Source organism: Trachurus japonicus, chromosome 21 (genome assembly GCF_045865225.1).
Source record: "Trachurus japonicus isolate A0001 chromosome 21, Traja_1.0".
In the NCBI taxonomy this organism is placed as follows: domain Eukaryota; kingdom Metazoa; phylum Chordata; class Actinopteri; order Carangiformes; family Carangidae; genus Trachurus; species Trachurus japonicus.
Genome location: NC_140927.1, coordinates 15,390,478 through 15,512,556, shown reverse-complemented (window position 1 = coordinate 15,512,556; position 122,079 = coordinate 15,390,478). Strand labels below are relative to the sequence as shown.

Genomic DNA, 122,079 nt, shown 5'->3' with positions numbered 1-122,079 from the left:
GGCAACAGTGCCCTCTCAGAAAAAAGGCATCAACTTCTGCTTTTGGAAATGATCTGGTCTCATCAAGTTTTTTTTTAAACTCTCCACATATCTGTTTTATACACTTTGTGCAGTTGATGTGTTAAAAAAAAAAAAAAAAAGTAGCCTAATTAAATTTCACCAGTGAAATTCAATATGTATGAATTTCTCGTATACATTCTTGCCTTTGGTTCTGTGATAGGTCCTTTTTCAATACTTTTAAGGTTATGACTGTGATGAAAATCATTGTTTCTCTCAGCAATCCCTTCAGTTCAGAAAAAAGAAAAAGATATTTTCTTGGTGATAAACAATTCCTTAAAGGTACAACGCTACAAACCAACTGGGATATTTGTACCATTTGTTTTTGAATAATTAGACTTCAGTCTTTCGGGCTTTGCCGTTGAGAATGGTAGGATAAAGCCTTTCGCGAAGATAAACAACAAATAGAGTTCTACTTTAATGAGGCTTTAATATGACTTCTGTGCTTAAGATGTGCTAATGGAGATTAATCTGCACCACTGTCATAGCTTCAAATCCTTCCGACTTTCACTGCAGAGAAGAGATTAGCAACAATCCACCAGGGAAGATGATAAGTGGTCCTTCAAGTCTGCCAAGGGACTTAGGGTCTGCTGAAAGACCAGAATGTACCATGGAAACCTCTTACATTAACCATCTTTATCAGACCTTCAAACTTTGCCGACCAAATGGACCCTGGTCCGTGACACAGGCTCTAACATCCTGAGCTTCTCTGAATTCAGTCGAGGGTCAGTGGTAAAGTACCACTGGATTTATGATTTTATTTGAAGTATTTTGGTTTGATGCTTATGAAACATAATGCTTTCAGGCCAATACATTTATACTGTATAACACAGCACCAAAACATCATATAAGTTTGTCAGTGGCTGCATGAGAACCGTCAATAAGAAAGACATTATTTAAAAAAAGAATTTACTTCTCCCTTTTGCTGATGCGTCCAGATTTTAAAGAATATTCAAAACATAAACGTCAACTCACAGTGTAAGTAACTTGTCTCAATACAACAACAGCCTACAACAGATTTCTCTCGGCGCATTCTCCTGAGACTGAACAATCACATTTCAGTTTACACAAGTATATCTGTTCAATGTACAATCAGCTTCAGTCAGGCAGCAGCAGCCATTACTGATGACATTTGATGACACAAAGGCCAATATCTGAATTGGGCGCATGGGACAAAAGCATCAAATCAATGTTTTTCATTGACTCAATAGAGCAAAAGCAATCACCTCAATGCATCCCACTGATGAGAGGTAGCAGAAAAACACACAGCACAAGACTGTATGAATCTTATTTCTGCGGGCAAAGGTTGTGTCAGGACCTTGTCATGGCAGCCATGACAGAGGGGAGGTGATTGTTGTTCCCATCTGGACGCATAATGAGCTTGGAGCAAGACACATGGTTACTAATAGAAACATGTCATACGGTACATACAGCACAGTGGGAGCAAAACAAATTGTGCAGCTGTTGTGGGTAGCATAAAAAAAACTGTGCTGTGTCTTTTTGAGTGTTTCATTTTATGATTCTCTTTCCCCCTCACTGTCACAGCACACTGTGAATTGTCCTCTTACAAAATTACTCTAATTGTATGACTTGTGCTTTTTTGGGCCCACTTTGTGAGGGAGGGGGCTGTGAAGCTGAACCACTTAAGTGCAGCAGCTCATTGATATTCATGTGGGAAGAGCACGCAAAAGTGGTCTGATCTCTTCAGAGGGCCTATTTCACTATTAATTTAAATGTTACAGTTGGAGGGAAGCCTCATTGAGGTGTCAGCGTAGCACAGTAAGAGCAAGAAAGTATGACTATCAACACCAGGAGAAAATATAGGCTACTACTGACTCTATATACCACATCTGCTGTTGTTGCAATATAAACTCACCATACACATAGGGCTTTCTTTAGTCGGCTATGTGTGGAAGTACAAGATTATAATGGTAGACCAATAGGTTGTGGCCTTGGGCAAGGAAACTGAGTCTTCTCCTTTATTCTTGTTGCTGTCACAAAAACACAATAAGAGGCTCTTATACCCTACATTAAGACCAGAGGCCAACCATGAGCCCAGACTCTTTGCCTAGGACCATCAGGCCACACATGGCAATTAACAATCAAACAAGGCACAATAGCCAGAGTCCTATGTCCTGTGGAGGTTCAACACATGAATGAAAAATAAGCTACATTTTATACTGAACATTGCAACAACCAACATGAATTCAAATTTAAGACACAAAACTGAACAAACTTCAACCTGAAAACAATCACAATGCACTGAGACCAAACAACCAGCAACTTGTGCCCATGAAGCAGTCCACAAAGACATCTTGCTTGGCAAGTGAAACAAAGATGTAGTTTCAAATCATCTATTTTCAGAAACATATTAAACCAAATACTGCAATGATCTAATCTTGCAGTGATAAATGATTGGTAGACCTTCCCCCTCTGCCAGACACATGGGATTGACAGATGTAAACAAACCAAACAAACCCAGAAAGAGTAGATTCATTCAGCTGTGAACAGTCACTGGATTATTTCAACGTTTCTGTCAAACAGAGAAAACCTTACCTACAGTCTGTCAGGATGTCCTGGAGGAGAGGAGCCTTTCTCGTAAGGGAGCGGATGTTGAATAGTCCGAAGTTGAAGATGTTGTCGTTTTGTGTTTGATGCTGAGGTTAGCCTGACGTTAGCTAGGCTGGCAAACGAGGTTGTCCATGTTAAAGCTCTGCTGGGTCGGACAGGTGGAAACAAGTTGTAGGAGTTCAGCAGAAATAGGAGGACACAGGGCGGTCGGTCCATGCCAGCACAGTCCATACAAACAGCTAATTAACCCACACTGTTGCTGGTGAAAGACCAGAGGAGGTCCATAACCATAGACTGTAAAAAGAATGGACGTAGCGTCCGTGACGTCACCCATTGGTTTTGGGGAGTCGTTTTTGTGACTCAAATATGGCGGCCTGAACAGCGCCATGTTGGATTGGCCGGCCGAGAACCCGCCCACTGGCCTCGAAGCAGCTGTCCACGGAGCTGCTCAGACCTGTCACTCAACGTTTCCGCGCCCTGATTGGCCAGAATTTTAACCTAATAACAGTAAAACTGTAGAGTTAAAAAAAAATTCACCCCCCTCAGAGTGTGTGCGGGGGTAGAAACTATCGATTGAGACGAAAAAACGTTCTGACACCAGGCTTTTAACATGTTTACTGAGGATGTAAAGTCGGCGATTTTAACATGGGGGTCTATGGGGAATGCTCCCTTCTGACACCAGCCCCCAGAGGAATTCGAGGGGATTGCAGTTTTTTGAACGCGGAAGTGAGCTTCACTTCTCAGACCGACAACTGCCCCCTTGTCCATAACCCATTACGCAAATACCGCCATTTTTGACATCGCGCAATGCATTGTGGGTATGCACCGATGCACTCTGGGATTGAAAGCGTCCAAACAACACCGCAGCACCATGCTCCGTGGCTCTGACAGACGGGCCACGGCCGCAATGGACACAGAAGATAACTTTAGTAATATGACGGTTAGTCATAAATGTAAACGGAATCAAAATAAAACTAGTGAAACTACTAAATCAACTTGGAGCTCGAGCGTTTATAAGAACCAGGCGCATATTTGCAGGCTACTTATTTTTGCACTGACCAGCACCCATTATGCACAGAACAAGGAGGTCACTGCAGGAACACTGGAACAAAACTACTCCCCCCCCCCGACATATCTTTATTGACATCAGACAATAAATACGACAGCTTGTCTGTGTTACCACGACACAGGAGCTGATCAGAGTAGGGGTGTCAACGTTTACAATTTTTTTGTGTCTAACAAAGGCTTTTTATTTATTATTAATTTCAAACAATTCTTATGCTCAGCACAGAAAATCTATAATATAATCTCTGTTGTTACTGTTCAAAAGAGTCAGAATAGAAGGAAGGGTCGGATCGAGAGCAGCACTCATTTTAATCTGCACCAATAGCCTACACTTTTTCTGAATAAATGTACGGCCACACCCAATTTGCAAGCTAACGTTAGGCTACTGTAGCAAGAGCCACAGTAACGTTAGCTTGCCCAAATTGAGTGTGTCATCAACCTTTGCGGATTATTTAAAGTTTTTCCTGAAAAGGTCATCTTGAAAACATCTTAAATAACCCAGCAGCCACACAATCTTCTTCAACAATGTCCACCATTTCTCTTGGCTGCAGCTCCTCCGCCTATGTTTCAGTTTGTTCTCTTGCTTTCACAGGTTGCCCCTACACCGTGGCTCAATTACATTCATACCCGGAAGATGTCATGTCGGGAAATAATTATGATTGATTGGCTAACCAACACACCTGTCAAAGAAGTGTCTTTCTATGTATGCTTGAATTATGCAGGCCATTACCACTACAAAAGATACTCTATTTACCATCTTTGCCACTACTGAAGGCCCTGTCTGTCAGGAAGTGTCATTCACCCAGATACCATCAGAAGAAAAATTGTGATCCATGTGTGGTCCATTTCCCCCGTTGTTTGCCAGGACACGTTTATAACAAGAATAGGAATTTTTATTCCAGTGGGTAAAAACAAACTATGTAAAAAAAAAAAAAGAAAAAAACAACAACAACATTGAACTGAACCAAAACCATTGAATTGAACAATCAATAAATAAAATAATTTATTAGGAGTATAAAAATTCTTTAAGTGGGCCTATCTTTTCTTAGACCTTCACTGAAGGCCCAGAGAGTCTGGTCAAGGTAGTGATGAGGGCATCAGTCTGAAAAACTTCCTTGGATTGGTGTAGGCGGCCTATGGTATAAATAGCCATCCTAGACATTGTGCAATACATAAAAAGTGAAAGTTAATTTATGAACAACTACAAATGAGTAAGTTAGCCTACGCTCTTTTTTCTGGAGGAAGCTTTTGTTTCAAGAGCTCCTGTCATGTACAAACAGTAGGGCTGAATGGCTGGTGTTTGGTTTTGTACTACACTCCCATGGTTAGGTGTTAGTGAGAGCACAAATGAAAAAGAATGCATTAATTAATTGTACAATTGTCTTCATTTGTCACAGAAAACACAACATTCAGGTGCCACATGATTTATTTTATGTTCTTGCACTGTATGACATTTTCCATTTATACCATCCCCAGGCAAGGGAAACACTCTGAAATGTCAAGCTGTTTCTTTGACCATGGGAATCCTCACTATATGAATTATTAACTGTTTGTCTGCTGCCACCTTGTTTCTCTGCCTCAATAGCTAGAGCATCCAGGGCAAATATTAGCAAGATAAAGCTACCATTATTCACATGAATGTTTTATCCTGAAGTTTATAATGTAACCTGAGCAAATTACATGTGAGAGATCATTGTCTCAATACTTCCCGTGGTATTGGCTATTGATTATTATTATGCATATCAACAAATCCAATTCAAACTACAATAAGTGACTGTTTTTTTTTCATTGCTGGTTATAATGACAATGAATTGTGTGAATTTATTCCACAATTTTCAGACTTATTCACTAGCCTTCCATAATAATTAATAAAAATGTTTTCTAATTTCAGACTGCACCAAAATGCCTCATATTCATGTTGAAAACATCTCTTATTTACAGTAACACTGGCTAGAAATGAACTCCAATTGATGAAATTAAAATTCAAATGTCCCCAGCTGTCAGCAAATTACATGCCGCAGTTCTTTGGAATGTCTTAGACAGCTGCTGTACAGTAATGCAGGATTAGTCTGTCTGCTGCTTTTTTAGCAAGCTAGCAAGATTTTATGTGTGATTAGTTAGCAAGTAGCAAGTTAGGGTAAGGGGATTGTGTGTGTGTGTGTGTGTGTGTGTGTGTGTGTGTGTGTGTGTGTGTGTGTGTGTGTGTGTGTGTGAGAGAGAGAGAGAAAGAGAGAGAGAGTGTGCAGGGATAGTTGCCAGTGCCACATACAGTAAGATTTTGTTGTATGAGCTCATAATTCATATTCATATTTAGGGCGTTAAAGAAGGTCCAGTGCTGTAGAAATAAGAGGTGAGGTGATAAATATACAAAATTAAACTCATATGATAAATGTGTCCCCACACGACTTATAGCATAGGCTAGGCTATTCACAGCAGTAAAAAAAAAAAAAAATGAATTGGGGAAATATATAAATAAAAATTGTGTTTCCTGTCGCTGTAAGGATCCTATGTATATATATATATATATATATATATATATATATATATATATATATATATATATATATATATATATATATATATATATATATATATATATATACTCCAAGTCCAATAATTGACATAAACAAAGAAACATAGACAGTGAGACAGAAAAGTAAAAAAAAAAAAAAAAAAAAAAAAAAGGGAGAGAGAGAGAGAAAAGATAAATATACAAAATTAAACTCACAGCAGTAAAAAAAAATGAATTGGGGAAAAAATATTTTTAAAAAATTGTGTTTCCTGTCGCTGTAAGGATCCTATGTAGGCTACAGCGTGTAGACAGAGAAAAGTAGAAAAAAGAGAGAGAGAGAGAGAGAGAAAGAAAGAGAAAAAAGTCAGTTATGATATGTAGCGAAACCAAAATAAAGGCGTCCTTGTAAGCATTACACGAGCATAATATCACGAACCATGTAAGCATTACACTCAAGAGGATGTCCAGATCTCATTGCGCCTGAAAGCGGAAGGCACCGTCGCTTAGCAACCAGGGGGCCAAACAAGCCCTTAGCAGCATCTGAGGAGTTTCTCTATCGTGACAGTATTAGCAAATCCGGATATTAACTTCTTCAGCTAATTAAATATCTGTTTAGTGAATCGCTCGCCGCTTGATTTTAAACATATCAACTTAATTCGACGGTCTTAATGAAATGGCAGGCAAGAAGAAGGAGGCGAGTCTGCAGGTTGGAGAGCAAACACGACACGTTTTATGTATCACTGTTACCAAACTGTCCTCTCGGTTTTTAAGCTGTCTTTAGGAAACTTTGAAATTTGCATTTTCTTGTCCAGACCTGTACCACAAATCAAGAACAGTGGGAGGAGATGCTTGCAACCAAAGGTTTAACAGGTAGGCCTGAAGTGTAAAACACAAGTTTGTTACACTTAATTCACAACAACACAGTAACTAGCCTATAGTATCTGTCCAGTGCTGTAACTTCTTAAAAAAAAAAAAACACACACACACTCTTTGCTGAAGCCTTGACTTTGTGACTGTAATTTATTGTATGCTGCTGCCCCTCTGTGTTCACTGTGATAACTGCAGGTTGGATGTTTGTACCAGTTTTCTATTCTCCTTCTCTCTTATGCAACACACCACATATCCCTCTCCCATTCCCTTCAGTTGTAGATGTGTACCAGCAGTGGTGTGGTCCCTGTCGAGCTGTGGTTGGTCTCCTGCGAAAAATAAAGAATGAGCTGGGTGATGAACTATTACATTTTGCCACAGTAAGCCACTAGTGAATTTAAATGTGAAGAATTTAAATCAATACCATGAGGAAAAAAAACCCTTAAGTGGTATGTGTATGTGGTTGTGTGTGTGTGTGTGTGTGTGTGTGTGTGTGTGTGTGTGTGTGTGTGTGTGTGTGTGTGTGTGTGTGTGTGTGTGTGTGTGTGTGTGTGTGTGTGTGTGGGGTGCAGGCTGAGGCAGACAGCATCAATGCTTTGGAGAAGTATCGAGGGAAATGTGAGCCCACCTTCCTCTTCTATGGGGTGAGTGTGTGCATACTTGATGAATGGTTATGTTTGTACAGTAAATCTCTATTCAACTTTATGTGTGTCTTTTCTCTTTGTGCTTTGTACACAAAATCTGCTGCATTGTTTCATTTTAGGAAACAACCTATGAATAACAGTGTAGGTTTGTTGTATGAATCAGTTGCCAATAAAATACTTATTGGCTCCTGTAGGAATGAAGAGCAAGGGAGTAAAATATGAAATCTGAGAGGACCAGTGGAAGTAAATTATATGTTAACTACATTAGCAAACCAGTGGGTATCTTTAGGGGATCATTTCCTACTGTGAATTAAGAGGTGAGAACAGTCACACATTAATTTACAGCCCACATACCTCATTGTTACAGTGGAGTATTGTTTCACTCATTAATAAACATTATTACTGTACTGTATGTTGTAGAAAATATGGCATTAAAGAGGGACAAGTTGTGGAAGCCAGTTGGTAACTGATTACAACACCAGGCACCTTTTCTCCCTTTTCTCCTGTCTTCTTTTTTATCTTTACTTGAATTCTTAGAAGTGCTAATGATGTAGGCTAGAAAAACAGGGTGGCCTAGTGTTGTGACCTCTCTGGGGGTGATGGGATATTCAGTGTATTATTTCATTTTTATTATTAACTCTATTATCAGAGTTCTCTTTCTCTTCATAGTCAAAGCATCTCTGTATCTTATTACAATTATGTTTAATTAAAAATCGCTACAAAAAAATGAGAAGGTGTTGGGTGAACAGGGTGGGGAGCTGGTGGCTGTGCTGCGAGGGGCCAACGCTCCTCTGCTTCAGAAGATGATTGTCGAGGAACTGGCCAAGGAGAATTTGGTCTTGCAGCAAGGCGGCGAACGAAGAGTGGTGAGCATTTAGAAACACAAACGTTCAGATGCAGTTATCCAAACACTCGCTGAAAAAACAGGCCCCTTTTTCACAGAGGAAATTTTGATTTGTTATAGTACTGAAGGAAACGCATAGGTGTTACAATAAAAGGTTGTTCAAGTACTGAATAGTTGGCCCTGCTTTGCAAAGATATGCTGTATCTCAATTGAGATACAGCATATCTTTGCAAATCATGTCCATTGCAAGCTCAGGTGGAAACTGTGCAATGGACATGATTTGAAAGGTTTAAACAAGCTGTTAGACAGCTACACTCAGACAGAAACATAAATATGTGTACACTGCTAAGTTGTAGCCAAATCCTTTGAGTTGAGCCATTTTCCGAACAAAATACCTAATATTCTCTGGTTCCCGCCGCTTAGATGTACTGTGAGCACTTGCAACTTTTCTTTATGGTACATGGTATTTACTTTTTTGATTGCTGAGATGGACAAAACATTCAATTTGTAATGTCTCAATGTGTCATTGTGTCCCTGTGAGCCAATTGGATGACCATTTTCATAGTTTCCTCTCTGTTTTTATATAAGTGAGAGATTAAACTGTATTAAAATTATCAGTGGCTGCAGCTGTAGTTAATTCATACGAAAGATTTTATAGACAGCCATGTTTAGATATTGAGTTTTTTTAAATTAATTTTGTTGTGTCCCTCAGGTTAAAGACGAGGGTCTGGTAAATGATGAGAAGACAGATGAAGAGGAGGCACCTCAGCAGTATGAAGAAAGTGTAATTGGTATCATTGAAACAATATTTTCATATTACTTGCCATTTTTTCATTGTTATTGCTGTTGTTATTGTAATAACTATGATTACCATTGTCTGCTGGCAATTCTGTGTGCCATGTTGAATTCTATCAGCATTCCTTATCATCACTCAAGCTGCTCTCTTCTCCTGCAGTTCCAGCTAGTAAATCCTACACAGTTGCCATCATCAAACCAGATGCCGTTGCTCACGGCAAGGCAAATGAGATCATTATGAAGGTACACAGAGACTAACACAGCTCACTTTCTGAGAGGACATGATTGTCTCAAGCCTTCCTGCTGACTTAATTTCATTATGTCGACATGACTCTCCTGACTAGATTCAAGATGCTGGGTTTGAGATCCTGGCCCATGAGGAACGCACGCTGACCGAGGCTGAGGCTCGAGATTTTTACCAGCACAAAGCAGCAGAGGTGTGATGTAGTGAACTGAATGAATAGAATTATAGGATGATCACAATATGCTCATCAATTGTTGATTTATATGATACTTCTGCATCATATTGCTAGATTACATCAACAGGATTTAATTAAATCTAAGGTTATTTCTCATCATAATTTGGTAAACCCTGTCTTAAAAATTAGTAAATCCATTTTTTTTGCTACGTATTTCGCACCATTTGAAATTTGGATTTGGCTGAGTAAAGTTTATTGATCTAAACTGAAAATAATTTAATCAATGGTAACGTGTGCATATTTTCACTATAGAGACTATACCAGTCAGACTGCTGATGGGTTCAATATACGTTTATACAGAGTGGGCATTTTAAATTCTGTGTCAACGTCCTAATGGGGTAGCAGTCATGACCAGTTCGAAAATTGTTCCAATGAGTTTGCAATACATCACACATCCATCTGCATCACTGCACAGGGCTCAAAATAGAGCTGCCATGTAAGCAGCTTTTTTATTTTATGTTTTGCTTATGGTGCTGTTTGACCGGAGGCTATATGATTAGAGATTCAGAAACACAGAATATGTATAGGTAATAGGCTAGGTAAGACATTTACGTCCATGGAACTGTAAAAATGTACATAGTTTGTATTGCACAATCTGTGTTCTATCTGATTTATTTATAACATAAGTATCTATACTAATTTTCATCTCTCCTATCTTGTCTGTGAATGTGCGAGATAAAACCAGTGTCCTTAACATACTGTGTCTGCCTGCTCCGATGGTGGTTCACAGGATTGCTTTGAGGACTTGGTGCAGTTTATGTCTGGTGGTCCGTCCCATATTCTCGTACTGTCTGAGGCAGAGGGCTCCGCCAATGTTATACCAGCATGGCGTGGGTTCATCGGCCCAGCAGACATAGAGGAAGCCAGGAGAGAAAAGCCAGAAAGGTTAGTAACTGGAAATTAAACATATGCTCCATTTATAAAAGAAGATTAAAAGAAAAAAAAAATTAAAACTGTTAGATGCAGCATGATGAAATAATAATTCCATGTGTCTCTGTAAAAACCAACATTTGTTTGTAGTGATATTTATTCATGCACTGTTGAGCGCAACAGTGTGAAACTATCTCAGACTTAAGTCTGGAAAAGAGAATAAACAGCACAATCTCGCCTGCTCCATCAGACACACCCAAACATTATGCTTCTCTCTGGTTGAGTACCAGCCGAGCAACCATCTGCTCTCCTCTCCTTTCCCCCCCTGGCTTCCTGCAGCTTGCGGGCACAATACGGCACACAGACACTGTTCAACGCAGTGCACGGTAGCGAGGACAGCGACCAAGCCAGCAGGGAGCTCGCCTTCTTCTTCCCCAACTTTAGGACAGCCTTAGTAACGGAGCAGGATGGGGAGGAAGAGCATGTGGAGAGGACACTGGCTCTTATCCGGCCTGACATTGCCAGAGAGAACAGAGGTGGGGCCCGTGCCAAACACAAACACAAGTGCACACGTATGCAAGTAGAGAAACACGCAAGGGTGGTTCATATTACTTAATAGGACTTCTCTAAAATTCCCTCTGCAAAGGAGTTGAATAATACAAGTGTAGTCTGATATTTGTTAATGAGGCACTGCAGGAAAATTTGATCACACTTCCCTAACAGAAGTAGCTATCTGTATTATAAATGACTTATTTCCCATCTATGGTTCTGCAGATGAAATCCTGGCCCAAATCCACAAGTCTGGTTTCACGGTGGCTCTCCAAAGAGAGGTGATGATGACAGAGGAACAGGTCAGACAGTTTTACTTCCAACATGTTGACGAGGACTATTTCCCTGCACTGTTAAGAAGCATGATCAGGTAATTTACACATGCTCTAAAAGAATAATCTGATGAGGAGTATGCTACTGCAAACTTGTATTGAAGATGTCTGTGATTACAGTGGCCCAGTGCTCGCTTTGGCTCTGGCCAGAACAGAGGCTGTCCAACACTGGCAGAGCATCCTTGGTCCTTCTGATGTTAATAAAGCCAAAGAGGAGAGTCCTGATTGGTGAGTTATGTATAATTATTCATTCACACGCTGAAATGATTGAATGATTTTATTCTTCTTTTAAATGTGTCAGATTTTTTAAGTAAGAAAGGTATTACCTTTTTGTTCCGACAATCACACTTTTATTGTCATCTCTCTCCTCCTCCTCTCTCTGATACACCATGTTCTTCACTTCACTTTTTGAAAAAGTATAAAAAATCAATAGCTAAATTGTATTTCTGGCTTCTGTAACCCTCCTCACTCAGTCTAAGGGCCAAGTTTTCTGTGGAGAATGAGGCCATCAACCAGCTACATGGCAGCACAAGCCAAGAAGAGGCAGAGCGAGAGATCAACTTCTTCTTCCATAAACAGCAGACACTGGCTGTAATCAAACCTGATGCCATGGAGGAGCACAAAGGTCCTTTCTGGTCATTTAATGCAACACTGAAAAGTTCAAATTCAATTTTGCTCATATAGATGCACACATACTGTAATCATATCACCTTTCTAATATTTCTATTCCCTCTATCAGAGAGGATTTTGGAGGAGATCCACACCAGCGGTTTTTCGGTGACACAGCTGAAGGAGACAGTGCTGTCGAGGGAAATGGCTGCAGAGTTTTACAAAGAACACAGGGAAAAGCCTTTCTTCAGCCAGCTGGTGGAATTCATGTGTCGGTTAGTCTTGTCCCCTTGCACAAATTGGCCGACAGCAGACCGGCCCTCATCCCTGTTGCTGCTCTAAGTTTTATCAGCATTTTTAGCCGTAATATTAGCAGCTTAGAATCAAGGCAGCCTCAGGCAAGTGGCTAAGAAGTCCATCTCAATTTCATTCTTTGTTCCACCGCACATCTAGATTTTAGAGTTATCTTCCGCTCCGATTAGCCCCTTCACTTGGTTGTTACACAACTGCTCGGACACAATGGGCAGAGAGATGGGTGCAGCTGGGCACTTTGGCCACAGAAACTACAGTACCTTTATTGTCAGTACTGTTTACTGACAGTAAAGGTAGCTCAGGGTCAGCTTGAATTTACTTTCAGTTAGTGTTTTTTGTGGTATTTTCTGCCTTTATTAGAGAGTAAGAGATGACACAAATTAGGAGGAGAGAGAGACGGGGAGCTACATCTAGCAAAGGTCACCAGCCCAAACGCAGACCAGTGACGTTATAGGTTACAACCTAATCTGTTTGGCTCCCAGGGAATCCCTGTTGAAGCTGTATATTCTGACCAAGGAAACATCTTTTACAATGTATTTAAAGCATCTTCCAGAAAGTACTGGTTTTACAGATTTGCAGATCAGCTCAGTTCTCATCTAGAGGTGGCTGTTGCTACATATTAAAATATAGCGATGCTGTGTGCTGCTGTTGAAACAATTGTTACATTTCATTGGAACACATTTTTACCAGCAATTCACCACATATGTGCCCAGTGGGAGGGTGTAGTCAAAAGCTACCTGTTGTAATAATAGAAGGTGTCCCATTGTGGCTCTTGACAATTTAATTACAATTCATTTTGTGAGTTAAAATGGTCTTTTGTTGTGTTTGGTATCATGTTCCTGGTGGATATCCAAAGCAACAAAGGAGACAGGCTGAAATTTGCTTAACGTTGTATTGGTCAAAACTACCAGTCAACAACTAAGAATAAGAAGGTTGGCAGGTACATCAATCTTTCACTCTATATTTGAAACTGAATGTATTGAGTGAAAGGAGGTGCATCAGCCGTGTTGCAGCACTGCTCATTCTGACAATGTGTATATGTCATGTTATATTGCAACAATATCTTTACAGTACCTGGAATTGGTTTAAGTGACATTTACCGTACTTAAGTTCTGTCTGCTATGTGAACATCCCATCATTGTTTGCTTCAGGGGTCCTTGTATGATGCTTGTCCTGAGTAAGGAAAATGCAGTGGAGGAGTGGAGGGCCATGATGGGCCCCACAGACCCTGCCCAAGCTAAGTCCACATCCCCAAATTCACTGAGGGCCCGGTTTGCCTCCGACATCCTCCACAACTCAGTTCATGGTGCCTCAAATGAGCAGCATGCGGAGGAGAAGATCCGTTTTATCTTCGGTGACATCTGTTCAGATGCAGAGCCTGCTGGTGATGGAGAGTCAGACAGAACCATTTCAGGTAATCATATGATGTGTATGACAGTCATTTCCATCTGTCACACCATCTGGTTTCGTATAAATAACAATTTTGCTCAGATGTTTTTTTATGTTTGTGTTGGCTTTTATCCTGCTGAAAATGATATTTCATCTAGCCATATTTCTGTGGTTGAAATGACACATTCTGTACCTCAGACTTCAATTTAAGTAAAGTAAAGATCATTTCCTTTCAGCTAAAGAGCAAGACAACTCTGCAGATGGAAACGCAGAAATGTCACCATCTCCAACTGAAAGAATGACTGATAACCATCAACAACATGAAGGTATGCAAAGGGTAAAAAGAAGGGTTTTAGCTGTCCCAATTAAAGTCCTTTAAATTCTGAATGTTCAAGTTGAAGTCACGATCAGAGATGCATGAAGACGTATACAGCCAAGTATCCCCAGTCCATTTTGCACCAGTCAATCTGAGAACACGCAGGCCTAATCAATTCTGTAAGGTTCTGGTCATCTGTCAACAATAAACATATCACATTAAAACCTCAGCCTCAGCACTGTGTCAATAATGGAAAACCAAGTGTAAATTTCCACCACTGGATATTTTGTCTATCACAGGTCAGGAGTTGATCTAATTATCCTTCCTTTTTTTTTGCAGGTGACGCGTAGTTCGAATCCTGTCCAATCCAGAGCACTCAAATTGAATCAGCGCACATTTCTCACAACTCATATTTTCACTTTTCTTACAGGATTGTAATCATGACATACATATGACAGACAAATCTGACATTTCCACTTTTTATATGACATATTTTGAGACCAATACTCCTGATCTGGTGAAAAGGAGTACCTGATGGTAGTTAACGGTATATCATCATGACTAAGAACAGGATCATGTGACAATATGATACGTTCACCAGTTCAGTGTAAGACCAGAAAACATCAGTGTCTGTTCAATCCATGTTGAAATAAATTGTTGATATCAGTGTTAACTTCTACAGTGCTGTGAGAATGATTACACTCAAGTATTCTTGGATATTTTTCCCGTTCGCGTGATAATGACAGGCACAAATTGCTCAAGCTGTATTTTAACCCTGTTAATGTTGAAATTAATCAGTTTATGCAGTGGAAAGAAAAACTAAGGAAATATATAAATCTGTCTAAATAAAAAACATGATCAGCTCTTCAACTATGGACACAATCTATTTAAAATGGTGACACTCAAAACATTGTATTTTTCTTGTCAAAAACATCATTTAAAAATTCACTATGGTAAGTTAAAAAAGAATTACTGTATGTGAACTTCTCAGTTAATGGCATTAACAGAAGCTAACTGGAGTCCACCTTTTCAAACCAGTCCAATTCATGAAATCCAGATTTAAGGTGTAGGTTAGAGCTACTTAGACTCAAATGCTCAAACAGTTTAAGATTTACTATTCACAAGAACCAACTGCTGATGTGAGTCAAGCTCTGCAAAAGAAAAAGGATGAGATCTCAAAAGATTTATGACCAGGAATTGTTGATTTGCATAAAGCTGAAGGGGTCTCCTGAGAGTTTAGATATTCATCAGTCCACAGTCAAGCCTTTTATAAATGGAGATGATTTAGTTCTGTGGCTCCTCTACTTAGAAGCAGGCGCCCAGCTAAGATTACTGCAGAGACATGATGCAGAATGATCAGCAACATGAAAAAAGAAACTCAGCGCTAAAGCATTAAAGGAATCACTGAAGTAAAAAATCTGTGCTGTGGATACATCCAGTCACAACAATAAGGTCGGGTAGATTACAGGATTCTCACAACGGCCTTGACACATTTATTAATTTTCTTTAATCAGCAAAAAAAAAAATACACACAGAGGTATATATACAGTAGATTAACACAACTTCTATTATACATTATTTAAAGTACAAAACAGTTAGCATGATATGCTGAGAAACTAGGACTAAACTAAAGAAAACTAAATGGCATTGAAATGAATCATCTGCTGAAAAAGTCTTTGATGCTCCTTCGCATGGGGCTTTGTCCGGCAACGGCGTGTTGTTGAGTAGAACTGTCTCCATGTGGATTGTCCTCCCAGTCATTTGCAGCCTCCAGCAGCATGGCTTCGTCTATGTCGTCATCCGCCGTGAAAGATCTCTGGAACATCTCCATGATGCTCCTCTGGTTAGGGTCCTGAACAAATCCAAATAATCAGGTTTAAGACGACAGACATACGGTTGGTTTAGCTAAGTAAGCTGTGTTTGTCCTGGCTAGTCTCAAGTGAATGTGCTTAATCCACATAAAAAAAAACCATGCTATTTATTTGCATTACATGCAGCTTATTTCTGTACAAATGCAGAATGTACCTTGGAGTGGAAGCTGGCGTTCAGTGCGTTGTCTGAGAGGTTTGACTCAGACAGACCCACTTGCTCCAAGACATTCATTTTTTCCTGGATCATTGGCCTGGATCAATACATAAATAAATAATTATAATAATAGAAGCAGACACAATTTAATTTCACTGTTTCTTACAATGTGCGTGTCAGACGGCTCATTAACTCGACCCCCTGCTGTTGAAGGTTTGGCTATAACAGTAGTGAAAGACTGATGATGACTGTGGCAGAAAACACTTTGAATGCCCATAATAATCCATGTAGTTGGACCATGTTGGGATTGACACATACCACAGGTGATCGTCAGCAGTTCCCTTGGCAACCAGGTAGTGAATGTTCACATTGCTGGTTTGTCCAATACGGTGCACCCTGTCCTCTGCCTGAATGAGGACCTGCAGATAAAAGACATTCTTTAAGCAATGCAAAAAAAAAAAGAGAGCTTTTTGGGTTTTTTCTAAATGTTTCCTGCTTTCTCTCAGCTCCAGTTAGCACTGACAGACGGAGGTGGACTTCTGTGAAATGGATGTATCTGTATGATGTTACACAGCGTCAACAACAACAACAGAAACATCAAATCAAATGGACAGATATAATAATACATTATGTGGCAGATAGAAAACCCTGATGTGATGGCAAAACATAACATAATTATGTAACCAGAAGACAAAGAACAACACAGGCATTGATCTGGAATTACATTCATGTCCACCTGACGAGTGAAAATTGTCTTGTTTTCTCAATTCCAGGGGGGGAAAAAATTCAGTGTTTGAAGCTGCTAAATGTTTTACTTTCCTAACCAGTCCCTCTTTAATGTTCTTCGTCTGCCATTTGACATTTGCAGGTAGCATAAAATGTTTTTTTTTAACAGAGCTCCCTTGGCTGGGGACAGGTGCTTACACGGTTCAAATGGAGTGTCTGACTCAACCTTATAATAAAAACCATATATAGGCCTAAAAGGTGAAGAAAGATAAGAGGTTGGACCAGGACCAGAACTGAGTCTTAAATAGTAATGAGCCTAAATAACCCAATACAACAGTGACTGAATGAAGGTGCAGTATTTTACCCCAGGGTTCCAGAAAAGCTCAGCAAAGACCACCAGGTCTGCAGCGTGCAGGGTCAGACCCATGTTAGCTGCAGTGATGGACAGCACAGCCACACAGGTCTGTGCCGAGTGCTGAAATCTCTCACACAGCTGCTGTCGCTCAGCTGATGGAGTGGCCCCATCAATACGGATGAAACTGACGTTCTGTAGGAAATGAAAGGCCATTTTAATCTCTAACCAACAATTATCCCGTAAAAAACACCCACCAAAGCCAAATGGTCATAAGTGGTGAGCCAGAACAAATCAACAAACCGATTTAACAAATCTGTCCTTATATAACTTGCAAAATGAGGAGGGATAGAGGTAATATTAAGCTCAAATGTGCTGCTCAGACCTGCCCACACTCTCATCTCCATCCACCCACATCCTCTCATCTCAGTTACAGGTAAAAGTTAAATGCAGACTTTCCTGTCACAGTTGTATTTCTTGGCATCTGCAGCCGCATTAAGATCTCTGCGTCTCACTCACCTTTTTCCCTAGCTCACAGGTGACATGATCCAGGACCAACTTATGATGGGCGAACACTAGAAACTTGTCCCTCCCGCACTCCAGCATGTCAGTGATGTACTCCCTGTCAGTGACACAAACAGCACTCATGTTAACTCTTCACTTAATTTTGAATACAGTGCACAATCACAATGGTCTGACTATAGACTGATTCACCTTTTATACTCCTTATACTTTACCATATTCAAATTTAATGTGAATATCACTGCTCACCAAATCTAAGATGATTTGACTAAACTGCTCCCCACCATTAAAGGATTTGTACTTACATAATAGCTTGTAGCTTGGCTTCAGCTGTATGGTTATAAAAGACGAGGAGGGCTTCCTTCTCTTCTATTTTCTGAAAAGGAAAAAGATAAGGAACGACACGAGATAAGAACTGACAGGAGATTCTGTTTGATGATTTGATAAGACTGCCACTACTCTGAGGAGCAGTGTGATTATGCACAATCAAGCTCAGCAGCTCATTCCCATCGGAGTGTATGAACGCTCTTAAAAGACGGCTCGCTGGAGTATTCTGGGTTGGTTTAAAAGGAGGCGCTCAAGTGAAGAGGACAGAAGCAATACATCTGACCTCCCTGGGCACATCAAGGGTTCTTCAACCTTTTCCTACCCGTCATGCCTTTTCAATCACAAAGACACCATTGGAAGAAGAAACACTACTGCATTTCATTTTGAGGCAACAGGATAACCAGTCTAATGTTTATTTTATTTAAAATACTGTACATCAGAATTGTATGTCAGTCACATTTGTGTTGTTGCTAGAGCTACAACAGCTGTTTACTTACCAGTCTAGAAAAATGCCTGCAGATACTCTTTTTTTTAAAATAGATTCATGTTTCTGTTTTTTTCCAGGAAACAGTCATAACTTACGTTGCCATGTCCCTTGGCTAACTGCTTGGCAGCAGCTGACAACGCAGCTTTTGTGCGAGTGTTGATCCCATCTATGGTCACTGTGACAACCTTGCGCTGTTTACCGGGAAGTTGAGACAGGACCTCAGATTTGAGACGGCGCAACATCAGACACTCCTCCAGTAACAGTTTCAACTCCCCAAGGTTCGAGGAACCTGAGTAGTCCCAGCCCCAAGTCATCTGGGAAGGGAATTCAGATAAAGGAATATACATTAAGGTTCACCTTACTTTACCTGGAATTTTTTTTTAATAACAGTGAACTAGGGACCAGGAGAAAGGAACTAAACAACACAGATTTCTTGATGCAGAAATGAAACATGTTCTCTCATGCAATTTTTCCACAGTTTTCAAAATTAGTCATCACGGCCAAATTAGGGGGTAATTGACCTTTAAATCGTGCAGCGCATTCCCTGTTGAGCTCACTAAAATTAATTAAGGAGATGTAGGTGCCAAATGTGGGGCAAAAATGGGGAAAAAATAAAACAGATTTTGTACTCTAAATAACCTACAAGTTCAGTTTTCAGTTGTTCTGTACACACTGTTGGACATAAACTGCCTTCACAGTGAACACATTTCCCTTTAAAATCTTATTGTGGTATTTCTCTATGGCGGCCCTGAGAGCTCAACACACTGCAACTGCAAGAAAATAGATGCCGATATACAAACATGCTGCAAACCCTGAAAACATCATCGCTTTTACCACATTTGTGTATTTGCATGTGTTTTCTTAACTTGTATTGACCTCTTAGGGCCAATGTCAGCACATCCGTCAAATTTTAACACCTGAATGCACATATTCAACACTGCCTTCAAGGAGCTGTGAACTTACAATGTAAGCACTGCACATAAATACATTCTTGCTAATCCCTCATCTGCAGTCTTCTCTGTGCTCTGAGGTGTCCTGGAATTACAGCTCAGCAGCATTAAGCGTCACACTGGAACAAATTGGACTTAGGTTACCTGTTTGGCATTGCAGTAGCGAATCCCAAAATCATGAAAGCGAGGGAAGAGCGTAGGTCTGACAGCTAGAATCTGGGTGTAGAGCTCAGAGGGTCTGGACATGGCAGGGGTCCCAGACAGAAGAATGACTCTCTTTGCCGCCTGCGGATGGAAAAAACAGTTCTGATCAGACCACTACCGAGAGAGTCTAGATGACAGAGCAAGAAATTAAACCCAACCAAAAGAAATTAAACCAAACCAGAAGCCAAATGCTGCAGTGTTTTAGCTTCTGTGTTTGTTTTTGGAGCTGTTCCCAGCCAATATTCATATACATTACAAAAACAAAACAGTGTTTCTCTTAATACAGTTACACAATGATAATTGTGCATTAGTGCCACGATCCCATCAGCATCAGTTGCTGATCTGTTCGATACTAGCATAGTGCAACAACTGTTGTACAGGAGTATAATGCTTCAATCAAAATGTGAAACACATCAGAGTGCACCCCTCTATCAGCACTGATCTTTTCTAACTGTTACACTACAATATGAAGCATCAAGCAGAGGTTAATACAGGTTTATAACACACAACTGCTAAAAAATGAAGTGAAAACTAACCAGTATATGGGAAATATATGGAAAACTTCCCTAGTCTCATGTTAGTGTGTTGACATAACCCCTTTGTTTACATTTGAATCGCCTGTTCATTTTCTTTTCTCAAATTTTGGTTTCACTTCGCACATAAATACAAGAATTAGTCCAGATTAGTTTGTTAGAGTTAGAAATAAAAAGCTAGTTGTCTGATGGCAGAATTCCTAAGTCTGGTTTGCCATGAAAATCAAACCAACTGGTCAACTGCCCAAGCTATGACTGCCTGCTAATTTTATGTAAATCTTGAGCTTTTTCCAAATGTTTTAATGAATTGTCAGAATAATATAGCTTGCAAAAACTGGAACACCCCCAAATCTGATTTGTGACCTAATGTAAAAGAAACTTTCCTTGGGCAACATTTACTCAGAAAAGTGCAACTAAAGTGAATCATCTGTGAACAAAACTGTGAACAGATTCACTCGGGTATTCCAATAAGAAACACCACTAACAAATGAAGTATTACTTCTTTGTCTAAGGCAGCAAATAATGAATCCAGTAACAAATCTAGATGAGAAATAAGAGAAAAAAAAGCACCTTCAGCAGAGGCAATGCTGCTTTACAACGAGCAGTCTTTATGTTCTTCAGAAAATGGGACTCATCCTGTGGAAAATGATAAAAACACATTTTTTTATAACAGAACCGCATCACAAGGCAAAATTGTATCTAAAATCAATCTATTAGTCAACCGACTACACAGTCCAACCACACTCTGCTGACCATGATGAGAACACCGAAGTGGTTTCCCGGCTGTTGCTTCTCCATCCTGCTCAGCAGGTCGTAGCTGATGATGTTCACCAAACCAGACCGCAGGTTGTCTTTAGCCTTCACCACCACATTGATGCTGTCACGGCTCAGGGAGGGGAGCCAGCGTGTGAAGGCCTAGATACATGGATAACGCTCATGTCAGAGATACAGAGTGAAACAGAACTCCCCTGATTAACACTGCTGATTTTCAAGCTGCGCTCATGATGCCGATCTCTGAAATTAATGAAATCTATGATGTAATGAGCATCATTGAGAATAATCTCCATCACTGACCACTGGTTTGAATGTCACATACTATAATAATTCATCCTAACTACTATCACAGTGTTTCCATTTACGAACAACCAATCGTGTGGTTTGGAGAAATGTTCACTGTGGCCCAAATGACTTTGACAATTCACTTACATGTTCTTCATTCGCCTGTCAGACTAGTTTAACCTCAGGAAGTTATAGCTCCCATGCTTTGCAGTAGATTTGGCCAAATGCTCAAGACTAACAGTGCAGATAAGAGCCAGGCCAGACAGACTAAGTGTCCTTTAATGGGACAACATCCTGTGACTAAACTCTACTGTGATTCCAACTCCTGATTGGGGGGACTGTATTTTATCCAAGATATCTATTTAGAGAACAGACTGCCTTGTCTGGTCAATAGACAGACGGTCGAGCAAAGCTCTTCTGAAAATGTACTGTTAGTGCAGCCTGTTAATGCTACTGCGAGTTAAGCAGAGAAGAGAATAAAAAGGAAACCTGAGATGAACTCTGAAATTAACAAGTATTGAAATTGTATGAGGAAAAAAGGAAAATGAGGACAAAGGTGCACTGACATTATAATGATCCCCAGTGTGGGGGGCACAACCGTGGCTTTATGTTATAACCCCTGTACCTGTGTGCTTATCTACTATCTGCTATCAACTGTCTTTAAAATAAAAGCCCCAAAAGGTTGAAAAGGTGTCAACAAAAGCCAAAAAGATCAGGCAAATAAAAAAATCTGCAACTATTTTTGATGATCAATAAGCCATTTCATTTTTGTAAAGTAAACATGTTGATGAGTCCCTTTTTTCAAAACTTTTTCAAATAATTTTCTGCTTTTCTTTGACATACCTAACAGCTTTGTGTTTCGAACTGTTGGTACCATAAAACGAGCACTTTAAATATATCACCTTCCTCATATAATCACGAGATTCATCATAATGAAAACATTGTCAGTTGCAATGCTAGTCAACAATATATTTCAGCTTTAATGTCAGGAAAAGCAGATATCAGTGAGAGAGCATTAAACAAATAATTCAAGTTACACATCTGCACCCATGGGATAGAGAAATGGAAGCATGAAATTCAATACTGCCATCTTCCCTACTGAAGATGAAGTACCTAACAGTGCAAGTAGTCCTGGGGGAACAGTATTAACATTCCTCAAATGTGGAGAGCTTTAAGCCGAAACTAGTATTATAATGTGTAGGGCAGAGCTTTTGTCAGAGGAGACTGGAAGGGTATGCTTTAGTCAGTGCCTGCTGACTTAATGCAGCCTGATAATGATACCATTAAGTGGAAACTCTGTGATAAACTCCAACACCTACTAAGTAATGAGCTATTTTTCATCTTGGCACAAAATTTGGGTTACATCCACGCCAATACTTTCCACAAGTTTGAAATGGCGTTTAAAGTGAAAAGAGATTTTTACCTCTGTAACGCAATATTTTTTACGCAGACTAACACACCTGAATATTATGTGAGTATTATGCATGCTGTGGCATGCATAATACTCATGGGACGAGTGGCACGTGTTAAAACTGAAAGTTAGTGTGGATGTAGCCATGGAATAACAGAAACAGTGTTGCCTGTTATTACCTCTGCCCAGGTAAATCGCACAGAGGAGGGAGCCACAACCAGTAAAGGCCACTCACTCCTGTAGTAGGCTGCTATACAGATGGCCTGCACTGTCTTTCCCAGGCCCATGTCATCAGCCAAGAGGAGGCGGCCCTGTTTAGAGACTGCAAAACTACAGGGACACAAACAAGTGCCAAAATTAAAAGCTACTACAGGACAGTAAGTGGAAGTCACATTGATCAAACCCTTCGACATATTTGATATTACTAAAGAATGGCACTAAAATATTGACTTAAAAGAAAATGAAAACACCTCTTCATTTGGAAATTACAGATGAATAGATTTCTCCCAGTATTGAGTTGTTGGCTACATCATGCAGAAAGACCATTTATGGCTGCTCAAAGACACCTACTTGACTCCCTCCCTCTGGAAGGGCATAAGGCTGCGGGTGAGTGAGGGGTCGATGCTGGAGAGGTCTGCATCAGGGACGTCTAAAGACCTGGCTTCAGTCCCATCAAACCTGGCAGAGAAAGCCTGGATTACTGCCCTGGGCAGAGGCTCCACCTCCACTGCTGCTATCCCACTGAGGAGATCCACTGTGTATGGAACACCGAATGGTCAGACAAGATGGCAAATGCAACAGAGACAAGCTCAGAGGTAAACCGGCTAAATAAAGCAAACGTTACTCACTGAGTCTCTTGTAATCCTCAAGTGAAAAGCTCCACTTTCGTGTCTTCATGTCTGCCGATCCAACAAGAAATAAAAAGATATTTAACACCAGCAGACGTAAAATGTGAATACAACAGAAAAAGGACATTAATCCCATGAAGTCACTGGTACCATAGTTCTTTGTTGGCATTTGCTTGAAGGCTGCGATGACATCAACATGGTAACCGATGTCAACTTCAAACTTTGTCTGAGAGACGAGGATGCACTGGCCCTGCAGAGTGGCTCCAGGTTTCTGCCAGCCATTACACAGCTTCAGCAGCGCTCCCAGTGCGGCACCGTTACAAGCTCGGCTAGTAGCTGCCGCAACATCTAGCGCTTCCATCCCCTCCAGAGGCCTCAGAGACACAGAGGCAATAGAGGCTGCCTCCTCCACTGCAATTCAGACAAGATTCATAAATACTCATGCATTTAAATGTAGGCTTCTTCTGAGAAAAAATGTGAAAGCAAGTTTCTGTGAATATTTCCCATATGCACACACTTAGCTGTTGATAGTCCTCAAGGCTGAAATTCCACATCTTTGTGGCTGGTTCTGAAAGAGTACAAAACTTTATCAAATCTATTATCACAGAAGATGACACAGAGATTCAGATGATCATACAAATTGTATGCAAAAATGATTGATGCTATTTGACAAACGGTGCTGTAGAACCTAATGTTTTGGCTGATTTATTAATTTGATCAGAGCTCAAAGACAAAAAAAATATAGCAACTTTTTTGTATTTATGCTCCAACGTTCCAATATGTCTGTCAGCGTTTCCCTAAGGTTGAAAATGTAAAGCGATCTCAGATGCAAAACCGCCAAGTTATATTGGTAGATATTTACCATAGGTCTTGGACGGGATGGATTTGAAAGCAGCAATAAGTTCAGCATGGTAGCCCACTTCTACTCTGAAGCGGCCCTCTGAGTGAGGTAGGCATTTTCCTCTCACAGAGATGGCAGGCTTCTTTGCAGGTACAGCACTCAAAGTCGATGAGCTTGAGGGAAGCTGTGCCACAGAGCTTTGAGCTGGTCTACTCGCTCCTTGCTTGTAGAATGACCCTGTTGCACCACCAGAGCTGCTGGATGTGAGGTTAGGTTTGGATTGAGCTGGTTTCACTCCAATGCTTCCTCCACTAGACAATACAGGGCTGCTTCCATGTTGATTTCTCACATGAGGAAGAGGGTCAATAACTTTTATCTGTGAAGAAAGACATTAAATGACATTAGCAAAAAAATATATATATATATATCCCCATTTCACCCAAATAATAAATGATAAAATCAAATCTCACCTGTCTAGAAGAGGCAGAGTTTGTGTTGTTGATCTGGATGCTACTGCCAGACAAGTGCTGATGCTGTGAACCTTGCCTTTGGTTCTGCGACTGTTTTGGGGGAGGGGGGATAAAGCGTTTTGGTGCAGTAACTGAGCTGGATGCGTCTCTGTGAGGGGCTGGTGCAGCAGGATGCGGAGCAACAGTCTGTTTCTGGGGCTGTATGTGTGATGAAGTAATGCTAAATCCAGCCGAGGTCTGCTTATCGGTGCTGACAGCCTGTCCAAGTCTTTGGGCTCGTCTCTCTAAAGCCTTCCGCCTGTTCTCCTCAATCTTTCGCTGCTGCTCTGCAGTCAGCTGATTAGACATGCTGCCGTCTAACAGCTACAAGTAAACTGTTCAAAAACCCCGATGGCTGTCAGTCACAGCTAGCCAATACGTTACCTGCAAACACGTGGATCGCGGAGACCCCATATGTCCCGTCAGAACAACTACGATGCTGAAAGTCAGTAAACGCCACAACTTACTGCACTGCTAATAATGGCAACAGCTAACTACGGTAAGCTAGTCAGGGCGTCAACAGTCAAACTATGAACTAAATACACCAGCAGCGTCTCGGTGGTGGTGGGAACGTGGGCGTTCATACATGGTCCGACTGGTGGCACGACCGTGATCTGCAGACGGCGAAATGTAAAGCTTGTAAAAAAGTTAAAATCTAGTTTGAAGCTAGTTGTCAACCTCCTCACGGATTCAGTTTCTACCGCGCAGGAAGTGACGTCGGAAAACAAGCCGACACATGGAGGTGGGCGGTTGCTAGGCGATGCCGACACAGTCAAAAAAAGATAACGGATATTTCCGTTAAAAACTTTAAATTCTACGTTACTTTATGTTAGGAAAACTTTAGGTAAGTGAGATATGACTGGTGAGCTAACGTTAGCTTGAGAGGGGAAAAAAGAGGTAAAAACACAAATAAGGTAAGGAAACTTTTGGAATTTTAACCCTTTTTGATAAAGATTTATGAAACTCCCATCCATGGATACACAAATGGAGGGATGTGTCTCTCCACTGTTTATAAAAAAAATAAATTAAAAAAAAAGGTCTCCACAGGCCATGATTCTCAGGTAGCCTGGCTAACGTTAGGTGATTTCATCGTTCAGTGTGTTTCCATCATGGGCAAAGTCTTCACTATCAGACAAGATAAATAGTTGTTTGATCAAGTTTTGCCACGAGTTTTGTTGATACCTTAAATGAACATTAAAAAAAAGTGTGTTTGGCCACCATCTATTGGCACCATTACCATAGATTGTAAAAAAAAAAAAAAAAAAACAAACAAACATACCAAGATGATACCAGACTGTATTTGTATGGGTCGATAACATTAAAAACTGTTTAACCAAATAGTATGTGATTTGCTCATCTCTTTACAAATTTTAGTCAATTTTTTAAACATTTTACATAGCCTAATCATTAACAAACAGGAGATGGTATGTGGTTATTATAAACCTAAATTTAACTCAATATCAACCAACAAAAATGCTGCTTACAGAATAATGCAGGATTGTTGATCTGACAATATGTTGGGAAGCTTTCTCTGTGGATCACACACCTTCACTTTAACAAACACTTTACAGAATTCATTCCCAATAAGATCCATGATGCGACCACCCAACTGAGGCAACAGAGACTACAATGGCCTGTCTACCTCTTCTGCATTTCAATTTGTTGTGCACCAAGGATCAATTCAGGGTAGCCTATAGCCTACAGGACAAAAATAGTTTAGCTTCATACACATCTTACATTACATTACCCTGTGCCTCATAAGCCGGCCATTAACTCCAGTCAAAGCATTTGCTTGCTTTTTAGAGGAAACTACTAATAAACAGCATAGATTTTTTTCATCAGTTATCCCCACAATCTATTTAAGATTTAAGTTATTATTTACTCCATTTTCTGCATGAATTGTAATGATTAAATATGTATGTGATTGGTTTCTCTCCTTTTTTCAGACAGTTAAACTACCTGAAGTGACTTTCCTCAAGTTTGTCAAGCCTGAAACCCGCTTATTGCTGCTTCCAGCTCTAATTTTCAGCAATTGATCTGCCTTGTACTGTTGAGTGCTAAAAGATTGAACCTGCAAATTGCCGCTTGAGGCTACTTTACACGTGAGATGGCATAAGCAATCACTGGTAATTGCCTGCCAGAACAGAAAACCAGCAGGAGTGAGAGATACATGTTTAATCTGTCAGTTCACTGTTGGCAATCCATTAACTGCACATCCCATGGCCACAAGAGTGACCACAGTCTTATATAAATTCAGACGAGAAAAGAATCACGTCTCTGCCGGCTGAGTGAGTCCAGCCACAGGTGTGTTCATTTCAATTATTCAATCAAGCTACACAGAGCTGCCCTGACTAGCCAGTAAATTGTTCTCCCCTGCATCTGTCTTTTCAGTCCAGCCTTACCTCGTTGATCATTCTTACCATGTTATACTTATGAAATATCTCCAAAAACAGCACTATGTGTCAGTGATGAAAATTACCTAAGCAAATTTACTCTTTTATTTGATTTAAGTAATTGTACTTTAGTGGAGGATGAGCCACTCCACTACATTTCTGGTACGTTTTGCTTAACTGCATTTATGTGACAGCCATACTTAATGTTTTTCCAGATTCAAAATGTTAAACATAATGAAGGCACAGCTAATAAATATTTATTATAGGCTTTAATAGTTACAATTGGGTCTACCTTAACCACCTACAATACTAAAACACTTCTCAGATTATTGCAATAACAATAATACAACAAAATTATAAAACACTTTTTATACACACAACACAATGTTCTTTTACTGAGGTACTGTTTGAATGCAAAGCTTTTACTGTGCGTACGTAGGCCCAGTTATTTTTACATTTTGCTATGGCTCATTTTTAGTGCTGAAGTGTTTGTCATGTATTATGCAAAACTGTCAGAAAATCTCTGCATGCTTTTATGTTGCTCAAATGTGTAGATTTCCTCCTAGTCTTTTCTGTTAGTAAACACAAACAGGCCATCTGAATAAGACTACTCAAGCTTTAAGTGATGGGCTTTTGTTTTTTCAGATTGAACAGATTAATTGACAGTAACCATTTGTAGAAGCTCCCCAACTTTTACTTCCCTCATTGCAGGTGTGAGCAGATGTTTAAATTCCAGGTCTTTTATTATGTTGACAAAATGTGGTGACTTATGTGTTGCTGGTGGTTTTCTAAATTGAATCTAGCCTGCATTTTACACCTGCACACGTGATAATTATCATGCCTTCAGCCATTTGACTGAGATGTTATGAATAATTTGTGTTTTCCTTGTGCTGCCTAATAATTGAATTGTTTAATAATTGATAATAAGGGCTACTTTTTTATTTTCTGCTCTCTGTCCATATGAAGAAAGGATAAACATCTCATCCTTTGGAGAAGGGGGGGGGGGGGGGGGGCTTAATGTCATCTTAAACTTAACGTGCCCTTCTTTAATGATGGATGTCTGACCTACAACAGGCAATTAACCATTTCCGTGTGTATTTGTCTCATTCCACAGTTGTAGTAATGAGTTGGCTGCTTGCATCACTGTGCGGTGGTGACGTGTGGCGTCTGGGAGCTGTCCCAGGAATCATGGTGCTGAAGCTGCAGCACCGATTCAGCAGCCAATGATCGCAGGAGAATCCGGGGCTACGGTTGCTTTCACCCAGAGCAGGACAGTCCGACAATCGTGTTGGATTTTAACCGAGGGATGTAAACCCGTCGCCTTTGTTCCTCGGACACAGGAATACCATCATTCGTGGGGATGTAAGCTTCGCTCCGGCTTTGCCAGGGACCTGCAGTCTGTCTGGAGATCTGCGAAGAAGAAAAAAAATACCCCTGAAACTGTGAGTCGTTAGAAAACGGTGTAGCTCGCCAGGTAAGACAGATTTTGCTTCCTAACATGGCACGCCATCGACTGACTTGATTTGCCTTGAAAGCCTTACAAGACGACGACTGTAATTTAAGCTCTGCTGATTAAAAAACGTGGCTTTGGTTGTTTTGTTTGTTCTTGTTCTTGTTGTTGCGATATTTGAATTGTAAGATTGAACGCTGTCATTTTTTTTTGTAGTCTGTTTCAGTCGATTGTACCAAAAGCCATATTTGATGTTTGGTTATTTGCACTCGTCGTGAATCTGGAGGGAGAAGCTTGTCTAAATAGTTTATGTTGTACAGAGCAGGCAGAGTATTGAGGCCATTCAATGAGAGTGGACAGTGAGTGGACCGGCTATAGTCTTATTACTTGAATGCATATTCCCATCAATCTAACATTTGACTTTCCTCTTTTAGCTGTTCCATTTATTGAACTTAATGGCTTCAGACACTTGTTTGCATCGATGGGATTTATTTGCCTTTTGGATTTACGTGCTCGTGGGAAGACAGTAAGACATTCTGTTAGAACATAAGAAAACTATAGAAAAAGGTGCTGTAAACCCCACAACACACACACTGGAAAACGCACCCTGCGCCCACTTATCCCACCCCACCACATATGAAGAAGTGTTCGCTTATGACGGGGACACATACAGAACAAGCTGTTATCTTCAGGCGGCACCTTTGCACGGTGCTGTGAGTTTGTGGTCGGAGACAGCCTGATGCTGCGCAGCCAGGGCATGCTGAAGAGCCGCTGCTGCGTCCTGCTCGGTGACCTGAGGGTGCTCCTTCTCGGGCCACCGGCGCCGCCGACGCCGCTGCCTCCGCTGACCCCCATGAGCGGCCAAACAACGGAAAGCCATGAAACCGGCGTCACCGTCCCCGACAACAACAACACGTTAACGCGGAGCCACCAGCACGCAGGGGACCGAACTGCCTTACCTGCGGCAGGAGGAGCCGCCACCACCACCACCACCGGGCCACCGCCGGGCGGAGAGAGACCGGTGACGGGCTGGGTTGATGCTGCAGAGCTGTCGGCGGCCCTGCGCGGCTGCAGCAGCTCTTCTGATGATTGCTCAAAGGGCAAACTGGAGGAGAGGTTCTCCCTCACCAGCTACACGGAAAGTGGCTTCAGGACGCCTGTGTGCAGGATCTGCTTCCAGGGACCAGAGCATGTAAGTCAAGGAAGGGGGGGGGGGGGGGGGGGGGGGGGACAATTCCTCGAGATATGTTTGCTGTGGAGGAAGTATCCAACCAATCCACTCATCAGCAATTAGGCTACTCTCCAGTGATTTTCTCTAAAGGTGAATCTGGAAAACTATAGGTGTTTAGTTGGAATGAACTCTCCAACTGTTGGAGGAAAGAAAAAGAGAGAAAAAAACCACAGGATAACTAATTATCAGTTGATGGTGATGTCTATGAATCATCCCTCCTTTTTAGAGCCTCTGGCTTTACTGGTCAAGCTCTTGCAGTGAGAACATTCGCTCCCTGTGTCTCGTTAAGGCAGCCTCACAGCTCCAAAACCTCTAAGCAGGGATCCCACTGCATCCTTCTCTCATCCCTTCGCATTGGCTTGAAAAGACTCGCAGTGGGAGGATAATGAAAGACCTTGTCTCCTTGGTTGACAAGTGTGTAGGATACACAGCGATGTAGTAACAACTCATTATATCCAAACACTGGGAATTCTTATTGAATCATTACATGCATGAAAATATCAAATAATACCCCTCTCTCTGCTGCACCACCTGGAAACAGCAAAAAAAAAAAAAAAAATTATGTGTCTGGAACAGAAGGGAAGCGCCTTCAAGTTAATCACACTGCATGCCTTTGCGTTTTTGGGCCATATTGATGATAATGTCACACTACATCAATCAGGAGAGGAGAAATGTGAACGAAGATGACTAGTGTGTGCTGCAATAAATAATATTAAATTATAAGAGAGAGGCAGGTACTTAACAATTTGCAGACATTAGTTACAGTGTTTGACAGAGCCTTTGAAACCGCATTGACAAATATGTCACACCTCACCAATTGCAATGAAGGGAAGGTTATTAAAAAAAAAATGTAAGGCAAGACAACTGAGGTGTATAACATAACTTTATATCCAGCAGTATGCACTCACATTTGCCTTCCTTTTACCCAAGCAGAAGATTCAGTGTATCATTTCATGGCCATTGCACTGTGTATGGCCTATAACCTCTCCATGTTTCATCAACTAATTACTCCAGTAGCACTTCTGTGCATCTTCCCACCTCTGTTCTCAGACTTGGTAATTGTTGCTGACACGGGGTCTAGTTATGAGATTGGAAGACAAGGCCTCATTGGCCCCTCTTGTTGTCTTTTTTTTTTTTTTTTTTTAACTCCACAGTAAGTCAGCACACTCTGCAGTGCATACAAAGTACTGTGCTCTGAATTCTGAGTATTTCCCATGGTCTCCTCCAGCTCATCTCATCAATGCTTTCTGGAGACATTGCAGCTAGTCAATAGCATTTGATTTCATGCCATCCTATCATTATGCAAGTTCTTATCTATCACCGGCCTTCCTTTTCCTGTCGTCCCTCGCTGTTGTTTTGGGTGAAGTCCAGATATGGATCTATTGAGGTGTAAATGGGTACAAGGAGAATGAGGCTCCATTTGAAAAGAGAGATGAGTGGACTGTGTGTGTGTGTCAGTGTGTGATACAAGCAGTGGAGACATTAGTTATCCTCTATTCTCCCTTAGCCTCCGGGATGTCACATAGACCAAGGTAGCCAATATCTGATCTGACAATCCACCTTCAAAACACTTCCATCCCCAAGGCTGCGATACTCAAGACAGAGTAAAGAAGGGAGAGAGAGACATAGTTCTTCACTAGAAAAGGGCTTTGAGTGTCTGATAAAGTTGACAATTAAAAGATTGTGTTTCGATTTCATATCACACAACAATGGATAAAGTCTGTGTGATGAAATTCATGCCAGTGCTTTTGGCGCCATTCTCTTTGAGATTAGCGATTTATAGCAAAGTCCCTTTTCTTTTTTTTATTATAAATGGTTCACATCTTTATTCCCAAACCTGTCCGAGTATTGTCAGTCTCAGTGCTCCTAATCCCAAATGTAGCTACATTTAAAGAAGTATTGGTCGAAGTAAATATTCGTCTTCTCCCTGCTAACCATGACACAAACTCTTCAGCAGTCTGTAAGCCAAATCATATATCTTCCAGAGTTTCAGTATGTCATTTGCTCTTTCAAATATCCCTCACCGAACTGTGGATTTTGCTTTCCATCTTTTACATCAGAAAGAAATAGATCCTCTGTGGCCAGTATGGACAGAATAATGATAACAGCAACTAATAACTCTCAATCAGTTCATAGGTTCATGCATAATGTATATGTATATATGGGCATACTATGTTTATTTTATTGAAAAATAAAGCAGCACCACTACCAGACTGCTGTTGGAGTTAATCTATATCTGCACACAGGCACACAGTGTGAGGTAAGATGAACAGCTATGCCAATGTCGAAAGAAATAACACGAAATCACATCTTTCAGAGTACCTTGGGTTATTCATCTGTGATTTCTATATACAGCTAACTTGAAATATATTTCAGTCAGGTTATTGGTTCTGTTTAGAAGGTCAGGGAGAAGCTTTACAGAAGAGCGTGGCCTGCTTGCGTTGAGTATTTTCCTCATTCAAGCTTGTTCTTTTATTTGATTTCAACCTCAGCGCGCAAAGAGTAGTCTGTTTCTCTGTAATGTTGTATCTACAGATCACTTTCAGGAATAGTTGAGCTGCTGACAGACATATAAAGGAGATATTTACACAGAGAAGTCATAGAATATTTGTTTGAGTGAATGATCTTTTCCTGAAGGTGTCATGCACTATTACATTGAAGCGGCCTTTGGGGCTAATGCTGCTGCTGCTGCCTTGTCCTCACTTATGCTGCATGTTGAGAATATGGGAGTCCCTGCTGCTTAGAAAACATGCCAGCTTTGCCTCCTAAATCACAACACAGATAATGGACTTGGAGAGTGTGTTTGTCTGCGGCACAATGAGAAGCCTTGAGGGGTGAAGTTAGCATCATTCTTTCTATATGGTCCCACGGTGGCGAGGCATTATGCTTTTTGTATTCCATCACATGTAGGATGGCTCCTCTGCCATTTGTTCAGAATGGGATAGAAACTAGTTATATAAGCCCATGAAATTTTGGGGGGCTTTGCTGAAGTCTATAGGCAGGAGCTGTAAATGCAAAAACTTAAATGATAAACCTTGGTTGCTTTTTATTCAGCTGCTTTATAAGGTCCATTAGCTGTCACTAAAAGCCTAATGGTTCCTGTAAAATAAGCAATAAGTGAAACGTCTCCCTGTATATGTTTTATGACCAGTCATTATAGGTAAATAAATTTGAAATTATATGCCCTTCAATTTAATTTTTCAGCGATTCTTTTTTCCCCTCTCTCTAACTTGTTAAATGAAGTTAAAATGTGTATATGAAGCTGTTTTTCAGATGAATGCATTATTGCAGGTTCTTATTAAAGAAACGCTTGTGGCCTGAATGGCATCGGCTATTGTAAAATCACTTTCATTCAGGGAGCTAGTTTATTATACCACAATTTCCCTTCGCCTCAAGTTAATGGAGTTCACTTGCATTGATTCCAGACCCTCAAGAAATGTGAATAGCCATCTCTAATTTAGCTTCATGTCGTTATATACGTTGGGAGTGGATCCAATTTCATAGGGAGAAAATTGGGTGCACTGAGGTGGTTTTAGGATAATTTAACACAGAGAAATGGATGAATGTGACCAAAGCTATCACTTTTATCATCTTATTAATGCATTTGTGGTGTGTTGTTTTTAATAATTATAGCCATTTTATCAACAAAATGGCACTTTATTTATCACTTTCTGTATGTGTGGGCTGTAATGCCACATTTGTAATCAGTTTCTTATGCTCCCTCTCCAGCCCCAGTTGTACCGGAGTGATCTAGGTTTCAGCTCTTGGCTGCGATCAGGCCACTCACAGTGAGCAGCCTGAATCCCACTGGACACGACAGAAGTGTTCTGGTGCTCCTGCCAATACACTCCCACCCTGGCCATCTGTAGATGGGCCTTTTCTCCTCTCTCTCCCTGCTTTTCCCTCCCTTTTCCTCAACCAGGGTACTGCTCCGTCTGTCAGAGATGTCAGCACAATGACACCGTGGAGAAATAATTTGGAAACTCACAGCATTTTGCATTTCTTGCTACAATCTCTAGGCCGTGTTCATGGTACAGTACTGTAGGCAGGGAATACTAAATACTAAAATCTTAAGCTGAGAGCTTTTTTGCAGCAGAGGCGGATGGCTAATTTATTTTTCTGTTCACAACATGTTTTGTTCAGTCACATTAAGATTAAAACATCTATACAAGAAGGTCCCCTTTTGAATTGTATAGATTCAAGTTTCTTAAACTGCAGGTCAGGATCTAAAAAGAGCTTAAAGCTTACACCTTTTAGGTCATCATCTATATTCAATATGACAAGACTAGTAATGTATTTTAATGAGCCTGGTGCCCAGGGTGAGGGATTATGAATCTCTCATTTGTTCTTCAAGCTGAATGCAGTTAAGAATAATAGCCAGTTAAGAAAATGGCTGAGCGCATATCGCTGCTACATTAAAATACCTTATGAAGGCCCAGTTAGTGTGTTTTGTATTTACACTGTATCATTAATTAATTTGAAATACTGTCAAACCCTACTGTATGAATTGAAAGCCGTAGGTCAGTTACACATAACCAGGCTAAATGTCAGCACTTTCACCTAGTAGCAGTTATATGCTCCTTTTCATTGGTGCTTGGCTAAAATATTGACATGTCAAAGAGTCCACAGGTTCACTGCTGCTGTTGACCGCTGAGCTCCCTCTCAAGAACAAAGTGATGTTGTTATTGTCCTGCTCAAATGCTTTTCGATAACAGACTCTTACTCCAACAACCTTGAGGTGCTGAAGTGAAGGTATAGTCTTCCTTCATCTACTTCAACTACCAATTCAAGATCTGGCCTGCAGTTGAAGTCTTTTTCTTCCTAACTGAGTGAAATGACCCGGAAGTATCCAAGTGTCAGCCACGATGAAAGCTGGTTGAAATCTCTAAAGTATAAGGAAAGTAGCCTCAAAGCTTCCTGTCTTATCTCCTATAGCATGAAATACAAAGGACTTTCTTTCCCAAGGAGAATTGAGATAATAGTGTCCTGGACTTCTTTGTGGCAGCAACATTTAAAGCGATGCACCATTGTAGTCTCATGACAGCAGATCCACATAAATATACAGACAACAAAGCGGCTATTTTTTGCTTGTGACATAATCCAAAACATATGGAAATCCTTGTATGTTTGGCTCAGCTCCAAATTGGTAAATATATCTCTCTATATCTCTCTTTCAAATCCACTTTGGAGCCATCTGGAATTTTGAATTGCTAGTCAACAATATCATGATCATGAGAAAATATCAGTTTCATAAACATCTATTTTATTCTTACCACCTTTGAGTAATTGGATTGATAAATGAGCCCTTCATATAAGCCAAATGCGTTCTTGTTACGACATGTGATTGTGTTTTGGGCAGGAAACCTTAGCTACTTGAATTGTAAGCCTATAGCTCTGATTTTCTTTTGTTTTTTTAACACTTGATAAAGTGTACCAGTAAATGCAGTCAGATACTGTCAGCATCACAGTTTTCTAAGTCCTTATGCATTCAACTTCACATCTTTCCCTCACGTTTTTTATTGAGGTCAAGGAAAAGTGATTAGGAAAGGAGATTTTTTTTTACTTTTCAACCACAGCCCCAGGCTGCTGCTTCCCAGAGATTAAACATAATAAAGCCATCGCTATTTTTTTCAGTCAGATCAACGATTCATAGCTCTTCACCTGGGAGAAAGAGGGGTTTCGAAATGCCCTCAGCTATTCTAACACCCTGACTGACAGTGAGTGTCTTTATAAGATGTCAACCAACCATATCGTCTAGAATAACTGTTGGATCTTCTTTGAAATTAGGACACCCAGACACAAGATTTTAGTTTTTATATTTCCTCTTTTATAAAGATCAGGTGCAAGCAGAAAAGGAGGACCAGATGAAAGGTTTTCCTTTGACACTTGGATTTGGTGTGAAGCCGACACATTTGCAGCTTTAAAAGAATATGTATATTCATGACATTCAGTATAAGGGCTGCAGTGCCAGTGTAGCCTACATATAGTGCAGTACTTTGCCCTTTGACAGAGGTTACAGCGACTAACCCTTGACTTTTCAATAGCACTAGTAATCAAATATTTTGTCTGTTAACAAGGTGTAAGGCAAAGCTTTCATTTCACAGTTCAAGTGTGACTATGACTGTTGTGCTGTAGTGTTGCGTATGCTGTGTGAGCAAGTGTGTGTGTGTGCGCGCATGACCGAGCATGCAAAGCTCTGAAAAAAAAATCAATAATCCACCGAAGAACTACGAAATGCACATGTGTGTATTTAGTATATTGCATGTGAAAAGGTTATCTGCAGGGAGGTACATAAAATGAGATTGTCATGTTTTCTTTTCTTTTTTTCTTTTTTTCGATTTTCCCATTTTGTAGTCTGTAGTATTTCATTGATTGTGAGCTTCAACAGTGCAGGATTTTATTTTTCTTTATACATCAAAGCTCAGCTCAGGTAGCCGAGGCACATTCAAGGTTTCAGCAGCAGCAGCACACTATCCAAGCAACATCGACTCATAAAAATTCATAACATAGTTGTACGTTTCAAACAAAAGAAAATTGTCCTGGTGAGGTAGTTTGGTTGACTGTTTGTGTTTCCTGTAGGGGGAGCTTCTGAGCCCATGCCGGTGCAGTGGGTCAGTTCGCTGCACCCACCAGCCCTGCCTCATCAAGTGGATCAGTGAGAGAGGGTCCTGGGCCTGTGAGCTCTGCTACTACAAATATCAGGTCATTGCCATCAGCACCAAGAACCCACTGCAGGTGAGTCAGGGGTGTAAAAAACAGCACTGTAGAAGTTCAATGGGAAAATAGACAGAGGAGAAGCCAAGATTTTATTTAATTCACTTCAGTTTTATTTGTGTTGTGCTGAATAACAACATACATTATCTCAAGGCACTTTGAAGGTTATACATTCATAGTATGGATTTGTACAATGAAGAAGTTATTAGGCCTTCTAGGAGACAGCAGCAAGTAAACGCTCAGATGAAGAACTCAAAACACTGAGTGCTGACATGTGTGTTTTGCCTTCTCATGAGCAGGATTATTGGTATATATGGGGCAAGAAGGAGACAGCCCCTTTCTCCTACATTCATACATTAATGTATTTTTGATTTACATATCAACATCTGGCCAGAAGGAAATGCAAGAACAACATTTTAGGAATCTCAGTCTTTGCTGTGGCTCCAAGTCTGCTCTGAATTAAACAGAGCTTCATAGAACAGAACGACTACAGCAGCAACTCTCTGTTTTGGACTTTGATATAATAGGACATAGATTGGGAGTGGTAACAGTTTATTTTGGGGTTCTCCTAAATATGTGATGTGTAAAAGTTTTTAGCTTTTGTTTTTTTACTTAATATTCCATACTACAGTGACTGAGAGGGGTCAACACACTGCAGTTTAAGAAAACACATGTAAACTGAAGTACAAGAACATTAATTAAAATTTCACTAACATCTTCATCAATTTGACAACACATCTGCTGCACATTGGCACAACACAACCAAATACGTAAATACATTGCACACAGCACAGATGGCAACATTTCCAGGAGACAGTAGAAGTATAAAGATGCTATAAAGTGATTATTCTGGCTTGTACAAACTTGTAGTTCAATGCTTTACTTTACTTTGCCTTACTTTTTATGTTGGCTACTCATCATCAGTGGCATTGTTGTTTTGTGTTGTGTACTAGTCGTGCATGGGTGGGTCAAACTGATTAAGATGTTTTTTTTAAGTTGTTTTGTGTTGATCTCTTTCTGCCTTGTGCCCATACTCGGCTGTAACATTCCCTCAAGATTTGTGCTTATGTTTTAGTGGACTAATTTGGAGATGCAACTACCAGCCTGATTGCAGGTTTTATCTAATCAGTTTAATTGATGTTTGGGTTCAGTAATGCTGTCTGTGTCTTGTTGATGTGTGTCTTTTTCTTGACGTGTTCCTCTTGCCCTTGTCACAGAAGGTGTTTCCTACTCAGTGAAGTTAAAAATCGAATAAGAGTGAGATACAAAGAACTAAAGGTCACTGAGGTCTGTGTCTTCTTGCAGTGGCAGGCCATCTCCCTGACAGTGATAGAGAAAGTGCAGATAGCAGCAGCCATCTTGGGATCCCTCTTCCTGATGGCCAGCATCTCCTGGCTGGTGTGGTCGTCTTTCAGCCCGTCGGCTCGCTGGCAGCGACAAGATCTGCTTTTCCAGATCTGCTACGGCATGTACGGCTTCATGGACGTCGTCTGCATCGGTGAGAAGTTACATCTTAACTCTGTGCTCCATGTACTTTATTATTAAAGTTCTTTTTCATCTTTTTGAGAGTAAGTTCGTGCATTTTACCACTGAGAATAATAACAACGAGTGAGTCGAGTCTGGTCTGGTCACATTTGTACATTATGCATTCCACTGGGGAAAACATAATGTCATAGCTCTTCAGCAGAGTCAATAATCATACCTGCTGGCTTTGCACAAATTATTGTGAATGCCATGAGCAGGTTACACTATTGGCATTTAATACAATTAATCTATACCACACTCAGCAAGTTCAAATCAATATTGAGTTCATTATTAATCTTCACTGAATGGATGATTGTTTGGCCAATCTTTATTAATAGCTTTGTAATTTTGCAGTCACTATATTAAAGGTGATGAAATGCTGTGTGAAAGCTTATTTACATACAAAAATAAAAGCAATGCATGTCACTCTGTAGTAACACTTCCACAACCTTTGTGAATTGATATAACACAAAAGAAAAAAAGGTGCATTTGAGGGTTCTCAACCATCTGAATTTGTGTGGGTGTCCAAATTGAAAGTTGTAGCATGTGCTTTAAGCCTGCTGTCCTCTGGAGCCCGAGGGCCCTGGTGGACGACTGTGTGATGGCATCTCACATTAAGAAAACTCCTAACTGTCTCTGCAGCAGACAGGAGGCTGAGGGGAAGAGGAGATCGATTGTCTCCGGTTTGGTGGCGAAGATTGACTGTGGAGTCATTAACTCTGCACTTTACACAGATTAACTTGTCACCTGGCAGAGTTTAAGAGCTGACTTTCATAAAGTTGGAGTGGAGGAGAAACAGGATTTTATCAAAATACTCTGTATAAATAACAGAGCTTAAGATTTATGCATGTCCATGTTTGACAGATGGTCTCACTGTAGCTGCTGCAATATGTAAGCCTTATGTAAACGCTGATATTGAAGGACCAGGAAAACAGCCGACCCTCTGTACGCAGCAGTAGCACTTATTTTAACCACACCTCTTCAGCATTCATTGCAGTATATTTATTACTGTATTAAAAGATACAATAAATTATGTATAGATAATTGTTAGCAGATACAAGGACATTAAGTGTGTGTTTATGCATCGTTTTAAATGTGTATAACTTCTCCTATGAAGATATTATACCAGTTATATGCAGTAATGCAATATAAACAAACCACACATTCTGTATCTCCCTCTACATCACTTTAATATGAAAAAAAAACAATATTCAGAAAAAAGCATCTGTTGTTACAGATTGATTTCAATTTTTCCATATACGCAGTTCAATGAACAAAAATCAATAAGTAATTTAAAACTGTGATACGTTGTTATTGAACAACGTCAGAGAACAGATGCATTGCTTTTGCTAACCTAGATCCAAGTATAAAATCTTGAGTATGGCCATATCACGCGTTGTGGCATATCTACAGTTTTTCCAAGAAATAAAGATTTTATCTACGGGTTATGGTGCAGTGTTTGAAAGATGAGTTGTCTTGTTCTGTTACTCCCCCAGCTAATTCTCTCTGCAGGCTTTAACACAGTGAATCTACTGCAGAGATATATCACTTTGTGGTGTCATTAAGACTCCTGCCAGACACTGACATTGTCTGTTTGATGCTCTGATCTCCACAGCACTAATTGTCCACGAGGGACCTTCTGTGTTTCGTATCTTCCATCGTTGGCAGGCCGTGAACCAGCAGTGGAAGGTCCTGAACTATGATAAGTCTATGGACAGTGATGACCTGAAGGCCACTGTGGACAGGACTCAGTCTCAGCCCAGTCAGGGCTATCAGACCGGGGTAGGAGTGTCCACCTCCACCTCCTCACTGATGGTGGTAGCCTCCACGGCCGCCGGCTCCACTTCTACGACTGTGGTGACGGCCGCAGGTGGCCTGGGGACGCAGCTGGACCCCAACAGCGGCGACGCAGTGCCAGACCAACACTGTCCATACAACATCCTCCACCTCCTCAGCAACCTGAGGCAGCCGGAGGCTCGCAGCCAACCCAGCAATAGCACACGAGAGCTGGTCATGCGGGTCACTACAGTCTGAGGAGTCAAGTTGAGGCCTTATCTCACACGGAGGTGAAAGATTTATGAACCAGCTGACAGTCGGAAAAAAAAAAAGGTCTTACCATAACTGCACTGGATTAAGACTATGTTCTTGTTTGTTTCAAAATGCATCTCTGATGTCCTTACATGGATTGAATAAAAGTCAAGTTGTTTGATTTTCAGACTTGGTTGGGAAATAGTTATTTGAATATCATTTCTGTGGTATGTGCAACAGAAAACTGAAAAAATGCTCTATTTCTTCATATTAAGATGAAGGTACTGCATGTTTCTCATCTTTGTTTAGATGCATTGTTGTGTTAAAACTTCCTTTTTTAACTTTTTGCCCAAATATCACACTGAAGTCTCAGTTTACAAATGAAGAGAATTTCACTTATGTGTGAAAACATGCAAATATACTAAATGTTTGACTCAATGAGTTTACAGTCAAGTGTAAAGTGTCAAACCATGTTGGACATCCAAAAACAGAGGCAGGGCTAGTAGGAAATGTAGATGTTGAATGTAAAGTAGTGGGGCACTTGTTGATCAACTCTGTCATATTAGATGATGTGAAGCTCCAACACACATACTGTAAGACAGTGGTTTAGGTGATACCCTTATGCAATAATTCAGATACAGTTTTTTAAAGTGCTTGTTTTTCGGTGCACTGTGATGAGATGATGAAATTTTCTTTCTCACAGCATTTTCAGGCCACATTACATGATTTTGTTGATTGTTTGAAGAGGTTTGGGCAATTATGACAATGGATTTGCTCTTTCTGGAACACCTTTTTCTCTAAATGAGGTATTTTACAGCGCATCTGCACAATGGAGAAAAACTGTCATTAGGACAGTTGTCAGCCAGTTTGCTTAATTGCTTGTGCCAGTGTCTCCACGCATGAAAACACGCCTCTGCTCCAAAGCGTTTGGATGTCACTTGCAGTCCATTAGGCATATATTCATGTTCACATTTGGCTCACAAAGCCAGTGATTTTCCCATCTCTTGGCTCTCAGATTCAGATATGCTCTTTGATATTTCTTCCCAGCTCTTGTTTCATGTCCATGAAAGATCAGTTTTTATCCCAGGGGACACCAGATCTCAAAAGCATGTTGTGGGAGGGAAGAAACACTGGTAAAAACATGCTCATAGCTGGCTGGGGATGTGTGTGTGACAGGGGTAGGGGGTACATTTCTTTCCATAAACTCAAGAGACTAACACTATGACGCTGCGTAAAAAAGACACTTTGCATTATTCTGCAGTTTATGACTTGGTTGCAGTCTCCTACAAAACATGTCAATATTAACTTTTTGCTAAAAAAAAAAAAAAAATACTATATAGTACAAGCCAAAGCTGATCATAGTCTGAAATATTTTAACAAGCTATGCCTCGAATGCCTTTGAGCCTTTTCCAACATGCATGGTATTAAAACACATCATTAGCTTGCAAATACATCTGATATGACTGATGTGCAATAATATATGTGGTGCAAGAGTGAATGTGGTGCAAGAGTGATGCCTTGTTCATCACTGCAGCCAGTTCTTATCAACATAATACAGACAGAGAGTTGGTTGCAGCGTTGAGAGATGTACACACAGATCCCACATGTAGTAATTCAGCTGTCAGAATGAATAATCGTGATCTGTTTAGGCTTTAATGTTTGTTCTAATTAATCACCACTTTAAAGTGGTAGGATGCTCTGCTTTGCAGCGCTGCTATTCCTCATCATAATCAAATGCCAGGATACAGTATCTACAGAGAATCAGGTAGCTCCGTGATTTTCTGCTGAATTATTAAAGCGGTGGAGTGCTGATATCAATGGGCGGGAGCTGCTGTATGGAACCAACTTGCAAAGAGCTGGGAGGTTGTGGAGAGTTCACCACGAATCTACTCTCAGTTCTCTTCACACCTTGTCTCTTTCATTATACAGACACACACACTTAGCTTTGATACAACTCAGAGAAAAAAAAAAAAAAAAACACCAAACGGATAAGAATGTATTACCTGACTGTCCTCTTTCAAGATTGATATGGGTCACATGTCTCCAGCAGTTTAAATATTCATTTTTGCTCTATGTTCAACTCACATGTATTTGTGCTTAGGAAACATACTGCATACAGTACACGCAACCTCTCTCTGTGTCTGATCCTTATATATAGGAAGCATGAGGTCTGACAGTGCTTTTGATGCAGAGCTGTTCTCAGAACAATACGCCAACTCCTACAGGGTCGCTTTTGGTGCCATTTCCATTCCATATTTTCAAATTTCCCAGGTTTAATTTAGTCTTTGGATAACCTCAACACTATACTCCAATCAGAAATATTTATATTTTTAGTATAATGTGAGTCATCGTTTAACCCAAAAGCAGCGACTGCTGTGCCAGATTTAGCCATTTTTAGCTTGAAGGAATCATGACAAAAACAAAGCCTTTCATAAAACTCATGAATATGATTTTCTATCCAATTCTAAAGCTTTTAATATTTCTAATATTTCTGCTAAAGCAAATAATTGAGGCACTTTGCAAAGCATTAATGTGTGAAATTCATATAAACCGGTGATTTCTGAAGGGTTGTCTCTCTCCTGCTTGGTGCTCAGTGTAATATAACCATTGTGCACATTGCTTTCATCTGCAGAAAATTGACCCAAAAAGCATTTTTTGCAGACTATATAGAACGCTAGAACCTTTGAAACTGAGTGAATTGCATACTGTTAATATGCTTTTCAAGCAGGTTATCAAAAGTCTGAATAACATGGGCAGAACATGCTGCATTCACTCCCTGCAACTTCTGCTACCCCGGAAAATGGAAAGGTGCTTTTTGAAGAGCTGCTTTTTTTTTTCTTTTTGAAGTGGGATGAAATGAGATATTATAGGTAATGGTATTATATGGAAAATAGCAGCATCAACGGTTGGTCACAATACAACAGAAATTGCAGGAGAGGCTGATGGTCAAATTCATCTTCCCTTTGAATATTAGAGACATTCATCCATCCATTCTGTCCCTCCTGTTCAGGGTCAGAGTTTGCTTTCATCGGGTAAATCAACAGAATAAAACAGACATGAGCTATTTAGGTGTTCTAGTTGAACTAATCCACATGTTTCTTACTGTGGGAGGAACCTTACACACACGCAAACAGGAAGATAATGCAAACAGAAAATCCAGGACCTTCTTGCTGTGAAGTGAGAGGACTAGAAAATACATTATCTGAGAATTTTTATGGTGTTTAAATAGAAATCCTTTGCAAAAGCAGAACCAGTTGAGAAGATGAAAGACAGCCTGCACCACACTTATCAAAAATAACCATTAGTCACACAAATGAATCTCACTGACATGTTATAGCAGCTTGTGTTCTCCCCCTGGTGGCTCATTCATGTACTGCTCTGAATGACCCTGAACACTGTTTAAAAGACAGAAAACAGGCATCTCTCTCTGTGTGAAATGATCAAAGGTTGTTTTTAATGCAGTTTAAACACTTAAGACTGACAGTTATAATGGTTCAGTAATATAGTTCATAGTTATATCATAGACATTTGAGGATTTAGCCAAAATTTTACAAATACTGAGGTCTCCCTCCCAACAACACAGGCTGAAAACAACTGAATATTTGAGACCAGAAATAAAAATCAATATGAATATGTGTGTTTTGGATTTTCATACATTTTTGTCTTCAGTTTACCCAACAGTTCATCAGGTAGGGCTTCCACCGCCAGCTGCAACATGTTGCCTACGTAACAACATGAAAAAAGCGAAATTCTAATAGCCTACATTATAAAAATTCAGACACAGGCTGGGCCCAGGATATTTATGTTGTTGTGTTGGCATTGTTGTTCTTACTTTGGATAAAAAGCCATGAACTGTAAAATATGAGCTCCCTTGGTATTGGGCTGTATTTCCTCAAATATACTGGTGATGATATCTGCCATCAAACATATCCAAACAAAACAAAAGTGTCAAAAATGTTAATTTGTTGCACCTAACCTGGTGAACCTGTCTTTTCGTCTGATGATGCACAGCTCCTCTACCTGTAAATGTTCATCAGGATGCAGAAAACATTTACAAAGATGTTGCCCAGGGGAAAGACTCTCAGATTGCCTGCCTCTCTCTTAATAGCTCACTTGCTCACTCAGAAATGCACCCCCACCCTTCACACACACACACACACACACACACACACACACACACACACACACACACACACACACACACACACACACACACACACACACGCACACACACACACTTGGGTGCTCTATAAACAGCAGCAGCGCTCTGTGAGAAGGCCGATGGATGTATCGCGGCATTTCTTTAATTGAGCCCCTGATGAGGGACTTCCTGGGCTTGCTGCCTTTGAACATCAATAAACACTGAGCTGCGTACACTAATGCAATGCTGCTGATAGCTGCACAGTGTCATACTAAAAGGCACTTCTGGCACATGCCTCTAAATGTCCAGTCCCAAAATATTCCCACGTTTCCCCTTTGCTGAAAATGACAACCTTGTTATATTTGCATTGGGAGCAGTTCAAAACACAGTACAGTAGCCTTACAGCATCTGGACAGTTTCACTGAGTGAAATCTGGCCCAGGTATCTCATTATATCCCCCTCAGATGGGAATGCAGCCAGTAATCCTTCTTTGCTGAAAATATCTGTTTTCACAGTTTCACAGTTGTTTATCCTTGTCAGCATTTTTTAAAAGTATCTTTTGGGCTTTTTGCATTTAATTGACAGGGCAGTAGAGACCGACAGGAAATGGGGGGCAGAGAGAGGGGAAAGACATGCAGCAAAAGGGACACTGGGGGATTCAAAATTTTGAGAGTGCCACGGGGTGGGGTGCGCCCCAGGGATGCCATCTCCATCAACATGGGAATCAAACCCATGACATTATGGTCAAGACAGAACTAATCAGAAAGACACATGATCATCTTTCTTCAAGGTTGTGTGAATGCTGAAGGCAGCTGAGCACCTTTGCTGAAGATATGCTGAAAAGGCTGATGCTATAGCTGAATAGTATAAGGGGTCATCCCTAGTATAATTTTTAAGCTGAATGAATGGCTTTAAAAGGACTAAAAGCAGTAGAAAAGGGCATAACTAAATGTTGAAAATGCTGCATGTTTATGTGTAACAGTTGCAGAGTTTGAAGAGTTAAAGTCACCCGCTATAAAATGGAAACTAATGACTAAAGAAAAGATGAAGCAATTCTAATGTAGCTGAAGCGATAGTTGAAACCAGAGTTTAAGTAGAACTTTTGAGAAGGAGACTGATTTGCATGCAATGATTGAAGCATGTTTTTGGCTCTGTACTTGGTGGTTGGATTGTTTGTTTATGCAAAAACTACTCACCTGAATTCACCTAACAACAAAGTTTGGGGCAGATCTGGGCCGGTCACCTTTATGGTGATTTGAACCCCAGAGGTGCCCTTTTTCCAAGTTTGGTTTAATTTGCACCAGTAGTTTTTGCACAAACTGCCGACAACTAAGCGAAAAATTCTTGACCCTTGCGTCAAAAAATCACCAAAAGGTATGACTGGTGTATGAATGCCATTATACAGATTCCTGTTTATTATTTAAGCAGTGTGCTGACGGAAATCACATTCCTTATCTAGTCCTTACCAAGCCTACTTTTAGTGCTCCAATAAAGTAATTTTTGTGCCTAAGCTCAATGAAGTAATTTTATAGGTAGTTTTTGTACCAAAATTTAATGAAGTAGTTTTTGTGCCTAAAGCTAATGAAGCCGTGACCATTATCAAAAAAACCATGATGATGACCTGAACGCCGGTACACTCACTGTGTTTCTTGTTGAAACCCTGACAACCGAGGTCCATTACACATGCATGACGCTAAATGCTGTATCTCAGCAGGGGCGGGTCCAGAGTATTTTCTGGTGGGGGCTACAGGGGGTAACAACAGTGAATGGGTGGCCATCCAAAAATAACAAAAATGAAGGCTGCCATTGATCGCTCTATTGAATATTTATATTGTATACACACTGTTTACAGTGTGTCTTCATCTTGCTTTTATAAATCTTTCACCTTGAAAGGAAGATGCCTATGAACTTTTAATTTTCGACTAGTCAACATTAAAATTATCTTGTAAATAAGAAGTTTTAGCAGAATAAGTAACACAATAAATTCTCACAGTGAACATCAATATCTTACCCAGTAGTTAGAGTTCAACTCTGTACAATAAACATCTCATTGTTCTGTGTAAAAATCAGTCAACATACGCAGAATAACCAGAACAAGCATTACTCAAATGGTGAAATTGAGAGCAACAACAATCTTATACAATTTTCTTTATTTACTACACAGAATACTAGGATGTTTGACAACATCATTGACAGTTAGGTGCTGCAAGTTCAGCAACAACTAATATAGTGATAGTTGTAAACAAGAATTGTTAGAAATTTATCTCAACTCCCCGTATGATTTGCTCATAAAGTGCAGGATTCAAATAAATAATCCTCAAAAATAAAGAAAATCCATGTCTAGGGCCTCTGTGCAGTTAAAGTTCAAATATCACTTGTAATGCTGTTCACAGTCACAGTATATTACAGTATTTTATGGGAAACAGTAAACATTGCCCACAATGCATTGTTTTCTATAGTAGTTACTGTCAGAATGTCGCTGTTTTTCTTTTCTTTTTTACAGCAATGTGTTATAGTGCCACACTTGAGGATGAAAGGATTATATTTCAGTGATGATGGAGAGCTGGTGTTTCCAACTGTGGGTATAGCTGCATCCCCAAAGTAATGTGCACGATCAAAACACTAGATAAAGAACAAATGGTTTATGTAAGCTTCTCATCCATTCTCTTCTGTCCTTACATGCCCTTGTCTGCAGTCTTGTAGCTACCCCTCTCCTAAATTTCTTTTGTATAGATCTGCAGGGGTATATTTTTTCCCACCGTAATTGCATACATTGAGACACTGAGAATAAACCTAAAACATGATTTTCTCAACCTTTTTCCTACACCAGCATTGGCACCGTGAGTATACAACAATCCAACTATCTATAGATGGTGATTACACAAGTTCTGATAAATGATGATGAATTCTGAAAAAGCTGCAGCGCAGTGAGAAAACATAGCAGACTAATTGTAATAGTGGGAGATCTTTTTCAGTACAGCTGTATACTCCATAGTCAGTAAGTAACTCTCATAATGTCCTCACCAAAGCATATATGCATTGCACATGCTTATAAATTCTAAAGTGAAATGAAGCATAAATCCCAGTCATCGGGTCCACTAAGTGACCTCAGCCCAGTACTGTAGAGACGACACATCTCTGCCCTTGATTCAATAAAAGATAAATAAAGCCATAGTGGCATGAAAAGACAGACAGGTCATCTGTAATATTCTACAGAGTCTGAGCGCAAAGACGTCCTTCAAGAGACAATGAAAAATTGATTGGCTGTGAGACGATAATGCTGCAGCATCCATAGTGCCATCCAGTGCAAAGGGGCAGTATATGCGCTTTTTTTTAATGCAAATATTTAGATTAATATTTACTTCAATTTGGGTTACATTAGAAAATTAAATCAGAGTGGTGTCTACAACTAACAGGACATTCTGCATGAGTTAAAGGTTGAAAAGAGTTGGCTTGTAAAAACTATTCCACTTACTGTAGAGCTCTTGAGAGCAGTGTCTTTGTGAGACTGATGAAGGTGACATGACACACAGCTCTGCCAGTAGTTTCACATTATTCCATTACTCCAACTGTAAGCATGGATATGAACAATGGTTGCAAAGTTTTAGGAAAATAACAGGATAGTTCAGTCAAGATGAGCCAGTGGAGGCAGCCTCTATGTGGGCAGGCTGGGTCACACGTAGAGGAAGGTTTTAAGCCTGGACTTAGAGGTCGGGAGAGTGTGTAACCCATGGAGAGAGCTGGTTCCACAATAGATGAGCCCAGTAACTGAAGGCTCTACCTCCCAGTCTGTTCTTAGAGACACTGGGAACCACTAGCAAATCTGCATATAATAGGGCTTTAGCGCAATATGGAACAATGAGGTCTTTAGGCAAGGCAAGGCAAGGCATCTTTATTTATATAGCGCATTTCATACCAAGTCAACTCAATGTGCTTTACATAAGGACAAAACATTTAAAAGAACAGCATGAAACAGCATGAAAACAAACAATTGTAAACGTTAAACAGAGTTAAAAGCAAGAGCAAAGAAGACTAAAACGTAGAGAGAGAAAAGAAAATAGGCTAGATAAAGTTTAAAAAAGAGCTTAGCTACAGTATAAGCACATGAAAAGAGAAATGTTTTAAACCTGGATTTTATGTTTGTTCTATTGGACTTCAAAACCTACATTTTAGCTTAATATTAAACTGAGAAAATCAACACATCCTGGATTGGTAACTACTATATGTATCAAAAATAGTTCCAGACTAATATTCGGTCATGAACTGATCGCACATTGGCCTCATGGTATAACTTTTGGAGAGTTAAAGCAGCTGAATTCCAACATGACATCTCTCTTGCTGTATAGTCTTGAAACATAAACAAAGAGTGAGCGCTAGCAGCTCTCTCCATGTAAGGACGTGAAGCTGCGCCGTTGATGTGTTTGTAAAGCTGCTGTTGGACAGAATCAGCTCATGACACTGCGACATTTATTCTGTCAGATCCGGCAGATAAATAGACGGTTGTATTTATTTAAAGCCGCTTTATTTTCCAAAAAGTCTCTCTCTCTCTCTCCCTCTCTCTCTCTCTCTCTCTCTCTCTCTCTCTCTCTCTCTCTCTTCAGTATCCAGCTGCTTTTTCATCTCATCTAAACATCAAGCGCTGGAACTCTCCGCGCGGACGCCCTCCTGCGTCATCTGAGGATAAAAACGGGCTGCCCCTCGCGCCGAGCTGACCCTGACTGAGCCCGGAAGTTCTGATTGAGATGATTATCTGAAGTTTACAGTCTTTGGAAATTGCTTGAATTTCCTGAGAAGTCCCAAATCGGAGTTTGGATTTTTTACCTTCTCAGCCCTGTTGTCGCGGTGAGTACAGCTATACGTTTGTTTCTGAACCTTTACTAAAGTTTAGTTGGATGTATCTTCATGTGTGATGCTCCACAGCTTTTCATAGCCTATCACATCTGGTCGTCTGTTCGTCTCCTTTGACTTTAAAGCTGATGTGTGTGTGTGTGTGTGTGTATTTTTGGAAGAAAAAATAATAATAGATTCTAAAAAGTGAAACTAACCTATTCAGAGCATCTACCTCGTGAAAAAAAGGTGGGTGTTAATATGGATTTCTAATAGAAGACAGGCTTCACTCAGTGTATTAGCAGTAAAAGTATAAGTAGGACACTCATCTTACAGAGCATCTGTGTTTAGAGTGTTGTACAATTACACATCATAACATTGGACTAGCCTAATTAGCCTACTGATGCATTGTCCATAACAAGCTTGAGTTTGATTTTTTTTTTAAATGTTTTTGGTATGAGCTGTTTCAGTGCATCAAACTGCTTGTAAAACTGTTATTTGCTAAATTAACAGGCTAGTAAGTGTAAAAAGTAAAAGTAAAATAAAGGTATACATATTATGATGTTAATTCTTATTTTAAGTCGCTGCAGTGCTTCAATAAAGTATTCAATAACACAACTTAAGTAACTGTATACAGTTACAGTCTACCATTGTTTTGTTTGTGTTTTGATGCTTTTAACAGGAAATGGGTTGGGGAATTCCCGCTGTGGATCACGGTCTCACTAAACTTTCAGTTTAAGATGTATTTTTATTTGTTGATGTTGGTTTAAGGGAATTGTTTGCGTTTCCAGCTGGTGTCTTCTACAGAACACACCACCACTGTCTCATCAGCTCACATCAAACAGCTGATATGACCTCACCCAGGTCCTCTTTGGTCTTAACTTGTGTTTTGGGGTTCTTGTTTGGATAACCTCCTGCTCCTGTATTTCAGCTTTACTTTTAACAGGTGGGATGCAACAACCAAAAATTTCATTTCAGTTACAATTTAATTTTTTTTTTCCACACAGTGTTGTTATTCACTGACATTGTTTAAAACAAAGATAAACACTCCGGCTCTGCGTAGACGCCTTCTGTGAAGACTCACTCATCTGACAGCTATTTCCTGCATTTTAAAGGGAACTTTGGCGTTAAAACTAATCCTGCATCAACCGTCTGGTCCTCTATTCTCTGTATTTATTCTTCAGGGGTTGCAGCAAGCATGGGGATGATTTCAGGGTTCATTTTTCTGTGTATGCTCCAAGCTGTAATCCCACAACGTGTTACCCCTCGTGGACCCAGGCCTATTCCTGGAAGGGGTGACAGTCCAGGACCAACTCCACCCCCAATCTCACCTGAGCCCCCACCAAGACCTAAAGGTTGTGAGAGTGAGTTTCACTGATTTCTTTCCAGCTAAATAAAACAAGATGATAATGTTATTGTTTGGATTTGCATTGTTAGTTTCATTTTGTGTATTGAGCAGTGAAATCTCATATGTTAGTGTGTACGAGGTCATTTTTTGTTCTTGCAGAATGAGAGGGGATTTTTTAATTTGCATATTTAATATATAGATGTGACATCTTCACAATAAGTGTTTTTAAAAGCAAAATTTTATTTCACTCTCTAATATTCATTAAAACTATCAATATAATTACAAGAATAAGCGGTAAATCTTCATAACTGAACAAAGAACAGTGTTTCCCTCTGAAAGCAGCAGAGTATACATTTGTAATTTGTGTGAAAGTCAATAAACTGTGCAGTTAAGGTACTCACTTGAGTCACTCTTCTCCTCCGCAGGCAGGATAATCGAATGTCCCATCAAGCTGTATTTCACCCTTGACACGTCAGAGTCAATCGCCTTACAGGAGTCCCCGCCAGGTGTCCTGGTGGACAACATCAGAGAGTTCACCAAGATCTTTGCTCACAGGCTGAATGATGAAGTGTACCAGGACCAGATCGAGATCACCTGGGCCATAGGAGGCCTGCATTTCTCACAGAGGCAGGTTGTTTTCAGCCAGTTCACAACCAAGGAGAACTTCATCAGGAACCTCAGCAAGATCAAATACCTGGGTAAAGGCACCTACACCGACTGCGCCCTGAGGAACATGACCGACGAAATGACCGAGCACTACTCCGGAACGAAAGCTGTGCTCTTCTCCGTGGTCATCACTGATGGCCATGTCACAGGAAGTCCATGTGGAGGGATCAAGGTCATGGCGGAGAGAGCCCGGGAGAAAGGGATCAATATTTTCTCAGTGGCAGCGTCCAGTCGCATTGATGAAGTAGGAATGAAAGAGATAGCCAGCTCCCCCGTGGAGCTTTACCGTGATAACTACACAGTTTGGGAAATTGTTGATGGACGGGCAAAGATAAAGACTGAATTCATCGATCGTATCATAAAAGCCATGGTGAGATGAAATGTTTTCCCCTTCTGTTTTGATCCAGATTATCGTCTGGCACTTTTAACTAACTGCTGTCATTTGTTTGCAGAAATATCAAGCGTATTTACAGGTAAGAGAAATTATGTCTATCGTATTAACAAGACAAGTAATTAAAAACAGGTTTTGGGATATATCGTTTCTTTTATGTATTATTACCCTAATATTTCTTTTCTTTCTTGATCTTGTAGTGTTATGAACATAAATGCCTCGAGACCCCTGGGATCCCTGGACCAAAAGGGCTTCCAGGTCTTAAAGTGAGTAATAAATGATGTGTGTTTATTTTTGCTTGTACCAAAAATTGTTTTGTTAAAATGTCAATATTTCTTCTTATTTATAGGGCGCAAAAGGAGACAGAGGTTATGTTGGGCCAAAAGGGCAAAGGGGTAGACCGGTAGGTAGAAATTATGTTGAAATTATTTTTGAATTATGGATATAAGAAACATTTCAAAAAATCTATTTTCATCATTTTAATGCTGAATATATTTTTGCTGTATTTCAGGGAGATCCTGGTATTGAAGGTCCAATCGGACGGCCTGGTCCAAAGGTTTTGTTTAAGCTCATCATTCATCATCATATGTAGTTTTCTAAGGTGCCATTTTGTTTTTATCTAATTAACATGTTCTACTATGTCCTTTTAACAGGGAGAGGTTGGTTTCAAAGGTGACAAGGTGAGAGCTATAGGCTATACTCCTGTTTTTTTTTCTTTTTGTCATTTTGTCATTTTGTTAACTTGAGAATTACGTTTTATCTGGATTAATGCATCTGTTTTACCTCATCAGGGTGAATTTGGAGCGACTGGAGCAAAGGTAAATCATTTGTTGTTGTTGTTTTTCCATCATACTTCCATTCACATTTTTGTTTATACATCCTACAACATAGGCTATAAGTTCATTTTCTGTCTTCACTAATGTTTAAACTCTTAGGGTGTGGCAGGAGTACCTGGCAGAAATGGAACTGATGGCCAAAAGGTGAGTCTTGATACATCAAAGCAACACCTACAGTTAAACATTATTCTTATATGTTGTGTAGGCTATATGATATGATATAAATGCTTCTCTGAAATCTTCAGGGGAAAATGGGGCGAATTGGAGCTCCTGGTTGCAAAGGTGATCCAGGTGACAAGGTGAATTTACATACCTACATAAATGTATTTTTCATTATGATAATGAAAAGGTCCTTTTGATTGAGGGGAGAAAGTTTGTTTTCATTAATTGGCCCAATTCTATTGTAATCATCTAAATTATATTATCCAAAATATGTATATAGACAGTTAATTTTCAATACACGCATTTGCTACATTATAATATAATTTTGGTTTTGCCTCTGAAAGGGACCAAATGGTTTCCATGGAGAATTTGGTGACACTGGGCCACCTGGTGACCAAGGAGGAAAGGTCTGTATCACATCAAAACTGTAATCCATTAAATGAAGCAACTGAGAATAAAACTTGTTTCAACCATGCTGGGGCTTGAGACACTGCTGATGGTGTTCGCAATTTGTCACTCCATCCAACACTTTGGTTAAATATTTATAGTAACTGGATGGATTTCCATAAAATTCAGCAGAGACAGTCATAGGGCTTTGACAATGAATCCAAACCATGACAACACTGCAACTAGAAGAGACAAAATATTTGGAGCAAAATTGAAGTGTGTTCATTTTAACTTAAATAATAAGCATATCACAAAGGCACGAGGACTCTCATCATCCATTTCCAGTGTAATGTAGCTTGGGTGTCAGTGCAGCTGTTAGAGCAGCTGAGCAACATGCTATGCTACAGAAACTGTTTTCCTGAAACTGGACAGTCTGGTTCAAGACCTCTGATTTGCCACCTATCTCTAGTGCATTCTGTGGAAAAAAAAAAGTCTAACATTATGCTCATTAACTTTTGTTTTAATGGTTGGAAAAGAACCAACCAATCAAGTCATTTTAAGGTAAACAGAGAAATCATCTCCATCAGTCGGAGCCAGAAAGATATGACCACAAGTGTGTGGATATCGATGCAGCTGTTAGTCGACTTACCCAAGCCGAATGTCATTGTTAAATGTAACCATTAATGTGGCTTGAGCACAAACCTACATGTTCCCTTATCCCTGACTTGGAATGACAAATGGCAGGTTGAACGCTGTTTCCCACTCAGCTTTACAATTACAACATGAAATGTGTGACATGATCGTGGTCAAAGCAGTGGGGGCTTTGAAATACAGCTTAGATGAACATTGAGGCAAGTCTGACAAGCTGAGGCTGAGATGTTTTAAAATGCCCACTGCATTGAGGATAAACCATGAATGTATTATAGATGCAGTGTTCCACAATAGTGCCCTCTTGACGTCAATCAAAATTTCTCATCCTAGGTTTTCCAGGCTTTCAAATTTGTGGCCTACACCCACTTGTGCATTAAAGCCTGGCTGACTGCCCACTTAGAATAACACAAAGAGTATATTTAGACATAACACATCCTGCCTTTTAAGTGTACACTCATTCTTATGGTTCAGATTCAGTTTCAAAACAGATTCTTTTGAAGAGAGGGTTTGTTTGTTTTTTACTACTAATGACAAGGATATGAGAAAAGCTATACAGTAAGTTATTCAATGTGGCTGTACTAGCCAGTAATCAATATTGTACTGTTATTTGCTGCTTTTATTAGGGTGACCATGGCCTCCCTGGGAAGTCGGGGCCCCCTGGACCTCGGGGGAATCCAGGACCAAAGGTAACGTTCAAATTAAAACATCTGACAACCTCAACCAGAAGTTTTTTTCAAATTATTGACTTGATGTATTTCTGCAGGGTGAGAACGGAAATCCTGGGAACCCAGGGCCACCTGGAAATAAGGGCAACCAGGTACAAAGGAGACTTTTTTCATCAGTATAATTTTTTATGTTGTTGCTACAAAACGTACACTGACCTATTAACTTTCACAGGGTACTCCAGGATTACCTGGACCAAGGGGAGAAGACGTAAGTCAAAGTCTTTGTCTTATGTATTTCAGCTTTTTGTGAAAATGTATCATAGTTGAGCAATTAATTCGTAATAATTCTTAAATAAATGTCAACAGGGAAGGAGAGGAGATCCCGGGAACAAGGGAGCACCAGGAAATGATGGGATAAAAGGAGAGAAGGTATGTTTAGTGCTCAGAATGAGCTACACTTGGATTAGAATGTAATGTATGTGTGTTGCATTTTTAGTTTTGTTTTGGGCACATCAATATAACTCAACTTACAGTAGTGCTTTTTGGAAAACAATGTGGCGAACATGAGGGAAAGAGAACAGCTGATCTGAAAACCAAGTAACAACTTATTTTGAAACTAACAAGCACTGGATTTTGTTGTTCGTCATGAGTCCCATGTGTGTCAAATCTCTCTGAAGAGTTTTATTCTTTCAAAGTAACATCATCAACATGCATATAGCCAGAATAATTTGTCTCTGAGTTGCTATTGGATGTTTCCAAATCAGATAGTCTGAAAATAGAGTTAACACCTCTCAGCTCCTGTTGTGTTTTATATACACTAGTTGATGATTAATAGTGTGGTGCAAATCTTGACACATTCATTTATTTTCGAGGGGGAACGAGGGCCACTGGGAATCAGAGGTCGACCCGGAGAAGACGGACTCAAGGGCTCAAAGGTGAGGGGATTGTGCTGTGGGCGGATTCTGGCAGTGCGATGACTCAGCAGCTTCCGAAGAACTCAGCAAGTGTTCAGAGACCTCCAATACTGGAGTTAAGGCTTGGTGTACTTGGTATGCTGCCAGAATTGCCTCAGTCCGTGTCTGTTATCATAAACACTTTTTCCAGAGAAATTCTTCTGCAGAAAATGAGTCCAGTTAGACTATTATGTGCTCACTAAACTCACATCGACTACTATGTGTGGGCTGCGGTGAAGGTGATGTCCAGTAATGTTTTCTGTTACCCTCTCTCTTCAAGGGAGATCAAGGACTACCAGGTTCAAGGGGTCCACCAGGAGAACCAGGGACACTTGGAGCAAATGTGTGTTGTTTATCATACATCATAATCATCAACAATGTTTCTTGTTAGAGTCTCTGTTCTGAGTTTTTTTTTTCTATGGGAAATGAACTGTAGACGGTAACTCACTCACTGACTTTATCTTCTCTGGTTCCAGGGTACCAGGGGAAATCCAGGAGATGCTGGACCAAGGGGAGACTCTGGACCTCCTGGACCTAAGGTTGGCAAATGCTTCAACTTTTCTGATCCTAACATTCAATAAAGAAATTGCAGCATTCAAGCATCATCTCTATTCTTCCTTTAAAAGGGAGACAAGGGAAGACAAGGATTCAGCTACCCTGGACCGAGAGGACCCACTGTATGGTTCTGTTTGCCTCGTCAAATTTTTACACGTGTTAAATGTTTGTATTTGAGTCTTAACTAATTCTGCTCCAGGGAGAAAGAGGTGATCCGGGCAGAAGAGGATCGAGGGGGGGCAGAGGTGACTGTGGTGCCAAAGGAGACCCTGGAGACAAAGGACCAATAGGAGAATCTGTAAGATTGATAAATCAACCAAACCATTACTAGTTGGGTCCGGTTCTGTGAAAAATTTAAAATACAAGATTCACAACCACTTCTGCCACCTCTCCAATACTACTTCAGTGAAAGGAATTTGGTGCTCGCAACACAGAGTGGGAAAGCTCGACTGCAAAAACAGAGTCCCAAGTAATCAGAACAATGCACACAATCCATACACTTCATTGAGACTCTTTCTTCAGAAAAGCAATTCCAAAGACAATTCCTCACAGGCAGTTGTGTGTTTTTTTCCTGATAAATTCCTCAGTGTTGTTTCTGGATGGAGAAATTACCATTTAATTTTTAGGCACTCCCACGATTACCCGTTATGTTTTGACAGTGGTGAAAATTGTTGAGGATAGCACATTAAAACCTCATCTGTTATTATGAAAATACCCTGTTGGCTAGATACCACTAAAAAGTTAAATGGAAAAAAAATTCGTAATCTGCGGCGAGTGCAGAGTATGAATATATCAAATAATCCAGTCCAGATAATATCTTGGATGATTTCATGAGGATGTCACCTGTGAAATTTACTAGGCTAGTGCCTGGTGCGGTTTCTTGTTTGGACATACTAACAAACAATGCCACTACAAGAGTCCCAAGAGATCATGTGACAATGAGTACTTGTGCAGAGGAAGAAATCAATCACTAAAAGCCAATATTAACAGAAAAACAAGTCACTCGTGTTGAGGAATGTTTTTCTTTTTAGGGGGAACCAGGTCAGTCAGGTGAGCCAGGACAAAGAGGACCCAGAGGAGACCCTGGAACTGATGTAAGCAACAGAAGTATCACTTGAATGCTTTGACCATGCATGCAAACCTGAGATCCAATTGCATTGTATTGCATCTCTTTCTCTCTCTCTCTCTGCATGTGTGTGTAGGGTGGTCCTGGACCAGTAGGCGATCCTGGGCTTACTGTGAGTAAATATTTCAGTTTTGTTTAGGCTACATTAGTAGGTAAATTTATTTGGTCGTTACATTCTAACCTCTATACACTTTACTGCAGGACTGTGATGTTATGACTTACATCAGGGAGACCTGTGGTTGTTGTGGTAAGAAAATATCATTGTAATCATACAGACACGCAGTGAGTGCCAGAGTTATTGCTTTACTGTCAATGTCTTTAAACGTAAGTGAATAATGTTTGTCTTTTGTCTCAGACTGTGAGAAGCGCTGTGGGGCTCTGGACATTGTATTTGTAATTGATAGCTCCGAGAGTGTTGGGCTGACTAACTTCACCCTGGAAAAGAACTTTGTTATCAACACCGTCAACAGGTTGGGCTCGATGGCCAGCGACCCTGCTTCACTAACTGGTACGGTTGAGCTAAAACACAGCACAGACATCCCTGTAAATCCTTTTTCAGACATAGTTTCAAGTGACAAGATGTAGAGGCTGCCTTGAAAGATTAACCTCTTCCAAAGGCTGAATCCCTTAATCCATCGCCGAATATAAAGTTACAGCCAAAAATATTTGGAAGGGCCCCAGTAGTCTTTGAAACACTGACTGTATAATAACAAAGTACTGATTTTCTTTGTTGCAGAATTCCAGCCATCCAAAGTGTTTTAACAGTTAATAATTCAACTTTGTACTGTAAACACTAAATTTACATTCAAATTGATGTGAACACGAAGCCAAGGCACATAAAAATATTCACTGAAAATGTGTCTGTAACCAACTGTTTTCTTTCACCTCCCTGACATCCCGTCTCTTTTAGGCACAAGAGTCGGAGTTGTGCAGTTCAGTCACCTCGGAACCTTTGAGGCCATTCACCTCGATGACCCCACCATCAACTCCATATCTGCCTTTAAAACGGCAGTGAAGAAGCTCAAGTGGATTGCGGGGGGCACCTTCACACCATCAGCCCTCCAGTTTGCTTATGAGAAACTGATCAAGCACAGCAAGAGAGCCCGAGCCAAAGTATCCGTAGTGGTAATCACCGATGGCCGTTATGACCCGAAAGACGATGACGATCTACTTCAGGTCCTATGTAACGACAACAATGTGGTGGTGAACGCGATCGGGGTTGGTGATATGTTTGAAAAAAAACAGGATAATGAGATCTTGGTGTCTATAGCATGCGACAAGAAAGACCGTGTCAAAGAGATGAAGCATTACACTGACTTGGTGGCTGAGGACTTTATAGAAACAATGGAGACGGTGCTCTGTCCAGGTAAGCCTGTACGCCTACCAGTACTCTCAGCAAGATGACAAAACTTTGACTAATTTAAGTCCTTGTGATTTCCTTCCAGAGCCGGAGATTGTGTGTCCTGATCTCCCGTGTAAAAGTGGTAAGTGTTAGCCATGGATTTAATCAATGGTCAGCGTTGAATCGAGTGCAGCTCAGTGACTGATTTTCTTTTCTTTGCAGAACCTGATGTAGCACCATGTGTTGAGCGGCCGGTGGATTTGGTATTTCTACTGGATGGCTCAGAGCGCCTCGGGCTGAAGAACTTTCAGCACGTCCGTGAATTTGTGCTGAATGTGGCGGACAGACTGGGACTGGCCCGCTCCAAGACCGATCGCATGCGAGCCCGTTTAGCCCTACTAGAGTTCGGCAGAGAGAACGAGAACCACGTTGCCTTCCCTCTCACACACGACAGCGCTGTCATCGCCGATGGCTTGGCACGCCTGCCGTACCTGGATTCTTCCTCGAGTGTGGGGCCCGCCATCTTCCACGCCATCAACAACATCTTGGGTAAAGGAAACGCTCGCCTCACGAGACGCAACGCAGAGGTTTCGTTCATTTTCATCACAGACGGCGTCACTGACCTCAGCAATCTGGACGAGGCAGTTAGTGCGATGCGTGGGGCACAAGTTGTCCCCACAGTGATAGCCACTGGAAGTGACGTTGACCAAGGGGTCCTAACTAAGCTGGCTATGGGTGACCAGGATGCCATCTTTAAAGGAAAAGACCTCTCTGATCTGTCCCGCTCCCGTTTATTTGAGCGTTTCATCCGGTGGGTATGTTAGAGAGACAGTGTGTTAATGTGGACGTGAATATCATGCTGGTGCTACTGCTGTTTATCTAGCATTTTGAACATGAGATACTGGTTCTACTCTGCACTGTTCAATTTCTAAATGATGTCACTGCAACTATATTCATCCTCAGTCTTTCGTTATACAAATACATAGTACAAATTGAACATTCTTCAACTTTTACGCTTTACTGATCAAAGATAATTAACATGCAGTTTGTTGGACGCTTAAATGCACTCTAAATCTTGATATATAAATCACCCGCTACATTCAACGTTACCATGGAATTAGAACAAAATATTTGTAAATATTTACCTTGATTTGGAGATAAGACATTGCAGACAAAACACATCTAGAGCGCTTAACAGTTTTGGTCGAAGTTAAACACAAGTGTAGTTTTCTGAAACAGTATACAAGTAAACAGTTCTATTAAAAGCCTTTTCTGTGCAGCATTTACACAACTCCTTATCACCAGCGACACAGTCTCAGGGGTCTCCACATTGGCATCAGAACAAATGGACGGCTTGGTTTGTGTGGTCTCATCGGGTGAATTATGGCATTCTTCTCATTTCTCTGCATGTTCACTGCTGACACTCCCATGGCCTCCCTTCTTACATCATGTCCAGCTGCACAGGAAGAGGAGAAAAAGTTAAGACTAGAGAGTTTATATCCGAGGTCTCCACAGCCCAGGCTCATTATCGGACGCACAGAGGCATATCCTGCAAATATACAGGAAATGGTTTGAACATGGCTTTGGGGCATTATCTGTTAAATATTTAAAACCTGAAGCACCAACACTTACCAAGTCATCAACGTCTCCTGTATCTTCCGCTGGTGGTGCAGCCACCTCTTCTTCCTTCTCCTCAGCAACCAGAAACTGAGGATAAAGCAGGATTCAGTCAGTCATTATATGTATGGATGGTCTAAAGATCACCTTCATTTTAAAAGCTCAGTCGCTCCTTTCACAACAAAACTGGGAAGCGTCATTTAAGTTACCTGGTTCGCTTCGCTTTTGGACACCTTGCTTCCTTCAACTTCGTCCTTGCTGATCAAAGTTACAGCATCTGTCGAACAGCAATAATTCAGGCCACTTGCGATTTAGGCTGCGCAGCATTTTTTTAAGCATCAGTCAGCTCCTAGTTTGCGCTATTTACTTATTTTAGACTCACAAAACTATGCAAAAAAATGTTGTCTTATCCCAAGAGAGGAATAATTTGAGAGAGCTTGAAATAAAGAGGCTTATCATACCTTGAACCAGCAGGTCCCAGAAGACCTCCAGCCCTCTGTTGGGGATGCTACTTTTCAGGGACTGGAGGTAGCTATTGTACAGTTCAGCATTTCCCACCTGAATTGCAAAACACACAAAACACTCAAAATCAATTTGAAACTCTCTAAAAAGCTCACATCTATATGCAGACACGTAAGCACACTCTCACAAAAACTGGCCTCGGTTCAAACCACAAGAAATGAAACAGGCTCACTGTAATCTCTTGAAGTTGACTCAATCTCCGTGCAGCCTGATACTTTACGATTATTTCTCACAGACTCTCATAAACAGAAACCCCCACAGTCATGATGCATTTCCCAAATGGAAGACGATGAATGTTTATTTACCTTAACGGACTGCTCTCTAAAAGCCTGGATACAGGTGATGCTTTTCATGTAGTACTGTGTGTCCTTGTTGCTAAGCAACTGCTCTATCCTGAAACTCAGCTGCTGACAGGCTGGGAAGGACACAGGGGTCACCACATCCAAACAAAGAGATAAACACAATTACAAGGGCAGAACACAAGCCAGGGCGATGTATAACTGAACCAGAAAAAAATGTTTATCAGTCCAGCTCAGTGGGGGAAAAGAAAGAAAAACTGGACCTCACCCTCTCCGAACGGCAGACTCTTCTGCTTGATCAGAGTGCGGAAGTCTCGGGCTGGATCAACACTTCCCACCTGGTTTAAGTGTTCAATGTTATTCAGGGATGAAGAGAAATGGAAATTTTAAAGTATGCCTGCTCAAACAACTTCCAAAGTAGTTTGTGTAAATGGCCAATTTTTGGTTGTTTATCTTTCTCCTCTGATTCTCACCGAAGTAACAGAGCCTTCAGAAATGTCAGCCAGGTTGTACTCTTCCTCCTCTTCATCTCCTTTTGCCTTCTTGGCATCCGGCACCTCCGATCTACAAGTCACAGAAGGGTCAAGTAAAACACTGACGGTTTTAGAAGGTAATATTTTTGTAATGAGTTAAACCTCGACCACGAAGTCAATACAATAACAGTGACAGCTTCAGACCACCTGGTGATGGGGTCACACCAGCTGTAGCCAGCATTAACACGACTACATGAGCACTTGTGGGTCAGATTACTCCCAAGTTAACTTTATCAAATTCACATCAATAAGCTTTATTGACTGTGTCTTGCACAGCTGTGATGTAATCACACTGACAAAATCTGTCCAGGGACAGGCAAACATAAAAATCTGCCAAAATACTCAAGCCTCCTCTGGTGTCCCCAGGATTCATAATACAGTAACTTCCTAGCTTGAAGATCACATCTTATCTGCTTAGTTGCCATGGCAATAAGGGTTGGGACATGATTGAGCAAACAAAATGTTACAGGCGAAAGTTTCCTGGGTTAATTTCTATCCCATTTTGTGTACAAGTGTATTATACAACTTCCCTAACCCCAAATAAACTCTTCTAACTCCAACATAACTGTTTAACTGTCATTACTTTCATTTTCCACCTCTTAGCTTCCTTGTTTAATCTGCTCTTTCGCTGGGTTTACACAACCATCAAGATGTCAAGAGGCAGACAGAACATATCGAATGAGAGACTCACAGCAGACCTGAATGATGTGTCAGGGTTTGATGACAAAATGCTCACGCCTTACCCAGGTCACAGTCCTGCAGTGAGCTGAGCAACATGGGACTCATTTGGTGGCTTAGCTAATGCTTCTGTTTGTTTTTACCAATTGATTTACAAGATCAAGGTTTAAGTGGATTAGAAAAACACTGTAGCTCAGCAAGATTAGAAAAGTAGCATTGGTTTCTTGGCAACAGCCATTTTAAGCCATTTTAATACCTGACATCAGATTGATTATTAGGATTTCTTGACCTAAAATTAGTTAAAAGTTGTTCCTTATATTAGTTTAGAAATCAAACTGGGAAAACACTAAATTTCTACTGCCTTGAAGACATTAAGTGTACAGGACAGGACACACACACACACCTTGTATGCCTCTGTCAGTGAGTTACAGTGTTGAATAATGTCCCGAGGTGTTTTTGCTGAACTTGATGTCACAGTGAAGTTGACCTTTGATCTGTCCCACCAGACGTTTTATATCCAACCACTTTGTCATTTATCATTGTCAATTTTATCATATTAGATATTTATGTCATTATTACCATATGAATTCTTGACTCGTGGTCAAAAATGTGTTTTGTGGGGTCAATGAACAACCCATAAACATAATGCTTATATTCTAGAACATCTTCAACATGAACAGCCTTGGTTAATCAAACTTACTCTTTGCCAAAAATCTGAGCACTTGTCTTGAGCTTCTTTTTCTTCTCCACTTCTGTGAGAGGAAACTTCCTCTTCATCTCTTCTAGTGCGGTTCGGCAACGTTCGTTAATGACCTCGGGGCGCTCGAGAGCAGCCTTCAGCCACGGCTCCATGGGGGGAAGAGGGGTACCGGGGTTTACTGCTCGGTGATGCAGACACTGAGAGAAAGGTTGGGTAAGGAAGGTGAGACAGATGGAGAGTGAGAGAGGAGCAGTTCTGGTTTGGGTGGCTGATGAAGCTCTATTCAGGCAGATGAAAGCTTGTTCCATCTGTCTGACTTCTACCATCTGCCCCGACTCAGAATGGGAGGGCTGTGTATCTGAAATACAAACTGTAGCACTGCAGTACCTGGAAGTGTCTCTGGAAGGCCGGGTTGGGAATGTTGTGGACCTTGAACATGTCCTTCTGTTCTCCACTCTCGTCTTTCTCCACCAGCATCATGGAGTCGATGAGAGAGTCCACAGCAGACAACTGAGAGTCTGAAGAAATCACATGTTACTCAACAGCCCATCCACGTCCATTCAAGGCTCCTGACTTAAGTCTCTCTCAACACACAAACACAGTGGCAGACAGTAATAAATACTATAAAAAAGATAAATTTCATATATTATTATCTTTTTATATATTTTTTGATTTAAGCTATCACACAGCACATATGCAAATCAATACTATTCTATATCATGAAGTAAAACTTCTAGCATATGGCAAATATTACACTCTGAATTAAGACATTTTACATATCTAATCATATATTTACATACTCTGACTTTTGATACTTAAGAGTACATTTTCCTGTCGATACATGCACTTCTGTGGTGGTAAGATTGGAATACAAGGTTTTTATTTATAATGCAGTAAGTCAGCTTCAGTCCTAGAGAATCTGGGCCAAACAAACATAGAACAGCACATGTTACATGCAGGCATGCTGACGAGTGCCATCTAGGGGCAGAAAGAGCGGCAGTGCAGCGTTAAAGGCGCAGCAGCTTCTAAGTTCTGTGCCTGTAGGAGGCAACGTGGACGTGTTTGCATCAGCGGGCCATAGCAGGGGATTTGGTTTGACAATGAAAAGATCCCTGTTGCCAGAGAATCTGCTGCTTGTTAAACATGAATGTGTGAGTTTGCGGGTGAATCACGGGCCTCCTCCATGAGGTGCTTCATATTTAGAAAAGAAGTTACATAACATCAGCTGTGAAGAGGAACCAGAGCTTGTACCACACATTAGTGAATTCTTTAAAGCTCACCATCAAATGCACTGTGATCAGTACGTTGAGGCAACAAGAGTTCGTATGCTGAACAAACATGACATGCAGAGACTGTACCTGATGGAGTAAACTTTTTGTTGTTTTCAAGGGAGGGAAACGTGAACTGTCTGAGGTCTTCTGTGAAGGGCAGCTGGACGTACACCAGACACTATGGACGGCAAAAGATGAACCGTTATCTTTGTCGTATTCATTCAGATTGAATGAATAAACGACAGCAGCGTGTTCTGGACTCTGTGATCTCACCTCGTAGTTCTGCTTGATACAAGGGAAAGCTGCTCCAACTTGAGGGTTGCTGCGTCGGTCATATGCGTAACGCACAATGGCCACCATCTGGAGCTCATCCAGCGCCCGGATGACGGCTGACAATGCCACACCTGCATGCTGCTCAGGCACAGCACAGAAACAAACACAAGCTTGTCAAAATCAATGCATGTATTTGTAGTCACATGCAGTGTAGCTGTTTTTCTCTATTCTCACCTCATCATCTTTGGGAGCGAACATCTTGATGATCTGGTTTCCCATGAACTGATGACGACGTATCTGTCAGCAGACAGCAACAAGAAAGACACGGTTGTTTGATTTGAATGCCTTTTACATGTCACATAACCTTTTACATGCTCAGACATAACAACTACAATACCAAGCTCTGTTTGGTAAAGCCCAGGACAGCGAAGCACTTCCCGTCGTGCTTGTATTTCATCTGATCCTGATCCACTTTGGAGAAGGGAACAATGTCACTTCCATAACGAAAACCTGTGAAGGGAAAAAGAAGTGAAGTTAAATGATAAATGAATTCAGTGCATCATTTCTCTGGTTTTCAAACAACTTCCTCACCTTGAATGGTGTCATCCTTTGGCACCTCTGTCTCGTTGTCGTCATCCAAACAGTAGACCGTCTCTCTCTTCACGTCTTCTTTCATGGTGGTTTGAGCATCAACTGTAATCCACATCTTCTTCAGCCTTTCTTCGGTCACCTGTTGGACATGATGGGCAGAATTAATGGAAGAGAAAAACCTCTGGTTTCCCTAGCAATGTATGTGTTTCTTATTGATGATCATTGTAATGATAAGTCCTTTCCTAAATCTGTCCAACTAGTGATGCAGCAGCCTGATCCAATTTCAACTTAACCAGATTTAAACCTACAGAGTAGGAATGATTACTTGTTTTCACAATTAATCGTGGTATTAAACGCCACAATTAATTAATTGTAAAGATTCCTAAATACCGTCACTTTCCCAAAAAGATTATGTCAGAACCGTATCGGCAGATGTGCGCCACAGTAAAGGTAAATGCACAGATACTGGTCCATTTAACTAACGTAACACTGAATTGGTAGGAATTTAAATGCTAGCGTGTCATTTTTAATTAAAAAAAAAAAGGCAAAACAAAACAAAAAATGATTCAAATAAACGCAAACATTTGGTATAGATGACAATTTATGACCTGAATATTTCAAACACTGAACAATGAGTAATGTAATTATATTTTGACTAATTTGATTTTACACATTCATAGTGTTGTGAAATTAATTAATGCATAATAATCGTGATAATCGTTAATACCGTGATTATTTCTGTGACAATAATCGTACCAAGAAAATCTATAATCATGACATCCCTACTACAGAGTCATGATTAGATGGGCACAGTCAAGTGTCCATTATCAGTCCATACTGTATCAGTCCATTATTCAGACAGCACAGGGCCCATCACTTGCTCATAGAAAATGAGCAATGAACAAAGCCAAATTGTCATAAATGATGCATGTGTCAAATACTTATCCAGTACATTTCCTAGTCAACTTACAGCTTTGTACCCGACAATACGTATGGACAGAGTGCTGCCGACCGTCAGCTGACAGGGCCAGGCCATCGGTCTCCTCTCAATACGCTTGAACATGCACAGCTGCTCGATCGCATTCCTACAGCAGGAGTGCAGCACATGGAGAGCCAAGTCACATCATGACATCATCCAATGAGAGCATTAAAGGGATAGTTCACCCTAGAATGATATTTCGCTCATTATCTACTCACCCTCATGTTGACTAAGGGCTGGAAGAATTTTCAGAGTCCACCGTCCCTTCTCTGAGTTACAGGGGGTCTCGCAGTGCATTTCAATGCAACGGTTGCAAAGGGACACCAGAGCTCTTCGTAAAAAAACACACACAAAAAAACATCCAAATACCTCCATGATGCTCGTATGTAATGTCCGTCTTGTGCTGAAGCCCCAAATTGCGTAATTGTCCCGAAAAAAATTAAATAAGTCTATATTTTAAGCTTGTTTGTAGCGGAAGCTTCTCGAAGCTCCTCTTCCTGGTCCGTCCAAATCTCGCGTGATTCGCAGTAACCGCACTGACGCCGGCGCAAATCATGCGAGATTTGGACGGACCAGGAAGAGGAGCTTCGAGAAGCTTCCGCTACAAACAAGCTTAAAATATAGACTTATTTAATTTTTTTCGGGACAATTACGCAATTTGGGGCTTCAGCACAAGACGGACATTACATACGAGCATCATGGAGGTATTTGGATGTTTTTTTGTGTGTGTTTTTTTACGAAGAGCTCTGGTGTCCCTTTGCAGCCGTTGCATTGAAATGCACTGCTACGCCAAGACCCCCTGTAACTCAGAGAAGGGACGGTGGACTCTGAAAATTCTTCCAGCCCTTAGTCAACATGAGGGTGAGTAGATAATGAGCGAAATATCATTCTAGGGTGAACTATCCCTTTAACTACTTTTAAAGGTAGAGCCAAACATGAATTAAGTAACACATGACCATAATCATCATCCAGTATTCAGTAAGAGCCCTCCAACCTGAATGAGTAAATTTGATCCAGACCGTCCTCCTCGTCCAGGCTTAACAAGATGTGTTTCATCATGTCCACTCCTTTCTTCTGTTCCACAGAGAGACCTTTGCCCATCCCCGGGTGCCCGGGGCCTCTTCTGTCTGCAGCATCCCCTCCACCTTCCTGTTCCTCATCATCATCATCCTCCTCCACAGCGAATGGTAAACTGGCAATGTAAATGTCCAGAGGAAGAAATTTAAAAAAACATATATGTGATCAATGTCAGGAAATTAGCCTGGATTCATTTTATAAGAGATAATTTTAACATCTAAGAGATTTTGCCCTTGGTGTAAAATAGGTGTCAGGACAAAGTTACTATGTTACAATATATATACAGAGTCCAATAACATAATTAGCAAAACAAATTTATCAAATATTGTTTAATATTGTTCAGAATAAAATATCACCCTATAATTACATACTTATGTTTCTGTATCACATATAGTGATATATACCAATTAGTTATATCAGTTGTTAATATGTTTGAAACTTACAAGAACTGTAAGGTGATGCCAGACTGTTTAAGGTTGTTGGTAATAACATCCATTTGGTCTGAACTGGCCTCGGTGTTGAGGTCAGTTAGGAGTGCGATGTTGAGCCGATCATACTTCTTCCCACTGGAAAATCAATCAATCAATGAAAAACACAATCTCAGTTGTGCCACTGAACAACCACACATTCATTCAGCACAGTGAAGCTAGGTGTGAGATGCGGTTAGCCCCTTACTTGGTTTCTGTCTCAAGGAGATCCATGCAGACAACAAGCGCATCCAGCCCTGAGGAGCAGTAGTTAGGGAAGGAAGTAACAGATTATCTGATAACATGAGGCCTAGTGCCTGTTATATGTTGCAATGTGCCTACAATTGTAAAAGCTCTGGATTTGGCGTCAAACTGTGAAGGTTTTTTGGGTTCATTCAAAATGTAAAACATAGGAATTTGATCATGTACAGTATATTAAAATTAACAGTCAAAAGAAGTGTGAAAAAAGCTGATGTCAAGACAAATGTTTATATGTCCTGTTTTAAATGCAAAGCCCGAGAGCTTTGGACTGATGTGACCCAGGGGCTGTACTTGTATTGACACTTGAGTACGTTTTACTTGCTGATTAAGGCTCACAAAAAGTGGACATTGCATTTTAATTGTTTACCACAGATAAGAATAAATCATGTTTCGCTTGTTTTGTTTATAATAAATATTCAGTGGACATTAAAGCCCACACATACACGGGTATTTTTAATCACTGTGCCCATGTAAACATCTAGTCAGCCCTATCTGTGTATGTGCGGCTCACTGCGGCATTTAAATAAAGCAGAGCAATCAGCAAAGTTATTAATTACACCTGTGCTACAAAACATGCAACTACCAGCAGTGAAAATGTTCACTGAGGGCGGCCCTGTTGTCCTGTAACTCTGTTATTACAATAGGAGAGAAAGAAAAACATCTCTGGCAGTTATGTTGCATAGCATGAAGTGAATGATATCTATAGAAGCAGCTATCATCATTTCCCCATTACAAAGAGATTTAAGTACCAAACATCTCAAACAAAAGGATACAATCCACCTGCTGACTCTCTGGATGGACCTGATTCTCAATTTCCTCCAGCAGATCAAAATCGGCCATCATGAGGTGTCGGTGGATGGTGATGTGCTGGTACTCTCCGTCCTGGGCCAGAGGGTTTTTGGTGGAATCTGTGCCAAACAGGACCAAAGCCAGTTCATCCTTAGTCTCAGCAAACACCTGTTAGAGAGGACAAAAGATGGGTAAAGTGTGCACAACATATGACAGAAACCTCTAAAGATGGTGGTTTTGATTTTGTAAAATAGATGTGTTCATGTTACCTGGCGCTGGACAAACTTCTGGATGACTTTTTTGGCGAGGTCAAAGGCAGGCTCTTCCCCCGGGGCAGAGTTGGACATGGAGAAGCCCACATCCATGCACAGCACCAGCGCTGACTGCGGGAAACAAACAACACATTAATACAGCCTAGGGCTAACTTGTTCAGTTCAGCATATACGAGGTGATACCGAAACTGTTGTTCATAGACATCAGATAGTATTTAAAGCCCATTAGTTTCCGTTTTGTCTCAGCTATTGTGTGGTAGTTACATTCATTGACCGAGGTGCTCGACATGCCTCAACATGTCTCACTCGTCTTTCAGCGAACTGCATCTAAAGTCTGCAAAACACCGACTCGACAAATAAACGTAGCTGCACTCTGATTCCGTTTACTGGGATAAATTCAACAATTTCATTTAGATTATCAAAACACAATAACTTACTTTAGACCCTGCCATCTTTTCCTTTTCCCTCTCCCTCCAAACCACACCGTGTGTCACAATGTTATGGCTCCGGTGGGAACCTGTGGTGAGAAGTGTTCCGCACTTGTCTCGTCGAGCTTCACACGGATCTGTACGGTCAGCAGCACACCAATAGATGATCCTCTTACCACCAGAAACACAGATGTATCACTGACCCCGTGGGCAATTGTGATAAATAATATTGTTTTTCGGCTCATGAGACAGAGACGCCACACTGAGATAGGTCAAACGCCCCCCAGCGGCACGGCGCAGCACAGGGAAACTACATGTAATATAATACATCCATGGTAACTACAGGCGCATATCATATCGACTGGCAGCTCATTTCCGGGCTGTTGCAAGGATTTGAGGTCAATTCTGGTGTATAAATTTATGAAACGACCTTCATCATATATAGAATGAATTGGATTTTTCATTTCTATGTATTTACTCAAATTGTATAAGTTTTCTTCCACTACAGAAAGATGGGGAAATAATTCACATTTTCATCACAGGAAAATATAGGGCCAGACCTCAGTGTTTTCATTATGGTTCGACTCATTTTGCGGTTTTGACCCATAGACTATGCTTTGTAATTTAGGTGGAATCGAAGGTGAAAATGGGACAGTGTGTGTATTGGCCCTCACAATTTTAGTACACTGCTGAGCCAGCTTCCACTGGGACATATAGATTTTCTTCAGCATGCATCCCAATGTGCCAATAATCAGATCTCAAAGAGTACATACTGTACTATGCATTTGTGTGCACAGTGCAGGGATATAGTCCTGTTAATTATAAGTGAGTGGAACCACAGGAAACAGGGACCGGCTGTGCATTGCTATGTGTCATGAAACAAAATGTTGTTTTCCACAATATAACGTATTAAAATTAGCACATAATTGCAATGTAATGATATGACACTTTATTTCATTTGTCTTTACTTTGCATCCCGTGGATTCACAACATGTAATGTGTAATACAGACCTAACCCAACCCAACCCCAAACATAAACATGTCAATCAACAAATATCAAAACCAACCCCCATCTGCTATGTATTTCAATCACAGCGGCAGCTGTTTGCAATACATTTATTTCAAAGTGCCAGAGTACAAAACACTGCTACAATAATTTCAGAGTGTACTGGACTTAAATATTTAAAATAAATTAAAGCAACATTTAAAATAAGACTGTACTGAAATGTAACAGGAATCCTGGAGTAGAAAATTACAGAGTACTTCTTTTACCTTGTGTGGACCAAAAATGAGAAAACACAAGTATTTTAAAATCACAAACTTCTGTTTTGATATTGTCTAAAACATAAAACATGACACTGAAAAATCATAAACTCCCTAAAGAAAAGTCTGAATCATCAATTTGTCCTGACTATGGCTTCAAGTCATGGCTAACTGAACATCTTAGAGTGTCCTGTGAAAAAAGTACAAGACGGTGTTGAAATGCATGCTGTTTCTGATGTCTGTGCACAGCACAGTGATCACATACATTTAATTACATATATTTACAGATGAAGTGAAACTTGATTTAACTTGCAAGACCAATATGTGTCCACAGCCACTTAATGAAAACTGTAGGAATCAAGGTCTGTATCTATATATAAAAAAGTATTTGCATTGCAATGCTGTTTAGTAATTATTGGATTTTAGTGATCCAAGGTGATGATGATGATGACCATAACAATCTGCAAGTAAACATAGAAACAATGTCTAATGCTTTACAACTGTGTAATATGAGTTCAGCCCCTTGAGGACAGTTCAGGCAGTGTTTCACATCATTTACAGAAAAGCATAAAAAAATACTTTCCTGTTATTTCTGACAAGAAAAAAAAATTCCTATCAAAAGTTTCTTGGAATTTATTTCTTGGAGCAAAAATATCAAACAGATAAGGTTTGCTCAATAAGTCAACTCTTACACTCTTGTGTCCAGTCTCAGTGAAACAATTAAAAACCCTTTGACTTCATGTGCTTAGCTAACTACGCACACATCGCCCTGTTTCACACTGCTGATGTTTGTGCGTGTTCACTAGGGGCCTTGCTCTGCAGAGTGTCTGAGTCCAGCAGCTCCACTATGCTGTAGGGGGAACAGTCCTCCAGTCCCAGCTTCCCACAGGCCCAACCACAGAAACCCTTCTCCAGGTCCCGCACCACCTGCCACCATTCACCTAAAGCCCAGGACACCTGCACCACGGCAGAGTACAGGGCCAACGACAGCGCCATGGGCATGATGAGCATCGGGTAGAAGATGATGAGGAAGGGACATATTGTGATTTTGTGCCAGAACGTCCGCTCCTCGTTGTACACCAGGAAGACGTTGTACCAGGTGAGCGTGCCGTAGTAGAAGGAGGTGATGAAGGAGAGGAGGAAAACCACGGGGGCACAGGAGAGGCTCCACAGGACAACATGGGGTCCCTGGCACACACCTAAGCCGCAGTTGCGTTTCGAGCCGTCCAGCCCCTCGCACTCGGCGTCCAGACGTTCCTTTGACCTGGCCAGATCCCTGAGTTCCCTCTCTGTCAAAGTGACGTGTATGTCCACTACCTGCCCCTTCTTCTTGCCCCGCGTGATGGTGCCTGTCAGGGTCACGTACCGGCTGTCTGGAGGAAGGCTCCAGTTTCCATCTGTTAAGAGATAATGTGATGTAAGACTTTTACATGTGGCATAAAATAACAAAAGTAAGGTTCTCTTCATTCGTGTGCCTTAAGGCTTAAAGGGATAGTTCACCCAAAAATTCAAATTTCACTCATTATCTACTCAACCTCATGTCAACTAAGGGCTGAGAGAATTTTCAGAGTCCTCTGTGCCTTCTCGGAGTTACGGGGGGATCCGCGCAGCAGTATTTGTCCATATAATGGTTGTGAATGGTGCTCACTTTTCTTCGTCCAAAAAGACACACCAAAAAACATCCAAATACCTCCATACTGCTCGTCTGTAATGTCCCTCCTGTATTGAAGCCCCAACATGAGAAATTGTTCCGAAAAAATTAAATAAGTCTATATTTTAAGCTTGTTTGTAGCGGAAGCTCCCAGTGTCTCAGTTCACTGCTCTTCCTGTGTCAGTGCAAATCTCGCGTGATTTGCACTGACCGGTGGAACAATTTCTCATGTCTCAGAAAAGTGAGCACCATTCACAACCATTAGCCTATATGGACAAATACTGCTGCCCGCGCAGCCCCGTAACTCCGAGAAGGCACGGAGGACTCTGAAACTTCTCCCAGCCCTTAGTCGACATGAGGGTGAGTAGATAATGAGTGAAATTTGAATTGTGGGTGAACTATCCCTTTAAGGCTATTGAAATGTATTGTAGCCTGAAGTCTCTGGATTTGGACAGAATATGTCACCCCCACTCACCTTCACCTGTAGGTGTGCAGAGGAATTTAGCTCCCTCCTCAGCGTTCCTCTCTGCTCCCTCCTCGCTGCCTTGGTCCTCTCCAGGCGCCCTCTCCATGTCGGAGCGGTAGATAATGATGGACTCTGGACGCATGTCTTTCTTCTTCCTCCTCTTTCTCCTTATGGAGGACCCCACTTCTTCCACGTGATTCCCTGACATGTCTGACCGTAAGGAGATCATCTGGGGGCTGCCCTCTCCTTCCGTTTGAGACTCCTCCACCTGTGCCATATTCTGTAAACTCTTTGACTCCGAGGGGACGTCTAGTGAGGATTTCCAGCTGAATGCACAGTGATAAAAGCACAAACAGAAAGAGAGGGAGAGAGAGAGAGAGAGAGAGAGAGAGAGAGAGAGAAAGAGCCATTAAAAGCAGTCACAATAATCCTGTATCCTGGCCTAGATTCTGCATAGTCACCTACTCTGTGATGATGGCTAACAACATCTACCTACATGTCACAGAATTATTGATCTAGTTGAGTTTAAGTAGGCTAGGCCTACATGAAAATACCAAATCTCACATGCAAACAAGGCAGAGGGGGGAAGGGGGGGGTCTCTCTCTTGCATGACAGCGCACCGATACTCTTGGTGGAAATGCCTCGACCTCAGTCTGTGCACATCATCTCATCCTCCTCTTTTACAGAAATAAGACCATCACTTCCATTCATAATAGGGTTGTGGCGCTTTTCCCCAAAAAAATAATTCATTATTGCATTTTATTATAAGATCAGAGAAGAGGAGGGGGGTGAAATCAACAAAGCAGCCCATTCTTCTCCTCCTCACAGCTGATCTCCTCCCATTTAAATCCCACCCATGTCCGCTCTTTGTCTGCAGACGCAGCCGGCGAACAGCATGTATCCTACTGTAACACCTAGAGCCGCTAATAAAATGCCATCTTACCTTCAACAGACTGCACCGGCAGCGGGTAGATACACAACACCGTGCGAGGACAAAATCACTGAATTTCTATGACACATTGCAGCAGACCGGGCATCGCAGCGCTGTTTTCGCCGATACAGATGCGCTACGCAAAACGATTTCCAGAATAGCACTAAACCCGCCTCTCTAACCTCTGTCACACCGAGCTCAGGACCAATCCGCGCCAACCGTGGTCCGGTCCCACCGCTGCCGTCATGTGCATAGACTGTAAAAAAAAAATCATGTCATGTGAACATGGAAATATGAGGGAGGGGGGGAGAGCGGAAACCCACCATGTCCTGTAATGGCACCACACTAATCCCAGAGAATGGAGTTCTTCCTGCTCAGCAATGAGGAAACACAACAAGCTGAGATCATTATGTTTTAATAACGAATTTCTGCATTGGGAAATATGCCATGAATGTCTGTAGGCCAATAAAATAAAATAAAAAATAGCTCAGATAAAGTGTGGTTTTTTTCTGTGAAATACTATGGTTTCTTTTCTTTTTTGAAGAACAAAAGAATTAGCATATAGATAAACCAAAACAGCTAGGCCTACACAATTTCATAAGCACTTCATATAAAATTATAGCCCACAGTAGTTAAATAGTACATAGGAAAGGCTGCTAACAATTTTACAAGCAAACTCAAATGGCATTGAAAAGATCATATCTATTGTCATAAGTTAAAACATAAATACTGCGACACAATAAAACTCATTAAACTCGATTTCTGTTACAGGCGCAGAGCGCTCAGGTGAGAAACTGTTGCTAAGATACTCACGTCGGAGACGTTGACGGTTAAAAGAGGAAGAAGCTAAGTGGCGAAAGTTGGCGTCAAAATGAACGACGAATATTCCCTGAGTAGCATCGACAGCCTCCTCTTTCAGATTGGTTAGTTTTCTTTCCAGCTTGTTGCACATTATTGGTTGTATATTTGTTGAAATATCTTGTTTTAATGGTTTACAGTTGGCTATGGTTAGTTAGCTTGTTTATATGCTACGCCATTAACAAGCTAATGTAGCTAACAGTTACTGAAGCTACTGAGTGCTAAAAAAAAACAGAAAAGAAGAAGCTACTGAGTACTTACAGTACAGTATTAATCCAAGCAACTTCATACAGTAGCAATATATATATATATATATATATATATATATATATATATATATATATATATATATATTCAATTTTCTTGTAATTTACAGCTCTTCAAAGCAGGGAGCTTTCGAATAAGAAGAATGAAATCAACCGAGAAATTAAAGGTATGTGAAAATAAAATAGTCTTCTGTGTAAACAACAACCAACATACTAGCCCATAGCCACACATGTAAATTAGCTACATGGAGATATGTCTTTACTATAATTGCTGCATTTGTTTGTCAACAGTTTGCAGAGCTGACATTGCTGAGAGGAGGTCTTATATTGAAACACTCCACGGAAATATCAAGAAACTTGAGGATGAAATCAGGGTGAAGCAGAGCACTGTGATGCATAGTAAAGCAAATGTGAAAAGGTATGGTGACTAGGCAAAGTGTTAAATTTACCAAGGTAACACATGAGCTAATTACACACAAACACAGATAGTTCTGTATATTGTGCATGTTCAAATGTTTCTCCTTGTCATCCATGTACCTTTAGCATGAAGGCAACTAACAGCCTGCTTCTTCAGTATGAGCAGACACTGAAAACTGAACTGGAGAGCAGAATAGACAGCTACAACCGTGATAAGTAGGTTGGGTTACCTATAATGTATAACTATGATTAATGCGATATTTATGCTCTGATACACACAGCTCAATTGTTTTTTATTTGTAACCCAACAAGGGAAGTCTATGACGACAGGATTGCGAGTTATAAAGCGATATTCCAATCTCACAAGGAATATTATTGCCAAAATCCTCTGGCTCAAAAGCTCCTCGGGCTGTGGGATGATGTAGTGGAGATTGAGTGCAGGATCAAGGCCTGTGATGATCAAATTATAATGAAACAGAAGGAGCTGGACTATCTCACTGGTAATAAACATTTCAAACATAACAAGTTGCTCTGAAATATTCACGGCTCTTTATGCAACCTATTTCTTTTCTGTCCAAACAGGTCCAGCAGTCTGTTCCTCTACTGAGAAACTGCTAGATAGGTATATTTCTGTGAATAATTGATAACAAAGAATAATGAGACATAACCTCCAGCAAAACTTACTTTTTCTCTGATTCACTGTGTTTTCCTTTCTAGTGTTGCTGGACAGCAGCTCATAAATGAATCAAAGAAACAACTCGATCCTGATTCGGATGCCATCGGAGATGTCGACATTTCCTCTCTACATCTCAAAGACACAGATGTGGGTGTCCAAATTCTAGAAAATATTTTATATATTCAGTTAATGCTAATAGCCAAACTGAACAGATATTGCAGAATGGTCATAACATGTGTGTCATGGTCATAACTGCAGAATGGTCAAATATCAGATGAGGCAAATGCTGGAGATGTTAATGAGGAACACAAGGCCGATGATGCCATCGCTTGCAGTCCTGTCCCAGAGGAATCAAGCAGTGAGTTGTGGTTATTTGAACAGTTGGATATCAATGAATGGCAATACCTTCACACACAATGTTATGTTTTGGTGTTTATGTTACTGGTACCTACTGTATATAAAATCTCATGAACATAGTATTACTTTCTTCAGACCAAAGCTGGCCAGATGGGATGCAAGTGCATGAGCAGAGAAAGGAAACAGAGCCACAGGAACAAGCCATGGTAATGTTTGTCTACTATACTGAGACCAACTTTAAGATGGCCACTTTTTCATATCTCCAGAATCAATTTCCCTCTTACTGCTGGTATCTTGTCTGGACTATCTTTACGGTACTCTATCCCAAAGGTACCCATCCCAAAATAGTGGAAAAAGTACTTTTATTAAAAGTCCACCTCTAAGATCACATTACTTTTGCAAGTTTGATCCATATTCACAACTAAACCAAACTCTCCTATGTCCCAATGCTTTACAGTCACAATGGCAATTGACTCACAAATCACTACTGTTCAAATCAATTGTTTTTTTGTTCATTAATAACATTAATGTGGCATATCTGAAAAACACAGGTGGAAATCTTTCCGATATAAACTTCAAACTGCTTCCCAATAATCCACAGGTGCCTATTTTAACAATCTTCATAGACATCTATTTCTTCCAAAGTATGGCAGGCCATTGAATCCCAAGTGACTTATCATAGGTTGTTTAAAAATTGATACATTTTTCACGTTACTTCTCATTAAATTATGTAACTCGAATAGCAGATACTGTAGTATGAAATGCTGGCATTGCATTATTTAACTTCGGTGCAATGCCATTTTTAGATTTTCACTCCAATGCTTTTACACATTTTTCATAGGAACAGCAATATTCTGTGTCAGAGGTAGAGCAGGCAGTGGAGGACAAGTTGGAGGCAGAAGTAGGCATAAATGAAGACCAGCCACCAGGTGAAGAGTGCAATGAGGGACTCATCGGCTTCTCTCAGTCATCTCAAGAATCATCGTCTCATCAGTCGTCCCCAGCAAAAATGAAAGTTGTCCCTTCAACTCCAACATTCCAATTTAAGTATGGGTTTGTCTCGGTAGTGCAACACCTGAAATCACTGTTAAGACATCTACTGACAGTTATGTTTGATGTGTTCAATTCAGCTTCAGTCCCAGCCGCTCCCCACATCAACAGACCTCTGATACCAAATCCCCAGCTTTCCTGTTTGCACTGAACTCCAATCCTAGCACCCCAGGCTTTTCTGGATTTGGATTTGACGAGGGCGCGTCACAGGATGAGGTGAGTGGCGAGCAAAAAGGAATGAGCTATTTGACAGAGATCAATGTTTCTTAGTTCTTTTGAATTACCTCCAGGTTTCTTTGCAGGACACAGCTTTTGCTTTCACCAGCCCTTTTTTCGGCCAGAAGGTACTTTTTCTTTTTAAGAGAAACCAGTCTCTGTTTCATACAGTGCTCCTAGAACAAAAACACCAAATTCTGTTCATGTCTTTTCAGAAAACCACAGAAACCAAGTCTTCAGACTGTAAGTGACAGATCTATTTTTTGGGACGCATGTTACCTGCTTTGAACTAAAGCTGTGTAAATGTTTTTTGCAGGTCCTGAGTTTCTGTTTGATCAATCAGAGGGAAGTGAGGACTTTAAGTTTGCCTTCTCCTCCAAGAGCCTTCAGGCAACTGACAAAGATAAGACCGGGAATGAATTTCCATTTTCATTCAACTTCTGAGAGGAAAAACATCTAGTTCAAAGACCAGTTCCTGGCTTATTAACTACAGTAATTTCTCTAATTTCTCATTTCGTGGGCAATGAAAAGTACTCAGGGGTGGAGTTCATGATTTAAAAACATTATAAATTTTTTTAATTCAACCAGTTAAGTTAAAATTAGAGCATTCTGTTAAGTGGTTGTTATTTATTAATCTATTTAACCTTTTCAAAAAGTCCTCATTACAATGAATATACTTCTAATAGGATCGTAGTTGGATATACTTTATTGTTGATATAGCAACAAGTATCAAAATAATTCACAAGACCATATTTCATTCTAATGAAATGCTTCATAATATTTTGTGATCTGCTGTTCAGTTGGTATTAAAGAATGACAACCAGTGTTTCAGTCCTAAATACATTTATAAAATTTAATTAAATACTTTATTGGTCCCATGAGTCATTTAGAAATTCTGTCCGTTTGGTTTTCTTTTGTGGTATTTTAATAGCAAACCACAACACATATAATTTGCTTTTTATATTTAGTAGTAAATGAACAAAACAAGCTTTGTGGCACACCAGTCACTGATTGACAATTCAAAGACTCTGAACAAGGAATACCAAATGTTCTGAATTTTGAAACCTCAATAAGTGAATACTTGAAGTATTTTACATTATTTACAATACTGTAGCTGCTATGACATTAACAACAGATTGAAAACGATGCTGGTTTTTATAGGTGTTCAGTCCTGTAAACATAAACAGTAGCTGATTGTTTCTACAAACTTTAAGAATGATTTTCAAAGGATGGACAGATAAGGGGTTAAAAAGTGCATCAAGTTTTGTGTTGCTTCAGAGATTTCTAAAACCCAGAATCAATGCTGATGGAGCGTCGAGTCACGTGTTCGATCTCTCCCGGGACATATTCACAGAAGCTGGTTTGATACTTGGCCAACATCCTGAGCATCGGCCGCAGATTAAACCACCACTGGACCTTGGGCATCCGGTGCCTGAAAATCAGCAAAATAGTAATTTACACAATATCAAGGCTAATTAACAATGTACATAAGTTTCACAAAACACAACTGGCTTACTCAAAATCAGTCGCATCCTTCAGGTCAGTGACAGGGTTGAATGAGATGACCTTCCTGCTAAGGCCAAGCACACATGCTGTATCTGGCGAGTTGGCAAACACGCGGCCTGGTGGGAAAATGGTGGGATTGTCACAATGCTGTGGTTTCTCAGCAACTATTTCATACAAGCTATGACTATATACAGTAACTCCACCTTGTCTGAAGTTTTCCTTCAGTTTCTCTGAAATCCACTGGATAGCTCTCACACCCAACTTTGTGCCAAAATTTCTGTCAAAGGGAGATGGTGCACCTCCCTGAAACACAACACACACACAGAGAATTAACATTGTACAAAACTATGTCACTTCACAAAATATGAATGTATTGCCAGACTAATTGAAATCATTTGTAAGCTGCTAAGCTGATGAATCTCATATGGAGGCTCCACACCTGCTGAAGGTGTCCCAACACATTGACTCTGCAGTCAAATATGCCCTTCCCCTCTGATGAGTACAGCTTGTAGATGAAATCTGTAGTGTAGTTCTCGTGGCATTTTTCATTCCTGTTGACAGAGGATAGGATCAGCAAAGGAAATTTTCAACAATGTTTCATTCACCATAAACATTGTGGTATTTTTTGTTTAATTATTTCTGACTCAGTTCTACCACAACATGCTATACATATTACCAACTAAACTAAAAAAACAACACTAAAATCAACATGTTAGCATGGTCACTGTTATGATTTTAGCCTACTACTGGTGTGTTGTCGGCATGTAACTTAAAAGATGGCGAAAACAAAGATGAAACATAGATCAAAAGATGGAGGAACAATGATGGTAACGATCAGTGCAGACCCCTATAACCTAACAAAAAAAAACAGGAAAATATGGTTTTAAATGAATTTGTGGTTAGCTAACATTGTCATGGAGAGAGCAATGAGACAATTGAAAAACTTCCTCAGCAAACTTCTGAGTCCTAAATTCTTGCAGAAGACAAACATTTTCTACCTGGTTGGAAGGAACTGAGCAGAGTATTGAAAAAATGTTTTCCTCAGAATTCATTGAGTCATGTAAAAATAGTCAAAAACACACTGTTTTGCTAAATTGGAGGAAATTAGAAGTCTGTCCAAAGTTAAAAGACTGTTCGTTATGGCTCTCCTGGTGTTGCAGGAGAATCTGTATGGGTGGTAAGAGTAGGTGTACCTCAGTACTAGACCCCGCTGGATGTCCTTCTTCATCTTCTCAGCTAAATGCTCCACATTGGTCTGTCAAAAGACCAGATCAGACAATTAAAGAGACATAACAATTTAATCATTATCAATAGAAGGACAACAGAGGCTTTTCTCTCAGTCTTTACCTTTAGGTCATGGATGTTGAAGGGGTCCTCAAAGATATAAGCTGCGTCAGCACCCACTGCTATGCCAGTGGAGGTTGCCAAGTAGCCACAGAATCCACCCATCGTCTCCACCACGAATACTCTTCTCTTGGTGCCAGAGGCAGACTGCTTGATCTTATCGCAGCCCTAATGAGGAAATGGAGGGTACGGTCCAAGCAAAGGTGTGGAAATCAATGGGTTAATTTGAATTTACTCTTAATCATCCCTCACCTATACTGTACATCAGTTTTGGAGCCTAGTATGCAGCTTGTAGGAAAAGCAAAAGACAGACCAGAAAGGAAAAGCTGCTCCCTGAGGTGCTGGTGTCTTACTTATGAGCTTTTACCTGCCATGGTGCTTAATATAGATTTACAGGGGTTAACCAGAGGACTGCCTGTCTCAGTCTCCTTCCTCTCAAACTTTTATGTTTCGAAAATATGCCATATACATAAAGTGGATTGGATTGGATTGAAAGTTGAGAGTTAAAAACAAAATCCCGTAATGCTCGCCATCTTCTCTGTTTACGAAGTACGAGGAGTTCAAAGTCGAGCTAAGTAACACAGCAGCTTTTTGATGTGATATTTTCTGGTGCGGTACAGTCCCCATTCATCTTAATCCTGAAACATCAAAGTCACACAGCTAATGTGCCATCTGCCCAGTGTTACCTCCATGGCAGCATTGACAGCAGTGTCTGCTCCCAGGCTGAAGTCGGTTCCAGGGACGTTGTTGCTGATGGTGGCAGGGATTACACACATGGGGATGCAGAGCTCGTCGTATTGATTCCTGGCTTCAAACAGCTGCAGCACACCGTGGTACGCCTTTGGAAATCACAGAGAGGTACATTAAAACTGCTCTGATCTCACTCTGACACTGAAAATGAATACATGACTACTGCTCTACCTCAAACCCGCCAATTACAAGCAGAGCTGAGATGTTTAACTTGGCAATGGTTTGCACAATCTTCTCCATGTGTTTGCTTGGAAGAGTCCTGAGGAAGGATATGAAACAAACAATAAGAATCACTTAAAGGGGCATTCCACTTTTTCACATGTCTAATGCAGTTTACTAGTCACAGTGAGTATCACACAACCTGAAAACTGGTGTATAATTTCTCCTGTAGTTCTGGAGGGTGCTCTGTCAAGGCTGATAAACTCACCCAGGTCACTTTTTGGCTCCGAGAGCGAATATGTTTACTACAAAATGTGCAATACAATCAGGGATGGTTGATTTTGAAAGATGTGATTGGTTAGGTCTGAGAAAATATGATATTGAGCTGCTTTATAGGGAAGTGTGGGAGGCTCTGTCAGGTCTGGACAATGCAGAAACAATCTCTCGTTACAGAATGTATATACATAGAAAAATTGGGTTTATTAAAATACCAGCATATATTGTGAGTGAATTAAAATAGTATAGTAAACATGTTTTTTGCTGATCTAGAATAATAAAGAATCCTTACTGAAGTGAAAATAGTCTTATTGGTTACATGATAGTACATCAACATAGAGTAAAGCATGATTTCTTTCAGGTATTCTACTAAACCACAGGAGTAACAGAAATCAAAGGCCCAGTCTCTCACCGTTTTGTCCCCAGCAGTGAGCCCCCTTGGCCTGTCCACCCGGCCACAGTGTGCCACTCCATCTCAAATACCTGCCCACAGACATCTGTCAGTACGGAGCAGTTTCCTCTTCAGGGTAATAAAGACAGTACAAGACAGACGGACTTACCGCTTCATTGGCAAGTCCTTGGAATCCATCATTGACAGCATAAACCTTGTGCCCATGAGCGAGCGCTGTTCTCACAGCTGACCTTACTGCTGAGTTCATTCCTGGAGCTGGAGCTCCCACATTGAGAATAGCCAAGGAGAAATTGCTCTGCAGGAACATGAGTCAGATGTTACTGATTTGAGTTGAAGGTGTGTGATTATTTTCTCATGTGTTAAAGCTAATACCCCTCAGAGTAGTGAGCGTTGGTAAGAGGCTTACCTCAGCCTGGGCCGGCTTCTGGAAGGCAAGAAGTTTGTAGATGTTCCAGTTGTTTTCAAAACTCCTAGAGGAAGAGCACCAGTTTTAGTTTTGTCTTGTTTTTATTTGCACGAAAAAAATCTATTGCTTGCATCATAAAACAAATCTGAATGGAGTTGGTTGAAATACACTAAGGCGTTTTTTGCGTAATAAACCTCACCCTCCACGCAGTTTGACTGCCTCATCAAACTTCTTCTCATTCATGGCCTTCTGCACCAACTTAGTCTGCAAACAGTGGTAAACAAAACAAGACGTGAAAAACAGCAAAACTTCAACTGTTAGTGTTTCATGTCCATCAAAAATGAATAATAGAAGAGAGGAGAGAGACTCACCAGCTCCACACACTCCATTAGAGGAAGACGAACAGCGTGGTTACCAGACAGGCCGATGACACAGGCTGGAGTGTCAGGAGAGGCCTCCAACAGGGCAACCACTGCCTCCACACCCAACTTACTGCTCTGAAAACAGCACAGTGTGCATTGGAATACACAAGCATTAAATGTTGCAGTTTAGCACCCCCAACGTAATTGTAATGTTAACATGACTAATATATTTTAATATGTGTGTAGATTGACCATGTTTATGTTGCCATTTCCAAGACTGGGGTTGATGTTGTGTTTCTAAAACTACAAAGACAGATTTATCCCAGATAAACATTAACTGAGTTTTAAATGTTCTATAATCACAATGTCTCACTGTATTACAGCACCAATGCACTGGCTGCTTACAAAAAAGCAAAAGGAGAAATTGCATAAAACACTGTTGTGCATTTTTTTGTAGTGTGGCTGTTTCATCAGTCAGAGTCTGAATTCAGTCTCAAGCAGAAGTATTGGTGCAATGACACGTTTTTGATTTAGACCTGTGGTTAAACTGTTAACCAGATAAAAAGTAGTAAGGCCCATGATCTGAATTCTGCCAATTTAGATCTGGTGTGTGTAAAAGCAGTTAAATGTAAAGAAGATGATGTTCAGGTGTCATACAGTAGCCTAATGAAATAATCACAGTTACCATTGACTCACCAGTATTCTGTCAAACGCTGAGGGAGTTCCTCCTCGCTGAACATGGCCGAGTACTGTCACTCTGGTGTCATAACCCAGTCGCTTCACCACCAGCTTAAAAAAAAAAGACATGGAAGCATTTCAGCCTTCTGTTGATTTATCATTCATGGTACAAAGAGGAAGTGGGAGAAAAGTCTTTCACAAAAGAAGAAACACTTCTAAAGCAATTTGAAAATCAAAATTTCAGAGTTGTCATCCAACAAATCCCTGTCCTTGGTATGTGCCTTGCTAATATGGCACAAATACCACAATACAGCTGAGTGGAGTGGTGTATCCTTCATTTACCACATACATTTGAACACTGTACTAATTTTCTTTTAGTTTAACATTTACCCATTTAAGATAAGACTGAATTATTAGTTATTCAACATAAAACTGCTTCCTGGTAAGAGAGTAGCTTTAACATATTATATAGTATCAAATCTTCCTTAAATCTTTAAACTTACATCTTTTATGTAAGTTGAGGAGATGGCCTTGCCATTTCTGTCGATGGCTCCTTCTGCAACGATTATAATGTTGAGCCTCGACCCCTTTATGCGGCTCTGAGGGTAAATAAACAAATCAAAGCATTAGCCAGTGAATCTGCTTGTAGATCTAACTTACAGTGTCCTGTCACTTACTGCCTCCAGACGAGCACACATCCGGTCCTCCCACCCCTCAAAAGGAGGATCCTCTGGAATAAAGAGCCAGTCTGCTCCAGAGGCCAGAGCTGACACCAAGGCCAGATACCTGGAGTAATAGCACAATGTAAGTTTTCATTCACATATATATATCGTGGCATACAAAAGTTTGGGCACCCCTGACAATTTCCATTATTTTCATTTATAAATCATTAGTTGTTTGGATCAGCAATTTCATTTTGATATATCAAATAACTGTATAAATGATAACAAAAAAGGGAGTGTTTACTCACCCACAGTGTCGACCCATGACTTCCAAAACAAAAGTGCGCTGGTGGCTGGAGGAGGTACACAATTATTAAACCACAACAAGCGAATAAACTTTTGCAGCAACTATGCACACAAACAGAGGATTTTCAGATAACAGCAGCATACCGCCACGCAGGGGAGCAAGTCTGGGCGAGTTTATACAGCTCACTCACAACAGGCCTGAATGGGGCAGTCTGGTTTTCACAAAACTTGGCTTGGATTATTGCATTCCATTGACTATCAATTATAACGTTATGTTGCCTGACACAGAGCTGCAGCTGTAGATTATTTTTGAATCTGAAACTGAAAATCTTCCATAATCATTCCTCTGAGCACTACGTATTTGCTACTCAATATACTATTTACTGTCATATCGTATATGATCCTACAGAGAATCCTACAGTACATTTAAGCAGCTGGTACCAAACAGGGTTTAGCATCGTTTTCTGTTGATTGATTAATCAATTAATAATTTCAGCTGTATGTCTGTAGATATATCTATTTATATTTTCTACACTGTGTCCTTGTTAGATGTTCATCTTCTGGAAGTGATGGATAATCTCTTGCCACTTGATGAAGCAGCTGGTCACAGTTCATCATCGCACAGTGTCTCACCTCTGTGCGGTGGTCATGATGGCATCAATTATCTCCATGATGCGGTGCAGAGCAGAGTCGGCGCCGATGGTCATGTCGGTGCCACAGAAGTCGTTGTCTATGGAGCCGACGAGCCCCACGATATTCAGGTGATCATGTTGCTTGGCCAGAGTGTCAGTGATACGTCCTGAAGCAGCGCACCGACATCAAAGAGTTAATACAGTATAAATGAGAAACAATTTCATCAAAGAATTTAACTTTATTTATCTCATGTTTCCTTTATTGAGAGCACTTTACCTTTCTCTACGAGCTCCCCCAGCAAGCCGCTCCACTCACTGCGGAAGATGTTTGCCCCGGTGAGGCTGCCGTCTCCACCACATACACACAGGTTGGTGATACCTTTTTTCACCAGGTTGAAGGCGGCGGAAAGTCTACCCTCACGACTTGTGAAGGTCTTGCATCGGGCGCTGCCGATCACTGTCCCACCCTGTAGATAGAGACGTCAACGTAAATCGAACAACTAAACTGTCCTATAGTGTGAGACGTAGAAGGAACAGTGTGACGTAAACAAGTCACAACAATCCGCAAAAGTTCAGTGAAGCCAAACAGATCATTGTAATCATAATCTGTCATTGACAAAGTTCATGCTACACGAGTGACTCATTTCTTCATGCTCTGCTCAGTCCTGGATGTAGGATGCGACGTGTTTGAACACGACCACAGTCGCATTAAGATGATGCGTGTCAAAGATGCACGTGCATGTGCCCTTCAACACACTAGCCACACCAATCCAAGGCAACTCATACTCATTAGGCAATGCAAAGAGGACAATGGGATTCTCACCAACTATCACTCACATAGTGTAAATTGCTCCATCTTCAGCTGATGAAGGCTTAAAGTACATGCAGCAAATCCCCTTACCAGGTTATTACCATATTAGACAGGCAAGGAGAGAAGAGATGAGATGAAGTGGATTAAATATTAAAATACCTATTAAAACCATAAAAAGAGAAATAAAGAGCAATATTCAAGATATAAACAGAACTACAACATAATGCCATACAATTAGACGAGGTCTTGACACGTACACAAAGATCGTTTTGCTACAGTGTTCATAGCCTTGGTTGTTTCTGTGTCATCCAGGGTATCTGCGGGGTCTTGAAAAGAATTAAAAGGTGATAAATCAATTTGGGGAAAATGAAGACCCTTAAAAAGTATTAAAAAGTATTTTCACGTCTTTATAAAGTCTTAAATTTTGAAGGTATTTTTTCAGAATTAGCTGTCCAAGAGTTTGAGTCCTAAAACACATTGTAAAAGTGTGTGAATTTATTAATTTTATTAAAAAACAAAGATAAAACGGTACATAAAAAAAGAAAAGAAGATTATTGTTTTTGTTTTTTGAGAGTGGAGCAATGTTTGTTTTTGTTTTTTTTTGATAAACTTTGCCTTATCCCAGCCTATTTTGAATTCTGTTGCATCATAGTGGTCTATAGTCTTTATCACAAACTAAAACTGTTACGTTAAAAGTGTCACTGATGTAAATGGCTACAGCTTGAAGTGGCGGTAAGGTATTGAAAAATATTAAGAAGGTATTAAAATTAACTTCAAGATTCCTGTATATACCCTGTCATCATTACCAGTGTGTTTCCCACTATGACAAATCAAAACTGTCCTATAATAGTTAAATTTGCCATTGCTGTCAACAGATAACACATGTAACCTACTAGTTGGATGATGTTGGTTACACTGTGCCAGTGTGCCAGTGTGATGTTGTCTCCTCCGTCCACCAGGCCCTGGTATCCCTGAAATGTAAAAGGCATGTAAGGCTGATCCCAGTCAAGCAAGAATATAAGTCAGTGTGTGTGTAATAGTGTCACCAACAGGATGAAGCAGCCTGTTTACCTCATGAATCAAATAGACCTTGGCCCCGACATAAATGCCCATTCGGGTGACAGCTCGGACAGCGGCGTTCATCCCTGGGTCAAGGACAATGGCAGAAAAAAATATTCAAATTAAAGATTCAACTGTGCCTCTTAAATCATTGCACACACTGTGGTTGAAGTGGTTGCATCATGGCTCAGTATGAGGAAATCAAACACTGTGGTGGATATGACTTCATTATCAGTTATTAGGCAAAAGGTGCCATCTGCTCAGCGGCTCAGACAGGTAGGCCTACTGCTAAAACTATTTCTGAGATTCAGGCCACACTGTGTGAGTGAGCAGTGCAATAAGAACATGTATCCTACTCTATCTAAAACACTGTTTCATTAGAAAGTAGTGCATTTAAAATCTGACCCCCCCAAAAAGCATTGGCTTCAGCATACAGTATATTAAGTACCTAAAGTAGCCTACTCACAGTGCAGACTGCTTATTTCAGAATGATGGATATAACTGGATTACAATTACTGGCATCACTTTATTGTTGCAAAGTGATATATCAAAAATGTTGACCATAATTCACATTATTAACCTCAATAGTAAGCATAGTGACTTTAGTTATTAGAAGGAGCAAAAAAGTAGGCATGCTCATGTTATACCCCAAATTTCACAAAGTACATTAATTGGGAGAATGTAATTATTCCAACCTTTGTGAGTTAGATGTTGTACAGTATACTGTAGGTACTGTGTGTTTGCGGCCCAGGCATGACCTTTGACCCCAGGGCAGCCATAAAGGCTACAGAGCTACACTGTACAGCTGTTGTTTGACCATAACGTTAGTTAGTATCCACTCAGCTCTGTGTAAATATGACACCCAGGCAGGTCCCCTGTGTAAACACATTTGGTAACTACACTTCATATCTGCATGTAGCCTATTACTTTAACACTACAAACTGTAATGAATAGCCAATTTGACGCGTTCAGGGTCACCTTGTGCATCTCCACCGCTGGTCAACACAGCTATGGCCCGACCAGCTCCCGTCATCTTCAGCTTCTCCAAGTCCATCGAGGACATTTTGTCTTCTTCGGCTGAAAAAACAAAAAACTAAACTAAATATCCGTTAAAAAGTGAGACAGAGAGTTGAGTTGGGTTGAGTTGGGTGGGTCCGGGGTTGCTCTAGATGTCGCTTCCTCGTTGGCAGCAGGTTAACCCCTTTACACTTATCGCACTGCCTGACACTTCTGCACCGTTTGACTCCGCCCTGTCCAAAGGGGAGCTTCCCTCTCCAAGCACACAATGCGTTTGTTTTATAACCCCGCACAGTCCGGAGACACACTCGCCCCTCTATCAGCTCGTCTCGTCTCATAGACCCCGCCCAGTGAGGACTAAGGTGTGTAACAGGAAGTTCAAACTCATCACGTATTACACGAACTTCCCAGATTTCAACAGGTAGCATTTGGAGAAGACCCCGCCCAGTTCTTAAAGGTTTAGTTTTTTACATGGCAGTAGAATTTATGTATAAATTCATGTACAGTTCAGTTTTGAGATGTCTGTTTCAACAGGACAGTATTGACAATCAAATACTGACATCTTCAGTTAGGCTACTGCTACACACATGTTAATGGTTCAGTGATTCTGAGCCCTAACCCAATTTATTTGTAGTCTTCAATTTGGAAATGGTTATTATGTAATCAATATTATTAAACTATTATATAATTTGTTATCTGTTCCTGTTTTTTTGTTGTTGTTGTTTTTTTTTTTTACAGTTGTTTTGATTTACTATTGCTGTTAGAATTAACATCATTTAGATTGTTTAATGTACATTTTTTCCTTTTATGTCACAATTAAATCTCAGTGAAATGTGGTTAATTATTCTAAAATCAGCCAGTATTCCTAATGGGCACTTAATATTGTTATATATTGGATATTTTATTGCTACTGCCTCCATACTTTACAATTCAAATAGCTTGATTTTATCTGTAATAGTTTTCCTATTTCCACCGTGACCTTCTATGTATAAAATGAGTGGTCTACTCCGACTATTTCACCACTGCATTTAAGCCATAGAGCAAGAACTGAGGATGTCAAAACACACACATTTATTTAATTGAATTAAATTAAATTAACTGTGAAATGTTTTGTCATTTGTTTTGTAAATCATTTGTCTCAAGATTTATAAATAGACCAGTGAAGTAATTAAAAATGATGTGCAAATTCGACTAAGACCAGCAATAGTCTTGGCCACAGAAGACAGAGACCAGCGTTTTGGGTACAGTACATCAGCATTTATTCCATGCAGTTGTTTGCTCTGATTTTATTCTCCCAGATACCCATTGCACTGTACACTGGATAATACAGGAAACTGACAGGATTGGTTGATCGTAATGCCATTTAACAGGAAAGGGAGTTGGAAACGAGAGTAACAAAGAAACAGATGTTCGATACATGGGATGAGGCGACATGATGTCCACAGTTAGAGACAATTTAACTGAAATTCAGATGTAAGTAACTGGTATTTTGATTAAAAACAAGAGGAAGGGATCACGGCAGAAATCTGCATCACACATGCCTCCAGGCTTAAAGTCTCAATTACCCCGCTGTGACAGTCACTTGACTGGCTTTTGGTTGGAAACAGGAGTGATTCCTTAAAGCCCATGTTAAAATAAAATTTAAAAAAAAAGATTTAGGAACACTTAATGTTGCAAATTACTGATGTAAAGTCTGCAAAATTAATACTCCATCTACAACGATGATGATCTAAATGATGAATGGTCCACTGCAGAGCAGATGATATGACAATTCTTTTGTTCTCGCATACAAATACTGTCCCCTTCCCATACCAATTCATTGTGCTTCCTTTAAATAATACTTTTCAGGAGAAATCATAGGTCAAAACATTTCTAAAGCTGCCTGAAATAAAAAATAAAACACTGCACCTTACGAGTCATTCATAATAAATTAATTCAATAATCATGTAGGCCAGCTACAAAGAAAAAAAAACAATCAAAATTAAATTAAACCTTTACAACAATCATACTTCACAGGATATATGCGAGAAAGACGATGTTATTGACAGCTTGATCAGATTACCCAGTCATTACAATACATTAGGTTATTTCTCACAAACGTAAACAGAGTGAAGGAGACCCAAGGAAAGGCAGCAGCTGTTCAGTTCAGTACCAGGTGTAAGCCTTTTCAAAGCCCTCGAGCAAAAAAAAAGCTAATTCATCCATCAGTACAGGTTAAGATTCACCTTGTGCTACTCTATTTGTGTGACCCGCGCCCTCCTGCAGTGTTCAATACTGATGTGATAGGGATTAAAAGAAGTTCCTGCTCGTTTTCAACCAGTCGGCTGGTTGTCAGCGACAGAGGCCAGAGGCCAGAGGCCCTGTCAGAGCTGTGTGATACGTTAAAGAAAGAGGACAAAAACAAGTCACGTTACATTTACAGATGTTTATATACAGGTAACTAACACTGAGATGAGGTTGTTGAAAACCAAGAGCATCTTAGTTGCTCTGTGGCCTTGTCTCTGGCTTATATTCCTTATGTAGAACCTCAGCCGTCTGCATACACTTGAGCTGACATCTTGACATCAATTTCATTAAATTCAACCCTAGCTGGCTACTTTTCAACCGCAAAAATTATTAGGGCGAATGACAAACACTCAAACGGGGGTATAAATAAAGCTCCCACAGATGCAGTATCCCTTTTCAGAGTCAACCAGACAAAAAAAAGTAATATTGCTGGCATTTTGGGATTTATATAGTAATGGGAAACTTGGGATAAATTATCCTGTGTAGGGGGGAAAAACAGGGAATCAAGCCAGGACAGTTACGTAACACAAGGCAAAGCAAGTCAATACAAGAGTCGCCATCTAGTGGCGTGATGCACCACTCTTCATCTCAATCACCAACATAAAACCTGAGCACCAAACCCCTCCCCCTCCCCCTGGAAAAGGCGATTTCACAAAAAGGGGACAATTTAAAAAATATAGCATCTATAACAAGGTGTTTGACACTTGCTGCTTTCCTCTAGCCACCAGTCACTGTGTTGTGTCTAGCCAGCTAGACGCCCCGCATCCTGAGCAAGCAACTTCTTTATCACCTGAGTGCCACCCTGTGTTATTGCTGTTTTCATCCACCACAGCACAGAAAACAAATTTTGGACGTCACACAACAGACAGTATGAAATTACCCTGCTAGAAAATTTGTTCATGGGTGACGCTGCACCGAGTGATTTCCAGAAATGGGATACTGCACCTGGAATGCAACTAAAACACTCTACATATCTATATAATATTAATGTCCAGCAATAAAGGGTTGAACATCAAAGCTATCCATAAGACCTTTTTTTTAATTATTATTATTCCTGCATGGTCCATAATATGTGCCACTCAAAGAACATTCCTACACGCAACAATTGGTCCAGTCCAGTTTCTCACAGTCCTCGAACAATCCTGAGATGAGACTTGAAACTGTGATGTCTAATGGAGAGGAAAGGGCTTTGTGTTCACACTCGTACACACACACATTTACATACACACACTCTTGTTGACAGCTCCCTCCATAACTCTGGTTATGACATCTGATTGATGATGACGAGGACGTCGGCGTGTGTCTTTGAGAGAAGGTTGAGCAAGGTCAAAGAAGAAGAGTCTCTACTTTTTTTTTTTTTTTCATCAGTTGTCAGGTGAGTCTTCATCTCTGTTGCTCTGCTAGCTTGAGCTCGTCCACTTCATGCAGTCTTCTGGCAGCTTTTGCCTTTTTTTTTTTTTACCTTCTTTTTTTTTATTCGAGCTGCACTGACATGCTCAGACAGTTGTGGTGGATTTAAGGAATGGGAAGAAAGTCCAGTTGCGAGGCAGGTTGTTTCATGCTGGTGTTCACACTGTTCCCATGAGCTCCCTCTTCCCTGCTGGGGGTGGGATTGAAGTGGAAGAGGTGTGGGTTACTGGGGCTCTGCGCTGTAAACTCATGATAAAAGCAAGTTGATCGAACTGTAGTTAAGAGAGAGAGAGTGCTTGGTGGTTTGGGGTTTTGGGACTATTACAGGAAGGTGTTGAGAGCTGCTGCAGCCTCATCAAAAGGCTCGTAGTGACACTCCCTGTCTGTGTCAGTCACCTGAGACACCAACAATCGCAATGATGGAACTTCACTCAGCCGTCAGCCTCAGATAGATCGGCGCTTCAACAAGCAATCCTTCCAGTCATCATCATCATCATCATCATCATCATCATCATCATCATTATCATTATCATCATCATCCAGTCTCAGTCTCTCCCCAGCACACAGTTAGCCCATGCTCAGTTTCAAAATGTCAGTTTTTTTTCTCTTTTTGGATCAGAGAACATACAGGTCCTGAATTTTCCTTCAAAACTCAGACAAAAATAAATTATGAATGTTACACTATCTACTGTACATTAAATTCATCATTCAAAAGGGAATCCCTGCCATGGGTTTGCCTGGATGCTGTGCTAGAGAGATGAGGGGGAGTGGGGCTCATTAAGGGTGTTAGGGTCTGGGAGAGATTGCATGGGGGCTTTGCTATAGGGAACTATCTTTACAATGTTGTCCTCTTATTGCTGTGTTTTCTGCAGGGCAGAGTGGGACACGGTGGCCTCCAGGCAAAAACAGAACGAAGCCCTGGGGCTGGTTTCACCACGAGGATGGAGCCCCGACTTTGTTGTTCCTAATGGTGGCATCGGAGCACTCTGCTTCTGACGAATCGCAGTCCGAGTCTCCGAACTGTAGTGGATTCTGCGAAGAAAGACAGAAAAGAAAAAACGTCACCACACATCGGCTTTTAACCATTTCCTTTTAGTCCAGTAATTTTAAGCCAAAAAAGGGGTCAACGTTGAACAAATTGTAACAGAAGCAAACTCAGCTGATTTTGTATCCTCAACATGTCCTGAGTGAGGGAAAAAAAGCCCCGGAGAATCCCATTAGGGGAAAGTTTAAAAAAATTCCCAAATATAGCCCATTCATACGCCTATTAATTATTTTTCTCACGTGAATAGGGTAAAATTTTTAACCTTTAAATATCGCCATGAAAAGTACTGAGTTGATTACTTACATTAAGACAAATAAAAAATGTATTACAAGTTTTTTGAAATTCTTTGTTAACATGAGCAAATTTGCATAAATTTGCATAAATTCCACCGTTTTGACATGTATACATAAAGGTGCTGTGGTGGTACCAGCATGAAAATTAGAATACTATTTTATTCTTAGATGACCCTCCCTCACATCCACGTCACTGACCTCGTAGCTGTGTTCATCGGAGCACAGTTTTCCCAAGGAGATCTGGGTCTTGACCCTGCGGACGGCGCACTCCTTGTCAGAGAGGCCGTCTGACTGGGTGGAGATGTCGATGGGGATGTCCGGTGTGTGTGACAGCAGCTCGTCCAGGTGCTCCTCCTGACTGGCGCTCAGCCTCTCCAGGGGTCCGCTGTGAGAGTGGTCGCTGGTGTTGCCCTCCTCTCCGTCAGACACCGACAGGTTCTCTGAGCTGAACGTGGAGTAGGACTGGAAGCTGCTCATACAGCGATGAGGTCTGGGAGGGAGCAGGAGAGGACATTTTTGATTCATTCAGCAGTTGCCTTTGAGTCTGGTTCACAACCTCACACTCAATTTGTTAATATTACAAACTACAGTGTTCAATTTTGTAATTATGCTGTAGATGGTATGTAATTTTCCATTTTCCATTGATGGACCACATGATGTAACAGTGTTACAACACAGTAGGTGAAGTTTGCAAACTAAATTACCAACTGTACTTTACCTCTGTCTCCTTGGAAACTCCACTTCACTATCCACCTCTCCCTCTTCCTCTTCAGATGACTCAACCTCGCCCTGTAAGAGAAAGCAATCAACCATCGTTTTTCACACTCTCCTCGACATAAACACACCTCAGTTTCGCTGATGTGAGGCTTCGATCTGTGCTTACCTTCCTGAGTGGTCTAATACTGTGGGGCAGTGCAGTGGGCAGAGTGTGAGTGTGTTGAGCCGCCTCCTGTTCCTGTGGCTCTCCCTTCGGTTTGGCCTCCGCATCCGTGGCCGGATCTTTGCCGGGCGCCCCTGAAGCAGCCTGAGTCCCCTCTTGGGTGTTGAGCAGCGAGTAGTGGGGCAGCTCCGGGTGGTTGGACTGAGGCAGGGTCTCCTGACAGTGTAGGCAGCCGGGGAAGGGGTGAGCCTGACAACATGGGCACAGAGAACCAGCCGCGGCACCCGGGACAGGATTGGAGCTGGTGGATGAAGTCCGCTGCCGCGTGTCTGCGCCCACGGCGGTGGAGATGAGGTCGGGGCTGGAGCCTGAAACGAGGCGCTGCAGGTGGTCCGTCTGAGGGCTGCGGAGGGCGGCGGCGGGGCCAAAGTAGCGCAGGTTGTTGGCACAGTTGACAACGGCCTCTTCGCGGCCCTTCAAGGGGAGCAAGGGCCCCTGGTTCGGTAGGTGGTGGTGGTGGTGATGGTGGTGGAGGGGCTGCTCCTGGAGGGACTGAGTTTCTTCCGGAGCCCCGACAACAGGCTTCAGCACGCCGGGGAACTCGCTGTGGCTTCCTTTGCTGTTGGCGCGGCGGTGGCGAGGCTTGCTGCGGTAGCGGGCTTTACCCGGAGGAGTGGAGACCTTCGGGCTGGCAGAGAGTGGTGAGGGGGAGGAGAGAGGGTCAACACCGGGAATGCCGTCAGAACGAAGCAAGTCCGGCCTGTAAGCGACACATTCAGCAGCATTAACATAACGTATGTATAAAAACTCATCTGTCTTTACGTAGAAGTGCCATTTATGGATAAACGTTTGAAACTGCGAATGTTAATGTGAGTGCAGCAGCTGAAACAGAGATTTATTATCTTTTCTTTTACAATTAGGGATTCAGTTAACTAGTGGAGGTCCATACCTTTTTGCAGTAGGCATCCCAGGTTTGTGGGAAATGCTTCCTTTCTTCTTGATGAGTTTCTCTACAGCGTTGGACCTGACGATGGGTCGGACCAGGTGCCGCTTGTAGGTCCCAGGATATTTCTTCTCCACAGCCTGTTCTCTCCTGCGGGGATGAGAGAATTAACTTGAAGTTATTTGACTGAACAGAATCAGTATTCATTATTTTCATTACTCTGAACAGGTAGATAGGTAGGTGTACAAATCAACTGTACATACAGTATATGACTGTAAAAACCAAAGCAGGTTATCTCTATATAGAGGAAAGAAATGAGCTGCTAATGCAGTTGGAAACAAGACAAGGCAATCAAGAAACTCCTTGTTACTTAAATTTATATGGGAGCAAAAATAAAAGGCATAAGACCCTGAGGCTGAAATGCGAAAAAGAAAATGATTTTGATACGACTCCTGGTAAATAAAATACTCCTGCCAGGCCATTGTAATGATTTCAAAACATTAGTTACAGGAAATGCCTTTGGGAAGGAGGAAGTGGTCGTATACTAACAACCAGTGAAGTCCGATAATGTGGAAAAGGGCAGGACAGTGGTGCAGCAGTATCAGGTTTATTTACATACTTCATTAGTTCCTTCTCCCGGACCTCCAGCTGCAGCATGATGGCACTGAGCTCCATGTAGAGATTATTGGCCCTCTCCAGTTTCCTCTCATAGTGCTCCCGAATGTCCAGTGCATGCCTGAGGGAGCACAGGGAAGACAGAGAAATATTTATTTCCAACAACTTCTGCTTCAACTGCAAAGCTGCACCGGTCACACTACGGAAAACAAATCCCCTTAAAGGTCGTTAAATTACTATTAAATCAAGTATTCAGGCTTGTCTGTAGTCTGCATGTTGGTCTCAAATTGAGGAACTAGATAATTGATTTACTTGTTACCAACAGGTGGAAAGAATCAATATTACTAATAGCTGTTATGATTTTTGTTCGTCTTCTTCATCCCTGATTATGATCATTTCATACACACCTGAGTTCGTCCCTCCTGCGTCGGATCAGCTCCTCATCCAGCCTGTGGATGCAGGTGCCTTCACTTTTGATCTTCTCAAAATGTTTCTTCACCTCCTCCCTCCACTCTGACTGTAACATGAATAGAACGAGTCAAAATGCTGCAGCTGCACTATCAGTGCTCAATGCTGACACAATCATGTTATCTTGAGCAAATGGATCTCTGGCTTTTTTTTAAAGTGCTCTCCCTGTTAACAACACAATGTGAAGGTGATTTAATCTGTTTGTGGTGCAGACCTGAGACTTGAAATACGTCTCCTGCGGAGCTCCAAGGACATCGGCGGAGGCAATGTCAAGGTGTAGGAGAATCTGACGAAAAGAAGGCCTGTTCCTGGGCTTGCCTTGCCTGAAATAAAAAATAATTGGACAGGAGATGATTAAATGAGACTGAGTATTTTTTTAGGTGGATTTCTATAGTATATTATTTAAGTGTAAACGAAGTTCTGAAGTATTTATATATAATCCATACTCACCATGTTTGTTTCATAAGGATTTTGAAGCCATCTGGGCAGGTGGAGGGCACAGGAAGGTGAAGACTGTTGCTGCCAACTCCCCATATAATGGCTGAGGAGTCTACATCTTTGTAGGGAATCTCTCCAGTCAGCAGTTCCCACAATACAACTCCAAATGACCTGCACCATACGAGTAAGGACGGACAGGCGTCAGTACAGCTACATTTACAGATGACTCTTACAGGTATTAGAATTTCTTCAGTGACAAAGCTCACATGTCTCTTTTAGTATATTTCTAAAAAATAATGAATCATTGTAGGTATTTGGTATTTCAGTACTTACCAGATGTCCACCTTCTCAGAAACAGGCTCATTTCTTATCACTTCTGGAGCCATCCAGGCCACCGTACCCGCAAATGACATCTTTGTACTTTTGTCACTGAGCTCTTTGGATGTCCCAAAGTCGGAGATTTTCACAGTGTCGTTGTGGGTGACCAAAACACTATAACACAAACACAACATAAACACATCTTTTAAACTGTTTGTTTACCAAGGTTTAATAGAGAAGCTAACATGAATCCAAATCAGATGCCCTGGGTTAAACCATTCGGACTGGAGTTTCTCTTGTGACATTTCACTGGTTTTTAAAGAGGTGTGAGTTTTTATTCATGACATTTAAAATCCTCCATCCTGAAAGACCTCACAGTTAGAGAAGCACATTTCTGCATCTGAATCATCTCATTTAGCCAAATGAGAGTGACCTTTTCGGCACATTCAGCCTGCGATCGTTCTGCTGACTAATACAGTGTTTGGCTCTGCTGCAGCATGCTGATATTGATTAGACGAACAGGGCTAACAGTGCGCAGAGGATGAGACTGAAGGAGCAGGACGAGGCAGGATGTCTTACTCTCACGTTGAGCCAACTAGCTTTTATTAATTCTGAGAATGGCATTTGAGCTAATGTCAGACTATTTGGAGCTGAAAGGCTGAATTGCTGTTGTTGCTTTGGGCTAAGAAATATTTAACAAGGCAGCTGAGAGGTTTTCCTGGGCATTACAAATCAGTTTTGAGAACACACGACCGCAGCGCAGACGGGCTGCTGCATAACGGTACAAAAACAAGAAATATAGTGTACTTCCCTGTAGACCGGGAACAAACAACAACTTTTCTGCTTCACATACAGAAACATTTTCATCTATATTTCATCTCCATTTATTGTAACTCAACACAAATGCAAGCCAAGGTCCTGCTTCAGTGGTGCTTCAGGGTGAAGTAAAGTTGTTGTGATGGAGGATTGACTATGCCAGCAAAACAAGGAACTCACTTGGGAGACTTAAGATCTCTGTGGATGATCTTGTGCAGGTGTAGGTAGTTCATGCCACTAGCGATGCCTGAGGCCCAGTCCACCAGCAGCCTGGGGGTCACTTTCCTCCCCGCCCTCAGCACCTCGTACAGCTGGCCCTGGGCGCAGTACTCCATGATGATGCAGTAGCACGGCGCCTGAGTGCACACGCCCCTAAGTAGCACAAAACACAGGAACGACGTGAACTAGGACTCGATCAGAGCTATAACAAAAAAGGACACAGGACAACAAAGGGGAAACAAACACGGTTGTAGTGGCTGCAGACTCACTTGAAGCTGATGATGTTGGGATGCTTGAGTTTTCGCAGGTGTTTGATATCGGTCTCCTTCTGCTCGCGCACCTTCTTGATGGCCACCTCCTCAGAGCGGAATTTGCCCAAGAAGACGGCGCCCTGCGCTCCGCTGCCGAGCCACTGTAGCTCCGATATCTCCTCGAACGGGACCTCCCACATGTCTGGAAACAGTAGAATTACATTTTGTCAGTATGACAGCTACTGTACATGATGTTACTTTCTGAGGTGCATGTTATTGTCCGATCTTGAATTTGAGCATTGTGTTTGTTTGTCTGTCCATAATCTGCTATCACATTTGCTCTTTAAAAGAACAGTTCTACATTTCTGTGAATAAGCTGATTCAGCAGCTGTTTACTATCAAACTATCCCTTCAAGTGAAATTCTAACTCAATCAATTAAACTGTTACAAACCATATTTTGTCCAAACTTTCTAAATACATGTCGTGTCTCCTATCACCTTTCTCACTGTAATACAGTGAGTCAGGACTTCATCTCAGTACAGTATGTGGCACTACCACAAAAGCACAAACATAGTAAGCACTAGTTATTGTACTACTCCGTCATACTGAGCAAAAATAAACTTAAAGCCCTGTGCAGAACGCTATAAACGTCTTAGATCGTGAGTCATGTTCCCTCCTCGTTATGTGGTTTTGGAGAGGAGCTGCTGCTCACATCTCTCATGCCACTCTATTTGAATGTTACTGTAGCTGAGGCCCAGCCCAGGTTTGTCTGACAGTGATGTCTTGTATCCTGTGTGTCCAGCCTGTTCATGCGGTCCTGCAGCAACGAGTTTACCTTCACTATGACCTCAGTTGAGACAGTTACAGTGTTTTAGTGAAGCTAGGGGCGGCTACTGAATTGCCGTTAACTATATGAGGAGAAGCAGGAGAGAATCTGAAGTTTGTTTCTCAAGAGTTGTAAAAAGGACGAGGGCATTTGAATTAAACAAACTGCATTTAGTTCCTTTAACTGATGCCAAAAGACAACGCCCGAGAGCTAACCTTGCTGCTGTAGCTTGTATTCAGTCGAGTATGTTTTCCCTATGATGTTCCAGACGGGACGTAAGCAGCCAAACAGCCCTTCTAGGAAGCCCCCAGACCCAGGCCCTGCTCTCTGGAAGTGCAGCTTGATGTCATCAGGGTGATGAGGGTGGGTGTGTCTCCCCTCTCCGCTATGGTCCATGGGACACTCCCCTTCCCCCGTCTGCTCCTCCATCCCGCTGCCACAACCTCCGTGCTCACAAGACGCCGGCGACCCGGCCTCCTCGTGGTCCTGCTCCTGCAGCTGCAGCACGCTGTTGTCGAAGTGCCCGCCCTCGCTCCGTGTGGAGTCCACGCTCAGAGCGATGTTCGGAGGGCTTATACCCCCCAGCACCGTGTCCTCGTCCTGGCCAGGTGTCTGCAGCATCTGGAGCGGAACGGGCAAATGTGTCGGCGGTGCCAGGTCTGTGATGATCTGAGGAGGTAAATTAGAGGGGGGGGCCTGAGGAGGCTGGGGCTGAGAGTTCGGCGAGTTTGATTTCTTCATGGCGTCCCCGACCACGGTGAGTTTAAGCTCCTCTTTCAGCTTGCCCACCAACAGACTGGGGCAGGAAGTCCATGACAGCACCTCGGGGGAGCTACCCATGGTGTCGTGCATGTGCATGGGCCGCCCAGTGATGAAGAGTGAGGCGCGTCCTAACACAGAGGTTTGTCTGAATGCTGGAAATCACCTGCAGGGGAGAGATAAACACGGAGAAAAGGAAACAGGTTAATCACATTGTAAAATACATAGAATTTGGAGCAAAAAGCTAAATTGAACCCACTTTGATGATTGCACATGAACACGATTACAACTGTCATCACGGGACCCCGTTACTTCCAAATGGGCAAACACAATCCTCTCAATTCTCCACATTTATCAGACTTACAGTAATGATTATTATTTCAACTATGGGATACAAACAACACAGAGTGGAGCAGGCACAGACACTGCAGAATAGAGACACATCTAATGCATTTCTGGCCAAGTTCTGGGAAACGGTTGGGCTGGACAGATCACACTATGATACTATGATCTCTGTGAAGCAGTGACAGTATAGCGGGGATTAAAGGCCTTGTTGTGTATTAGATCTAGTGAGAGCAAAACATCTGGCACACACGGCCCATCCTCGCCGCTTAACCAGCAGGCTTCTGTAAACCCCATAAACAGCTGCACAGGAAACACACTCGTTTTCCTCAGTCGCCCAGGCACCAGGAGAGAATCTATAGCATCTTAATCTGTCTGTCGGTGTTACACAAGACGCCGCTGCAACAAGGTCAAGGACGGGATACGTTTCCAAAAGGGACGGGTCTAAACATAGAGGACAAGGGAAAACATGATATAGATAAAAACCTCTTGTGTAACACTATGATAATGATATTATGTTTTTATTTTGTTTGTTATGTTAGTATATGTTGGGATACAGTACATTTTCTGGAAAATCAACTGAGAACCTGTTCATGGACCTGGTGTCTTTGTCTGGATAATCAAGCTAATAAAAAAATTAAAAAAACAAGATGGTACAGCAAAATCTCCAATAAATTTGTTATGTAAAATAGTTAAAACATGAAAATGAACTCAGAGCAAATAAAGTATGTATCTAAATATCTATCTAAACCAGTGTGACAGAGGACTCTATGGCCCTACCTGAGCTGTCAATCACATCTGAGTGTCTTCGTCAGTGAGTGGGACAGGATCGGGTGTCATCACATGACCCAAGTGTAGACGTTTGGTGATTATGTGATAAAACAACAGATACTGATGAAGACCATGGGGTGTGGTTGATAGCTCAGCACAAGTAAATCCAGTAAGTGGACCTTGAGCTGAGATCATGCGCATTGTCATGCATCATGCATACAGGTCCAAAGGTCGAGCATGAATTTCCATCCTTTAGCACAACACTGTCTGTCACTAATGTGGTGACCAGTTATCTCTCTGTAGCAACAATCGCCTTCACTTTACAGTGTATGAAACAGCAATGAAACATGTAGAAGTCCACCACCGAATAACATTACACAAAAAAAATGAACATTTAAAGGTGTAGATTTGGTGCTGTCCTGTATCTCCTGTGCAAATTGAATTAAAAGGCCAAAACTGACAACTCATTAGTGACAGATGTCAAACAGGAGTAAATGGTGCATGTTGGGGACTATTTTCAGTCATGGATTAATACACATTTGGTGCTGTGGTGGTGAGTATTTACAGCAGCAGGATGGCGCATGTGGGAACGAGCCAAAATAAACTACACAGGCTGTGTTTGTCATATCAAAGAAACATGTTGATCTCCATTTGTTCTGCTACTCTATTTCCATATGATTCCTAATTCTCAGTTTCTCAAATATGAATATTTGTAGGTTTTTAAACACAAGAACAAAATAACCAATTTGAATATGTTTACTTGGACCACAGAGAGTCTTTTTTTTAATTCACTGCACAATCATATTATTATGGAAAATACTTGTCAGATGTATTGATACTAAATATAGTTGTTAAGGGAATAACACTATCTTACCTGAGGTTTTCTGTGTTAATTACTTGATACAGAAAAAAATGAAGCTACTTAATAAAACACTTAAAAGCACATGAACAAACACTTTAAACTAGATTTTGACACAAAGTCCCTCTACGAGACTGGGACTGGGAGATGGAGGACCTGTTTTAGATGGAATGATATAAATCTGGCTCTGGGGCAGTCCCTGTGTAATCTTATCTTGACAACCATTTGCACTCTGTGATGCAAAACCCTGCACTTCAACACCAACCAAAAACACTATTCTTCATATTAAAGATATACTTTAGAAAACTGCTGAAATGTGCAACCCTTGTCCTATCAATCACTCTAATAACAGTTTACAGACACCGGTGTGTAGTATTTCACATGATTATAATGTCTTACATCAAGTCTCTCTGGCAGCATAAGTTTTTGTTTGTAGAAGAATGAAACAATCCTGAGGTGAACGATCAGAGGCTGCAGTGTACCACACACTGTTTTCAGACAAACAGATGGTCATTTATCCACAGTCTGCTCCTTTACCAATCTTGGCAAAAAGCAGCACAAAGTAGTGAAATAATCACTGCGCAAATGACACTAAGAGTTGTTTTTTTTATCCCTGTTGAACCCCATGAGGATGAGGACGTGGCCTCAGAAATCCAATCAAGTTTGAAGGGGGCAGTAGAAAATAAAGAGTAGAGGGCACAGACCAGAGGGAGGCAGATAGTGAGAGGCTGTACAGTGTGTACAGTCGGGAACAGGAGATCAAAGTCCAGGAGGGAGGAGACAGAGAGGCAGAGCGGTGAGTTGGCTCTGTGTTACGTGGAAGTTTCCCAACAGGGCGAGGACGGCGCTGGAGTCCAATCGAAACACACTTGTTTTACGCTGCCCGCTGTGGGGAGCACTGGCATGGACGCACAGCTCCTCCACTTGGCACAGGTCAAAGTACAATCAACTAAAGCCCTGGTCCCTCTAAGGGGAGATCGCTTTGCTGCTTAGCGATGATGACTCTTCACCCGAACATCAGAGGGCAATATGTGTTTCTAATTAAGCATTTGTTATTTTTGCTTTTTGTGATGGCTTGATAAAAAACAGTGATGAACAGATAGAAGAGGTAGATTAAAGGTTTCTAACTGGAGCCAACACATATGCTGCTTCCATGTTTGTGCGAATGTGTGTAGGCTACTGTATCTGTGTGCATCTACTGGGGGGTAACCTGAGCGCTGTGAGAGTGTAGCGGCTGCCAGGAGCTCATCTATAATGCAGGCCTGTCTCTAAGCAGGCTGCTGAGAGTGCAGGGGAAGGAGAGAATGCTCTCTCAGGTATCCAATAAATCCGTCCCTTCCACAGCGGAGACAATCGAGCCGCGCGAGCAGAGGCCCCACACTGTAATTCCACCCCACGGACAATTCTCAGGGCTGGGTTTCTGACGTGGGTCGCGGTGGGTGGATGTGGTCGGCTGGATGGAAACACGCACATTAAGACGCCGGCCGGCCTGCCTGCGCGCACTGTAAACTTCTACAAACTGACAAACTGAAACAGCAGTAATTAACTTCCACCGGAACAACAACCACAGAGCACAGCGCGACAGAAAATCTGATGTCTTTTCTACCTTTGATCATTTTCTCCCGTCTGTCCTCTCTGTCTCTCTGCTCGGTGCCTTTCGTCCTTCAGGTTGAATCTGGTCTGAGTCTATGCATCTACATCTGACACCAAGAATAGGAAACAGACCTCTCGCCCTCTCCTGTTAATCTCTAATGGAAGATCTCTATGAGCATAGAATCCCATGAATAATGTCTGCAACCTAATCACAAAGGACCCAAGGTTTCATTTACACAGTCATTTATTTACAGGACTTTCCGAAAGTGACCATGACTGGGCAAAATGGCAGGCAAATGACCGACACATCTCGTGTAAAAGAAAAACACAGCGCCACATGTTTGTTTCAGGCCACAATGCAGATATTTAGCAGAATAGATAAAATGAAGACAGAGGGAGGGAGAGAGGAAGCGAGCTGAAGGGGGAGAGAGAGAAATTATCAGGGGCTGATCCTTTAATCCCTCTACAGGGCTCTAAAGACAAGCTTGTACAAACACAGACCCTATTCAGCCCTCCCCCTCCATATATCCGCTACACACTTCCTTTCATTTCTCGCCTCTCTGAAGGCGATCTCATGTCAATGGCCAATAGTGCGACGCATTATCAAAAGTACATTTCTGGTAAATGAACACACTTTCCAGGTTCTGGGCTGGATTGGCAGAGTGGAAATGTTACTGTACCACTCTGCATGTATGTGTGTGGGTGTGGGGTGTCTGTGCATGTGTGTGCGTACATGGCAGCTGGTGGTGCAGGGGGATCAGGTTTAGAGGACACACGTGTTCGGATACGCACACACACACACACACATGCCAAGGGCGTGTCTGGCCGGATCCAATAATCCCAATACTCCCAGCAATTCTTTGGGGGCGGCAGTATTTTCATGCCACTCAGCAAACACCGGTTCAGATTGTGTTACTCTGCCTCCACACGGGCAGCTGGACCCTCCACAACATGTTACTGTAGCAGACAGACCTTTAATCTATACAGACGCGCACGTTGAGTTCATACTCAGCAGCACCACCGGCGGCATCTGTGTCTCCATCACTCTGCTCCTCATTAAGGGAAACCCTGCTGGGCCCCACAGGGGGAAATCTCCCTTTAGGTGACAGCTGCGCCACCAACAAAGAACCAATTTAGTCCCGGTCCCACCTCATCATTCATACGTTACCATGTCAACACAGCATCCATCCTGACCTTCTGCTACCAGTCACACTCGCTCTCATGCAACACTGTGGTTTTTGAAGGAGCCAAAAGCCTGGAGGTCACTGTTGGACCCACTCAGCCTGTCACACAGGGACATGGAGTTTTAAATAACAGCAACAAAGTGGGATTCACTGTTTTTTTTAATGAGTGGTGGGTAAGCCAGCCGACATATCATTTTGCATTTATCACAGTATGTCATTTTTGACAACAAAGGACATGTTATGCAGGGCTCCAGACTGCCCTTAAATGGGGGCATTTTGTCCCTAAAAAAGTAATTTTTTCATCTACTTGCACATGTGCAACCAGTAAATTTGCTGTTTTTTTTGTTTTGTTTTTTTACACACAAAGAATCTGGAATCTGTCACTACAGGTGGAAGGCCAGGGTGTATGAGGATCATGAATGAAAAGGAAATGTGAATATTTGCTTTGCAATTCGATTTGAGCCCCTAAATTATCTCTTTGGGCTCCTAAAATTAAATAAAGTTTGGAGCCAAAAAAAAAGTTAGTCTGTTATGGCTCTTGAAGGGTACAAATTCCAGCCTCATGAGCTGCCAGATGCTCAACACCTGTCCAGTACTTCTGACTTTCACATCAACAGACAGCTAAGGCGTGCAGAGACACACGACTGCAGCACAGCGGGTGCTCGTCAGACCTTTTCACAATTACTGTCAAGATTCACTTCCTTAAGTCCGTCGCTTCATCTTGCGGAGCTCAATGCTGCTGGGTTGTGAGGATAAATACCTGTTCCAGACTGTTTCCATCCCTCCTGACCTCTTTCCTCAAAGACAAACAGAGCAGAAAGTGAACGATGAGAGCGCCACTTGTCTCTCCACCGAGGACTTCAAAGAAGCAATAAAAGGAAGTTTACAGTAGAAAATAGCCGAGATGCACACAAGAGCCTCTCATGATCAGCAGCTCTCTGGAGTCTCTCTGGTCTGAACTACACATGTGACTGTCTGTTATTCTGGGTCACAGCTGAACAGTTGCACTCTGATATCTGTACTTGTTTCCCCCAGTCAACGCAGACTATGGACTTTCATGGCTGGTGTTCACTGTGTGAGTAAACACTGTTATGAAATAGCAATCTGGAAACCCACTGCTCATACGTTTTTTTCCCGTCACTGAAGCAGACAAAATTATGACGTATTTAGCAATGTGAACATGAAATACAGAGACTTCGGGAATATGACTCTGCCAACAGAGCTGCTTGATTGTGGCGATGTGGGCTGATGTCTAAATCAGCTTTCCCCTTGCAACCGTGGCCGTGAGTCCTGCCAGAGGGGATTGGACAGCCTGCTGTAGGTGGGTGAAAGTAATAATCTGCTGCTGAAGCCACAGCGGTGGAGGGGGAAATAAACAAATTCTAGCACTTCGTTTAGGCCTCTGTGGCCACACGGCTGACATTTTGTTATAATCCTTCGTTCTTCATATTCTGACACTCTGGTGACTCACCTGGGCTCTGGGCTGACTTAAATACCTGGTGGTGGCCGGAGGGGGGAAAACTGGCCACTGAACAATAATCCCTGCCCTCCTACCTGCCTGCCTGCCTGCCTGCTCGGGGGTTTGACCGGCGTGGCTGGGCAAATAGGTACAAGGTCAAAGCTGCTGCTGAACCTGAAGGGAAAGTGCCAGGTGGGATCATGTGGAATATGAAAGGTTTGTTGTGACGGTTGGATTGCACAAGGGGAGGAGGGTCAGGAAGATGAATGAAACCACCAGAGAGACTAATGACTAATGAGAGGATGAAAGAGTATGTAAAAAGAAGAAGAAAAAAAAAACAGCCGAGCCTTGATATTGTTTTCTTCTGAGGTCCAAACGTCTGGTTGTGAGGTTCCCTAATTTGTTACCGAGTTTAAAACCAAATTTCATACACATTTGAAATTCAGATACTGGGTTAACATGGCTGACAATCATTAGCACCCCGACCACACACATAACTTGTGCCTCAAATAGCCTCAGCCGGTACCAGCCAGAATTGGAGAAAATAAATAACTGGGGAAAAAAAAAAAAAAAAAAGAGTGTGCGCCATCGACACGTCACACACTCTCCCTCCAGCTTCGGTCTCCCAGCTTCTCTCTCAGTGAGGCAGCAGCCAGCACTGCAACCAGGACACACAGCCTCATAAAATCTGCAACTATCAGACGTACTCTGCTCTGAAAAGCTCGAAAAAGCTTTAATATTGGCCTTTTCAGTCAAGCAGACTCTTTGTTCCCCAGCGATGCTTAACGATAAAGCTTTACAGAGCTCCGTTTATGAATACCAACCAGATCCATCCGGATAGATGATGAATGCAAACAGACAGAAAGGGACGGTAGGGCCAAGGAGACAGTGGAGGGAGACGATGGCTCTGAGAAAAGTAGAGGAAGAAAGGCAGATTAAGGAGACAGAGAGGAGACACAGAGGGCTGTGAATAAGGGAGATATGGAGGGAAATTTGTAGCAGAGAGAAATGAATGAGAAACAGACAAAACAAGAGAGAGAAAAGCTGATATTCTGCTGCTGCTGCTGTGGCTGCTTGCGGCACGATACTGTACCAACCACGCTCCAATGGGAAAGACTCCCAGAGCGACAACAAAGGACACAAGAGGAGCCGGCTCCATGTGAACTGGGCCTGTCTGCCCTGCACGGCCAGGAGACAGCAGTACACACACACACACACACACAGAGACAACACACACACACTCAACACTGCTGCACACCAGAGCAGCTGCTGCCACAACAATCCCCCTTGTGCTCTTTTAATAGGGACGGCCTGCTTGGTCTGCCAATAACAAGGGCCGAGGAGAGAGCCAGACACACAAGAAGTGACACAACAGACAAACACGCATATTGCGGGAGACTGGCTGTGACTGACACCGTTTTAATGGCTGCGATATGAAATCGACAGAGCAAAAGAAAATGTGCATGGGCAAGTGAGAGGAAGTGGGTGTCGTGCTACATGAGTCTTCCACAGCAGAAAGCCGGGAAATCAATACACATTAGTGCTTCTTCTATTAGCTCCTGGGTTCATGCTACCTCTCCTCGCTCTTAGAGTAACCGCAACATGCACCTCATGTACATCTGAATTAACTCTGGAGCTGAGGCAGCTGAAGTCTGATGCTCTGGAGGAAACCCAAACTCCTTCTTAGACATGAATATGCAGCCATTATTCTAAACACTGTGGAAAAAGGATGGCTGGATGGATGGATGGAGCTCTCTCCTCCTCCCCCTCCTCTCCTCTCCTCTAAAGCCCGGCTGCCAGCTACTCATCCTGTGCAGTTACATAAACATGCTTAGTAGCAGAGGACAGAGGTGGGCACACACAGAGCTTCCCTGCTGCCAAGCCGAGTAAATAAAGAGATGGATGAGGACGCAAAGTGGGGGAGAGGAGTCGAAGATGGAGAGGCAAGGAGAATGAGAGGGAGAGTTAAGTCGGACAAAAATAGAAAGAACGTGAATGTGACTTGTGTATGTGCACTAGAGAGAACGGCCCGTGGCTGCGCACAATGCATAAGTGTCCTAGAAAGTCTGTCATGTCTGACCACCAGTGTTGTGACGTGTGTGAGGTGTTTGTTTCATGTTTTTTTTCCTTAAATAAAGAAGTGAAAGCAGGGCTGGATGGCTGGATGATACCTCCTCCTCCATCTCAACCTGTCCTTCAGGGGGCACAGAGAAGTGCTGCATCAAAAAGCAGCAGCAGCATCAGCAGCATCACCACTGAGCCCAAAATAGCTCCTGCACGCACCGACGCACGACTGCTCAACACACTCCTGCAGCAGCGCTACTGAGCAAACGCTGACACCTGATCCACATGCGAGGAGCACGCACATACAGACACTAGAACGTCTCCTCTCAGATGTACACACGCATGTACAATAAAAAGAAACACACAAAACGCAAACAAGAGAAGAAGCACCTCCACATCACACTGCCTCCACTCAAATCTAAGGCAAAGACACAGCATCAGCAGATTACTCACAGCAGACAGAGCTCGGATTCATGGTCCTCTCTCAGCTCTGAGGCAGAGATGGAGAGAAAAAAAAGCTGGGGGAGAAAGACTGAACTGATGTTGAGGATCCGAGAAAAAAAAAATACAGCACTAGAGAAAGAGGAGACGGAGGCTGACAGACATTCCTCTAACTCCCGCAGCACCTGTGATGTGAGTGGGTGGGCGGCAGCGTCACTGGGTCGCTGAAAACCTGCTCACGTCACACTTTTCATGAATGGAGCTGTCTGACGCAGAGAGGACACGGCTCAAAGAGCAGAGGAGGGGAGGGAGACGGAGCGGCGGGGGTTGGATGGAGGAGGTGGAGCTTTCTGCACAGACTCGGAGAGGCGGAGCGAATAGAGATGAAGAGCCGGAGCGAGAGCGGGGGGATGAGGGTGAGGAGGGAGGAGGAGGAGGAGGGGAGCAGTATTTCAAAGCAAAACCAGCTGGGAACAGCAGGTTAGGCTGCGGTGGCGTCTCTCTGTAAGTAGGACAGACTGTTTCTGCAGAAGAGAAAATCCCTTTGTTCCAAATCAGTGATCGGTTCTCTCCACGGTCCACGCCAATCGTATCCCACATATAACCGCACACTGCATCCTGCTGAATCGCTGCATGGGCTCCTTGTTTGTCACAGAGGTGCACGTTGACTTTCATATACCATCAGCCTCTGCTTTCTTTAAGACATTGCAACAACACATAACAACATAGATCTGATTGTATAGTTTAGTTTAGAGGCAACACAACTAAAATGCATTATGTGATGCTCGAGAATTACAGAATTACACAACAAGGCACTGAGGACTCTTTCTGAGTTGTAACTTATTGCTTCATTCAAGAAAATAAATTATTTAGGAATATAGAAATATATAATTGTTTTATTCATCATCCTTCTCTGACATTATATTTGGACAACCAAAAAATGGTTCTCATTAATGACTGATAGGAATAAGTAAATAATCAATTAAATAAATCAAATTACGATACTGTATGCTCCATATTAATCCTTCACTAATGGTGTCTTATCAGAGAGTGGTCCCAGAATGAATAACTTTATACTTAGTGAAATCTTCTTAAAATTTGGATTAATTTGATGTTTCCACTTTGTTCTCGAAAACAAGTCAGTGTTTTATGATGCATGTTAATTGTGTAGCTTAACACCGTAGCTTGTTTTGAATTCATTCAAAAAACCCAAACAGATTTAAAAGTCAAAAGAGGTGACTTTAATAAAACAATGTAACTCAACACAGTCTGAGATTCTTTTCTCTCTCTACTGTCAATTATTTAATATTGAGTTAACTCAGGTCATATCCAGCTCCTCATACACAAACACAGAGCATAGCCCCCTACACACACTCTGCGTGCGTGAGTCTGGTCATCAAATTACTTCAATGTAGTGGGTAACTTTTTTGCAAAACAGTGGGGTTTTTTTTGGTAAATTAATAAGTTTTGTTCTGAAGATTAACAGACTTCAGTCACCTCTGTTTCTGCAGAACATGAGACCTTTAAATGTATAAGTGTTTTTTATTTTTATATGTCAACTTTAACCAGCTGGATTTGGCCAATTTTCCGATTTCCAGACTCAGGAGGAATAAGAGAGCTCAAGCTTCAGGGTGAGGAGCTGTGACAGTCAGAGCAGACTTGAAAGGTCAGAGCCAGACTATCAAAGAAACTGTTCTTTTCTTTCCCCAAAAGGTCATTTAAATGAGTTTTATATTTTAGTTTAAAACATCAGAAAATAACCAAAACTTTAATGAAAAATAACACGGAAGTGAGCATGCTAGCCAGCTAGCCCCAGCCTGTCCTGTCTTGTAATACCACTTCATACCTCAAGACATGATACTGAGCGATTTTAGCGTCCAGTCTAGCCTAAATCCAACAGAAAAACTGTTTAATGTTTGGTTTTTGCTGCATTTGTGTGCATGTACTGACCTGTGAGGTGGTTTCTGAGCATCTCAGAGGTCTGCCGAGTGTGATGAGGGCTCAGGTTCGGCTTCGTCTCGCTTTTCACCTGCATACACACACAAACAGAGCAGGGACAGGAGTTCATGGGTGAGTACATGGTACAAATTGAAGACAAATGAAGATGATGCATCTTAACCAAATAAACAGTTGGAGCTTTAAAGATATTGTCGTGTGCAACCTTTTCAGGGGGGATATCAAGGAACTGACAGAAGGGTCATAATGCAATCAAAGGACCTGAGAGGAAATGGGAGGCAACACAGACGGAGGGAGGTCAGAGCAGTGTATCCATCCATCCGTCTGTCTGCAGCCTGTGTGTGTGTGTGTGTGTGTGTGTGTGTGATGGGTAATGGCAGAGATTGAGACTGACTACGGCCAGAGGGGCAATCAACAGAGACTGATTGAGAGGGAGGGCCTGCGGGTGAGTGGAAATGCTTGGGGACCAGATGCTCCACCCCTTCCTCTCGTCTCAGGCCCAAACCTCTGGGGGTAGATGATCGGTGGGGGGCAGGGGGAGAAAGAAGGAATGTAATGATGCACGGAGAGTGAGGGGGTTGGAGTATTGGAGAAGCTTTGTGCAGCCTCCATCCTCAGGCCAGAAGAGCAGATCTGGTATCCCGGGGCGAGGCTGAGGCGGAGGTGTCCAGACACTGCCTATAAATGGCGTGAAATGACAGTCAAATGAGTCACGGTGCAGATGGCCGCGGATGCTGGTGGTAATGGGACTGACAGTGGGGAAGGGTGAGTGTGCTGCATCTGTTAAAACTACACTTTTGTGATGCAAAGTTCCAAATTAACACAATATGAAACACTCTTCTGGCCCACGAAGAGAACAAGAGTGGGTGAAAACTAAAGCTGTTAGTCCTGCCATGTTGTTGCAGATACACTGCTGTAAACAAGCGCACTGCTGCATACACACACACAAAAAAAAGAACACAGAGGGGGGATTCCCAAAAATAGAGCTCCAGTTAAATATTGACAAAAAGGCAGAGAGACAGCAGATATCCAAAGGAGCAGGGAATTCAAATTCCTGACACGTTTGCTTAGCAAGAACCTGAAGCTCTGCTCTATGGCCCAGATTCCAAAGGTCACAAGTCTGTGCGCTCATGTGAACACACGCAAGGCCACATTGTTTTACAAAAACCAGAAACTACAACAAAAACTCTTCAATAAAACAGAGAAACTCTACGACAGCAAACTCAGTAGCTGTGACACATATTATGAGGATGTTTCAATAGTCATCTTTCAGCTAAATAACATCTCTCCAGCAGAGCAAAAAAGATGTTGTGAGCCCAATCAAACATAACCTTTACATTTAAACTAGGATGTGATTTTCTGTATGTATGTTCTCCAACCTCCAATTTAATGCATTTAATTTCAATTAAAGGTTTCAAATAACTCTGGAGGGGGACGAGCACCCCAGCTGGTGCTTTGATCAGAGCTTCCTCAGGTAGAAAAGAGCATCCAGTGCTGTATGTTTTAAGTGTCTCCAATTAATATAAATATAAGGGGGAAAAAGACAAATTTTTTCTTCTTTCTTTGTGTCAACAAAAAAAACAGAGCTCATTATGGCAAAATCACCAAAGAGTTATTCTATGGTCGTAAGAAAACAGGCCACAAACACTCAAGTCTCCCCAAAAACACTGTACACCTGTACTGCAACGTCCATCTGTCTTATACGTTTTATCTACACAGACAGTCCACCTGCCAGACTGCTTGAGGCGATGCTGTGCTGTGTCTTAGTTTCCTCCAAACCATGAGAATTCCCGGTGTCGACGCCACAGAGACGTAAAATGTTAAAAGATGTTGAATGTGATGACCAATCAGTAGAAACTCACAGTAACAAATAAAAACAAAAGTTCTTCAACTGTAACAAAGCCAAACAGTCATCCAACACAGGAAAAAAACTGTGATAGGCCCAAACCAATGTCCATGCAAAGGCTGTAGATAACATTTATTCACATACTCAATTGATCTGACAATTACTTTCTTGCTTAAAATGTTAATAATTCACAAAACAGTCCAATTAAAGAAGCAAAAACCTGAGTGTTTGTTTTTTTGCTTGAAAAATGATGACAAATTGACAACATCCCTTTAAGCCCCTGGGATGGAAGTTGATTAGCTATAATTTACTCTTTCACTACCTCACTATCTTAGTTTTTCAGAGGGTTCAGATGACGTATGTGGTCAAATGAATTCCAGACCGCTTCTTTAAATGTTTCCCAACCCAAAGATATAATAAGAGTCTGACTTCAGTACCTCAATTAGGTTTGCTCCAGCTCTGGTCAAAGCCTCCTGCTCCGTCTCCATCTCCAGCACAGACCAGATGTACAGCCAGTCAGTGCTCCACGTGCCCTGGCCTCACCTCCGAGTGCACCACAGCCGTAAACCACACTGGCTCAGCTCCGTTATACACACTCATTACTATTTCACCAGCAGCGGAACAGCAGCACTGACAGCTCCTGTGTCCCCCGCATTAATAAGAGAAAAAGCACCATCGCACACATAAGCTTACAGTGGTTTACCTTTCCAATCTGCCATCGCATGCAGCAGCCGCGCACAGATACGCCGGCCCACACGGTCAGATATGTGGCTACCTACAACATCCTACAAAATGACCATGGAGGATTGTGAAGGAAGCAATGGACAGTCACTTGAATAAATACGAGTGAAATATAAAAAAAAAGCTCCAAAGCCATTTTCACTTCCCAATACCTGATCAATATCAGCTGATACCAAGCACTGATCTGATACCACTGCACTGAGAAGAATTAACAGCTGTATTACTCCACTGGGTGTCCAACCATCCTGGAAAGTGTGCAAACAGCTAATGTTACTCTGCTGACTTCAAATCAATTCTTCTTTGCTTCTCTAAAACTGTAGTTGCCTCTGATGTGACTTCCTGTGTAGACGAACAAGTGGTGAAGAATAAAATGACATTATATAGGATCTGTTTACCCTCACCAGATACAGTACTTCAGTGTTCCTATCTGAACAACTTTGTTTTATGTAAAGGTTTAGCTTACTGTACTTTCCTTCAAGAATGAAAAATCTACCAAACACTGGCACTGCCCGATTATTCAATCAAACAAAATAGGTTCGCAACCAAACAAAAAAAAAGGATTTTGAGAGTAAAAGTAATCCAAAATGTTTTATTGCAAGTAAAATAAATGATAGATTAAAATGCAAATCTAAAAGTTTTGTTCGGAATAATTTTTGTTCCGTTTGCCATTAAAAAGTTTTGCGAATCATCATCATCAAAAGTTGAACCTCGTAGGTGGGACCTACACTGAAAGCAGTAAGACAATTGGTCAGCCTCGAACTCCTGGCTTGGAAACCAACATGGAAGTTCTTTTTGCAAACAAAACTTCAGATGCTCTGACTCAGTCGTCTAATCATCACAATTTGGCCCTTGTCAAACTCAAGTCCTTACACTATTATGCCTATTTTTCCTGCTTCACAACAACTTTGAGGACAAAATGTTCACTTGCTACCTAATACGTAGTATATACTGCCCACTAACAGGTGCCGTGATGAAGTGTTATTCACTTGACCTGTCAGTGGTCATAATGTTATGCCTGATCGGTGTAATTACAATGGGTGAAACCAGATAACACTTTTACTTGTTTCTTCAGGTGTTAAGGTGTTGTTTTTATGTAATGGGAATAAAAGACTGTGATCAATTTAGAAAGTAATAAAGTAAAAAAAAAAAGTTTTGTGTATACATTTAATTTATAGTCCACAGAAAATACTTAGTATATATGGTGATTGGATGTTGTCAGCACCGTCTTAACACTACTACAATCCAACTACAATCCTACAGTATAAACAGCAGCTGAGCATCAGTGAGCCTGCCCTGCACTGAGATGAAATGAAGTAAATTGGAGGGAGGGGGTCAACGGAGGCGGGGAAACACCTGGACTAATAAGAGCAGACGCGTCCTGACTGTGTTGACTTCATGCACAAGGACAAACCTCTTTAGCCAAGATGGACGACAGAAAGCAGACCGGCCCCCGGACGATTGGTTGGTTTTTACAAAGGCAGGCATGGATGAGCGAGTCCTGCACACAACAACCACTGATTCTGAGAGACAGATAATGCTTGTGAGATTACCATGCTGAGCCCACCAACAACCCACAGCCTGACCAATCCGCGCTGAGAGGAAATTACATAACAATGACTGTTCGACACTCCTGGAGGATTCTGCCCACACCACGACAACAAGCCATCCATCCTGATTCCCTCTTTATCATGGGTTCAGAGTCAATTGCAGGAGCAAACAGATGATGAGCAGCAGACAGAAAGCCAGGCGGTGCTGTCCTCCCTCCTGACTGTATGCACCTGATAATCCCCAGCGTGATTTATGGGATTGCGTGCAAAGCTATAATGCAGAACACAGCAGCCAGTCTTAGATAACATAAAGCGTTATGAAGGCTCTCCAGCCTTTTTGCTTCTAATTATTTCACTAAAAAGAAAATTACAGAAGTGGGAGGAAATGAACACACGCTGGGATGTCATGTTCCCATACACATCCTTAGAAGAAGGATGTGACAAAGGGAGTGCAGGGGCTGTAGTGGGTGGCAGGCAGCGGTGGTCTGCCTGAGATTACAGCTGTGCAGCTGGGGGTATGTGCTGCTGATGCCGCCTGCTGCTCGCTGGGGTCAGAGGTCAGACGAATATGTGAGGACACAGCTTTACAAAGACAAGAGGAGACTGCAGGGCAGAGCACATGAACGTACAGTAAAGTATGAAACACACAACTGCGAAATAATTCAGTCCTGTCAGAACACACGTTGATTGACGTTGATTATGCAGCGGGTTTTCCTAAAAATTGCAACAGAATATGCCAGGTATTGATGCAATTTTATGTAATAAAAATTGCTGGAATTTGCAAAACTGTGGAAGCTGGAAAAATAATGTGATTTGATGAAAAAGAAAAACAAAGTGATTCCCCTAACACCCTGTCCTGATTTTAGTATCTTTTGGGCTGCCTCTTGTCTTATATCACACACACAGCTGTCACTAACATCTCTTCGTCCCATTCCGACATTTGTCATAAAGCATAAGCATAATTATTTTTAATCATTCGGCAATTTTTTATTCTCTCTCTCTCTCACACATAGTTTTGTCTCGCGTGATGCGATAAAATTTCACGTCGCGAAATTCATCACTTCACAACGTTCCCAAGGCAACAGGAGGAAAATGGCTGCTCCTGTGTGGTGTCAACAAGCATCACTTTTCAATTTTCAGCGAACATATGTGACTTTTTTGCAACAGAAATGCAGGAATTATGACATCATGCAAGCCCCGCATATTTCACACATTTTGTACGGAAATTAGCAATTTATGCGTTGAAAGTGCGGCGTCTTTGAGAAAATGCGACCCTCGCATAATATGCACACTTGTCCGATTACGCGTTGAATTATGTGATTGCATTATCACGTTTTTCTGGAGGGACTGATAAATGAGAAATGATGATTATTTCCATTAAGCGTCATTATAATCTCTACACTGTCTTATTTATAAATAAAAAAATCCACATCTGCCATCATCATGGGTTAAAATCAAAATACTGCCATCTATAACCATCTATCTTATATAAGCTTACTACTGCTATTAACATATCTTTTAGTCATGTGCTGCATGCTGCACACTCATACCTTCTGACTGATTTATGGTAATTATTCCTAACGCAACAAGAATTGTTAAATTTACTGTGAATAAATAGAGGAAATAAAATGAAAATACATCATCAGATCACTGATCTATGATCAATGGTGCATCAATATTATATTATAATATTCTATAAAATCGAATCGGGGTGAGAGATAAAGATAATGCAAACACACTCAAGCAACCGTAACCACACAAACTCTGTCTGTATGACCTGCATGTGCTCTGGTTCTTGCTCCTCCACTCGTGTGTGTTAATATGCTCCCCATGAGGCGCTGCAGGCTGTGGTAATTATAGAAGCTCGGCTGGCAGACACATCACACGAGAGAAGTACATTAAAAGACATGTGCAGTAGCACACAGTCCATGCATACACACACATAAACTAAAGCACAGGGCCACAACATGGTTGTCAAAATAAGTAGCAGCCACAAAAACTTTCTCATGTAAATGGATCTCCTCCTCATAAAAGGTTTTTTCCTGATGCCTGGCTGCATTTAATACATAAATAGTGCAGATAAATTTATCATTTGTTTAAATATGACTGTGGATTTTAAATAACCAGCAGATGCAGACGGCTCCGCCAGTTCACCCACTGTCACTTGAGGAAGCAAAGCCTCCAGAAGTGAAGCATAATATCAGCAGCAAAGCCCAGGCACACTTGTGGTTCAACAATGACGGCTTAATCTAACCCCCTCACAGCCACAACTGTAATACCCCTGCCCAAATATAAAGAGATGTGGGGCTTAACCCACTTCTCGACAGAATCCCAGTCCTCAAACAGGCTGACCATCGGAGCGTCTGCGAGTGTCCAGTAAAAACCCTTCAGCAGACGACAAACCCTATCTGCAGGAGAGCCAAAAGAACACAGGAGCCCGGAAGATGGAGGACGCTTACTTTCCTAATCAAGCTGAGTTGTCATTATTGGCATTTAGCGGTCTGATGTAGATGTGAGGCGTGCCAGGCGGGCTCTCAGTGTGACAAGCTGGCCCTGCATGCTGAGCACAGTAAGCTAAGGATGAGATGGAGGCAGGGCCTGTGGAGCTCAGACAGCGTCATTACAGAAATGTCAGAGGGAAGGAAAGGAGGAGAAGTCCCCAGGGGAGGAAAGGGGAGGAGAGGAAGAGGGGAGGAGAGCTAGAGAGAGAGAGAGGACACAGACAGAGAGGGAGAGGGACGGGGGCAACGCTTTGATGTTCACATCCCTCATTTAGCCCCAGTGTTTGTTGTTTGGCTTTTTCCACTTAACCGTCCTTCAGTGGATACACTGTGAACAACATCAGCTCATGAACCTACATGGTCTCTATTAGATGTTATGTATTGATCATTGTGTCAAATACATATCTGATTGATTGAGTGGTTCATTAATTATCTTTAAGGCTATTTTATACCTTTGTTACACAGCACCAGTAAATGAAGTGAAGAACCATCCATGAGATGTTGTTAAATATGCATCTAGTGCTGAAACTAAACACTGTCTTCAAATTAAATAAAGGAGTGAAACTACAATGACTTCCTCGTGCCAGTCAGACTAGTTTCAGGTTACATCCCTGTTCACCATGGTTAGTGACAGTTGCTGCGTGAAGTCCTGAGTCACTGAGACAAACGTCTGATCAGTTTGTTCGAGTGAACATCTTTAACAAATCTGAAGTTTCGGGGATGTCTTGCTCACAGAGTCAAGATCATGCTTTGCTTGTAGGTCAACATGACCTTTGACCTTTGGTCACCAAAGTCTAATCAGTTCTTCACTGCAAGTGGAGCAGCCTACTGTATTTGTGCCAAGTTAATTCAAGGTGTTACTGTGTGTTGACACCAAAAGCGCCCAAAGCGCCAAAAACGCCAGAAGTCAATTCATTTTCAATGCGACCTGAGCGACCAAAGCGTCAGCTGCCGTCAGCCACGCTTCTAAAGCGTCACCAGACGAGAAGTTGAGTCTGGGTTAACTTTATGGTAATTAGCTATGACATGGTTCGACAGCAACCAGTCAGAATAGAGGTGTCCTTCGGCTCCGGTGATCGAACTTTGACGTCAGACATTGTATTCACAAGGCAAAACAGTTTATTGAGGTCATCAAGCCCTTGATCTTTGACCCCTAAAATGAAATCAAAATAGTTAATCAATGAGTCCTAGGACAAGGCCAGTTTGACCACTTTGTACCATATATGAAGAAGTTCAATTAATCCGTGCATGAGAATGAAAATGACGTACATGATCGATCCCATCCTAAAAAATATATAAATAAATGGATTGGTGTCCATGAGGGAGATCCCTTCTTTAAACATGTCACACCACACTGTTCTTTGGTTTTTAATTATTACAGCTGATGACAAACATATGAAGAGCATATGAAATCTTCTGTTATTTTTTTATGAAACACAACAACAAGCTTATTCAATAAGCCTGACGGGACACGACACTGACTAAAGCCACCGCTACAAATGTGACCTGAAACAGACAAGCCAAGTCTCCAGGGCCAGGATTAGAGAGATCGGACCAGTTCTGAGGCTGCACTGCTGCTGCTGCTGCTGATACACATGTCAATTACATAAATACAGCTTCCTGCTCAACGTAAGCATCAGGACCATCATCACGTCCTGCGTCTGTGCTGCTGACGCTCAGATGAGCAGGGGACTCTTGACACCTTGCAACTCGTTGTGCACCAATATCACCAGAGTGACCCACTTTTTTTTAAGAAGGTGGGATTTGAGGGTTGAACTACTCGAAGGATAAGAGCTCTGTTACTCTATTGTTTTCTTACGGTCCATAAATCCTAAATGCTGTTGCGCTCAGCCTCTAATTCATTTCTTAAATCTTTGGCTCAAAAAATGCTTTATTCTTTTTTAAACCAACATGGTCAAAAACTCCCTTCAAGTGCTCAAAAACTGATATTTGCCTATCATGAGTTGAGAAAACGACATCTGCTTTATAAAGTAGATGTGAGTAAAAAGCTCCAGGATAGTCAGAGTTTGTCTACTACTGTTTCCAGGCTAAAGAATGAGATTTCAGTGTCAACAAGAGGATTTTTTTATTATTATTACAAGAAGCTTTTCTAAAACAGCAAACATTATGAAGTAGGAGAAAAAAAAAGTACATTTGTTAGAGACTATTTTATTCTGTGGAAGAATACACATCTTGTAGTTTAGTGAGTTTTTCCAGCAACATAAATATATAATATAATATAATGTAGTAATGAAGGATTGTGTCACCCAGTGTAACAGTGTGATCACTGCTGTCTGTTTAATAGTCTCTAAACATCAGTACAGCTCCATATATGATAACATTATAAAAGAGGGTATTGTTCCAGTTTCATCCAGCGAACAGTCAATAACCCAAAGATAATTTAAGTAAAACTATTTTTGCTTGAGTAATTCCCAATTAAAATTGTCTCTAATTAATTTTCTGTTAATTAACCAATCAAATAATTGTTTCTGCTCCACCGGCCTTATTGTTTAAGCGACCATCATATTATATTAGCTGCTGAAGGAATGCAGCAGGGGAGGAAATCCCAGTGCTTCAACTCTATTTGTCATGTTTCTGGAAATGAAACAGATGTTGAAGTCTCTGCTTAAATGAAGAGTCGCAGTTTAACGAATGCATCTTGTTGTCAAGAAAAACAGCCTGCTCATACTCTGTTGGCATCAGTGCTTGGGTTTCAATGCCAAGGTTCTCCCTGTGTAAATATTTTGTTGAGGAGCCGCATAGAAGTTAAAGCGGCCCACATGTGTAGCTGTTCACGTTTGCCGTAGACCCGGTGTTGGGTGTCTTTGTGCCGTAGTTAAGGACACAGCGAACACCTGAGAGGTGCAGCAGCCTTCAACGCGGTGTTAGTGGGGGTGGGGGGGACTGCATTTGGCTGATTGGTGCCGAGTGTGACCTGTAAGTGCACCACTACCGACATGCAGAGGGGTTTACAAGAGAGGGCAGAGCCATTTGTGACACATGTTGTGGACACTTATCTGGAAATGTCCCACTCAGCACAATGAGGGTGGAACACGATGCTGCAGACCTGACAGCACACAGCATCCACCAATCACACTCGTGTTAACACTCTCCAACAGTGGCTGACTGTCAGATGAGTATGTGAGACAGGGATGAAAAGCAGCGCGGCCGGAAAGCTGTTGTGACATCAAGGCTTCGTGAAAAGACGGATGAATGATCGTCTCTGATTTGTGTCAGATGGCCACTGCTGCACTGCTCACGGATGAAATGTTAGCAGGCCCACACACACATCCGACAGAGGACGCCGAGACCGCTCACCTCTGAACCTGAACAGAAACTCATACAACAAAAGTTTATTTATGATGAGGCTAGCTAGAAAAAATAAATACGGTGTAATTCAGCGATGAGTCCTGCTTTAAGGACAGTTTTATTGTTCAGTTTCTGTTGAAACTGTTTTTTTAAAAGGTGTGGGTTCAGCTTTACTGGGATTCTGGAGGATGGAGAATCACTTTTGGTACCAGAATGATGATTCTCTCTCACCACTCAGTATTAGTTTTTATCTTAACCATGGAAACAGAGAAAAACCAGCATGTAATATGGTTGAGCTGGGTCCATGCATCAGATCAGGGCTGTTAATAGTCAAGACACTAGTTATGAACCTGCCCACTTTAGACTCAACTGAAGAAACGTACAATTCAAAATTCATTTCAACACTGATGACTTGAGACTTGAGAAAATAATAACATTATATTACAAAGCCGTTACTACTACTATAGGACTTAGAATTCATTACATTTACAACTACCATTATTAAACAATCCTTCAGTTTCTTTCTTTGGAAATCACAAAAAAAATATCCCACAGCCCTGGGTGAGATCTAAATTGTGACTAATGACTAAAACATTTATTCAATCCAGATCAGTCCACTGACTAATCACAGATTTCATAAAGCCACACTTGAGACAGTCTTGTGATTTGCAAGACTGTGACTTTCTCCAGACTTTAGGGTGTAAATCTGTTGATACACTGAGAGGAGTGTTTAGTATGCAGGGTAGCCTACACTAACTGAGATAAATGGGGTGGAGAAAACATCAGAGACACCTCCTCCTGTGAATCTAGTGGAATCTAATCCAACAGTAACTCAAACCACAGACTGAAAAACAACCATAATGTTGAATCAACACATCTCTGCAAACAAACTGAAGATTATCACCTTCATTAGTGCAGGATTTTTGCCTGACTGTTGTATTGCACTGCATTAATCTGGCAAACAGAACTTGAGCACCATAAAACATCCTCATATAAACCTACTCAACGCAATAAAGAATATTAGATCAGAGCCGGCCTGTGCCAGCCTAGGTATAGCTATGAGCCACTTTTTTTTTTTTTTTTTTACTTTTTCTAAGCCACGTCGTCAAAAATAACTGAAAAGAAGTACATTCTCAGTATCTAACACAAAAACAAACAATTCCTCACCACCCACTGTAATTTCGCCTCCCTGCTGCTGTAGCACTATAATTTTCTCCTGCTCCTGCTCGAACAGACAAGACAAAAGTCTTTTCTCTGACTCCTGACAGTCCACTGTTCAACAAGATTGTCCACTTGGTTACATAATAACACACACATAACCTTTTAATACTTGTTGTGTGTGTGTGCTGTGCGCGAGGCCCACTGTACACCTGGTGACCGGCGGGGCTCGCGGCACCGGGCACCGGCACCGGGCTCGGTCCTTGGTACCAGGTGGTGGAAGTTAGATTTTATTGTAGCAGCAGCCCGCTCACTAACAGTGTAAACAGTCGGTGGTGTGACATCGTAACACCGCCGTGCTAAAGCCCACAGACAGCGGCTCATTGACAGCTGCCTCACTCAGCACATTTAGCTTCGCATCCCTCCGCCGCCGCCGCCGCTGAGAAAAAAACCCCACGTCGCTTCTTCTCGTCAAACTGCGCGAGCCGAGCAGCTTTAAAACTGTCGTTAAATGTCGGGTACAAGTGGGAAATAAATGTTACCGTTCAGTCCGTGTCGGCTGCTCCAGAGGTGTCCGGCTGGCTGCTGCTGCTGCTCCCTCCTCTGTCTCCCCCGGCTGTCTCTGTCTCCACATCTATTTGTATTTCTGTCCACTGTGGTGGCTCGGTCTTGTGAGCGTCACACGTCACTTCCGGACACTCTGGCCCCTCGTTCACCTGTAAACACACCAGCGTCCTCAGAGATCGTCTGTGGAGAAGATGAGTCCTCCTCCTCCTCCGTAGAGTAGAGGAGGATGTCGAGCTGAAATGCTGCTCGTTTACTACGGAGTTAGAAGATGATTGGAGATTTATCTCGGTCTACAGCTATTACAATATTTACAAAACTGCTATAAAACCCCGTTCACATGTAAGGAAAGTAGATGTTGAACATTAATCATATTAGATTAGCCAATATTAAAAATAATCCAAATGGAAAATTAAATCAAGTAACATTATAAATAAATAAAAATAATAAACCTCACACCAAAAATGTGCTAATATGATACTACAAAAGTAAT

The 122,079-nt window shown here is 41.5% G+C and overlaps 9 protein-coding genes across 12 annotated transcripts; 4 read left to right on the top strand and 5 right to left on the bottom strand.

The window, feature by feature from the left end:
* The first annotated feature begins 6,711 nt into the window (after window positions 1-6,711).
* Window positions 6,712-15,118, top strand: LOC146964922 (thioredoxin domain-containing protein 6-like). Its single transcript, XM_085764654.1, has 17 exons — window positions 6,712-6,911; window positions 7,018-7,075; window positions 7,349-7,452; window positions 7,645-7,716; window positions 8,466-8,582; window positions 9,273-9,351; window positions 9,516-9,598; window positions 9,700-9,792; window positions 10,565-10,719; window positions 11,044-11,240; window positions 11,479-11,623; window positions 11,706-11,813; window positions 12,059-12,210; window positions 12,325-12,469; window positions 13,658-13,920; window positions 14,132-14,221; window positions 14,551-15,118. Exons 1-17 carry the CDS (start codon window positions 6,879-6,881, stop codon window positions 14,559-14,561), a joined length of 1,905 nt encoding a protein of 634 aa, XP_085620780.1. The 5' UTR covers window positions 6,712-6,878; the 3' UTR covers window positions 14,562-15,118.
* A 581-nt stretch (window positions 15,119-15,699) lies between these two features.
* smarcal1 (SWI/SNF related, matrix associated, actin dependent regulator of chromatin, subfamily a-like 1) lies at window positions 15,700-25,731 on the bottom strand. Its single transcript, XM_085764653.1, has 17 exons — window positions 24,967-25,731; window positions 24,518-24,872; window positions 24,173-24,223; window positions 23,806-24,066; window positions 23,656-23,706; window positions 23,378-23,561; window positions 22,987-23,137; window positions 21,091-21,252; window positions 20,908-20,973; window positions 19,745-19,885; window positions 18,746-18,964; window positions 18,142-18,212; window positions 17,834-17,936; window positions 17,327-17,509; window positions 16,555-16,655; window positions 16,237-16,333; window positions 15,700-16,063 (listed from the first exon to the last, which is right to left on the bottom strand). Exons 1-17 carry the CDS (start codon window positions 25,312-25,314, stop codon window positions 15,869-15,871), a joined length of 2,739 nt encoding a protein of 912 aa, XP_085620779.1. The 5' UTR covers window positions 25,315-25,731; the 3' UTR covers window positions 15,700-15,868.
* Window positions 25,732-28,569: 2,838 nt separating this feature from the next.
* LOC146964920 (E3 ubiquitin-protein ligase MARCHF4-like) lies at window positions 28,570-40,532 on the top strand. Its single transcript, XM_085765352.1, has 5 exons — window positions 28,570-28,872; window positions 29,283-30,040; window positions 36,659-36,814; window positions 38,099-38,291; window positions 39,933-40,532. The coding sequence occupies exons 2-5, from the start codon at window positions 29,588-29,590 to the stop codon at window positions 40,349-40,351; spliced, it is 1,221 nt and encodes a 406-aa protein (XP_085621478.1). The 5' UTR covers window positions 28,570-28,872; window positions 29,283-29,587; the 3' UTR covers window positions 40,352-40,532.
* Window positions 40,533-49,196: 8,664 nt separating this feature from the next.
* On the top strand, window positions 49,197-59,337 carry LOC146964919 (collagen alpha-2(VI) chain-like). Of its 2 annotated transcripts, none has more exons than XM_085765695.1 (28): window positions 49,197-49,328; window positions 50,498-50,668; window positions 51,087-51,697; window positions 51,780-51,800; window positions 51,919-51,984; window positions 52,068-52,121; window positions 52,230-52,274; window positions 52,372-52,398; window positions 52,510-52,536; window positions 52,654-52,698; window positions 52,800-52,853; window positions 53,061-53,123; window positions 54,378-54,440; window positions 54,518-54,571; window positions 54,652-54,687; window positions 54,786-54,848; window positions 55,292-55,354; window positions 55,653-55,715; window positions 55,849-55,911; window positions 55,999-56,049; window positions 56,127-56,225; window positions 56,959-57,021; window positions 57,130-57,165; window positions 57,255-57,300; window positions 57,409-57,561; window positions 57,964-58,419; window positions 58,499-58,537; window positions 58,618-59,337. In XM_085765695.1, exons 2-28 carry the CDS (start codon window positions 50,512-50,514, stop codon window positions 59,217-59,219), a joined length of 3,120 nt encoding a protein of 1,039 aa, XP_085621821.1. In that variant the 5' UTR covers window positions 49,197-49,328; window positions 50,498-50,511; the 3' UTR covers window positions 59,220-59,337. The 2 variants fall into 2 exon arrangements, with proteins under 2 accessions (XP_085621821.1, XP_085621820.1); XM_085765694.1 differs by having other exon boundaries at window positions 50,498-50,677.
* A 50-nt stretch (window positions 59,338-59,387) lies between these two features.
* LOC146964918 (DNA repair protein Ku80-like) lies at window positions 59,388-69,413 on the bottom strand. Its single transcript, XM_085765697.1, has 21 exons — window positions 69,162-69,413; window positions 68,722-68,835; window positions 68,437-68,620; window positions 67,611-67,659; window positions 67,379-67,501; window positions 66,853-67,050; window positions 65,850-65,964; window positions 64,880-65,018; window positions 64,686-64,798; window positions 64,523-64,585; window positions 64,289-64,426; window positions 64,103-64,193; window positions 63,132-63,262; window positions 62,745-62,941; window positions 61,307-61,397; window positions 61,102-61,171; window positions 60,840-60,949; window positions 60,474-60,570; window positions 60,222-60,289; window positions 60,028-60,102; window positions 59,388-59,851 (listed from the first exon to the last, which is right to left on the bottom strand). Exons 1-21 carry the CDS (start codon window positions 69,174-69,176, stop codon window positions 59,837-59,839), a joined length of 2,196 nt encoding a protein of 731 aa, XP_085621823.1. The 5' UTR covers window positions 69,177-69,413; the 3' UTR covers window positions 59,388-59,836.
* Window positions 69,414-70,805: 1,392 nt separating this feature from the next.
* tmem169b (transmembrane protein 169b) lies at window positions 70,806-73,694 on the bottom strand. The gene is made up of 3 exons (XM_085765678.1): window positions 73,476-73,694; window positions 72,542-72,858; window positions 70,806-71,812 (listed from the first exon to the last, which is right to left on the bottom strand). The coding sequence occupies exons 2-3, from the start codon at window positions 72,807-72,809 to the stop codon at window positions 71,190-71,192; spliced, it is 891 nt and encodes a 296-aa protein (XP_085621804.1). The 5' UTR covers window positions 72,810-72,858; window positions 73,476-73,694; the 3' UTR covers window positions 70,806-71,189.
* A 625-nt stretch (window positions 73,695-74,319) lies between these two features.
* LOC146964916 (uncharacterized) lies at window positions 74,320-77,799 on the top strand. Its single transcript, XM_085766097.1, has 13 exons — window positions 74,320-74,386; window positions 74,698-74,754; window positions 74,879-75,005; window positions 75,131-75,220; window positions 75,317-75,504; window positions 75,587-75,626; window positions 75,722-75,827; window positions 75,939-76,038; window positions 76,173-76,243; window positions 76,879-77,084; window positions 77,168-77,303; window positions 77,390-77,546; window positions 77,620-77,799. Exons 1-13 carry the CDS (start codon window positions 74,335-74,337, stop codon window positions 77,745-77,747), a joined length of 1,458 nt encoding a protein of 485 aa, XP_085622223.1. The 5' UTR covers window positions 74,320-74,334; the 3' UTR covers window positions 77,748-77,799.
* A 198-nt stretch (window positions 77,800-77,997) lies between these two features.
* pfkla (phosphofructokinase, liver a) lies at window positions 77,998-87,892 on the bottom strand. Its single transcript, XM_085766096.1, has 22 exons — window positions 87,645-87,892; window positions 86,679-86,752; window positions 86,501-86,578; window positions 85,074-85,263; window positions 84,798-84,963; window positions 84,167-84,211; window positions 83,874-83,982; window positions 83,700-83,795; window positions 83,215-83,307; window positions 82,528-82,653; window positions 82,356-82,420; window positions 82,157-82,220; window positions 81,899-82,045; window positions 81,751-81,821; window positions 81,075-81,162; window positions 80,840-80,992; window positions 80,157-80,321; window positions 80,003-80,064; window positions 79,249-79,360; window positions 79,013-79,112; window positions 78,820-78,925; window positions 77,998-78,735 (listed from the first exon to the last, which is right to left on the bottom strand). The coding sequence occupies exons 1-22, from the start codon at window positions 87,727-87,729 to the stop codon at window positions 78,588-78,590; spliced, it is 2,343 nt and encodes a 780-aa protein (XP_085622222.1). The 5' UTR covers window positions 87,730-87,892; the 3' UTR covers window positions 77,998-78,587.
* Window positions 87,893-88,918: 1,026 nt separating this feature from the next.
* Window positions 88,919-121,680, bottom strand: map3k13 (mitogen-activated protein kinase kinase kinase 13). Of its 3 annotated transcripts, XM_085766062.1 has the most exons (15): window positions 121,565-121,680; window positions 109,915-109,993; window positions 98,708-99,417; window positions 97,684-97,867; window positions 97,376-97,567; window positions 96,395-96,553; window positions 96,074-96,232; window positions 95,838-95,946; window positions 95,563-95,672; window positions 95,160-95,276; window positions 94,547-94,690; window positions 93,601-94,357; window positions 93,436-93,506; window positions 92,916-93,207; window positions 88,919-92,411 (listed from the first exon to the last, which is right to left on the bottom strand). In XM_085766062.1, exons 3-15 carry the CDS (start codon window positions 99,348-99,350, stop codon window positions 92,310-92,312), a joined length of 3,039 nt encoding a protein of 1,012 aa, XP_085622188.1. In that variant the 5' UTR covers window positions 99,351-99,417; window positions 109,915-109,993; window positions 121,565-121,680; the 3' UTR covers window positions 88,919-92,309. The 3 variants fall into 3 exon arrangements, with proteins under 3 accessions (XP_085622188.1, XP_085622191.1, XP_085622190.1); XM_085766065.1 differs by lacking the exons at window positions 109,915-109,993; window positions 121,565-121,680 and adding an exon at window positions 107,977-108,222; XM_085766064.1 differs by lacking the exons at window positions 109,915-109,993; window positions 121,565-121,680 and adding an exon at window positions 104,761-105,011.
* Window positions 121,681-122,079: the final 399 nt, after the last annotated feature.

Bases quoted from the DNA above. Each gene is read 5' to 3' on its own strand.
- LOC146964922 (XM_085764654.1), top strand. From the start codon at position 6,879: ATGGCAGGCAAGAAGAAGGAGGCGAGTCTGCAG. The intron at 10,720-11,043 runs GTTAGTAACTGG...GGCTTCCTGCAG, and splicing joins AGGAGAGAAAAGCCAGAAAG to CTTGCGGGCACAATACGGCA. The intron at 11,814-12,058 runs GTGAGTTATGTA...CTCCTCACTCAG, and splicing joins AAAGAGGAGAGTCCTGATTG to TCTAAGGGCCAAGTTTTCTG.
- LOC146964918 (XM_085765697.1), bottom strand. The intron at 65,965-66,852 runs GTTGGAGGGCTC...CTCCTGCTGTAG, and splicing joins GATCAAATTTACTCATTCAG to GAATGCGATCGAGCAGCTGT. The intron at 64,427-64,522 runs GTGAGAATAGAG...GTGCCTGAGCAG, and splicing joins TCGCTCCCAAAGATGATGAG to CATGCAGGTGTGGCATTGTC.
- LOC146964916 (XM_085766097.1), top strand. From the start codon at position 74,335: ATGAACGACGAATATTCCCTGAGTAGCATCGACAGCCTCCTCTTTCAG. The intron at 74,387-74,697 runs GTTAGTTTTCTT...TGTAATTTACAG, and splicing joins CAGCCTCCTCTTTCAGATTG to CTCTTCAAAGCAGGGAGCTT. The intron at 76,039-76,172 runs GTGAGTTGTGGT...TACTTTCTTCAG, and splicing joins TGTCCCAGAGGAATCAAGCA to ACCAAAGCTGGCCAGATGGG.
- LOC146964920 (XM_085765352.1), top strand. From the start codon at position 29,588: ATGCTGCGCAGCCAGGGCATGCTGAAGAGCCGCTGCTGCGTCCTGCTC. The intron at 36,815-38,098 runs GTGAGTCAGGGG...GTCTTCTTGCAG, and splicing joins GCACCAAGAACCCACTGCAG to TGGCAGGCCATCTCCCTGAC. The intron at 38,292-39,932 runs GTGAGAAGTTAC...TGATCTCCACAG, and splicing joins CATGGACGTCGTCTGCATCG to CACTAATTGTCCACGAGGGA.
- tmem169b (XM_085765678.1), bottom strand. From the start codon at position 72,809: ATGGCACAGGTGGAGGAGTCTCAAACGGAAGGAGAGGGCAGCCCCCAG. The intron at 71,813-72,541 runs GTGAGTGGGGGT...ATCTCTTAACAG, and splicing joins CTGCACACCTACAGGTGAAG to ATGGAAACTGGAGCCTTCCT.
- LOC146964919 (XM_085765694.1), top strand. From the start codon at position 50,512: ATGGGGATGATTTCAGGGTTCATTTTTCTGTGTATGCTCCAAGCTGTA. The intron at 52,537-52,653 runs GTAAATCATTTG...TTAAACTCTTAG, and splicing joins TTGGAGCGACTGGAGCAAAG to GGTGTGGCAGGAGTACCTGG. The intron at 53,124-54,377 runs GTCTGTATCACA...TGCTTTTATTAG, and splicing joins CTGGTGACCAAGGAGGAAAG to GGTGACCATGGCCTCCCTGG.
- smarcal1 (XM_085764653.1), bottom strand. From the start codon at position 25,314: ATGTCTAATCAGCTGACTGCAGAGCAGCAGCGAAAGATTGAGGAGAAC. The intron at 23,707-23,805 runs GTACCAGTGACT...TTGGATCGGCAG, and splicing joins AATGCCAACAAAGAACTATG to ACATGAAGACACGAAAGTGG. The intron at 17,937-18,141 runs GTAAGTACAAAT...TGTCACTGACAG, and splicing joins GCCAAGCTACAAGCTATTAT to GGAGTACATCACTGACATGC.
- pfkla (XM_085766096.1), bottom strand. From the start codon at position 87,729: ATGTCCTCGATGGACTTGGAGAAGCTGAAGATGACGGGAGCTGGTCGG. The intron at 82,421-82,527 runs GTGAGTCTCTCT...CACTGTTTGCAG, and splicing joins TAATGGAGTGTGTGGAGCTG to ACTAAGTTGGTGCAGAAGGC. The intron at 79,113-79,248 runs GTGTGGAGCCTC...GTTGTGTTTCAG, and splicing joins TGTTGGGACACCTTCAGCAG to GGAGGTGCACCATCTCCCTT.
- map3k13 (XM_085766062.1), bottom strand. From the start codon at position 99,350: ATGCACATGCACGACACCATGGGTAGCTCCCCCGAGGTGCTGTCATGG. The intron at 96,233-96,394 runs GTAAGTACTGAA...CGTATGGTGCAG, and splicing joins TCTGAGAAGGTGGACATCTG to GTCATTTGGAGTTGTATTGT. The intron at 93,208-93,435 runs GTAAAGTACAGT...GCTCCCTCCCAG, and splicing joins GAGTTTCCAAGGAGACAGAG to ACCTCATCGCTGTATGAGCA.